The sequence below is a fragment of the Hypomesus nipponensis genome, chromosome 2 (genome assembly GCF_054491055.1).
Source record: "Hypomesus nipponensis isolate SF chromosome 2, ASM5449105v1, whole genome shotgun sequence".
In the NCBI taxonomy this organism is placed as follows: domain Eukaryota; kingdom Metazoa; phylum Chordata; class Actinopteri; order Osmeriformes; family Osmeridae; genus Hypomesus; species Hypomesus nipponensis.
This window is the reverse complement of record NC_140362.1, coordinates 8,191,905-8,336,083: the sequence shown is the minus strand read 5'-3', so window position 1 is coordinate 8,336,083 and position 144,179 is coordinate 8,191,905. Positions and strand designations below refer to the sequence as shown.

Here is a 144,179-nt window from a genome sequence, read left to right as displayed (position 1 = left end):
AGGGAGTCAAGTTTATCGTTGTACTCTGTGAGGATAACATCTCCCCCTGCTTTCTGCTTAGGACAGCAAGGTCCATCTTCAAAAACAACAATTAAAATGTTATGTTTTAAGCATTTAGTGTGTGTAACACATACAGAATGTATAAATGTATGTAAGCTTATTAGAAAAAAGTACAGGTTACCTCTTTTGCCTCAGATGCTGATTCATCTGATGTCCTGGGTCTCTTGTGAGGACGTTCTGTGCGACTAGCTGTTCTATCTTGATCACTTGAGTGGCTCGACAGCGACACAGTATCTGTGCAGGAGCTCCACCATGTATCTGAAACTGTAAGGGCTGATTAGAGGAGGCATCCACACAGCTGTACGAACAAGGCCAGTGCATGACAGCATACCTTCATTTTGGTCTTTGACCATTAACATCAGGTTAGGTTTTTCGTTCAGTAATTCTTGCAGGACATCCTCCTCTACCTCAGTTTCAGTGTCATCATATATGTGAAGCACTGTGTCAGACGGTAGGCCAAACTTACTCTGAACTGCACAGAAACATGCTAATTAAATATCTCAATGATAAGGGTAATGTAAATATACAGTTTAATATGCCATTGAATGCAAATCACCTTCTTTAATGAAATCCGCGTGTGTGAAGCCATCTGGAAGTCTGATCAAAAATGTTTGCGTTCTCATATTTTATCTTTACTAACATCTTAAAATTCTGAAAGACAATAAATGGTTAACAATAGTTCAACCTAACTATATTAACTTAATATTGCTCCTTGAGTTTGCCGTCTAGTTAAATCCTTGAACTATCTTTCCTCGTATTATTTTAAATCCATTGCCACCTGCAAAGTTCATCACATTTCCTTTAGAAAATGAAATGAACTATAAAAGGAATACTTTTTTTCTGAAATGGGGGGCTTGTCGTTTTTCAATAAAATAAATAATACCAAATGTTTCAAGTAAATATCAAACTAAAAATTGGTTCAAGAAAACGTTTCGACTAGGAACTATGCGCGCCATTCTTAGCTTCTCATGCTAGCTAATTACCTATCTACCGTAGCCAGCTTAACCTAGATAGCTAACTAGACCTCGCCTAACTCGATAGGCTACAGTACTTATACAGTACATTTAACCCGTTAATTAGTAGCGTCACGTATATGTGATCGTTTGAAAGCGGGCCCCACAGAGTACCGTCACACATATGTGATTTTGAACATTCCAACCGACTATTTTCCGATAGACAAAAACTATATGACAAACGCTATAGTATGGCTTCAAAATTTACAATTAGGAGGCTAACAAGTAACACTAGCAGGTAGTAGCATTGCTACGAGTATTATGCTAGGTTGCTAGGTAACGGAAGCTAATGAAAGCTAGCTAGCTTTTGTTTAAAAAAAATAACTCACTCTGGTGGCAGCGTCGGTAATATTTAGAACTCACTCCTCTAAAGGTTAAGTAGGCTAGGTCGACCATGTTATTTCACCAAAATTACTCACCCACTGTTCAGTTTGATTGAATGATATGTACTACCCCTGCATTAAAATAGCTTGTGATTTAACTTCGATACTAACCCTAAATCACGTGAAACGAAATGGTGTCGAGGTCTAGGCTAGCTACCCTGACTGTTAGCTCTAGCTGTTAGCAATTCGTTTTTACAATGACCTATAACTTGAATTGGTTTGGAATTTTTCCTTTCCTTTGACAAAATAATTAACTGATAAATTACATAATCTTAATGTCGATATAACACTAGCTTGCTGATATATTTTCCAAAATTAATTCACTCACCCATGAGCTTTCTCCTGTCCTCTCGGCGCTGTCTGGGCAATAAGCTGGTTTTGACCGTTGTGACCGTGTGTGACGTTCGCAAACGACATTTTTACTCCACGAGTGTTCCTAGCGTTTTCAATCAACTCTAGTAAATGGAACTCTGCTCCACAGCGCCCCTTGTGGCATATTTTAACACCACCAGTGTTGCAAGCATTTTTATCAACTCTGACATCAACACTGGTCAACTCTAGGCTACTTAACACTGGAAATTTAACACTACAGTTTTTACTGTGTAGAGCTAACTTCTCTGTGAAAATAGGAGACCGTTTACACTGTTTACGAAAATAGAGCTAGACTAGCTAGCTAGCTCTACAGTAGCTATAATCATCAGCATACATATTTCACAAGTGTTTCGTATCACAATTTTAAATGAGTAAATGGTTATCACCATGGCTAGTCAAATCGTTTAATAGTAATCTAATAAATCCCTAAACGAAAATGACATTCCTGACAAAACGAATTTGTGAGGAATGTTTAATTAATGATTGAAAACAGATGTAGCATTATGTTGTATGTATGCCCTGTGTCGCCCGGGCAACAGAGGCTATGTCGTGATGCTAACGCCTCAGCCGCAGACCACTCTTTCCGAAAATAGATGTACTAGCTTAATAACAATGTGAACATCATATTATACACTACATTTCATAATTTTGTTTTTATGACAATGTTACATGAGTAAATAGTTATCACCCTGGCCTCTTTGCTTGTAGCGTTTCTAGTTAGCCTATCATCTCCCAGAAGTTAACAAGCTGCTAAACTAATGTTCTGCAACAGGTAGTCACGCGTGTTTTCGTGACGTTAGCAACGTCAGTGACTGTGGCTAGCAAGTTAGCCACCGTTAGCTTCACTTTTCACCACAAAAACGTAATTTCTACTTACACCGTGCAACGGAACGTAAATACCCAATACAAGCAACTCAATGGCTACCAAAACGAAACGTTTGACACCGGGGTTGTCTATGTAGTCCAAATATTAACAAAGTTTTAGGGGGGCAAAAAGAAATAATAACTAGAAAAGGCTGTTCCTGCGAAACAGCAGTGAGAATGCTGAAAACCTGAATGGGGATAGTTGACCATGCTAAAAATGAAAATTGTGAAAATGTTCAGAAAGTTATAAGCTGAAGTTTCAAAGTGACCGAAATGTATTTTAAACAGAGGCTGGAGCTGGACGAAGGCATAAAACTACAGAAAAAAGAAGAAAAATGCTAAACAAAGTGAAACAAATCAGAAAGAAGAGAAACAACGCATACAAATTTGAACATTTAGCAAAAAAATATTTGCTGGAGTTTCAAAAGGCCTGAAATGTATGTTAGAAAGGACCTGCAGCAAGATGAAGGCAGAAAAGTACAGAAAAGAGGGAAAAAATGCAAAAGTACTGGCAGTTGGAAGATACTGCTGTGAAATGTATTTTTGAAAGAACCTGGAGCAAGATGAAGGCAGAAAACGGAAGAAAATAAGAAGAAAAATGCAAAACAAAAAGGGGAACATTTCAGAAAGATGAGCTGCAGGAAAATGTGAAAATTGAGCAGAAAACCAGTTGCTCAAGTCTGGGTTGAACAAATTCGAAGGTAAGAGGACAACAATGGAATGACTGGAACTTGCTGAAAAAACGTAGCAACCACTGGTCATTGGCAACAGACTAGCAACATTTCTAACCTAGAATCTCAAAACGGAGGAGAAACTAATCATGCGTGCCTGCACACCCAGTCCTGTTCAGACACTTAATTTAAGATTACATCAAAATAATAATTCATAGTACAGGGTTGGTGATGTTGTCTGTCCCTGGTGAGTTTTTTCTGGTAAATAACAAGATCATGCTACATCTAACCAGCGGATCGTTTCTTGCAAGTGTGTCCAAGTGGTATGTATTAACACAGTAGGCTTGAATAATAACCGAAGGCATGAAGCTAGAGAGAGAGGATTTCCTACATAAGTATATCTACTACTTCAAATAGAAAACGGAGGAGATATTTAGAGTAAAGACAAGTTACTTTACATCTGTGTTCAATATCATAATTTAAAAGTAAAAACTTTCCAGTTATGAAGCATTTGTTTGTAGGATTAACTCCAGCTGCAGCAAACACCAAGCGTTACTGTTCCCCAGCCCTGGTTTGGCTGTTCGTGACGGTCAGCTGACAGTCGCGCCTCGATTTTTGCAGATTTCTCTAAAACTTGCTAAAATAAAAACGATCTAGCTAGATTATGTACACTTTAAGCTCAATGTACATACCTTGTTTTATGGAACGCCGAGTTAGTCAAAATTAAATAAATAAATAGGTAAATAAATAGATAAATACATACATAAATATCGCTATGGAATAAATTCTGAAATAAAAAAAGATGGCAATAAATATATAAATATAGCATTATATAATTACATAGCTGAATCCATTTACCGACATCAATAAATAAATACATTTATTTATTTCCAAATGACGTTTTTGTAAAGACAACATTTATTTATTTCATGGGACTTTTACACGCCACATTTATTTCCACATGTATTTCCACGCCACATTTATTTCCACAGTACATTTATTTCAGTGCTGTATTTATTTCAAATCTTACATGCAAACGAGAGGGGCGTGGTTATCGTCAGACCAACGCAGCAGATAGCTATGCTACCTGTATGGGGGTGACAGTGGAATCGCACTGCCGAACGGCATGGCTTGTCAGGATATATTATTTTGGCACAGATAGTAGATTTTGTAGAGGTACTTGGGCGGATAAGTGCTCTACAGAACATAGATATTGAAGTCTTAAATAGTTTGAGACTTATCGAGCACTGTTCGTGTGCAAGATGTACAGGTAGTGGGGGGTGATAAGTGCCAGGTAATGTTAGCTAACACAGCTAGCAACAAAGAAGACAATCACTGCCACCACCGCTACATCGCTCTGCTATTATGTGGATAACTAGGTCGATAAGGCACCTGATTATAACGATCAAGCCTCACCATTATGCCATGCATTACCATTTAGTGAGACGAGACCTGAAGTGAAGCCAGACCATTCCAGACATTACCCATACCTTTGGATTTACAGTAGGCTACTGCTTCAAATTGAAGTCAAGTTTCTTAACGCTTTGTTATTATTGGCAATTTAAAGTTGCAACTAACCAAGACGTGTCAAGACCAAGACCCATTCAACACGGTACACAATAACCAAACCCAGATATTAGGTACAGGTTTATGGAATTATTCAATATTAAATCAAACCACTACCACTGGACTCGTTTTAATGACCATTCAGTGACAAAACGGGTTTGGCTGTTCATATGTGCCAATACAGCACAACACTACTAGCTCTACAGTAGCTAGCTCTAGCTGAAATGGCCACACTGATGTCGTCCTTTTATTATTTTGTCAGGTAGCTAGCCGGATAGCCAGCCACTTGGCCTACAGTTGTCGACTTCGAGACCGGTGACAGCCAACATACCATCTAGGAAGACATAGTGTTGGCAGTGATTGTTAGCTTTGAATACGAGATCTACGTCACACGAGCGAAAGCCATGTTTATAAAGGTAACTTCAGCGCAACCTCATAGCTATCAAAGATCAAGTCCCCACACGTAGGCTACTAAGTCACCGCCATCACTCCCATACAAAGGCAGAGACGACACAGACATTATGGGCAAAGCTTTTCTACATTGTATGCTTTTCGGCAGTGCGATGCCACTGTCACCCCCATACAGGTAGCATAGCTATCTGCTGCGTTGGTCTGACGATAACCACGCCCCTCTTGTTTGCACGTGAGATCTGAAATAAATACAGCACAGAAATAAATGTAGTGTGGAAATAAATGTGGCGTGGAAATATATGTGGATTTAAATATGGCGTGTAAAAGTCTCAAAAAATAAATAAATGTGGCATTAGAAAATAAAAGTCCCATTAAATAAATAAATGTTGTCTTTACAAAAACGTCATTTTGAAATAAATAAATGTATTTATTTATTGATGTTGGTAAATGGATTCAGCTATTGACCTTATTCCGGAAGTCACAATGGGCGCGGCCATCCGCATATTCTCATTTCCGGTTTAGATACTTTCCACTTTATAACGGTGCTAAAAGACAGTGTCTTAAACAGGCTCTGGTACTCATTTATGGCTAATAGAGATGTCCAGCGTCAACTGCAGTTTGTGGCTGCCATAACAGGTGGAGAAGACGGAATCAGACCCTGTATGATCATTGTTTTGACCATGGAAAAAAGAGGTCCGAGTGTTGTGGGCCGACATAATTTGCATCGACCTCCTACCAAAGTTGAGGATCTGCGTCCCTGGCTGAAGGCGCTGAATTAAAAAAAACACTGAAGTTTCCTTTTGTCTGCTCGTATCAATAAAGGGTGTAAAGTAACTATATTTTAGTGTTCTCAATTCATGAAATAGATACATGATTATAGCCAAATGTATGGGCATGGCTGTGAGCAAAACAATTGCTGCAGTGCATCTAAGTTTAATATAAAGCTTTTGAAACAACGCAGCAATCAAATTATTTCATGCGTCTTTACAATTGCCATTAGATAGGAGGGAAGATACATATTTTGTAAGTTTTAACACGTTGCATATCGCTTGTACCAAAGCCCCTCGATGAAAAAGTTGTTACTATTTATTATTACAGCACAATTTGTCACTCATAAATTTGCAGTTTATGGCTAATAGCAGAGACCTGATGTAAAAACTAGAGCCTCAAGTAGATAAACAAGAAGCTAGCTAACGTTCTACTCCTCGCAGTGCTAGCTGGTCGGTTTTGAGGGGAAGTCTCAAATACATGTACTGACTGTAAAATGTATCACACGAGTGAATCCTAGAGGACCTAAGCTTTCAAACAAAGTATAGCAAATGCATATGCCCTGCAGTGAAATCGTTAGAATATCTTATGTTTGTGGCTAATGTGATGCCTGCATATCGCAGCAGAGTGCAGGGCAGCGATCTGACCGGCAAACGAATTATATCAACAAAAAGTCGTTTTCAAGCCATCCAGTGGAAGGGTGTACGTGTTGACTTGTTGTAGCACACGAACATAGCACATCTTGCACAAATCCACCAAATGATTAAATATTTTAGCAGTGGGACTTCTCAACAGTTCTCCATTGAATTGAATGATATCCCCGGTAAAGCGGAAGTGCAAATACAATGGAAGTGCAAAAATATGAAAAAAGTGGGCGGGGCGGAATAAGGTGAATATAATTATATAATGTTATATTTATATATTTATTACCATCTTTTTTTTATTTCAGAGTTTATTTCATAGCCGTATTTATTTATGTATGTATTTATCTATTCATTTACCCATTTATTTATTGATTTAATTTTTACTAACTCGGCGTTCCATATTGTTTGGTCAATTTGGTCGATTGTGGAAAAAAAAGTTGAACCGTTATTAGCCTAGTTATGGAATGTAGCTAGAATCCACACCTCAAACAAGTTAACCTCTACGCAACACTGTACGTCCAATCCAAAAAATAAGGAAATGTTCCGAGACCCAAGACTCTGCCGAAACCAGAGATATTCACCTTATTCCAGAAGTCGCGATGGGCGCTGCCATCCGCGTATTCTCGTTTCCGGTTTGTATACTTTCCGCTTTATAACATACAAAAAGAGAACGTCTTAAAAAGCCTCTGATACAAATTTAACGATAATAGAGATGCCTAGCATCAACTGCGCAGTTCGTGGCTGCCATAACACATGGGGAAAACGGAATCAGACCCTTAATTACGATTGTTTTGACCATGGAAAGAAGAGGTCTGAGTGTTGTGGGCCGCCATTTACTTTTCACCGAGCTCCAACTGACGTTGAGGATCTGCGTCTCTGGCTGAAGGCGCTGAATTTAAAAAACCCACCGAAGTGTCCTTTTGTGTGCTCGTATCATTTTGTGGATGGTAAACCTACACCTGAACATCCCTACCCAGAGAAATGGTTGGGATACAACGCTCCTCTGAAGAGACCTCGGCGGGTGCTTGAAAAATATACGCGCAAGTCTACTTTGCATGTGGACAGGGTTCATCCTAGCCTAGCCTGGTTGCTACTTATCATCCCGAAAATACAGTCTCCAGTGCGGGGCCTTGTGCCTAGAGTGTGCGTTAATTTTGTTTAATAATATCCAATATATAACAATTATGTGATGCGTAAAAAAATTGTGAAAACTACCCAGATTAATGTGTTTTGTCAACAGAATCATAACTTGCAGAAATATCGTAGAATGTTGTACTATTTATATTGTATAGTGTTGGGTCACAAATTCAGTCTAAGTTCCTAAGTTCGTTTCAAAACCTAAGTCCAAAAATTCGTTTCAAAACCTAAGTTCAAAACAGCACGGAAAACGGGAGCAGAGTATGATGCAAAGTGTTTATTCGAATCTAACACAGAGGATTGATTCCAACAAACGGGAGCATGGTCTCGAGATCAGACTCAAATTTTCCTCCGGACATTTGCTTTTATATTTTTCCTTCAATATTTTGATGATTTCTCATTGGCACAGTACATGTTGTCACATTGTCACAGAATTTGCATAGCCTGGCCATTCCCCAACACTGTGGCCACGCGAGGCTTGTAGTTCAGGTCACCTGGAGTTCAAATCCATAAATTTGTTCTCAGTCGCTTGTAGTTCTCTCTATCTGGGCCTTGTAGTTTTTTATGGTTGAGGCCTACACACATACGTTTTCCTCCGGCTCTCAAACTCTGCTTATCTGGGCTTCCATGTCTGGCTTATTTCTTCTATGTTTAATGTTACTTTTCAATCCATCTACTCAATTGCATCTGGTTATCCATACTATAGAATAATATAGCGTATAAATGCACAAAGGTGATTTTTCAATAATATAAAATAATACATCATATAAATGCACAAAGGTGATTTAGTGGTTTCACATCAGTTATATAGTACCATGATTGTTTTCTCCTTCGTCATGATTACAACAGTGTGTTAATAATTCTTCATCAATAGTTATATAGATATATAGATATACTATTAAAGCTGTTTCATTGAACTTGTCTGTTTCCTCAGCTGCATCTGCCAGCTGTGCAGTGGAAGATGATAACTGTGAAGAAACGTCTCCACTTCCTCCTGAACACAACTATGGAAAGAATGCCAGCCCTTCAATAGATCAGCCACTCAACTGTAATCAGGCAACGCAGTGTTCAGGACCTCCCGAACTGCACCAACAACTTCTACGCACTGATCGTTTAAGTCGGCTCTACACAGGTTTGCCTCTGGATGCGTTTTCTTTTTTAGCCAATCAGCTAACAAAGGATTACAAAAACTCCTTTCAATTAGATGCCCATGATCAGGTCCTTATGACCCTGATGAAGTTACGGCTGAATTTGCTGCAGGATGATCTTGCTGAGAGGTTTCATGTGTCTCAGTCTCAAGTCAGCAAGATCACGTCTGTGTGGTATGACATCATGGAGGAGAAAATGAGGAGTTACATCCCATGGCTGCCCAGGGAAACTATCCAAGCAACAATGCCACAGTGTTTTAAAGAGCACTATCAAACAACAACCTGTGTGATCGACTGCTCTGAAACCCCACTGCAGAAACCCCACAACCTGGATTCAAGAGGCGAGTCTTATAGTCATTACTATGGCCAAAATACAATTAAGTATCTAGTGGCAATTGCTCCCAGTGGTCTGATCATGTTTGTGTCCGCTGCATATGGAGGCAGATGCAGTGACAAATTCATTACATCTAATAGTGGCTTTCTGGAGTACCTGCGTCCAGGAGATGTTGTTATGGCAGACAGAGGATTTGTCATTTCAGACCTCCTCCATGAACGAAAAGTGAAGCTGATCTTGCCAGCATTCACCAAAAAGGGGATGCCACTGTCTGAAGAGGACACAACCAACACCAGGCGCATTGCCAATGTGCGCGTCCACGTTGAAAGGGTCATTCGCCGCATAAAAAACTTCAGAATCCTTTCACAAATTATACCAGTAAACCTGGCTCACAAATTTGATAAAATCCTGAGAATTTGTGCAGCTTTATCTAATCTACGTGGGGATATCATTCATGAAGAGGATTAGTTGGTAATAAATAATTGTACATGATTGTAAAACAATTTTTTTCAATAATTGTTTAAAAGTAAATTGATTGTAATGTTGATTTGTGTAGAAATGCTTATGTAATTTTAAAAGGGACGTTATGCAGAATCGACTCATGAGCTTTTAACCTTGTTACAACAGTATTCATCATTACCTTATTCCATGTTGTATATTGATAGATTCTTGCATGTTTGAGTACTGTACTGTTTTCGTCTACCCCGTCAACATCCTGTCCCTTGTGTTTATGAGAACAAATCTGACTATGTGATACTTGTACGTAACACGTAAATGACAATCAACAAACATGTGCATTAAATGTTTAGTTATTTTTTATACATTGAATCAAGGAGTTTCTTTCCTCATACATAAAATGATCCATCCACAATAATCAAGTTATACTACATGGTCCCATAAACATGGTCCCATAAACAATCTCAACAAAACAATTGTGCATATCGCGCACAAAGCACCAAGCGACCCTCCTGGTGCTCATCAGACACGTAAGGCAGCATAGATTTGAAATAAAATGTTCTGAGCCTTGCAAGCATTTTAGAACAGAACTCGTTGTTGAAGGGAACATCAACCACCACTTGTTGTGAAGAGGACCAGATGAGGAGCTTGCATGCCCTTAGCCCAGTGCACATCATGGTAAGTTGAACCTGGATGAAAAAACCACGAGGACCATTTTCTTGCAGCTGGGGAAACCCGTCCACCATCTTCACGTCGTATTTCCAGCTCTCCATCAGATCTTTTACCATCTCACCAGCCTTAAGGAAAGGACATTTAATTTCCAAAAGAATACCCGAGTCGATAATCCCATCAGGACTCGCTGACAGCCAAGGCTCTCCAGGACACAGCATTGTACCTCTTCTGGAAATACTATACCCTTGCTCCTCCAACCACTGTAGTGCCTTAGGTTCACCCATGGTCCCATGTTGAGTTGCAGCATTCCCATGAAACCTGGGATGCACGTGTGTTTTGAGATAAGCATCCGGGCTGGTTCTAATGGGTACTTTTTTGGAGGTGCTGGCAGTTATCCTCAATGTTCTTGAGTCATGCCAGACCTGGGATGAACTCTGCTCCCGAGTTGCCTCTTCCAGCTTTTTGCCGTCAATAGCCACAAAGGTATTATAAAATAACATGCATCTTGGGCAAGAGCTGGTTCCATCGTGGTCAGCATGGGGCAGAGCAACAGGTGGATCCACAGGTGGTTCAGTGGGTGTAGCACTAATACACTTGAACAGCAGGCTGGACACTGGCAAAGCCTGATTTAGAAAGGCTGTGCTGAGCTGCTCTTGGGTGTGGAAAAGAGGGGTGGGAGGGAGAGGGTCCACTCTTGGTTTTGTGCCACTAAAAGTGTCAGACATTTTATGATGGGAGAAGAGGATATCCCTCAGAGGTTTGGGCTCAAGGTTCCTCTGGGTCCCCTTGTTCCACTGCCGCTGCTCATCAGTGCAGGCCAGTCCAGTGAGCCCACTCGATACTGCATTCTCCACCTAACACAAAGCACAATGTTAAGCAGTGACAAACACTTGACAATTATATTTATTAAATCAAAACCAAAAAAAGAAAACTCAGCCACAAAGAGGAGAATCGAACACACTTTATTAATCTACACAAATTGGAGGCCTACATAACCTTACCTTATGAAACTGATCGTGATTAGACAGAAGGAAAGTTGCCTGTACATGTGGTGATAATTTTTCAGTATTTTTCAAACTTAAAGTAATAAAATGTACAATTTAAATATACATAGTTTTTTTGCATTTTAACTGCACACTTCTTTGTGAGTTAACAGTAGGTGTATTAACTTACCTTAAATTGTTGTTTTAATGACGCAAACTCGTCTGTGATCTGCATTATACAAGCATGACAATAAAGGCATGCTTACTTACCTGCAGTTACTTTACTTACCTTACTCCATCGTGTCATGATGAGATTAGACAACATACTCGTAAATGGGAATCAACTCAGCAGCTATTACTGTACCCCCCAAAAAGAAAAAAAAGTTAACATGTTCAGAAACACAAAATATCAAAACATTCAATATATGGCGTATATTTTAGCATTTGCTAAGATTAACCCACCTTCCACAGAATTGCTGCGGCATGACTGCAGGATCTCCCCAACCCAGCAATGCAGGTGCATCCCATAGTCTCCAATGCTCCGTTAGGTGTAGCCAACACCCAAGCCAAATGAGCTGGAGTGCTGGCCTGACTGGGACTCACACTGGCTTTCAGAAATACGTACCCCTTTTCCTGGTGAACTAACACACGGCCGACTTTCCCACTATGCAGGTACTGGTATGCCTCAGTACTTTTAAAATTTCGCATGGCAGACCCATCCACACCAAGTGACAAAACAAAGTAATTAAAAATGTCGCCATAGACGATCTCAGGCCACCGTCTCATGTCATCCACCCACTCAGAAAAACCCCTTGGGTGAGGCAGACAAATCCCGCCTGAGCTCCTTAGTGTATGTGCAGTTTCTTCCCACGTAGTTTTCTCCATTTTCTTGATGCAGCATAAATTGTCATCTGCCCTGACAGTCTCTGAAAGATCAAACTAATTAGCATCATCATAATCTAATCTCTGCTAATAGCAGAGACCTGATGTAAAAACTAGAGCCTCAAGTAGATAAGAAGCTAACGTTCTATTGCTAACAATGCTAGCTGGTCGGTTTTGCGGGGAAATCTCAAATACATGTACTGACAGTAAAATTAATCACACGACTGAATTCTAGAGGACCTAACCTTTCAAACAAAGTATAGCAAATGCATATGCCTTGCAGTGAAATCGTTAAAACATCTTATGTTTGTGTATAATGTAATGCCTGTTTATCGCAGCACAGCAGCAGAGCGCAGGGCAGCGATCTGACCGGCAAACTAATTATATAAACACTTAAAAGTAGTTTTCAAGCCATCCAGTGAAAGGGTGTATTGTTGACTTGTTGTAGCACACGAACATAGCACATCTGGCACAAATCCACCTACCTTAATTCATTTTTAGCAGCAGGACTTCTCGGCAGTTCTCCATTGAATTGAATGATATTCCTGGTAAAGCGGAAGTCCAAATACAACGGAAGTGCGAAAAGATGAAAAAAGTGGGCGGGGCGGAATAAGGTGAATTCTTTATGTCTGTACAGTCAGAAATACTACAAGTTTCGAAAACGTGTTCCTTTTGGTTTCCTGGTGTGTGTTTGTTTGGTTGCCATGGCAATGGAGCAGCTGTGCTCGCTAACGAGCTGGGCAGAGAGAAAAAACAACATTTACCTAGCATCCACACCTCAAACAAGTTCACCTAGACGCAAAACTATACGTCCAATCCAAAAAATGAGAATATTTTCCAAGACCCAAGACTCTCCCGAAACCAGACATGTCCTTTATATGTCTGTGCGGTCAGAAATACGACTCTACCGGCAGTTTAAAAACACGTCTACTTTCGAAATTCTCTGACGAATTTTACCCACCTCTCTATTGAAGTTAGTGAGAGAATTTAAAAGGCTGCTCTCGCTTCAAGGCTCAAAGCTGAACATCTGTAAATGTGAGCTCTTTAGTAGTTACATTGGCTGAAAGAGGACAAGTTTTCCTACATTTTAAAGTATAACTTGTTTCTGTAAGTTAAACTATATGAACGTCAGAGGAATTAGTTTGACAATTTAGTTGAATACCAGAAAAAGAGCAGCCAGCATTGTGCCACTCTGCTGGCTGCTCAATCATAAAAATCAAGAAGGAGCAAAAAATTGTATTTGCACAAAAACCTTAATTCTTTAAAAAGTATAAAAGTGAGAAATACCAGACGTCATAGCCATCATCTCCTGAAGGAGCTGAACGTTTTGATTTTGAAACGTTTTTGAATCGGTGAAAGTATGCAGGACTAGTTAAAGGCCAAAAAACGGCGGAAGAATTGAGAAGTTGAAAAGCAATAGTGAGAATGCTTAACAGCATTTTCACAATAACCAGAAAAGGCTGTTCCTGCGAAACAGCAGTGACAATGCTGAAAACTTGAATGGGGATAGCTGACCATGCTAAAAAAGCTGAAAATTGTAAACATTTTCAGAAAGTTATAAGCTGAAGCTTCAAAGCGACCGAAAGGTATTTTAAATAGGGGCTGGAGCTGGACGAAGGCATAAAACTACAGAGAAGAGAAGAAAAATGCAAAAAGAGAAATCATTTAGAAGAATTTGACAATTTAGTAGAAAGTAATTTGCTCAGGTTTCAAAAGGCCTGAAATGTTTGTTAGAAAGGACCTGCAGCGAGATGAAGGCAGAAAAGTACAGAAAAGAGAAGAAAAATGCAAAACAAAAAGTGAAAAAAATCTGAAAGAAGAGTAGGCTAACAATGCATAAAAATGTGAACATTTATCAGAATTTTTTTTGCTGGAGTTTCAAAAGGCCTGGGGCCTGTTGCACAAAACACCTTAAGTTTTTTCCTTAAGTATGACACTTAAGGGTAAATTTCTCCTTAGCTAAGGGATTTACTTAAGGGGGTTGCACAGAATCCCTTAAATGATTTCCTTAGCTAAGGTAAAACGTTAAGGGATTTACTACATTTAACGTGATTTTACAGCAGTAAAATTCGACAGTTTCCACAGTGACCGCGTTGTTAGGTTGTATCTAGTGCATCACCTTCGTAGCTAGAGCTAGCTAGTAGCTAGCTTATAGACCTACGAAAAGAAGGCAAGAAAACCAAATTGGTCAGAGGAGGAAAATATTGTGCTTCTACAGGAATACAAAAAAGAAAGCGCATACTAAAACGTAAATTTGATCCACAAATAACTGCAAACAAAAAAAAACGTTTTTTTGGAAACGTACGATTGTAGGACGAAATTGCATCAAAATTGAATCAAAAATAAACCTCAATAAGTTTGGTGAAGCGGTCAATTCAAGAAATAAAAAATATATACTAGAGCTAGCTATGATAACTTGACTGTTATGTCCAAATAAGAGATAACCAATTTCAGGAGGGAGTCCAATAAAACAGGAGATATCAACTTTACTCATAGCATAGGTCTTGTTGCTACTCAGTAGCCTAACGTTTTTAAAAAGTGAGCGCTAGCCAACAGTACTTCTTAGGTAGCTAACTAGATCAAAATGAGATCAACAGTTACAGTACACTGCATTTACCGGCGTGAGTCTATATTATATTTATATTATAGCCAGTGCCGCTGCTAGCCATTTTGGTGCCCTGAGCATAATTCCTTTATGATGCCCCCACCCTCCGAAAAAAAACGATAGTTTTTGCCAGTTTAACTTTTTATTACTTTACATATACCTCAATACGAATAGCCTAACACAACAGCAGCATCACAATGTAACACCTATTGAGAGGTGGTGGTTCTCTGCTGTGTATCTGTCCACAAACAGCTGGTTGAGGGTGGTTGATCAGGGCTTGGCAGGGACGGACTGGGAGTAAAAATAGGCCCTGGACTTTGATCCAGAACCGGCCCCCCAGAACCGGCCCCGTATACGCCACCACAGCTGCCCTGCCAATCAGTGTTGCCAGGTCTGCGGTTTTCCCGCGGAATTGGGCTACTTTTGAAGTGTTGACGTGGGTTGATTTTTTTGTCCGCTGGTTCGGGTAGACATATTTTGCATGCAAATTACATTAATATCTTTAACTAGAAATTTATATTTTAAATGAAATAATTGATTTATGCCCAAATCCTACCAAACTGACTCCAGATCAGCACATACACACATGGACATGGGGCACGCACACATGCACACACGCACTGTGCGTGTGCAGACGTGCCTAATGCACTCAGTCTTCCGGCGAAAATCTTCTAAAAACTGGTTTTAATGCTGGCATACTAAACATTTGGTGTTACTTTGTAGATATTACAATAGATTTGGCAATGAAAGCAATGCTGTTGGACTTTAAAAGCAGTGTATATGGTTTAGCAGGGGCATATTTTGAGTTCTGATATTTGTCTGGTTTTGATTGGCCATTGGGCTGGTTTTGTTACACAGACCTGGCAACCCTGCTGCCAATGCATCCACATTCTGTGTTTGATGATGCTAGTTACGGAGTTCCCGACTTAATGCGAGCGCGCAACACGCGCAAGCGTTGGCCTTTATTTCAGCGCAAAATCGTTTTTTGAGCTTCATGTAAAATAAACAGACGATTTTCAATTGGTAAAACCTTGTCTAGTAAAGTTGATGTATTTTTGTCTCTTAACTTTTCAGCCCCAACCTTACATTTCTTAGCCTGGTTTTCCAAAACATTTACAACTGAAAGCAGCCAAGGAGCTCTCCACCTTTATTACTCATTTTAAAACTATTTGATACATTTAATATAAAAGCATCATAGAATGTAAAGTAAAGTAACAGCTAGCTGGCGTCAGTTACTTGTAAAACGTATAGATAATGTTTAACAGTAAAATCTCAATTTAGCTTGCACCTAACATATTTGAGTGTGCTAACATTAGCAATAACGTCAGCTAGTTAGAGGTGTATGCATAGGCTAACCATTAAATTAGCAGCACATTTCCCATATTTAACAATGAATAAACATGGACTTACCTGAAAGTGATGCATGGGCATCATCTCGCAGTTTCTTTCTCTTTCTTTTTTCTGCCCCTGACTCCTCTTGTCTTTTTGAGGCAATTTTCGAATAGTTGACCTAGCCTACTGTCAAAGTTCGTCAGGCCACTGAGATAGGAAAGGGCACCCACGGCAAGCTTGGGAAGTTTATTTTTGGGGGGGGGGCACCATCGTAACTTTTTTTGAGCAATTAAATATATCTCTTGTTCTGCCTATGTTGTGATATACATGCCTAAAAGGTGCCTAATATTTCTATACTGAAATAATATTGGCATTATAATTATTATAACTATGATGATTGTTCAGTTGGCAATTTTTTGGTGCCCCCCCAAGACTCAGTGCCCTACGCACAGCGCGTAGTGCGCGTTATGGGAGCGGCGGCACTGATTATAGCTACTTTATTTACAGCAGTTCCGACGCATAAATAGTAGCTATTCATGTTTAGACTGCAGCACACTAGCTTAACAGAGTGCCATAGGTGTGGGATGGGTTTATTTATCTCCATAAACGCAGCCATGTTGCGGTAAAGAATAAGTCAGAGGTACCTTAAGTTTTCTTCCTTACTTTGTTTGCTAAGGTCTTTCGTGCAATGCTCCTTAAGGGATTCCTTAAGTATAAGACGAAGTTAAGGAGAAAACCTTTAATACTTAAGGGAACATTTAAGGAAACCTTAAGGAAAATAATTAAGGGTGCTTTGTGCAACTGATTATATTTTAAGGAAACCTTAACTCTGTCTTTAAGGAAAATCTTAACTTAAGGTGTTTTGTGCAACCGGCCCCTGAAATGTATGTTAGAAAGGACCTGCAGCAAGATGAAGGCAGAAAAGTACAGAAAAGAGAAAAAAATGCCAAAGTACTGGCAGTTGGAAGGTACCACTGTGAAAGGTATTTTTGAAAGGACCTGGAGAAAGTTGAAGGCAGAAAACTGAAGAAAAAAAAAGAAAAATGCTAAACAAAATGGGGAAAATTTCTGAAAGATGAGCTGCAGGAAAATGTGAAAATTTTGCAGAACCCCTGTTGCTGAAGTCTGGGTTGAACAAATTTAAAGGTAAAAGGACAACACTGGAATGACTTGAACTTGCCGGAAAAACGTAGCAACCGTTGGTAATTAGCAACATTTCTAACCTACAATCTAGGTTTCAGGTTCAAGACGGAGGAGAAACTAATCATGTGTGCCTGCACACCCAGTCCTGTTCAAACACTTAATTTAAGATTACAACAGAATAATAATTCATAGTGCAGGGTTGCTGATGTTGTCGTTGTCCCTGGTGAGTTTTTTATACGTAAATAACAAGATTATGCTACATCTAACCAGCGGATCATTTCTTGCAAGTGTGTCAAAGTGGTATGCATTAACACCGTAGGCTTGAATAATAACCGAAGGCGTGAACCCAGAGAGGGGATGCAATGGAACATTTCCTACATAAGTAGATCTACTACTTCAAATTGAAAACGGAGAAGATATTTAGAGTAAAGACATCTGTGTTCAATATCGTCAATTAAAAGTAAAAACTTCCAGTTACGAAGTGTTTGTTCGTAGGATTAATGCCAGCTGCACTAAACACCCCAGCCCTGGTTTGGCTGTTTGTGACGGTCAGCTATGACAGTCGAGCCTCGATGTTTGCAGATTTCTGTAAAACTTGCTAAAACGATCTAGCTAGATTATGTACACTTTAAGCTCAATGTAGCTACATACCTTCCCAGCTAACAAGGGACGTCATGGGGACGTTCGATGACGTTCCTATTTGGTCCCCTATAGGTTATACCGTGACGTTATCCTTAGGACGTTATTAAAGTTCCTAAAAGGTCACAATTTAGACATTTATTTTTAAACTTTCGGGAACGTCCCAGGAATGTCCCTGGTTGGTTATGATACGACGTTATGTAAAAAAAAAATCGGGGACATTCAGGACGTTCCAGGAACGTCCCAGGAACATCCCAGGAACATCCCTGGTTGGTTATGATATGACATTATGTTTAAAACTTTCGGGGGGTTCCACAACGTCATTTGTTGGTCATAACCATCTAAATTCCGAACTGATATTTTCGTTTGTGTGTCATTCTGTGATGTGAATTGCTCGAGCTATAGCCTACTGTCACTCTGGAAACTGTACAGTATTAAATCAATTGTTTATGTATGGTACCAATAACTTGCATTTGAGCGAAGTAATACATTATAGTCATAAATAATTTGGGGATGTAATGAAACAAAACATTTAGCTGGATCCAGCCTATCCAAGCACCAGCTGTGTCTCTAGAAATGTTCCATACTAGCCTATTACAGCACATCTCTCGTGGACGTCACCGCTCGTGATGTGAACCCTGTTGTTGAGTGAAGAAGTCGTTGAGAGACAGCAAAACCTCAGTAGCGGTTAGAACCGAAACTGTACTGTCCTGTAGCTAGTGGTCTAGGACAGTGTAGCTAGTGGTCCAGACCAGCGCCTCCAGTGGTCCAAGACAGCGCCTCCAGTGGTCCAGGACAGCGCCTCCGCTGGCACAGGACAGTAGCTAGTGGTCCAGGACAGTGGTCCAGGACAGCGCCTCCGCTGGCACAGGACAGTGGTACGTGACAGCGCCTATATTTTGAAAATAAAAGTTTACAGCCTGTTCTCCCATTCTAAAATGTTATGCGACAGTCACCAAAAATGCTGCAAGACAACCAATGCAACTGTTACGAGACAGTTGCGTACCACTATCAACAGAACATTAACTGTCATGTACCAGTGGAGGCGCTGTCACGTACCACTGTCCTGTGCCAGCGGAGGCGCTGTCCTGGACCACTAGCTACTGTCCTGGACCACTAGCTACTGTCCTGGACCACTAGCTACTGTCCTTGACCACTAGCTACTGTCCTGTGCCAGCGGAGGCGCTGTCCTGGACCACTAGCTACTGTCATGTACCAGTGGAGGCGCTGTCCTGGACCACTAGCTACTGTCCTGTGCCAGCGGAGGCGCTGTCCTGGACCACTAGCTACTGTCATGTACCAGTGGAGGCGCTGTCCTGGACCACTAGCTACTGTCCTGTGCCAGCGGAGGCACTGTCCTGGACCACTGGAGGCGCTGGTCTGGACCACAAGCTACACTGGCCTGGACCACTAGCTACACTGTCCTGGACCACTAGCTACAGGACAGTACAGTTTCGGTTCTAACCGCCTCTCCAAAACCTTCTGATCCCGCATCCTTCATTTATAGCTATAATACCGTTTGATGATCAATTCGTGTAAATATATCTTCAACGTAAGTTTTAGTGTTGATAGTTTAGTTCTTTGTTTTTGTGTTTTTAAGTGTTTTTTTTGTGTAGTTGGATAGTAATTTAGCGCACTCTTGTAAAGGTGGGCCACCCGAAGGACAGAATTTGAGGTAAATGTATTTTAATACAAACTTAAGCTCTACTATCTATGTATTTGTATGTTTATCCAACGTGAAATAGACATATCGAAGATTAATGTAGCTATATTAATTTCTAGCCAATTTGAGTTGGCAGTAGTTTTCTAAGTCGGCTAAATTGAGACGTCGTACAGTATCATCTTAATTTGTACAGTAGTTAACAATGTTCTCGATAGCACTAACTAGCTAGCTTGAAATCGGATGCCTACACACCAACTAGTGGTGTCGTCTCTTTACGGATACAGAAAATACAAAACAGCTGAAGCTACTTTTGGACAGGTGAAGGCTACAGATCTAGCAAGTCAAGTAGCGTTAGCTCTATTATAGAGTAGCAAGCTACTTTTGGACAGTTATCTCTAGACTAGAGCTACAATAAACCAAGACGTAGCATAGAAAAGTAGCATAATGACATGCTACGTTGCTACGTCGGACAAATGTTCATGATGAGTAGATGAAGGAAAGTTGATTAGCACTAGCTAGATGGTTGTAAATATCTGGATACTGAAGGTCAGGGAAGCTTTCCGTTTCACTTGTTACGGTCCTAAAAATAACTCCAGGAGCATAAGGATAAAATACACTTCCACTTAATGTTCTTTGCATTTGATCTGCTGTCTAACTGTAGCTAATTCATGTTGCAGGTGTTGATTCCGGACGAACTGGTGGAGGACGAGGAGGAGTAGGGAGAGGATGAGAAGGGGTTGACACAATTAAAATATAAGAAAATGTATTCAGGCTTTTAAAATATATTTGAATAAAGTGTTTGTTTATACTGTAAATCGTGTTTTTTCTTCTACAAGCATACACATAATACGTTACAATACACAATACTTAGCAGCAGCCTGTTAAACTTAAAGTAGATTTTTTTAAATAAAGAAGTTAAATTACCTTGTTGAGTTTAAGTGAACACATTCAGTTTTGTTTTGCACTATAGGCTAATATGCATTTTATACTTTGTATACAAAAAATATTCATTAAATGCATAAATGTGACTATAAATTAAGGTTGAGAAATTGATTCTGCATTTGGTATGCGAAAGTTATCAGGACGTCGCAAGGGAACGTCCCCATGACGTCGCAGACAAACGTCCCCTAAATGTTATGAGGACGTTACATGGACGTCCCGGGGACGTTTGTCTGCGATGTCCCCGGGACTTTCAGGGGACCCTACAAAAAAACGTCATGGGGACGTCCATGTAACGTCCTCATAACATTTAGGGGACGTTTGTCTGCGACGTCATGGGGACGTTCCCTTGCGACGTCCTGATAACATTCGGGGACGTTCAGGGGACGTCCTGGGGACGTCATTTTGTTAGCTGGGTTGTTTGGCCAATTTGGTCGATTGTGGAAAAAAAGTCCAACCGTGATTAGCCTAGTTATGGAATGTAGTTAGAATCCACACCTCAAACTTTTCCGACACCCAAGACTCTGCCGAAACCAGAGATATTCTTTATATGTCTTTATAATATGGGTGGTTGAAATCAAGCATTCTGATTGGTTGAGAGTGAGTCACGGGGTGTGCTTTATTGATCATAAAGTACTGTATGCCTTTTTACAATAGGGACTTTAAGCAGCAACGGTTGAGGGACTGTTACGGCGTCTGCGAAACATTCCAACGGGTTGCCGTAGTAGTGGCAATCGACTATCACTAAGCAACATTGTAACAGTCAACGGCTACTTCTGAAGCTAACTGAAATCATTTTTCTGTATTCGTCCACCTGAGCCGACGTGAAATAGAAGTTATTTTGAAACTAAAACTACTAAAAGTTCATTTGAAAGTGTAAATATGTCTCTTAAAATGGCCCTAGAGCACTTGTTATTTGCGTTAGATGACAATTTAATAACGGATGAGGAGTTTACATTAGTCTATGACGAGAACAGGTCCAGCAATTTAGATTTGCCTTACAATAAATATACACCCTTTAATCTGGTTGAAATGAAGGACGATGAATGCCTTGCGGAGTTCCGGGTGAGAAAAACGGACATACCACTGCTGGTGGAGGCCCTCGGCATACCCAACGAGTTTGTCTGCGAGCAGAGAAGTGTGGTGGCTGGCACAGAGGCGCTCTGTATGCTACTGAAGAGGCTGACATACCCATGCCGTTACAGCGACATGATGCAGCGATTTGGGCAGCGACCAGTACCAGTCTTGTGCATGGCAACAAATTGCGTGCTGGATTTCGTATATGATAGTCACCATCGCAAAATTACAGAGGGGAACGACTCTATTTTAAATCCAGTCGCTTTGCAAACATATGCTGACTGCATACAACAGATGGGCGCACCACTGGACAACTGCTTTGGCTTTATAGACGGAACAGTACGACCTATTGCCAGACCAGGAATGAACCAACGGGTGCTGTACAATGGCCACAAAAGAGTACACAGCTTAAAATTCCAGGCAGTTGCCATCCCAAATGGCTTAATTGCCAATCTACATGGTCCAGTAGGTGAGTTATACATAATTAGGATTTATGTGACAACGTGTTACAGAAAAAAATAATCACATTTAGGTCTAGGCCTACACCTAATGCTGAGTTTGATGTAATACATTTATACCTATTTTGTATTGCAGAGGGAAGGAAACATGATTCTGGGCTTTTAGCAGACTCCGGTTTGCTACCTGTACTAGAACAGCATGCAGTGTCCCCTGCCGGCCATCCAATGTGCCTATATGGAGATCCTGCATATCCACTGCGTGTCCACCTCCAGGCCCCATTTAGAAATGTCAATCTCACTCCCCAGATGATGGCATTCAACAAATGCATGAGTGACGTGAGAGTGTCTGTAGAGTGGATGTTTGGAGACATCGTAAATTATTTCAAGTTCATGGACTTCAAGAAAAATTTAAACATTGGGTTGAGTAGCGTAGGTAAACTGTACATTGTATCTGCTTTGTTACGAAATGCTCTCACTTGCCTGTATGGTAATCAAACCTCCAAATTTTAAAAATTGGATCCTCCACACATTCAGGACTATTTTGCATGAGTTATTCACTCTCTAGCGAGTGCATAGGTTACCTTAGGATATAATGTATATAGTATGTAATGATAAGATAGTAGTATAAAATGTTATAGTAGCAAGACAGTATAAAAAATATATGTCACCTTAATAAAAAAAAGAGCAATGTCCAATCATGTGTGTATTATACTTTGTTTTATTATTAAACACCGGCCATCTCAAAATTATTTGTTTATATTATTATTTATTTATTCTAGCAGCATTTATTTAATCTCCAGTCCAGTTTCACTGCAAGAGAAAACAAAAACAAGATTTGTAAGACACCAGCCAAAGTTTTCACAAGTAGAATTTACATTAAGTTTAATAGCATTGCTTTCATTAGAAGCACAGCTGACAGACACAACATATCTAGTGCTTTAGACATTACCTCTTCGATCATTCAGTTAATTTTTCAATTACAGCGAGCAATGCTTGCCCTTGCTGCTGCTGCATCATCTGCATCATGTCTATCATCTGCTGCTGGGACTGTTGTGCCCTCCTAGCTTGCTCCTCCATCTCTTGCTTTTTAAATTCTAGCTCTTTCTCTCTCAGCTCCCTATCAAATGCACTTCTCTCCCTCAAAAAAGCAATGTTGCCATTTCCACTTCTCCTATGCCTTCGGAACTCCTCTCCATCCTCACTCAGCCTCCTTTTAGTTTGGCCTATCCTCTCCATGGCCCTCTTCCTAGCCTCCTCTGCTTTGGCCCTGTCTGCATCTATCTTGCCTCTGTGGTCATTCAATCCTCTTGTTTCATCCGCTGCCTTCTCCTTCTCCGTTATCTCCTCAATTACTATGTCTAATTCTGTCATTACCATTGATGTTCCAGAACTCCTCTCATCTTTGCTAATCTTTCTCTTATATTTGTCCTGGCAGAGGGCAAACCTCTCCCTCACAGACCTTTGAGTAACCTTAAACATAAGATCCAGGGAACAATTAAGATTGTCTGCTATTGTAGACCAGGCCTTGCCTTTGTCCACACTCCCCTTCTTGAAAGTGAAGGGCTCCGAAACTAGAATTTCTCTAGAGAGAATGATGTCGTGCCTCTCTGTCCACTCCATGGGGGCACTAGATACATTTGGGCAACTAGTTAGCCAAGCTTCAATATATGACCAACTACATCGTTTTGGATATAAAATAGGCTATAGTAAATATACCTGTCTTGTTAAATAATTCTAATCAAAACTGTTGAGAATAGCCTATTTGTTAACTACAATATTAGCCAGGATAACTAACGTTAACGTTACGGTGGTCTAGCATCTTCTTGGGTGCTGGTAACGGATGACATGTCTATGAACAAACATGAAAATCAGTCAAATTAGCGGGTACCTTTAACAAATATACTAATAATCCATGAAGCTGCTAACGGTAGAATCAAATAAAAACGAAATGACAGTGTAAAATACGATAAAAACGTATAATTACCTGCTTGAAATCTAACGTATTACTGAGTACGTCAAATCAGTCGCTCTCCAGAAGTAGACAGTTGGGCTACAACGGCAGGAAATGTCGAGATAGAATTTCGCGTGCGGAAACTGTCACTCGAACGCCGTAGCCGTCCCTTCAGCCGTCGCTGCTTAGTCCCTATTTAGTATTTACCTTAAAAGGGGAGCGTTCCATAGTGCGCACTTAAAATAACTAAGGTTGCCGAAGAAAAATACTGTCTACTAGTACTGGTGTGCAGCTGTTTATTGGTTAGCAAACTAGACTAGCAACATTCGGTTAATTTTTGAGCAATAATATTGGATTGTCCCGTGCTATCAGTGCTAACTAGCTGGTCTAACTAGTTACTGAAACGTTGGACGGAAGCTCAGGTCTAGCCATTAGTTGCCAACTTGAAATCCACTTATTTAATTGTAGCCACGCAATTACAGTTCATGACTTGGTCTTGGCTTCTTCCCAGATAACAGGGAGGAATCGGGCCGATTCCGGCAGAATGTCGGGACAATCGGCTGAGAATCGGACTCGGCCGACGGCATTGGCCAGAGTCTGGCCCGATTTCGGTGGTATGAGTTCTGGCTAAGATGCGGGTATTGAGTTCGGGCCGATTCCGGTGAGAGTTAACTGGCCCGACTGTTATTCAAATAAGAGGGGATCTGTCATGATGCACATGTGCTGCAGTGGTAAATTTGTCAAAACTTTTTGAGACGTACGTGTTGCTGCTATCACTTTCAAAACGACCTTATCTACTTAAAATGATACATTTCATCAGTTTAAACATTCTATGTTCTGTAAATAACATATAGGTTTATTACATTTGCTAATTTTTGTATTCTGTTTACTTTATTTTACACAATGTTCCAACTTTTTTGGAAATGTGGTTGAATGCCATTGCTATTTCCAACTCTGCCCCAGCATGTCATAGCCATCAATGTTCTCATCTGCAGAAAAATGTGTAGATTTAATAAATGAGACACTGAACTGAAAATATAATTCTTTATTTACTATCAACAAGAACAGAAACAATCATTGGTGATGTGTAATATTAAGCAGGCATTCTCTGTACAGCAGACCAACGCTGTGTAATCACACACAATGCAAATGTGTGTTTTTATTATTTTGTTAAGTGTTAATGTGATCCAAATGTGTTGCATTTACTAAGACAATTCATCAAAGAATCTCAGTTCTTCCTTAATGACGCCAATTGTCATTTTGACAAAGAATACATCAGAATCCTCATATAAAGCAACTATAGAAATTGCTGAATAATATTTATACAGTACATTTTCATGCAGAGTTTGCAGCTCAAAGTGCTGTCCATAAACAAACACATTAGAAAGTATGTGCAGATATGGTTTCAACATGATCTATGCAAGCTCTCCACTGAAGCGTCTTAGCTGGCAGTGGACACATCTAGGACTTCAGACTCCTGGCCATGAACATTCCCTGCTAGCCTACATAATCCAGTTTTACATTCTGGACCAGTGGATTCTTTCCTGTCCATACCATCTCTTTCAAGGAGCTTGGTGCTCTCCCCCTACTGCTCAGAGACCAGGTAAAAGCATGAACCACACAAATGATCATTTGCAGCCAATTCTACATATGTGAATTTTGTGTATTCTAATTCAAGATAATTTCTCATAGGCTTGCTTTCTACAACCATGGCATCAGGTTTCTACAACTTGACTGAAGGAGAGAGAATATGAACAAGTGAGTAATTATGATAGCTTGCTCCATTAATAAAGTACCACAACATTAAATAACTAATTAAGTAATTCAGACCGGAATTGCATAGATGTTACGGTATGTTTAGTATTATACATATGGTTTGTATTAGGGGTGGAACGGTACATGTATTCGTACTGAACCGTACGGTAGTCACGGTTCGGTGCATGAAATTACACGGAGAATACGGTACATGGTATAAAAATAAATAAAACTTGCATGCAAAGTAATTAATGTAATGCGGAACTACTGTCAGATACTCGTGTTCTTTAGGGACATCTAATCTGTAGCTCTGAAGCTCAAATTGGTGCCGCCGCGAGTCAGAGATAGGCTTGCTAGCAGCACTAAGGACGAGTATGGCGAGTGGTGGTGACCCATGAGAGATAGAGGACCCGTCGGCCTTCGGTATGAACCGAACCGTGACTTCAGTGTACCGTTCCACCCCTAGTTTGCATACCAATATACATATACTGTAAGAACACAACTATGTGCTGTACAGAATATTAATATAATTTACATGTAAATAAAAATGACTAGGGATGTGGTTTGGGTGTAATTTTGTGTGTGGCAGGTCTGTGACTGTTGGTGAAGGAGCAAAGAGTCCTGTACTGCCTCCCAAGATTAGGTGGCAACCAGTCAGTGGTTAGGGTCCTCTGCAGGCTCTCCTCAGGAAGACCAGGGGCCTCATGTATAAAGGATTGCGCAGCTTTCATACCAAAAAGGCGTTCGGCCAAAACTCGGAAAAGTACGTACGCACAGAAATATTCACATGTATAAAACCGGTCGTACGCCAGATCCTGCGCACCTTTCCTTTATAAATCACAATCAACGTGAAATTGACCGCACGTGAACGCGCCACTGACCCCGCCAGGCCTCCTCCCATAAATTAATATGCAGTCGGCCTATAAATACGCCCCCGAGGTCGTTTCTCCATCTGAATCAAAATGACTAAACAAGTAAAAAAGAGGAATTTCACCGACTGTGAGATCGAGGTTCTCATAACAGAGGTGGAGGCGAGAAAATGTGTTCTTTTTGGCGCCCTGTCATCGGGTATCAGTAATAAAAAAAAGTCGGCAGAGTGGCAAACTGTCACTAGGGCCGTAAATGCTGTGGGTTCGGAGAACCGGACCATAGCAGACATGTTTTTTAAAAATGGTCCGATGTCAAACTGGAAATTAAGAGAAGAGTGGTGGCGCATCGTAACAGCTACAGGTGGGGGGGTGGGAGCATCTGCGCTGACGCCACAGGAGGAAAGGGTGGCTGCAATTATCGGCGAGACACATTTACATTTAGTCATTTAGCAGACGCTCTTATCCAGAGCGACTTACAGTAAGTACAGGGACATTCCCCCCGAGGAAAGTAGGGTGAAGTGCCTTGCCCAAGGACACAACATCATTTGGCACAGCGGGGAATCGATCCAGCAACCTTCTGATTACTAGCCCGACTCCCTCACCGCTCAGCCATCTGACTCCCTGAGACACTCATAGCTGGAGTTCTGCCAGCAAGTGAGGGGGACTCAAACATTCATCCTGGTAAGTATGAAATACACCACGACTCACACATGTAAAGGCCAGTTGCAAAAAACATTTCCGTCCAAATTACGCACAAGAAGTAGTCTGAACCAACTGATGTAGGCTAATTTCGTTTATTCCAAATAATTTCCAAACTGAGCTCGGCACGAGCGAGACCCAGGAGGAGGAGGGGGGGGGATACGGGGATCTATGTGTGGCCAGCACCTCCAGGGCAGGGGATGGAGCGCACACTGGATTGGCTGCGCCACGGGCCTCCGCTTCTGAGGGACGCCAGACGGGTCATGTACTCACGGATGCTGTGCTGCAGTCACAAATTGAAATTGGTAACACCATGAGGGAAATCCTGACCGAATTAAAAAGAGTCAATGATGGTCTGACAAACATATGTGACGCAATAAAAGAACTAAAAAAGTAAATGCTTCTAGTCTTACCTTTTTACATGCTTCGTATGACCTGTAGCCGAAGCTGTAAGGCTGCTGCATTGGGCCTAATGTTGGGGGGTCCAGGGTCGGGTTCATCAATATCTGCCTCGGCCTGTGGCGGAGGCACACCACGTTTGTTTGCCACATTGTGCAGCACACTGCATGCCAACACAATCCGACAAACTTTTTGTGGGCTGTAAAGCAGCATGCCACCCATCTTGTCCAGGCAGCGCCAACGGCCTTTCAGCTGCCCTATGGTCCGCTCCACCACTGACCGAGCCCGAGTATGTACATCATTGTACCGCCGCTCTTGCTCATTCTGGGGGTTTGTGAGTGGGGTGAGGAGCCAGGTTTGCAAAGCGTAACCGCTGTCACCTATACGGGTAGTATACATTAACCAATATAAACTAATTGCCTCATTTTACCGTAGCTTAATGATCATAAATTACATGTATGCTATTACCAATAAGCCAGCCATCCTGCACAGCCCCTGCTTCAAGTCTGTTCCCCACACTGTTATTTCGCAGGATAAATGAATCATGGGTAGAGCCAGGCCACCGTGCCACAACATTTGTCAAACACATTTGTGCATCACATATCACTTGCACATTAATGGAGTGGAAGTGTTTTCTGTTCACATACCCAAATTCGTGATCAGATGGTGCCCTTATAGCAATGTGAGTGCAGTCGATGGCTCCGATTACATTTGGAAATCGGCTCATCGCTGCAAATTGCAGTTTAATGTTGGCCTGCTCACCGACAGTGAAGGGAAATGTTATATACCTGGGTGACATACGGATGAGACCGTTCCATACAGCTGGCATGGCGCGGCTCAGGGATGGCTGTGAAATTCCTGACCGGTCAGCCAGCTCTCGCTGGAAAGCCCCCGTTGCGAGGAAGCCCAGTGTGGTCAGCACTTGCAACGGGACAGGTAATGCGTGGTTCCTTGCTGTCTCGCGTTCTAAAGCCGGCCCAAGCTCAGCACAGAGTTCCAACAGAATAGCCCTTGGCAACCTGAATCGACTCATAAGCCAGTCATCATCGTGGGCCAGCAAATCTGTTTGGTCCCTAAATACACGCTCTCTGCGGATTCTCCCATTTGCAATGTCTTCTAGCAGTGCCAGGGCAGCCATTTCACATCAAGTGGGCTATATTCATCTTTTACACCTCCTTTGAAAGGCCACACCTTATTTCCAACACCTTGTTCACTAATCCACGGGATCAATTGAGGATTGCACGTTAGTGATTTTGCCCACCTGCACTGCGTTTTATCCTTGGGAGGTGGATCCGTGCGTCATGGATCGTTCGTTTGACACCCTCAAGTTTAACAAACGTTATTAAGTGGTGGCGGATTAAACAATTGATAACATTTACCGTTTGGGTTTTGTCATTTTGATGTGAATCATTCACATCAATGATCAAACTTGTATTACCATGTAGCCTAATTATGTTTTTGAAAAACTAACGTTATATAGGCCCTACGTATGACAGAAACTGTAGTAGAAACTTTATTTTGTAATGTTTGGTGAGTTTCGGCACTTTTCAGTTCGAATTTGCCACGTTACAGAGCCAGACAAGACTTTGCGTACGGTCCGCACATTCTCACGTCTGCTCAAAAGTTTCCGTGACGGCCCGCACATTCTCACGTCAAGTAAATCTTTATACATCACAAAGTGTGCGTGAAAACCAGCGTACGCAAGCTTTTTGTGCGTACGCAACATTTATACATGAGGCCCCAGGAGAGCTCCTCAGAGATGTGGACACCCAGGAACTTGAAACATAAATGTACATTTTAATAGGCTAATACTAGTTTTACAGTAGATCAATATCTCTACATTAAGAATTATTGTGGTCCAAAGTACTTGAGAATACATGTAAACATTATAGGCTATTAGTGACAGAGGCTATGAGTGGAAAACAAATACTTGTATATTTGTAAATGCGTTTGTAAAATATCCCTTGTGCTACTTGTGACACAGTACTCGATCATATAACACGTATGGCATTAAAATACGGGCCTAAAATATTTTCCCAATGTAAAATACACTGCAGTGCCATCATGTAAATAAAACCATCATAACAGCAATGGGCACATCACAATCCCTCTTAGTTACAAAACAAGTGTTATACATCTTGTAAATCCTGAACAGTTGTAGGCTCTTACAATCTTAATTGACTGATTCATCCTACTCAGTGTTGTTTTCTCTTATCTGATAATGTTGGTTATTGTATACATACATTAGATCACTTGTTTTAATGTCTCTGTTCATATTGGGTAGGCTACTATGGAGGATTATAGGGGCCAAAACTAAATAAATAAATATTATAACATAAAGCTTAAATAAATGACTAATTATATAATGTAATGCCTAATTGACAGACAAAATATATAAATTACAAATCAAAAGAGACACCAAATATATAAATGTTACATGTATTTGTGTATATATATATATATATATTTACGTTTTAATGTGTTCACATTTATTTATTTATACTTACATTTATTTATTTATCCTTGCATTTATTTATCCTTACATTTATCCACGGTGTAACTTTCTGCAGCAAAATAAATCCGTCGTCCCCCGTCACCAAGTCAGGGGGCGGGTTAAAACCTCTGATTGGTAAATGAACAGTATTACACACCAGGCAGACTCCACCAGTCGATCAAGCTCTCTTCAATCTAGAGGGATCCTTTATCGCCTCACTCTACAGCTGCTAGGGGTGTGCAACACTGCAAGATGTGATATAGATCCGATACCAAGGAGTAAATACAGGGCCAGTATTGCCAATACCGATACTTTTGGCTTAGAAAAGCAGTTTATCTACTTTCGTGTCGGGAAAGCAATGCCTCATAATTGATTAAGTGAATGCATCATGAATATGAATATTTGAATGAACATTTAAAATGTTACCTTTAATTAATTGTTCATGATTGTGATCATAATAAAACACAGGACAACGATTTTTCTCAAATACTGTTAATGTGTGCCGCTGAGTCGTGTTACTGCACGTACACGGCAACAACTCAGCCTAGCAGGGGAGGGCAAAGTGAGTTTGAGCGAAGTTAGACGGTGTTTGCACAACCACTAGCCTATGATGTAAAGGGAGTTGTGTACTCAGTGTGGAATAAAACTTCAGTATCGATCTTATCACGCTATCAATCAGGCTATTGATACCAACGTTGGTATCGATAGTTGCCGGGTTTCCCAACCCGGCCACTGTCGGTCTTGAGATCGATTTGCCCACCCCTATGTTGTATCATCTCGCTGAGGATCGTGAACACATTTTCATTGATGTCTGTGTCAGTTAGGGCCAATATCATTCCTATAATTTCAGCGAAGCTCTCAATATGATGTAAATAAAGAAGTGAATTGGCAGGTGCCTCCATCTCTTCAGCTACCGCCAACATTTCGACCACTGTAGCATTCAATATTTCATTCATTGAATTCGCACAAGGTGCTGCCATCTTGGAATAGTCAAAAGCAGTCGATTGAAGTTGAACCATCAATCAGAGGCTTGAACCCGCCCCCTGACTTGGTGACGTGGGACGACGGATTTATTTTGCTGCAGCAAGTTACACCGTGGATAAATGTAAGGATAAATAAATGCAAGGATAAATAAATAAATGTAAGTATAAATAAATGTGAACACATTAAAACGTAAATATATATATATATATATATATATATATATATACACAAATACATGTAACATTTATATATTTTGTGTCTCATTTAATTAGTAATTTACATATTTTGTCTGTCAATTAGGCATTACATTATATAATTAGTCATTTATTTAAGCTTTGTGTTATACTATTTATTTAGTTAGTTTTGGCCCCTATAATCCTCCATAGGCTACTGAAGTTTAACACACCGAAAAATATAGCAGATCGCACCACCACAGCCAAAGACTGAGCTCACGGGCCGGGACGTCTCGTGGATGGTTTACCAACAAATTCAAAATGCTAACGTCTTTCTTTGCAGTTGTTGGTGGTTTTTATCGAGATAAGACAGAAAGATTAAGGCATTGTTAGAATTGTAGTTTTACTGTAGTATAGTCGTTAATTTAATTTAATAAATTATAATTTATATAGCTGTTAAGTTTTTGATAGCTCTTGTTAAGCTAGTGTTCCGACATAGCTCTACTGTAGGTTTGTTGTGTAACCTTTAGCGTAGCTTATAGTAGTGAAGTTTACAGTAGTGTTCTGTATATTTAGCGTAGACTCATCAATTGTTTTATAGTATCAGTGTTGTGTAGATTTATTGTAGGTTTTGTATTTAGGTTGAGTATACTCAATATTTTAGCTAGTCCAAGTTAGTTGCTACGGCCTAGCTAGCAATTCCTGTACAGCAGCTACCAGTACAGTGACCAACTGACAACTGACCAACACCAATCGACAACAATTGCCAGGTGAGTAGAAATAGCCTGGGTGTATGCCATGTTATTACGTGAAGTATTTACGGTTAATGTGGAAATTAACTTAAGTTAGGAATTACATTTTTCTTATTATAACCATTTGGTAAGGTCAGGTTCCCTATGCTAATGTGACAGTTGGAATAACCTTGGAGCTAACTGCTATACAGTAGCTAATCAAACGGATTGCGCGAGCTAATCAACTAAAGCCAGCTGTCAATGTTAACATACGATACTGACAGTAACCTTTCGAATATCATAACTGATAAATGAATATTAATGCAACAATAAAAACATAAATGTAGCTATTAACATTGCCTTTTGTGAGAAACAATTTACCATTCACGCGTGCTCATCCCGAATGACTGCTCATGTTCAAATTCATTCCTAATGGTGTCGACGGAAGTGGCTGGATTTAAGAGTACAGTAATAAATTGTTGCATTGTTTACGTAATTAACCTCTTCCGATCCATGATGGCTGTGTTCACGCACAAAAACAGAATATTCACTGCATTTACGTTCAACTACTGTTTAATTCAAATTACTTAATGATTACATGAAAGTAAAATAAATAAAAATAATTATCTTGTATGAAAGTATTATACACTTAACCAAAGATCACTTTTCATGTGCTATTAAATTACTTTTCTCAGAGCTTACTGTTGTATAAAAAACGCAATTGCGAGATATAATGCAGCCTACTAGTAATGTATTTACAAACTGTTATTACTTTTACTTATAATTAATTGAATGTTAGTGCAAATGCATTTACTTTGATATCTGCTGTTTCTCTAGAGTCTAGACTGTCAACTTTCTGTAATATCAGGAGACGTCCCACTCTTCCTCCTGCAGCCACACAGCTATTCACTCAATTAAGATGATAAAGGTTCCATAAAAACAAAAGTTATACATAGTTAAATGTTTAAATGTGAAGGCTTCTTAGTGTCCAATCAAATGACTTGGTCAGCTAAACTATACATGTCACTGCCCTTTAGTGATTCACTTCCACTGTGTGTTTTAGAACTCTTGGCATTTGTCAATAATGGCTGAGGAGTATTCAGAATATAGCGTGACTTCAAATATCCGGCGAAGGTGTACTGCAAACGTGGCAAGACTTCTGACATCCATCCAACACGAGCAGTCTACATTAGAAGATACCGTTATTCTTCAATCTAATGAGGCCTCAGAGGAAATGTCCAGTGATCAAGACTTTGAAAATAAACAGTTTGTTGATGCATCAATGGACTGTGCAGGTTTAGAAGGTGGACAGCAGGGTGAAGTTGATGATGATGAGATTGTCAATGAGGGTGAAGATGTTGAGGAGATGGTTAATGATGAGGTTGAAGATGTTGAGGAGATGGTTGATGATGAGGTTGAAGATGTTGAGGAGATGGTTGACGAGGAGGTTGAAAGTCCAACAGACTGTTTCAAAGGCTACTTGGTCAATTGGGCTCTTGAATATGGAATAACATTAGTTGCATTAACAGCCCTGCTTTCAATTCTGAGGTTGCATCATCTAACCTTGCCAAAAGATGCAAGGACTCTCCTTAATACCAATAAAGGCTACATAATTTACAGGATTGCTGGTGGCACTTTTTTTTACTTTGGTATTCTAAGTTCAATATCTAGCACACTCGACAAACTTTGGCAGAAACTCCCAAATAGGTATACGTTGAAATTACAACTAAATTTTGATGGGCTTCCTCTTTTTAAAAGTTCCTCTATGCAACTGTGGCCCATATTGGGACGGATCCAAGGATTTAACATTAAGAAACCCTTTCTGATTGCACTTTTTGGTGGAACATCTAAACCTAATTCATTGGCAGAGTATCTTAAAGATTTAGTGAAAGAAGCTAAACAACTGCACTCTGGCTTTACATTTAAAGGGAAACAACTCTTTATTACAATCAGTTCTGTAATGTGTGATGCCCCTGCATGGGCTTTCATCAAAGGCATCAAGTCACACTCAGGCTATGCTGGGAGTGATAAATGTACAGTATACGGTGTGCATTTTCAAGGTAGAATGACTTTTCCTGACACCAAATGTCCCCTAAGAACCGATAGTAGCTTCAATGCACAGTCAGATGAGGAACATCACAAGGAGACATCCCCACTAAGCACACTTAATTTAGGTATGGTAACAGCATTTCCCCATGACTACATGCACCTTGTGTGTCTTGGAGTGACAAGAAAACTGTTAAAGTTATGGACTGGCAGCATTGGTCCACTTCAATCCCGGTTATCATCTCAGAGGGTCACTCAGTTGTCTCAACATCTACTTTCTTTAAAAAGCTATATTCCCTCTGAGTTTGCAAGAAAGCCTAGGGTTGTTGCTGAAAGACACAGGTGGAAGGCTACTGAATTCAGACCATTTTTGTTATACACCGGGCCGGTTGTGCTGTACAACCTGTGAACCAGTGTACAATAATTTCATGCTCCTTTCAGTCGCAGTATCAATTCTTGCTAGTCCTTCGCTATCTGTTAAGATGTGCTGTTTTGCTAAAACTTTGCTAGTGTCTTTTGTAGAACACTTTGGCCAGCTTCATGGGGACAAGAATTTGGTATACAATGTGCATGGTCTGATACATCTAAGTGATGATGTGCAACAACACGGTCATCTTGATAATATCTCGGGTTTCCCTTTGAAAACTTCTTAGGTCAAATAAAAAAATTGGTTAGAAGTCCACAATTTCCTGTGGCACAAGTAATAAGACGGATATCAGAGTTGGAAAACTCGACCTCTGATGGTTGTAGCAGCATTTCTCACTTTAACCTTTCTCAAGGTTAAAAAATATCACAATGATGGCCCTATCCCACAACATGTTACCAGTACTGTCAGTGAATACAAGGAAATATATCTTGCCAATTTCTGCATCAAGGTTGTCACTGGAGACAATTGCATCAAAAGCAAAGACAGTATAGGTTTAGTTAAAAATATAATTTGCATAGAAGGGGACCACTGTGTTGTGTATAATGAGTTCACTTCTGTCACTGACTTTTTTGACTACCCAGTTAAATCCTCACAGTTGGGAGTCTTTCTTTTGTCAGATATGTCTTCAAACTTGAAATATGTCAAGGTAGATGAAAGCCTTGTAAAGTATGTGCTCTTGCCATTCAAAAACAAATTTGTGGGCATGCCACTTCTTCACTTAGTGGAAGGTTAACAGATCAAATCTGTACCGGTAGTCCAATAGATATTGGCAGATACTCGATTGTATTTTACTATTACACGTAAAACATTTTGGATGCCAGAACCTTTTTTGTAATATGGGAACCTGACCTTACCCAATTTGTTTTAAAGTTTGTAAATAATGTTTACAAATACAACAACAATATTTGTGTGAAAGTGTGAAATTGGTGTTTAACTATTATAAATACAAACGTGTCTTTACAAAAGGTGCATGAGTGTGTCTAAAGTCATTCATGTCATATTGATCTACACTGCAAACCTTTGATTAGCCTTTACATAAGTCACCAACAAGCATGGGAAAGTAAAATGTCTTTCAAATAATCATAAAATACATAGGTACATGAAACATGTACCTACCACATCCTATACAATCTAGTGAGCTAATTGTGGGATTAATAAATATGCTAATTAGTTCTCAATGTACACAGCATGTTTCACATTGTGGACTTTATCTCTGCAGAGAAGAAGGAAACCGAAGTTGTGCCTTCATCATGGGTCCAGGATGGCATGAGCTACTGGCCACCTTATTCCTCCACTGAACGCTGCACAAGGGCAGTGGAACGTCAATAAGCACCTGACGAAACATGGGGTCTGTTTGATGTGAACATCAGGTACACAAGAAGTGAGTTAAACTTATATTTCCAGTCAACTACTTATAAGTGACATCAACCAACTGAGACAATATGCATCTACATTCTAAACACAGCACATTAAAATATTCTCTTACAGACACGTATGAAGAGGCTCGCCATAAGCTTCCTATGGCAGTGGTTCAATCGGATCTGCAGACGGAGGAGGAGGATGACCGTCCTGCAAATATGAAGAGAAGGGGAAGGTATATCAGCTAACAACTTAATTTGATAAGAATAACTTTTCAGTGGATAGGCTCAATATCAACATGAATGTACTTCACTGGTCACCCTTACAAGTTCAATAACCTTATATTTTGAACTTCAGGGGCAGAAATACGCAATTATTCAGTGACACTGAAAGTGAAGATGAACCAAGTGCCAAGTTTCCACGCATGGACCGGTCGTCAGTCACCTCTAAAGGTTTGCCACCTGCACCTGTCATTAGACCTCCAGAGGACAGAAGAGAAACACCTGGGACCTCCAATACGTTAACAAGGACTGAGCCAAACATTCCACAGCAGCTATGCGATCGTAAGTGTTACTTGTGGCTCCCACACTTGGCTTGTGACATCGCCACCTAGTGCCTGAAACAAAGAACTGAAAATGTAGCTTTCAGGTTTATAACAAAATATATATACACTGTATTTACCAAGAAATAAAAGTGACGGGGGTTGTAGCAGCCCCTCGGCTTTCAATAACGGCAGCGTCTCAACGGGTGCAATAGTTAGCTCTTTATTCTCGAACCAGCATGAGCACCGTGAAAACTAAAAGTTAAGACACAAAAATAGCTGATTGATTAATCTTACAAGTAAAATACAAAAAACAAAGATGCGCTCACTTAAACATACACACAGTTTAACAAGTTGCAGTAATAGTCAAATAGACAATCTATGACCTTCATTTTAGTTAGTTAACATTATACACACCTCGCTCCGCTAGCCAAAGGGTGCAAGGTTTGGACTTGCTACTTCTGATTGGCGTGAGGGTCTCTTTGCTAAACAGTACACAAATGTGGATGTAAACAAATCGACTAAACAAAATATAAAGCAAACAGCATTACATTGAACTAATATGCTAAAACAAAAGGATAACATCGTCTCGGTTACCTCACACGTGTCTTTCTTCTATGGAAATCATACCCGTCGAATATACAGGTTCCTGGGCTCACAGCCTCAACACCTGGCGCATGAATGACCTGACGATTGGACGCAGTACCTGTAACGGCCTCTAGTGACCACTTACAGGGGTGTTACAACAAATTCACCATCCACATACAGCTCAACTTTTACATTAACATTGTTACATTCTGTTTTATATTTTTGCAGCTATTCTTTGTGAGATATTAACCTCAATGGAGATCCTTAAACAGCAGCAAAGGACGATTTTTCTGCAGCTGCAAAAGTTGCAGGCAAATACATCAAATTCATAATTGGATGAAGTTCCAGATATGACCGACCTTCGACTTCCAATGTCTTCGCTGGAAGATTTGAAGAGAGTTGAGGGACAACTTTCAGACCAAGGCATAAAAAAGAACTTGGTATGGAGCAAAACAGTCTAAACTGTCACTTTGATGAAAAGTAATCAACCTAGCCACAATCTGACCGAGTAGGCTACAATTCATAAGCTTTCTTCAAATTGGTTATATAATCGTCATTTACATTTTTAGTTTTTCAGACCGCATATTTGGGACTATCTGGAGGGATGACCACCAAGGAGAATGTGTGGAGAATACTCTAAAAGCTCCTTACAAATGCCCTGGCTATGAAAATTAATTGGAGAGGGGCCAATTGGGAAACAGGCTTATGAACCCCTTGCCTTAAAAAGTGTTGTCATCGGTAAGTTTCATGACCACTGGCTGGTGCAGAGGCACAACGTCACAGAAATAATTATTTGAATCGAACAGGCTGTTGTTTTGATTGTCAGAAAAGGAAGTTCATAACAACACAGTTTATATGACAACACCGTTTTGTGAAAGAAAGAATATAATGAATGGGATATATTTTACAAAAAGCACTTGATTAAAATTAAAATCCATTAACCATGAGGAATATTTCAAGGACTACATTTATTCATATAAACTATTTGAATACATGTTAAATTTTCTCTCTTTCTAATAAGGTTCTGTGCGTCGTAACCATTCTGGAGTTCCTGATGAGGAAATAGAAAAGTACATCAAGCGATGGATGCAGCTAGCCCCAGACAGAGATGGAGGAAGAAAAAGGAGAGAGCGAGGGAGAAGTGACCAGACCGAAGAGTGATGCATGTCCCAGAATACCAGGCACAGCTTTACAAAATAGATTGTAATAAAAACATGTTATTCACTTAGGCAACGCCTATGAGTTTATCCTTTTTAAGTAACCTAGTATTATCGATACTTTGGTAAAGGCAATTGATCAGCGTTAAATACGTTGTGGATTGGGATGAATTTGTAGGCCTGTGTGTAAAATAAATAGCGTAATATTTTATTTTAAAAATCCACATTTGGGTAATTTAAATGTAGTTAAATGTCCATCGGGCCGCTTCTGGAGGGATTCTGGTGAGATGCTGGCATTGTCGGTTATATTCCGGTACACGGAATCGGCCGATTCTGGGCAGTCATTCATTTTGATTCCGGCCCGAGTCCGACAGCCGATTCTGGGCCGATTCCTCCCTGCTAGCTGGGTTAAAAGGACGTTTTCCACGGATGCACAATTAATGGAGCTATCCAAATCAACATACCTTAGGCTACAGCTTAATGTTAGTCTATCGAGTCCCAAGTCACTCATAACTTGTTTACAGCATATAGGCTAGCTATAGCTACCATATACGCCTACGAAACATTTATGATTGATTTAGAATGTTTACAGTAGGCCTACTGTTTAAATTAAATATTATCTTATTGAAAGTGTCCCATTGTCGTTGTTATTTTAAAGGCAGCTTTTATAAAATGAGCATTGAATGAATGAGATGGTGCGAGATCTATCTAGGCTAACAAATGTGAATTTCACAGTGCTGTTTGTCCGTTGCATAGCAACAGCCACTGTGTACAGGGACTATTTTCTCTCGGCTACTGAAATGCGACACACTATGTTTGTTGTCTATAACTATTTTGTGCTGAAAGGCAGCTTACTATTTATTTACTATTCATAATTTCGCTGGCAACCGTATTATAAAAGCAATAAGGTACTCGAGGCAGTACTTTATCGCCAATAAAGTACGTGTTCCAGGGTTTGCCGGACAGGGTTTTGCCTAACAACACCCTTGAAAACGTACTTTATTGGCGATAAAGTACTGCCTCTCGTACCTTATTGCTTAAGTACAGTCAGAAATAGATTCTACCTGCAGTTTCGAAAACGTGTTCCTTTTGGTTTCCTGGTGTTTGTTTGGTTGTCACGGCAACGGAGCAGCTGTGCTCGCTAACGAGCTTGGGCAGATAGAAAAACCAACATTTACCTAGCATCCACACCTCAAACAAGTTAACCTAGACGCAAAACTATACGTCCAATCCCAAAAAATTGGATATTTTCCGAGACCCAGGACTCTCCCGAAACCAGACATGTCCTTTATATGTATGTGCGGTCAGAAATACGACTCTACCGGCAGTTTAAAAACATGTCTACTTTCGAAATTCTCTGACGAATTTTACCCATCTCTCCATTAAAGTTAGTGAGAGAATTTGAAAGGCTGCTCTCGCTTCAAGGCTCAAAGCTGACGAATCTGTAAACGTGAGCTATTTAGTAGTTACATTGGCTGAAAGAGGACAAGTTTTCCTACATTTTAAGGTATAATTTGTTTCTGTAAGTTAAACTATATGAACGTCAGAGGAATTTGTTTGACAATTTAGTTGAATACCAGAAAAAGAGCAGCCAGCAGAGTGGCTGCTCAATCATAAAAATCAAGAAGGAGCTAAATTTTTTATTTGCACAAAAACCTTAATTCTTTAAAAAGTATAAAAGTGAGAAATACCAGAAGTCATAGCCATCATCTCCTGAAGGAGCTGAACGTTTTGATACAAAAATTGTAGAAATCGGTGAAAGTATGCAGGACTAGTTAAAGGCCAAAAAACGGTGGAAGAATTGAGAAGTTGAAAAGCACTAGAAAAGGCTGTTCCTGCGAAACAGCAGTGAGAATGCTGAAAACCTGAATGGGGATAGCTGACCATGCTAAAAAAGCTGAAAATGTTGAAAGTTTTCTGAAAGTATGAAGCAAGATGAAGGCAGAAAACGGAAGAAAATAAGAAGAAAAATGCAAAACAAAAAGGGGAACATTTCAGAAAGATGAGCTGCAGGAAACTGTGAAAATTGAGCAGAAAACCAGTTGCTGAAGTCTGGGTTGAACGAATTTGAAGGTAAGAGGACAACACTGGAATGACTGGAACTTGCTGGAAAAATGTATCAACCGCTGGTCATTGGCAATAGACTGGCAACATTTCTAACCTAGAATCACAAAACGGAGGAGAAACTAATCATGCGTGCCTGCACACCAGTCCTGTTCAGACACTTAATTTAAGATTACATCAAAATAATAATTCATAGTACAGGGTCGCTGATGTTGTCTGTCCCTGGTGAGTTTTTTTCTGGTAAATAACAAGATCATGCTACATCTAACCAGCGGATCATTTCTTGCAAGTGTGTCAAAGTGGTATTTATTAACACCGTACTGTAGGCATAACCGGTAGAGAGAGGATGCAATGGAAGATTTCCTACATAAGCTACATCTACTGCTTCAAATTGAAAACGGAGACCATCTTTGGATTAAGGACAAGTTCCTTAACCTCTGTTGTCAATATCGCCAATAAAAAGTAAATACTTCAGTTACGAAGCATTTGTTGGTAGGATTAACGCCAGCTGCAGCAAACACTTACCCCAGCCCTGGTTTGGCTGTTCGTGACGGTCAGCTATGACTGTCTTGAGCCTCGATTTTTGCAGATTTCTGTGAAACTTGCTAAAATGAAAACGATCTAGCTAGATTATGTACACTTTAAGCTGAATGTACATAGCTTGTTTGGCCAATTTGGTCGATTGTGGAAAAAAGTCGAACCGTTATTAGCCTAGTTATGGAGAGGCATCACGCTAGCTCGATTATGAGAAATGTAGCTAGAATCCACACCTCAAACAAGTTAACCTAGACGCAAAACTGTACGTCCAATCCCAAAAATACGGATATTTTCCGAGACCAAAGACTCTGCCGAAACCATTGATATCCTTTATGTGTCTGTGCGGTCAGAAATACAACTCTTTAGGCAGTTTCCAAAACGTCACCCAATTCTGCTTTCATGGTGCGTGTCTGTTTGGTTGCCACGGCAATGGAGCAGCTGTGCTGGCTAACGAGCTGGGCAGAGAATGACACATTTAGCTAGCATCCACACCTCAAACAAGTTAACCTAGACGCAAAACTATACGTCCAATCCAAAAAATGAGGATATTTTACGAGACCCAAGACTCTCCCGAAACCAGAAATGTCATGTCACATCTACTGCTTCAAATTGAAAACGGAGACCATCTTTGGATTAAGGACAAGTTCCTTAACCTCTGTTGTCAATATCGCCAATAAAAAGTAAATACTCTTCAGTTACGAAGCATTTGTTGGTAGGATTAACGCCAGCTGCAGCAAACACTTACCCCAGCCCTGGGGCCTGTAGCCTACTACGAATCAAGATTTGGCGTTAGCGCGGTAACTTCAGGTTTAACCCAGGGTTTCCTGTACTACGACGGTGGATCACTTGTTACCGGGGTAGATCGCCATGGTAACACATGCTGAACGGCTAACCTGGTCGGGAGCAGGATAAGTTGGAGATCAGAGATCAACCGGTATAAAAACCCCGCCCACTAACTAATTCTTGACGTTAATGTCGTCACCGTTTATAGAAGATCCTGTGCAGCTTGGTGCGATTGGTGGAAGTGAGAGGTGCGCTCAGAAGAGCCAGAACATTTAGAGACCGACAAAATCCTTTCGCATTCCCTCATGAGTATCTTTCTGAAAGATATAGATTCTTAGCAGAGGGAATTACGTATATTGCCAGCTTCTTGAGCCGTATGTTGCAAATGCGACGCATTGAAGCTGTGCACTCAGTCCCACAGACTGAATGCATATAGCGTTTCGTTATTTCGCTATGGGTAGTTTTAGTGTGGGTGATGCGGAGAACCTGAGCAAGAACACGGTCTGCCGCGCAATGTTGATTTTATTTAATGGCTGTTGCCATCATATTCTGATTAATGGAGTGATGAAAAATAGATATCCAAAGTGCCCTTTGTAAAAACTTTGGACTCTAATATGTTGACAAAATGAAAAAAGGTTTTTTAGTCAATGTTCTGATTTCCGTTCTGGAAATGTATGCAAAGAATATAATATTTTACAACTTAATCATTTGCTCATTTAAACATAGGCCTACATTTACAGGAAACTAGTAATGAAAACATTATTTGACCTACTATTAGTTATCAACTTGGGAGGTTTCATGTTGATATGTTATCCCTATTCACTGGGGTGTCTCCCCTTAACCCTTTTGTCCTTGGTTGCTTTAACCCATTTTCTAATCATTTCTATGTCAGAAATTGGGGTTTCTTTCAAACAAAACCTTTCAAACCAAAAACAACAATGGATATCTGTACAAAGCTCTTCGCAAGTGATACATAAATGATAATTTCACTACTTTCATTGAATTTTGATGTTTCATTCACTTTTATAGCATTTGTCAAAAATAATAAATAGGACATTGAAAGAGAGAAGTGGTGAAAACCCCCACAAAAGATTCAAAAGGCACAACAAAAAAGCCACAAAAAGGTATAAAAAGATCAAAACGTAGACAAAAGTTTAACAAATACATCCTCATGTGTTCTCCCTCCCCTATAGGAACAGGAAAAATATGTCAGTGTAACTAAGTTTAATGTCATTCATTCAGTCATGTACTATCTCTTCTCATATTCCAGTTTTTCTGTCTCCAGCCCTGTTTTTTTAATTAAAAGCCTCTTATAATCGAGCTCCAGGGTTCTTTTATACAGGGCGGCCCTCACACTGTCTGCTCCAACCTGAAACAAATGAAGAACATTGTCCCTTGGCAAGGCACACTTGGAGAAAGTGGAAGGTGTCCATTTGACTACTGTGGTTCATTGCTTATACCTTGTGTCTTTGTCTTGGCCTTAAAGTGGAGGCCCTGGGCTCAGGGGGAGGAAGAAGTTCCTCTTCCTGCTGAGTTTAACACCATAGAAATGTAATCAATTGAGTCATATTTGAAATGAGCACTTTAAGGACTTGTGTCTTATGTTGAAACCACCACCATTAGTAAGTCATTACAGACACTTCAATCACAGCCACACGTTCACACACTCTCACCATCTGTGTTGCAAGTGGTAAATAAAACTCAAAAGTGTACCCCCAAAATGAGCAGGCAGACACAGTTTCCTGATCATCTAGGACCTCCACTTGAGAAAGTAAATGGTATATTTGATCAATATTCAGCAACCACATATGGCATACATACTGGCGTATGACTATTAGTTTCACTGTTACCTCTGTATGGCACAGTGGGACGACAGTCACTGCAGAGAACAGTAATACATTTCACTCCTATAATATTAATAAATAATTGTTGAATGAACATGGTCACATAGATTACTTGAAACATACATATGCCTGGGCTTCCAACCTGCTGCCACCAGGGTCTGAAGAAATGCCCCCTTCCACTCCTTCCATCATGGGGTGACCCTGATAGATATCCTAAAAAAGGGACTAGTTCAGGCAATTCAGCCTTGTACTTGTTGGCCTTAAAATATGTACAAGTATTGGCTTACCGTTTTGAATTATGGTTTTATTTTTTATTTGCTCCCACAATCGTTTGCCACTGCAGGGTTGCCACTGCATGGTTGCAACTAAAATAATACAGCAACAAAAGTTTAACGTTGTGGAATGCACACGTGTAATTATGATCACATCTTCAATAAGTCATGTAGCTTACGCATTTACAGCGTCTGCTATTTTCTGCCAGATTGGCAGCAGCGACTTTGTTGAATTTTGCCTATATTATATGTCTGTATTCTTGATATGATTGTAGGGTGATTTCAGGTAATGTGGGACACTTTTTGGTAGAGGCTCCAGTAGACTTACAAAATAACTGGTAACTCGCCCCAGTGGTGTTTTTGTAAATCGTTTTAGGGCTTAGGAACATTTTCATGCTGGAATGAAATGGGAATACACAATATTTTAGAAGCTACACACTTTCAAACATAACATGACCCCCTCTCTCACTCAGGCAGCATTTTCAGGTAATGTGGGACAGCTTGTCTGGTAAAGTGGGACAGTCATTGTCTGTCGTCCTAGTCTGCTGATATAATAATTATTAGTTTATATACAACACTACTAGGTGCAAGGGTGTGGCAAGATTAATTTAGTTGTGGGGGTTGACTTATACAATAGGCATAAAGTGTAACTGATGTAAGCCTTAGTGATCTGCAGTCTATGTGCTAGCTAGCTAGTCCCGCTGCGTTAGCATTTTGTTGGACTAACGTTTGCGGTCACGCTTACAAGTCTGAAAGCGCTGGTTCAATGACAGTGTAAGTTGTTATTTAGTTGGGAACTTAAGTGCAGTATGATGCATTGGTATAAAACATTTGACAACTGTCAAATTAAATTATTTTTATAGCATAAACACAGCAATACTAGATGTCCCACTTTAGCTTAAAAATGCTGTCCCACATTAACTGACATGATTAGGTAATGTGGGACAGTCACATTAAATGCTTTTTTTCTTCTAATAAAGCATTATTTTACAAATGTTTTTGTGTGTTTCAATCAGTGGTTAAACCCCTTCAATATGCTGCAATAGTACTCATTGTAACTTCATTTAAATTCCTTTGCCAGCCTTATCATTGAGAAATATGATGTCATATGCCGCTGAACTTTCGATGCGTTTTTTCTGTATAGACTTCTTGTCAAGCCAGATCACGCCTACTCTGATGATGTCAGACAAATAAAAACCACTGCATAGTGACTAGAAGTGTTGTATTTACGAGTCAAGATCAGCTCTGGTGATGGGATGTCAGTTTTGCACATATTAAATCATCAAAATGCATAACTGTCCCACTTTACCTGATGTCCCACATTACCTAAACTCACCCTATTACAATATTTCACGCAGGAGGAGCAGACAAAGTTTGTAAGATTGTCTGCTCCTGCGTGAAATATGCGGCTCTTGTTTCGTCCATGTTTGCGATTGGACATACGGTTCAAACACGCCCCTTTATGTGAACGCGCACGTCTCTAGATTGGAAAGATCTGGGTTGAGTTAGAGAATTGATAACCGCCGTCGTGGTACCGCTTATCGTGACTGCGATTGTTAGGCTTCGCGTAGCCGGGTAACTGAAAGTAATCCAGAGCATGTTGATCTTGATTCGTAGTACAGGCCCCTGGTTTGGCTGTTCGTGACGGTCAGCTATGACTGTCTTGAGCCTCGATTTTTGCAGATTTCTGTGAAACTTGCTAAAATGAAAACGATCTAGCTAGATTATGTACACTTTAAACTCAATGTACATACCTTGTTTGGCCAATTTGGTCGATACTGTAGTTGAAGAAAAAGTCGAACCGTTTTATGGAGAGCCATACAACAAACATTTACCTAGCATCCACACCTCAAACAAGTTAACCTAGACGCAAAACTGTACGCCCAATCCAAAAAATAAGGATATATTCCGAGACCCAAGACTCTGCCGAAACCATTGATATCCTTTGTGTCTGTGCGGTCATAAATACAACTCTTTTTGCTGTTTCCATAACGTCACACAATTCTGCTTTCATGGTGCGTGTCTGTTTGGTTGCCACGGCAATGGAGCAGCTGTACTCGCTAACGAGCTGGGCAGAGAATGACACATTTAGCTAGCATCCACACCTCAAACAAGTTAACCTAGACGCAAAACTATACGTCCAATCCAAAAAATGAGGATATTTTCCAAGACCCAAGACTCTCCCGAAACCAGACATGTCCTTTATATGTCTGTGCGGTCAGAAATACGACTCTACCGGCAGTTTAAAAACACGTCTACTTTCGAAATTCTGTGACGAATTTTACCCACCTCTCCATTGAAGTTAGTGAGAGAATTTGAAAGGCTGCTCTCGCTTCAAGGCTCAAAGCTGAAAATCTGTAAATGTGAGCTCTTTAGTAGTTACATTGGCTGAAAGAGGACAAGTTTTCCTACATTTTAAGGTATAACTTGTTTCTGTAAGTTAAACTATATGAACGTCAGAGGAATTTGTTTGACAATTTAGTGGAATACCAGAAAAAGAGCAGCCAGCAGAGTGTGCCACTCTGCTGGCTGCTCAATCATAAAAATCAAGAAGGAGCTAAATGTTTAATTTGCACAAAAACCTTAATTCTTTAAAAAGTATAAAAGTGAGAAATACCAGAAGTCATAGCCATCATCTCCTGAAGGAGCTGAACGTTTTGATACAAAAATTGTAGGAATCGGTGAAAGTATGCAGGACTAGTTAAAGGCCAAAAAACGGCGGAAGAATTGAGAAGTTGAAAAGCAATAGTGAGAATGCTTAACAGCATTCTCACAACTAGAAAAGGCTGTTCCTGCGAAACAGCAGTGAGAATGCTGAAAACCTGAATGGGGATAGCTGACCATGCTAAAAAAGCTGAAAATTGTGAAAATGTTCAGAAAGTTATAAGCTGAAGCTTCAAAGCCACCGAAAGGTATTTTAAATAGGGGCTGGAGCCGGACGAAGGCATAAAACTACAGAAAGAGAAGAAAAATGCTAAACAAAGTGAAAAAAATCAGAAAGAAGAGAAACAAGGCATAAAAATGTGAACATTTAGCAAAAACATATTTGCCGGAGTTTCAAAAGGCCTGAAATGTATGTTAGAAAGGACCTGCAGCAAGATGAAGGCAGAAAAGTACAGAAAAGAGGGAAACAATTCTAAAGTACTGGCAGTTGGAAGATACTGCTGTGAAATGTATTTTTGAAAGGACCTGGAGCAAGATGAAGGCAGAAAACGGAAGAAAAGAAGAAGAAAAATGCAAAACAAAAAGGGGAACATTTCAGAAAGATGAGCTGCAGGAAAATGTGAACATGGAGCAGAAAACCAGTTGCTCAAGTCTGGGTTGAACTAATTTGAAGGTAAGAGGACAACACTGGAATGACTGGAACTTGCTGGAAAAACGTAGCAACCGCTGGTCATTGGCAACAGACTGGCTACATTTCTAACCTAGAATCTCAAAACGGAGGAGAAACAAATCATGCGTGCCTGCACACCCAGTCCTGTTCAGACACTTAATTTAAGATTACATCAAAATAATAATTCATAGTGCAGGGTTGCTGATGTTGTTGTCCCTGGTGAGTTTTTTATAGTAAATAACAAGATCATGCTACATCTAACCAGCGGGTCATTTCTTGCAAATGTGTCAAAGTGGTATGTATGTATTAACACCGTAGGCTTGAATAATAACCGAAGGCGTGACGCTAGAGAGAGAGGATGCAATGGAAGATTTCCTACATAAGTAGACTATATCTACTACTTCAAATTGAAAACGGAGAAGATATTTAGAGTAAAGACAAGTTACTTTACATCTGTGTTCAATATCGTCAATTAAAATTAAAACTTTCCAGTTACGAAGCGTTTGTTCGTAGGATTACAGTAACGCCAGCTGCAGCAAACACTTACCCCAGCCCTGGTTTGGCTGTCCGTGACGGTCAGCTATGACTGTCGAGCATCGATTTAAAATAAAAACGATCTAGCTAGATTATGTACACTTTAAGATCAATGTACATACCTTGTTTGGCCAATTTGGTCGATTGTGGAAAAAAAGTCGAACCGTTATTAGCCTAGTTATGGAGAGCCATCACGCTAGCTCGACTATGAGAAATTTAGCTAGAATCCACACCTCAAACAAGTTAACCTAGACGCAAAACTGTACGTCCAATCCAAAAAATAAGGATATTTTCCGAGACCCAAGACTCTGCCGAAACCAGAGATATTCTTTATATGTCTGTACAGTCAGAAATAGACTCTACCTGCAGTTTCGAAAACGTGTTCCTTTTGCTTTCCTGGTGTGTGTTTGTTTGGTTGCCACGGCAATGGAGCAGCTGTGCTCGCTAACGAGCTGGGCAGAGAATCACGAATTTAGCTGGATTCCACACCTCAAACAAGTTAACCTAGACGCAAAACTATACGTCCAATCCCAAAAATGAGGATATTTTCCGAGACCCAAGACTCTCCCGAAACCAGACATGTCCTTTAGATGTCGGTGCGGTCAGAAATACGACTCTACCGGCAGTTTAAAAACACGTCTATTTTCGAAATTGTCTGACGAATTTTACCCACCTCTCCATTGAAGTTAGTGAGAGAATTTGAAAGGCTGCTCTCGCTTCAAGGCTCAAAGCTTAAAATCTGTAAATGTGAGCTCTTTAGTAGTTACATTGGCTGAAAGAGGACAAGTTTTCCTACATTTTAAGGTATAACTTGTTTCTGTAAGATAAACTATATGAACGTCAGAGGAATTTGTTTGACAATTTAGTTGAATATCAGAAAAAGAGCAGCCAGCAGAGTGTGCCACTCTGCTGGCTGCTCAACCAAGAAGGAGCTTACCATTACTTTTAATGGGAGAATAATTTGCACAAAAACCTTAATTGTCTAAAAAGTATAAAAGTGAGAAATACCACAAGTCATAGCCATCATCTCCTGAAGGAGCTGAACGTTTTGATACAAAAATTGTAGGAATCGGTGAAAGTATGCAGGACTAGTTAAAGGCCAAAAAACCTACGGAAGAACTAAGAAGTTGGAATAATAATAATAATAAAGAGAAACAGAAAAACAATAGTGAGAATGCTTAACAGCATTCTCACAATAATAATAATAAAGAGAAACAGAAAAACAATAGTGAGAATGCTTAACAGCATTCTCACAATAATAATAAAGAGAAACAGAAAAACAATAGTGAGAATGCTTAACAGCATTCTCACAATAATAATAATAAAGAGAAACAGAAAAACAATAGTGAGAATGCTTAACAGCATTCTCACAATAATAATAAAGAGAAACAGAAAAACAATAGTGAGAATGCTTAACAGCATTCTCACAATAATAACTAGAAAAGGCTGTTCCTGCGAAACAGCAGTGAGAATGCTGAAAACCTGAATGGGGATAGCTGACCATGCTAAAAAAGCTGAAAATAGTGAACATTTAGTAGAAAGTTATAAGCTTAATGTCTTGTGATCATTTTAAAGGTTGAATGGTGTCTCTATCTGAAAGTATGCTGAAGAAGTTAAGTTTGAAAGAGGAAGCTTTTTTAATGATTTCAAAGGATTTACTATTACTTTTAAAGGGAAAATAATTTGCACAATAACCTTAACATTTTTTTAAGTATAAAAGGGAGAAATACCAAAACACAGCACACATCTCCTGAAGGAGCTGAACGTTTGTTTTATTATATAATTTTTTTTTTTATTGCTGAAAATACAGAAATGAGAAAATACCAGCAAGCTGAAAGCTGAAATGAATTTCAAAAATGTGTGAGTCATACAAAAGAGGCAGTGTGGAAGCTGAACTGCATGATCTAACAAAGCTAAGAGCTAAAATAGCCTACAATGAGGGAGAAGCTGGAAGCTCAACTGTTAAACAGAGAAGAAGTAGGCTAGCTAGTCATAACAAGAATATTATCGTTTTAACAGCTGAAAATATAGTTGAGATAGTAATAGCAGTAGCAGATAGCCTAACATTGAGTGCATTTACTCGGCTTTCTTAGTAGGATTCAAACATACAGCAGTAGGGCCGATACAAGAAGACATGGCGACACTTTGTTGCAGAAGGATGATGGTGCAAGTTTCGTCCGTGAAGCATACAACGATTAATAAAAAAGAATCATGTAGACGTGTTTATTGAGTAATCGCATAACTAATTACACATGTAAACGGAGTAATTGTATTATTGGCATGACAATTGCTAATAATCGGGTTTGATGAATGATGAACTTTATTGGTTCGTCGAGAATAACAGAAATTTGCCTAGCATCCATACCTCAAACAAGTTAAACTAGACGCAAAACTACACGTCCAATCCCCTAAAAAACGAATATTTTCCGAGACCCAAGACTCTGCCGAAACCATTGATATCCTTTATGTGTCTGTGCGGTAAGAAATACAACTCTTTTTGCAGTTTCCAAAACGTTACCCAATTCTGCTTTCATGGTGCGTGTCTGTTTGGTTGCCACTGCAATGGAGCATCTGTACTCGCTAACGAGCTGAGCAGAGAGAACGACACATTTAGCTAGAATCCACACCTCAAACAAGTTAACCTAGACGCAAAACTGTACGTCCAATCCCAAAAAATTAGGATATTTTCCGAGACCCAAGACTCTGCCGAAACCAGAGATATTCTTTATATGTCTGTACAGTCAGAAATAGACTCTACCTGCAGTCTTGAAAACGTGTTCCTTTTGGTTTCCTGGTGTGTGTCTGTTTGGTTGCCACGGCAATGGAGCAGCTGTGCTCGCTAACGAGCTGGGCAGAGAAACACGAATTTAGCTGGATTCCACACCTCAAACAAGTTAACCTAGACGCAAAACTGTACGTCCAATCCAAAAAATTAGGATATTTTCCGAGACCCAAGACTCTCCCGAAACCAGACATGTCCTTTATATGTCTGTGCGGTCAGAAATACGACTCTACCGGCAGTTTAAAAATACGTCTACTTTCGAAATTATCTGACGAATTTTACCCACCTCTCCATTGACGTTAGTGAGAGAATTTGAAAGGCTGCTCTCGCTTAAAGGCTCAAAGCTGAAAATCTGTAAATGAGCTCTTTAGTAGTTACATTGGCTGAAAGAGGACACGTTTTCCTACATTTTAAGGTATAACTTGTTTCTGTAAGTTAAACTATATGAACGTCAGAGGAATTTGTTTGACAATTTAGTGGAATACCAGAAAAAGAGCAGCCAGCAGAGTGTGCCACTCTGCTGGCTGCTCAATCATAAAAATCAAGAAGGAGCTAAATGTTTAATTTGCACAAAAACCTTAATTCTTTAAAAAGTATAAAAGTGAGAAATACCAGAAGTCATAGCCATCATCTCCTGAAGGAGCTGAACGTTTTGATACAAAAATTGTAGGAATCGGTGAAAGTATGCAGGACTAGTTAAAGGCCAAAAAACGGCGGAAGAATTGAGAAGTTGAAAAGCAATAGTGAGAATGCTTAACAGCATTCTCACAACTAGAAAAGGCTGTTCCTGCGAAACAGCAGTGAGAATGCTGAAAACCTGAATGGGGATAGCTGACCATGCTAAAAAAGCTGAAAATTGTGAAAATGTTCAGAAAGTTATAAGCTGAAGCTTCAAAGCCACCGAAAGGTATTTTAAATAGGGGCTGGAGCCGGACGAAGGCATAAAACTACAGAAAGAGAAGAAAAATGCTAAACAAAGTGAAAAAAATCAGAAAGAAGAGAAACAAGGCATAAAAATGTGAACATTTAGCAAAAACATATTTGCCGGAGTTTCAAAAGGCCTGAAATGTATGTTAGAAAGGACCTGCAGCAAGATGAAGGCAGAAAAGTACAGAAAAGAGGGAAACAATTCTAAAGTACTGGCAGTTGGAAGATACTGCTGTGAAATGTATTTTTGAAAGGACCTGGAGCAAGATGAAGGCAGAAAACGGAAGAAAAGAAGAAGAAAAATGCAAAACAAAAGGGGAACATTTCAGAAAGATGAGCTGCAGGAAAATGTGAACATGGAGCAGAAAACCAGTTGCTCAAGTCTGGGTTGAACTAATTTGAAGGTAAGAGGACAACACTGGAATGACTGGAACTTGCTGGAAAAACGTAGCAACCGCTGGTCATTGGCAACAGACTGGCTACATTTCTAACCTAGAATCTCAAAACGGAGGAGAAACAAATCATGCGTGCCTGCACACCCAGTCCTGTTCAGACACTTAATTTAAGATTACATCAAAATAATAATTCATAGTGCAGGGTTGCTGATGTTGTTGTCCCTGGTGAGTTTTTTATAGTAAATAACAAGCCACTCTGCTGGCTGCTCAACCAAGAAGGAGCTTACCATTACTTTTAATGGGAGAATAATTTGCACAAAAACCTTAATTGTCTAAAAAGTATAAAAGTGAGAAATACCACAAGTCATAGCCATCATCTCCTGAAGGAGCTGAACGTTTTGATACAAAAATTGTAGGAATCGGTGAAAGTATGCAGGACTAGTTAAAGGCCAAAAAACCTACGGAAGAACTAAGAAGTTGGAATAATAATAATAATAAAGAGAAACAGAAAAACAATAGTGAGAATGCTTAACAGCATTCTCACAATAATAATAATAAAGAGAAACAGAAAAACAATAGTGAGAATGCTTAACAGCATTCTCACAATAATAATAAAGAGAAACAGAAAAACAGGAGTGAGAATGCTTAACAGCATTCTCACAATAATAATAATAAAGAGAAACAGAAAAACAATAGTGAGAATGCTTAACAGCATTCTCACAATAATAATAAAGAGAAACAGAAAAACAATAGTGAGAATGCTTAACAGCATTCTCACAATAATAACTAGAAAAGGCTGTTCCTGCGAAACAGCAGTGAGAATGCTGAAAACCTGAATGGGGATAGCTGACCATGCTAAAAAAGCTGAAAATAGTGAACATTTAGTAGAAAGTTATAAGCTTAATGTCTTGTGATCATTTTAAAGGTTGAATGGTGTCTCTATCTGAAAGTATGCTGAAGAAGTTAAGTTTGAAAGAGGAAGCTTTTTTAATGATTTCAAAGGATTTACTATTACTTTTAAAGGGAAAATAATTTGCACAATAACCTTAACATTTTTTTAAGTATAAAAGGGAGAAATACCAAAACACAGCACACATCTCCTGAAGGAGCTGAACGTTTGTTTTATTATATAATTTTTTTTTTTATTGCTGAAAATACAGAAATGAGAAAATACCAGCAAGCTGAAAGCTGAAATGAATTTCAAAAATGTGTGAGTCATACAAAAGAGGCAGTGTGGAAGCTGAACTGCATGATCTAACAAAGCTAAGAGCTAAAATAGCCTACAATGAGGGAGAAGCTGGAAGCTCAACTGTTAAACAGAGAAGAAGTAGGCTAGCTAGTCATAACAAGAATATTATCGTTTTAACAGCTGAAAATATAGTTGAGATAGTAATAGCAGTAGCAGATAGCCTAACATTGAGTGCATTTACTCGGCTTTCTTAGTAGGATTCAAACATACAGCAGTAGGGCCGATACAAGAAGACATGGCGACACTTTGTTGCAGAAGGATGATGGTGCAAGTTTCGTCCGTGAAGCATACAACGATTAATAAAAAAGAATCATGTAGACGTGTTTATTGAGTAATCGCATAACTAATTACACATGTAAACGGAGTAATTGTATTATTGGCATGACAATTGCTAATAATCGGGTTTGATGAATGATGAACTTTATTGGTTCGTCGAAAATAACAGAAATTTGCCTAGCATCCATACCTCAAACAAGTTAAACTAGACGCAAAACTACACGTCCAATCCCCTAAAAAACGAATATTTTCCGAGACCCAAGACTCTGCCGAAACCATTGATATCCTTTATGTGTCTGTGCGGTAAGAAATACAACTCTTTTTGCAGTTTCCAAAACGTTACCCAATTCTGCTTTCATGGTGCGTGTCTGTTTGGTTGCCACTGCAATGGAGCATCTGTACTCGCTAACGAGCTGAGCAGAGAGAACGACACATTTAGCTAGAATCCACACCTCAAACAAGTTAACCTAGACGCAAAACTGTACGTCCAATCCCAAAAAATTAGGATATTTTCCGAGACCCAAGACTCTGCCGAAACCAGAGATATTCTTTATATGTCTGTACAGTCAGAAATAGACTCTACCTGCAGTCTTGAAAACGTGTTCCTTTTGGTTTCCTGGTGTGTGTCTGTTTGGTTGCCACGGCAATGGAGCAGCTGTGCTCGCTAACGAGCTGGGCAGAGAAACACGAATTTAGCTGGATTCCACACCTCAAACAAGTTAACCTAGACGCAAAACTGTACGTCCAATCCAAAAAATTAGGATATTTTCCGAGACCCAAGACTCTCCCGAAACCAGACATGTCCTTTATATGTCTGTGCGGTCAGAAATACGACTCTACCGGCAGTTTAAAAATACGTCTACTTTCGAAATTATCTGACGAATTTTACCCACCTCTCCATTGACGTTAGTGAGAGAATTTGAAAGGCTGCTCTCGCTTAAAGGCTCAAAGCTGAAAATCTGTAAATGAGCTCTTTAGTAGTTACATTGGCTGAAAGAGGACACGTTTTCCTACATTTTAAGGTATAACTTGTTTCTGTAAGTTAAACTATATGAACGTCAGAGGAATTTGTTTGACAATTTAGTGGAATACCAGAAAAAGAGCAGCCAGCAGAGTGTGCCACTCTGCTGGCTGCTCAATCATAAAAATCAAGAAGGAGCTAAATGTTTAATTTGCACAAAAACCTTAATTCTTTAAAAAGTATAAAAGTGAGAAATACCAGAAGTCATAGCCATCATCTCCTGAAGGAGCTGAACGTTTTGATACAAAAATTGTAGGAATCGGTGAAAGTATGCAGGACTAGTTAAAGGCCAAAAAACGGCGGAAGAATTGAGAAGTTGAAAAGCAATAGTGAGAATGCTTAACAGCATTCTCACAACTAGAAAAGGCTGTTCCTGCGAAACAGCAGTGAGAATGCTGAAAACCTGAATGGGGATAGCTGACCATGCTAAAAAAGCTGAAAATTGTGAAAATGTTCAGAAAGTTATAAGCTGAAGCTTCAAAGCCACCGAAAGGTATTTTAAATAGGGGCTGGAGCCGGACGAAGGCATAAAACTACAGAAAGAGAAGAAAAATGCTAAACAAAGTGAAAAAAATCAGAAAGAAGAGAAACAAGGCATAAAAATGTGAACATTTAGCAAAAACATATTTGCCGGAGTTTCAAAAGGCCTGAAATGTATGTTAGAAAGGACCTGCAGCAAGATGAAGGCAGAAAAGTACAGAAAAGAGGGAAACAATTCTAAAGTACTGGCAGTTGGAAGATACTGCTGTGAAATGTATTTTTGAAAGGACCTGGAGCAAGATGAAGGCAGAAAACGGAAGAAAAGAAGAAGAAAAATGCAAAACAAAAAGGGGAACATTTCAGAAAGATGAGCTGCAGGAAAATGTGAACATGGAGCAGAAAACCAGTTGCTCAAGTCTGGGTTGAACTAATTTGAAGGTAAGAGGACAACACTGGAATGACTGGAACTTGCTGGAAAAACGTAGCAACCGCTGGTCATTGGCAACAGACTGGCTACATTTCTAACCTAGAATCTCAAAACGGAGGAGAAACAAATCATGCGTGCCTGCACACCCAGTCCTGTTCAGACACTTAATTTAAGATTACATCAAAATAATAATTCATAGTGCAGGGTTGCTGATGTTGTTGTCCCTGGTGAGTTTTTTATAGTAAATAACAAGATCATGCTACATCTAACCAGCGGGTCATTTCTTGCAAATGTGTCAAAGTGGTATGTATGTATTAACACCGTAGGCTTGAATAATAACCGAAGGCGTGACGCTAGAGAGAGAGGATGCAATGGAAGATTTCCTACATAAGTAGACTATATCTACTACTTCAAATTGAAAACGGAGAAGATATTTAGAGTAAAGACAAGTTACTTTAAGTTAAGTTAAACTATATGAACGTCAGAGGAATTTGTTTGACAATTTAGTTGAATACCAGAAAAAGAGCAGCCAGCAGTGTGCCACTCTGCTGGCTGCTCAATCATAAAAATCAAGAAGGAGCTAAATGTTTAATTTGCACAAAAACCTTAATTCTTTAAAAAGTATAAAAGTGAGAAATGCCAGAAGTCATAGCCATCATCTCCTGAATGAGCTGAACGTTTTGATACAAAAATTGTAGGTATCGGTGAAAGTATGCAGGACTAGTTAAAGGCCAAAAAACGGCGGAAGAACTGAGAAGTTGAAAAGCAATAATAAAGAGAAACAGAAAAACAATAGTGAGAATGCTTAACAGCATTCTCACAAATAGTGAGAATGCTTTAGGTCCATATGGCAGGTTAACCACCACTGTTGATTAATGGGTACATAAAGCACTCAAGATATGTGTATTATTCAAGAAATCTCAAAATGGTGTCTCAAAATGGTGTTTAAGACCAATTGTTGACGTTTTTTGTGTTAGCATTAGCATATTAGTGCAATTCGGCAATGACGTCACGTTGGGGAGTCGTGGAGGAGAGTAGCCTCAGTCTAGTACGAGAACTATTGCGATCTACTGGGATGAAAAAGAGGTGGGAAGAACGACTAATGTATATGATGGCCCGCAGCCGTATAATTTTGAACCAAGTCGACCTTATGGCCGTCAAAGCCAATTAAATGGATTGTTCATTGTACCAAGGAGAATGAGTGGAGAGTTGATAAAGTGTCCTGCTGAGTTGCTATCATTTAGCAACGCAGCAACGACACCTGGAGCTCGTCTATGAACAGCAGTGCACATATATTTTGACTGTCAGTGAATAGCACCGAGTGGAAGTCAACGTTTTCTTTATATCTAGTGATCATTCAGGGCCTGACATTAACTTTTTGAGGCACTACACTAAGTAGCCTAGCGTAAGTTCCACTTTTTCATGCACAGGTCACGTCCGGGTAAAGATTGTGCCTTTGACCAACGAAGATGAGCTGTAATAATATACAAATGATAACAATTGAGGTGTTATAAAAATAGTATTTGTTACATTAAACATTTACACAATTTCTGCAGAATAAAACACTTTCTTTTACGTACTGTATTGCATCTTCGTCCCAATATCTCTAGCTACAGACCGTGCAGCTAATTTGATGCCTGGGTCAATCCTGTTAACCGGTGCCTTTTAATGTCCCCAGGAAATCCTACTTCATAATTGCTGTAAAATGTTACAAATGTTTATTCTAAAAGGCTTTAATTATAGGTTTAGGTCTTCCTTATCATATAAATAACCAAAAAGTGTCTTTAAGACAATTAGTTTATATTTTAACCACTTTTGTATTTTGAACACATGTTCATTTTGCTATGTTTTGCCATGTCCCCATCACAAATGATCAACTCTTACAATAAATATCAGTCATTAAATAATAAAATATTCAAATGATTTGCTCATTATGTTGTAGACCAAGTTAAAATCATTCTACTTTTACATATTTTTTATTAAAAAAATAAATTTAAACCCTTTTTGAGGAGATTTACTTTGTGTCCCCCCAAAAAAGTTCCACCCTGTTAGGTTGTAGTTTTTCCCTCTTAAGAAAATAGCCTACACTTCCCATGTCACAAAGTTCATGAAATGACATAATTTCCTGTGGCAGGAATTCAACTTGGCCAACTGAAGTTAGTATGAACTTTCAGATTTATATTTTTTCCAAGTTTCATAATGTCAACCTGTTTGTCACAACCTTAAATTTTCCACCCTGTTAGGCTACTTTGTTAAGAAAATAAATAACATTTTATAATTTCAAATACGGTTTTATATAAGAATTAAAAGGCCGTATACATATAGGGTCTAATGCTAGCTAGATCATGATCACTCACAGAGCTAGGGCTAACATAGTTAACAAAATTCCCCCCTGTTAGGTTCCACCCTGTTAGGTGTGTACAGTTAACAGGGTGGAAATATTGTTAGAAAATGTAGTAACATAATAAGTTGCATACAATATTTGTCATGTATTTGCAACAAGGGACATATAATGGACAAGTAAAAGTAAATATTGTTATGCCTTTACATTTTTTTAACTTTGTGATTGTAATTCATATGTCTTAACAGGGTGGAATAATGTAATGGTCCATGTCTGAACCAAATGCCAATAATTATTAGATTTTAAGTGCATGAGCTTGGCCAATATGTTTTCCAAACTGTTAAACATATCTCTTTCCTGATTAAATGTTAAAAACATAATTTTGTTTTCAGAAGTTACCAGGTCCCAGAAGTTACCAGGTCCAAAAGGCACCGGTTAACAGGATTGACCCGCCTAACACTTGAACGGGGGCTTATTACTTGAAAGAGGAATTATTTACTGCGTCTTCTCAGTTACATTATATGTGCTTTGAAATACTGTGACTTGCTAAAGTAGGAAAATGGCTAGAACATAACATTTTATAATAATTTCAGTCAATCAAACAGCTGCAAGACCCAGCAAAATGTTAGCATCAATGTCTATAGCATCGCTAAAGAGGAGAGAGGGTATAATTTCTGTGGAAATTGTAGTGTGTGCTTGCTTGCGTCGGTTGCAAATGGGTCAGTTTATTATGAAACAAGCCGCTCCCCCTTTGATACATACAAGCTATTCTAACAACGTTGTCACCGGCAGTATTTTTCAGATGGAATCGCGATTCAAACAGTGTACCAACTACTAACTGAAAATATGCCCGCAAACACGTAAATGAGCTGGACATTTATTTAGGGGGAAATGGCAAATTCAAAAGAAGTTTGCTGGAAGCGATCATTATCAGTAAATAAGCCAAAAGCGACCATTTCTGTTGGTCTCAGTCGAGCAAGCTAGCCTAGCTGCTGTTGCTAGCCAAACTTCACTGAATGTACTGGAAATGAAAACGTTTCTTTTGACAGAAAAGCCTGTGGCATTGAAGACAGTGACACACCACACTAGCTTGAGTTTAAATACATTATTTAATGTGACATTACTTACTGTACATGCAAGTCTTGAATTTCTTAAATGTATGATGCTGCAACTACAAGGCAAGATACGATACTACCATTGTAGAACTACTTACTGTGCAACAGTCTATCCAGCCTAGCACATCCAAGAAAGTCGTATCTACTGCGTCTCAGTTACACTATCAGGGCTTGTAAACACTGTGACTTGCTAAACAAACAGCTGCAAGAACCAGTGAAATGTTATATACTGCCACTGCTAGCAAACTAACGTTAGCTAGCATCGCTAACGACATTGCCTAACTCAACTTCGGTCGGCTATCATCGGTCTTTGCAAGTTGGCCAGTGCAAGTAACATAGCTTTTTTTTTTTTTTACTTGTCCAGTGGGGCAAGTACATTTCTCTTCCACTTGCCCTACGACAAAATCCACTTAGTTACCTCTAGTAGTACTAGTAGTACAGCAGAAGACATCATGCTACCTATGGGCAAGCTATTTTTTTTACTTGCCAGTCCCACCTGTAAAATCCCCCCAAGATCATCGCTAATTAAATATTTTCCCCAACGTTGTAAACACATTTCCGAGATGTCCCACATTTTGATGGTACTAGCAGAGCCCATATTAGACATTCTCTGGTGCTAGCCTAGTAGTGTTTATTTCCAATGGATTTCAATGGTCTCAAAGCAGACATTTGTCTGTTGTCTCCCCAACGTGACGTCATGCAATGCATTGTGGGGGAAAGAAGAATCATTGCAAAAAGTTGCAACTTTTTTGTATTATATTACGTTTTGTGACACCCAACAACATGAAATACAATGGATAACAGTTTAAATGTTTATTACCAACAACCAAATAGCGTAAATTCGTTGAAAAATCAACCTGCCATATGGCCTTTAACAGCATTCTCACAATAATGTATATGTGAGATAACAATGGTTTGTGCTCGCCGAATTGGCATTAGAACTACTCAGACTTCATCTGTAAGCAACCCCACTTAAGCTCATGTCAGCAAACACTAGCTAGTCTGAAAACAATCTGTTAACATGAATATTTGCAAGTCTCCAAGTTTGGTAGAAAATCTATGCATGATTGCACACTGAGCATGATTGATGTAAACCAGAGTTATTGCATTGAGTTTTCCAGATTCTTGTCATTTATTGTATATGCTACCTTATATTTTCCGGTTTTCAGCTCAGCAACCTCGGTTTTGCATATTCTAAACTAGCCTTAAACCCAGATTTGGCTGCTACATTCCCAGTGTTAGCAAACACTAGCTAGTCTGTTAACATGAATATTTGCAAGCCTCCAAGCACAAACGTCACACTTAAAATCCTACCTGTTGCCTTTAACCATCCACTTATTTACTACTACTGTTGCATCCCTTGACATGTCATCTCCTTTTCCCTCTTTCTTTTTCTATTTTTAGCCCCCGACAACTATTTCGATTTGTCCATCATTTTCCATAGACGACAACTCAATACTCGTAACTGCTCGCTCAGCGCTCATGGCGCCCCCGCTCCCTCTAGATGTCAAAATTCTTCTGCGATCTTATGAGATAGGGCGCCTACCCTAGCAGTTCTAAAATGTTTTATAACATTGAGGAAATGCAGAAATGTACAACAGCAGCTATAAATAGAAAATACAAAAAAAGATTTAATATTTTTAAATGTATTAATTTTTTCCATTGCTTTGGCGCCCCTTTTGGACCGAATTCTTAGCCTGATGTTGTCATACTCATAATTCTAGTCAGAATATAAGTCTGAGAACTCTCCGTTGGGCTTTGACTACGGGGCGTGTTTCAAACGAGCCTGGAAAACAAATGCCTCTTCGCTCAATTGGATAGACCTACAACCAATCAGAGCAACGTAATATGTTGTTTGTTCAAAACAAATTCAACTTAAGTGCTCTTTTGTGACGTGGGTGATTACGTTACTGTTGATCATCTGTCCATCATCGTATAAAGCCCGCCCTGGCAATTTCATTGGGACGCCCAGATTCTGGTTTTCTGTAGTTGTTCCCCAATACGAGACCCTCCAGACCCAACTTCCCGACCACATTTTTTTGTGGGCGGGGAGAAGTTGGGCTGGCAGCCAGGCTACCGAATTCTTACTCCCCCGCAGAATCTCAATCCCCTACGCGTGAACGCGCACTGCCTTCCTAGCGTATTGCTAGTTGTAGTTTGACGAACCAAGGCGATATTTACAATGTTTAGCCTAGGTTCCCTTGTCTTAGGCTTTGAGGAAACTGTCAGTAGGCTAGATCATGTTTCATTAAAATATACGTTATGTTGTGCTGCACTTGAGAGCCTATACGATTTGTATGTCGTGCTAGTCGTAAAATCCGAATGATTGTCTCAAGAAAATAGACGTAATTTGGAGCTGCACTTGAAAAACGATGTTGATGTCGATGTTGTGCTACACTGTCCTATTATAGGAATGAGGGTAATATGTGAATGATGTTGCTGTTATGTCACTGTCTGGTAAAAGCGAGCATCCTTTGTATTCATTTGTACGAATCACTTTTAGTAGATTCACTTCTGATTCTTGATTACGTTGTACTTGCTGTTATAGGCTACTTGCTAAATGCACTATATGCCCATTGTAATAGAATCGTCTGGTACATGAGTATAGCTACATTATTTTACAAATGTAGGCTATATAAAAAGGCCCCTGCTCACAGGTCCCTCCTACCAGAAATTTACTTCTATTTCCCTCTCAGTAAACTACTTGCCACACAACTGTTTTGTGTTTACAATCATATCCATTTTATAGATCCTGCTTCCCACAGCCTAGTTTGTGTCTGCTAACTTGCTATGTACAATGCTTGGTTTTAGTACCTGATAAGCCAAGCCTGGACCTTCCCTTTGTGAATGGCTAGTGAAAAACATCTAATAAATGATGACATTTTGATTGGTTCCATCACATTTAGGGCAGGTACGAAAATCAGTGTTGCCAAAATCCTACTCCCCTTCTAACTTTTACATTTTTGCAACCAGTATCAAAAGCTTTTTATGGCACACTGTACAGAGCATGAGGAGCTACCAAAATGATTTGGGGGAGTGTCAGATCTTACAATTCCAAAATATGAGGTGGGGAGGATTTCGGCAGGTACGAAAAAGTGTTGCCAAAATCCTACTCCCCTTCTAACTTTTACATTTTTGCAACCAGTATCAAAAGCTTTTTATGGCACACTGTACAGGGCATGAGGAGCTACCAAATTTATTTGGGGGAGTGTCAGATCTTACAATTCCAAAATATGAGGGGGTGAGGATTTCGGCAGGTACGAAAAACAGTGTTGCCAAAATCCTACTCCCCTTCTAACTTTTACATTTTTGCAACTAGTATCAAAGGTTTTTTATGGCACACTGTACAGTGCATGAGGAGCTACCAAAATAATTTGGGGGGGTGTCAGATCTTACAGTTTCAAAATATGAGGGGGGGAGGATTTCAGCAGGTTCGAAAATCAGTGTTGCCAAAATCCTACTCCCCTTCTAACTTTTACATTTTTGCAACCAGTATCAAAAGCTTTTTATGGCACACTGTACAGAGCATGAGGAGCTACCAAAATTATTTGGGGGAGTGTCAGATCTTACAATTCCAAAATATGAGGGGGGGAGGATTTCGGCAGGTACGAAAAAGTGTTGCCAAAATCCTACTCCCCTTCTAACTTTTACATTTTTGCAACCAGTATCAAAAGCTTTTTATGGCACACTGTACAGGGCATGAGGAGCTACCAAATTTATTTGGGGGAGTGTCAGATCTTACAATTCCAAAATATGAGGGGGTGAGGATTTCGGCAGGTACGAAAAACAGTGTTGCCAAAATCCTACTCCCCTTCTAACTTTTACATTTTTTTAACCAGTCTCAAAAGCTTTTTATGGCACACTGTACAGGGCATGGGGAGCTACCAAAATTATTTGGGGGAGTGTCAGATCTTACAATTCCAAAATATGAGGGGGGGAGGATTTCGGCAGGTACGAAAAACTGTGTTGCCAAAATCCTGCTCCCCTTCTAACTTTTACATTTTTGCAACCAGTATCAAAAGCTTTTTATGGCACACTGTACAGGGCATGGGGAGCTACCAAAATTATTTGGGGGAGTGTCAGATCTTACAATTCCAAAATATGAGGGGGGGAGGATTTCGGCAGGTACGAAAAACAGTGTTGCCAAAATCCTGCTCCCCTTCTAACGTTTACATTTTTGAAACTAGTATCAGGGCATGAGGAGCAACCAAAATCATTTGTGGGTGTGTCAGATATTATACTCCCAAGATATGGGGGGGGGGGAGATTTCGGCAGGTACGATGTTATCCACCATCATCCCTGTGCCCAAAAAGCCAAGACCAACAGGACATAATGACTACAGAACCGTCGCCCTGACCTCTGTGGTAATGAAGTATTATGAGCGCCTGGTGCTGGCTCACCTCAAATCCATCACAGACCCCTCCTGGACCCCCTGCAGTTTACCTTCAGTTTGCCTACAGAGCCAACAGGTCTGTGGACTACGCAGTTAACATGGCTCTCCACTTCACCCTACAGCACCTGGACTCCCCAGCATCCTACGCCAGGATCATATTTGTGGACTTCAGCTCTGCCTTCAATACCATCATCCCGCCCTGCTTCAGGACAAGCTCTCCCAGCTGAATGTGCCTGATTTCACCTGCAGGTGGATCACAGACTTCCTGTCTGACAGGAAGCAGTGTGTTAAACTGGGAACACACATCTCTGACTCCCGGTCCATCAGCACCAGATCTCCTCAGGGCTGCGTCCTTTCCCCTCTGCTCTTCTCCCTGTACACCAACAGCTGCACTTCCAGTCATCCATCCATCAAACTCGAAGTTGGTGGACGACACCACCCTCATTGGGCTAATCTCTGACGGGAACGAGTCTGATTACAGCTGGGAAGCTGACAACCTGGTGACTTGGTGCAGCCAGAACAACTAAGACAGTGGAAATGGTTGTGGACTTCAGGAAGAATACAGCCACATTCACCCCCATCACCCTGTGCGACTCCCCAGTGAACACTGTGGAGTCCTTCCACTTCCTGGGCACATATCCTCTCCCAGGACCTCAAGTGGGAACTGAACATCAGCTCCCTCATCAAGAAAGCACAACAGTGGATGTACTTTCTACAGCAACGAAATAAATTAAACCTGCCAAAGACAATGATGGTGCACTTCTACACAGCCATCATTGAGTCCATCCTCACCTCCATCACCATCTGGTACGCTGCTGCCAAGGACAAGAACAGACTGCAGCGTATCATCCGCACTGCTGAGAAGGTGATCGGCTGCAATCTGCCAACCCTCAAAGACCTGCACACCGAGAGGACCCTGGGGCGAGCAAGGAAGATTGTGAACACACTCTGTTTCAGCCACTCCCCTCCAGCAGAAGGCTGCGGTCCATCAGGACCAATACCACACGCCACAAAAACAGTTTATTCACGTACGCTGTTGGCCTCTTCAACAAGGTTAAGGGCTCACACTGACTCAAATGACTTTAATCACAATCTGCACAATGACACCTCGTCACAATTTGCAATATATTACACTATTTGTATCTTTTGTACTATTTTTATTTATTTATTTTTTATATTGTAAATTATGGCTACTTTATATTTTATTCTAAATCCCCTTAGTATTAGCTAAACTTTGTACCTTTTGTATAGTCAGACCACATATTTCAGTATTAAGGTTCCTATATGTTTATGTATGCACCTTCCTGACAAAGTAAATTCCTTGTCTGTGCAAACTTTCCTGGCAATTAAAACCCTTTCTGATTCTGATGAAAAACAGTTGCCAAAATCTTACTCCCCCAGTAAGTTGAAAAGAAATACTGAATTGCTGCATCATTAAATAGTTGATTAGAGTAGCAGTTGGTTTTTAGGATAGTTAAATTGGTGAGGTAGCGTGTGAGATAAAGAGAACTCATACAAAGTATCCTACTGAAATGCATACAAGGTGAAAATAATGGGGCATTAAGTTGTATTAAACATAGATGAACACAGTTCTATTTGAACATTTCAGGGATATAGGGGATGGAAGAAAATACATTTCCTACGTGCTTATGCTGATCACAATAGCCATGTCCTTATCACCCGTTCAGACAGCCAACTCCAGAATTACTGGCAACACATTGACAAATATAAGTGAACTAAGTGTAAAAAAAACAAACAAATACACAGTAATATTTAGGAATTTCCCAGCAGTCAAATATTGTAGCCTATATACACAAGGTGACACAAAGACAATATTTAACTAACCCTATTGCAAACCTGTAGGCTGAGCTGAATATGAGTGCACAAAAGAGTAAGACCCTGGCGTATCTGGAGAGATTCTGTAAAGAGGATTGCTCTCTGATTCCTGACAAACCCTATTTGACTGTAAATCAATCAAAAGTATTTTTTTTCTCTATTCACTATCAACACCTTCCTATTCTCAGAGATTTCGTTTTAAGTTGTTGTGTTACTCTCTAATCTGCAGATTGATAATAGGCTTCTTATAAAACCCACAACTCAGCTTAATTTTGTAACTCTGTTTGTGAAATGACAAACATTTTCTCCATTAAGGAGTTAACAGTTTATCAGTTTACCCTGTAGCAGAACAGCAATCAGATGTTTTTCAATTCGCAGACATTATCCTACGTAATCAGTTATGAAACCTAGCATTTGCACTACAATGCATTTCACAATGCATTTTAGAAACAGTCCAATAAAACTGAATTCCCTGAAATATTCAAATAGAGCTGTGTTTATCTGTGTTTAATACAACTAAATTGCCCCATTATTTTCACCTTGTATGCATTGCAGTAGGCTACTGTGTATAAGTTCTCTTTTATCTCACACGCTACCTCACCAATTTAACAATCCTAAAAGCCTACTTGAATCAACTACTTAATGAGGCAGCAATTCAGTTTTTCTTTTTAACTTACTGGGGGAGTAGAATTTTGACAACACTGTTCATCATACCTGCCGAAATCCCCCGCCCCCCCCCCCCCCCCCATATCTTGGGACTATAACATCCGACACCCCCCCCCCCCCCCCCCCCCCCCAAATGATTTTGGTGGCTCCTCATGTCCTGTAGAGTGTGCCATAAAAAGCTTTTGATATTAGTTGCAAAACTGTAAAAGTTAGACGGGGAGTAGGATTTTGGCAACACTGTTCATCATACCTGCCAAAATCCTACTCCCCCCCTCATATTTTGGGGCTATAAGATCTGACACACCCCCAAATTATTTTGGTGGCTCTTCATGTCCTGTAGAGTGTGCCATAAAAAGCTTTTAATACTAGTTGCATAAATGTAAAAGTTAGGAGGGGAGTAGGATTTTGGCAACACTGTTTTGCATACCTGCCGAAATCCTCCCCCCCCTCATATCTTGGGACGGTAAGATCTGACACACCCCAAGATTATTTTGGTGGCTCCTTATGCCCTGTAGAGTGTGCCATAAAAAGCTTTTAATACTAGTTGCAAAAATGTAAAAGTTAGAAGGGGAGTAGGATTTTGGCGACACTGTTTTTCATACATGCCAAAATCCTCCCTCCCCAAATAAAATCTCAGGTTGGCTGTGACAGCTGTCTCAGAAGGTTCCATCTCTGTTGTGCTAAAATCCAACTGAGGGGAATGTCTGTGCTGCCTGCCGTATATCCCTGACCTGTTGTCATGGTCAAGTTTCAAACTTGTGAAAACTAATTTTTCTACTTTTTGTTTAATATATCTTTATAGTTTTTTTGTTTGGAAATCAAATCACCAATCAAAATTTCATCATTTATTAGATGTTTTCCACTAGCCATTCACAAAGGGTAGGTCCAGGCTTGGCTTATCAGGTACTAGAACCAAGCACTGTACATTGCAAGTTAGAAGATACTTACAAGGCTGTGGGAAGCAGGATCTATGAAATGGATATGATTGTAAACACAAAACAGTTGTGTGGCAAGTAGTTTACTGAGAGGGAAATAGGAGTTGAATTCTAGTGTGAGGGACCCGTGAGCAGGGGCCTTTTATGTACATTTGTAAAATAATGTAGCTATACTCATGTAACAGACGATTATATTACAATTGGCATATAGTGCATTTAGTAAGAAGCCTATAACAGCAAGTACAACGTAATCAAGAATCAGAAGTTAATAGTTCCACTAAAAGTGATTTGTACAAATGAATACAAATGTAGCCTGGCGAAATCGAAACAGCACAGGACACAAATATATTTTCGGGGTCTTTATTCTGGACTATAAAAATGGTGTTCAGCTAAATAATGAAAATAAAACAAAACCAGTAGACCAAGATACTGCAATAGTATTACGACGTGTACACTATGCGTTTCTTTTTACTTAAGACAGTAGCGTGTAAAAATAACTACAGTGACTCCTGTATACACAAAAATAATTCACAATTAACATGGGTACATTGATAAACAGGTAAATAAATGTATAAAGCTTAATACACAACTTACTAACCTGTACAGATCGGTATCAAAGAAAATAATAGTCTTACGCCATGCGGCTACATCTGGACAATGTCTGCAGTATCTGTTAACATCCGATGGAACACTAACATCAGTATAGAATATCTTCGTGATTTGTAGGCATCCATTACAATAAATGTTTACACATTGATATTTTATGCCAACAATCAACAAAATATACATATTTACCTTTTAACACAGAACCCAGGCAAATGCGTGTTCAATGACCGTCAACATAGCTTCGCGCTTTTCTCCAGTTATTTCCCAGAGTTCCTTGCCCCACAGGTGGTAACGAAATTCTGACAGTGCCATCTGGTGGCGTTAATAAGTACATACATTATCCCACCTGGCTACACAAAGATGAATGCTCGCTTTAACCAGACAGTGACATAACAGCAGTCGCACATAATTCACATATTACCCTCATTCCGATAATAGGACAGTAATAGGACAACATCGACCTCAACATGGTTTTCAAGTGCAGCTCCAAACTACGTCTATTTTCGTGAGTGAATCATTCGGATTTTATGACATACAAATCGTATCGGCTCTCAAGTGGACCACAACAAAAACGTATATTTCGATGAAACATGAATTAAATATCCTACTGACAGTTTCCTCAAAGCCTAAGACGAGGGAATTTAGGCTTGTAAAAATCGCCTTGGTTCGTCAAACTGCAACTATTAATACGCAATTAAGGCAGTGTGCGTTCACGCGTAGGGGAGTGGGATTCTGCAGGGGAGTGAGAATTCGGCCTATAGAATATAGGCCTATATAATTTCCTATTGTGGTTACCGGTTAAAGTATTAATCTTCGTCTTTGCTCCAGATAGACGTCAACAATCTATGCTCGCGCTTAACATATTATATTTGCCATCATGTCATGAACGTTTTTACGAAAAATCAAATCTGTTTAAAAATAACGTGAATAAACTATATTAACAACATGTCATGTATGTGTGACATTTGCTTAACTTGCTGCAACAGGGCAGGCAACTCAAGCCAGTTCTCCCTGTGCTCATTCAATATAAGTCTATGGCTCATTCAGCTCCATGTAAATCGGCTATCGGCCAATGTGAACTATTGTGCTCGTGCCCTGTTAGTATCCGCAAGCACATTTGCAGGCAACTTTTATTGACGTAGGCAAATAAATGGGGTGCTAGTTTACACATTTCGGATTGGTCTCAAACTTAGCAAAAATCGGGATAAATTATTCTATGAAAAAGCTAGTAGTATGAGCCAGGTTCGAGAATCGAACAAAAATTATTGGGGGAGATAGCTTTGTAAATGTTGACTGGAGTTAATAGAATAAAAACGACCGGAAGAGTCGGAAACCTAACCGTAATGCAATACCACCTACATCCACCGGGGCCGTTGCTTCAAGCCGAGGGGCGAAGGCTTGATACGAACAGGGGACGAGCACAAAAGGGAACATCAAATCGCTGATTTACCTGAGCTGAACCAGAACAAGGAGAACGGGCTTGATAATCTACATTTGCTTGCCTTTATTGTAGCACGTTTTACAAATGGTTGCACACATACATGACGGTTGTTTGTAGAGTTTATGTCCGTTATTTTAAAGCAGATGTAACCATTTCGTAATGAACGCTATTATGCTCAAGGCATGACAAACAGCAAAGGTTTACTCCTCGACAGGTCTGCAAACGCCTTTGTAAACCGAGATTTGTTAAAACGTTTGTTAACCGAGACCGTAGGTCGAGAGAACTTATGAGAACTTATCACTTCATAACTGCTACCTCCAATCCCTGTACATACTGTCCTGTCACTGAACATACTGTCCTGTCACTGCATACTGTCCTGTCACTGTACATACTGTCCTGTCACTGTACATACTGTCCTGTCACTGTATATACTGTCCTGTCACTGTACATACTGTCCTGTCACTGCATACTGTCCTGTCACTGTATATACTGTCCTGTCACTGTACATACTGTCCTGTCAGTGTATATACTGTCCTGTCACTATACATACTGCCCTGTCACTGTACATACTGCCCTGTCACTGTACACACTGTCCTGTCACTATACATACTGTCCTGTCACTGTAGGCTACGTTGTTTTGTTTCGTTTGTCCAACCATAAGTAATTAAAAATGACAATAAAATACACTTGACATGAATAGTAACAACAGTTGTATTTTGCCACCAACTGAGTTTGCACATTGCCTCTTACATTAAGGAATGTTGGCAGTGAAACCAAATCGCGCACAATACTGAGGCAACGCAATCGCAGTGCAAGGGCAGTTCACAAAACTCCAAGCCAGACAGCCGGCCAGCCAGCCTGATATTACTGCATTTATTTGTCTCTGCACCCCTTGTTATATCATAGTATTGCAATTGTGATCCCCAACTTCAAACTAATAGCTAACTAGCTAACCAACATTGTATTTGATAGTAGCTCGCACGAGCATCCTAATACCTACTTTACTTACGTATTAGATGTTACAATTGTAAATTTACCATCGGAGATTCAAGCAAGCAGACTTTAATTTTGGAAAACCAGACGCTGATTGTGCCAAACCAGGCGTTATTTTCGTGTGGTTTGTTAGACACGTCTCAAAATTTGAGACGCAATTTACGTGTGTAAATGGCAACGTGTCACGTGACACGTTCAAAGCACGCGTTTTTTTAGACGCGTGCTTTTGACACGTCTCAAAGTTTGAGACGTAATTTACGTGTGTAAATGAGAACGTGTCACTTGACACGCGTCAATTCGAGGCGAAAAAGACGCCGACTTTGTATGGAAGTCGGCGTTTTTTACGCGTGGTTGAGACGACTTTGCATGCCAAGTCGGCGTTAATTACGCGTGGTTAACACACGGGGGCGTCTTAATACTTGCCCACTAGGCCTTCCATACCCCTTACTTCAAAAGTATTTCAATAGGTGAACCTATCTGACTAGTGACTACTAACCTGAACCATTGCCACAGCCTAAACTTTGTCAATCTGTTCATGAAAATAATTCATTTCAGCCTAGACCGTACAACGGAAGTAACGTTAAATCGAATTAAACCAACGCAATCGCTACCAAGACAGGCTAGTACAGTAGTAGCCTACAATTTACCGGGGCAGCTTCTCCACACAGCAGGGCTATATCGCATTTTGCCTTGTTACTGACATGATCGCTACCACTGACATTTTTATGAATGAGTGATTTTCCCCTAACTAAATGTCAAGCTTATTCACGTTTTTGGGGGCATATTTTCAGTTAGCACTATGGTACTATTTTAATCGCGATTCCATCTGAGATAGCTACTGCTGGTACGTCGTTGTTAAAATAAGCTTCAAAGGGGGTTCTTTATTAACGAATGAATGCAATATGAGTAGGCTAAATGCCTGAAAATATCACGAGAAGGGAAAAACTTGTAATTACATTTAAGTCATAGAGATTAGGTCAATTTTTACACCGGTCTGCCAAATGTTTTCGTTTTACATTGTGATATGAAACACGTTTGTGAAATGTAGCTAGCTAGCTAAAAATGATAGCTCTATAGCTACTACGCTGATATTATTAGAGCTAAGCTAGTAGATCTACTTTCGGAAACAGTGGTCTGCTATTTCACAGAGGAGTTAGCTCTAGCTGTTACCCCAGCACATCTGCTACTATCTGCAGTGTTACCAAGTGTTAGACCTAGCTACAGCTACCTTAGTCTTCCGTTCCAGACCTCTTCTGGGAGGTACTGTACAAATATAATTATGAAGATATAAATATAATTCATGTCAGCCTGCTTCAGCCTTGCTTAGCTGTAGGATATACATTTCACTGGGTCTTGCAGCGCTGCTTGATTTACTGAAATTATTATGAAATGTTATGTTTTTTACTAGCCATTTGCCTTCTTCACAGTATTTCCCACCCCTCATAGTGTAACTGAGACGACCGTAAATAGCCTAATTCATCTTTCAAGTAATAAGCCCCCGTTGAAGTGTTGAGCAGGAAATTAGCTGGTCTGTAGAGATCTTGGGTTGGTGGTTTTACTGATGCAGAATTCGCTCAAATAAAATCGATAGACGTAATGAGTGGCACATAACGTGAAGTAGGCCTAACATTGCATTTTATTTTGTTTGAGTTTTAATAACTTGTCCAGTGCATTGGGGCAAGTAGCACTAGCCTAAATTGATCTTCCAGACTTGCCGTACAAAAAAAAATCCACTCTTCCCGGACAAGCCTTAGCTACATGGCTAGACGGTTGATACAGATCAGAATCCATATCTTGGACACTCAAAAACAGCGAATCTTGCAGCCAAATCAAGTAGCCTATATATATAGGCCTTTATATGGCTACAAACTTCTGCTCGGTTTCTAGCTGGCTACTTGTTACCAAGTAACAACTTTGTTGCAGGAGCATTCTTTGTCTACATTGCGAGCTAACAGTGTCCGGTAATGATGTCGCTATAAATAATGATGTTAAACCGAGACCACTATAAGCCCTCAAAGAAAATGTAAGGTCAAAGAAACAAAAGAAGGGTTTGAGGTTACTCTGAAAATTATTAATAAAATAGGCTTGTAATAATAAAACTGCTAAATCCTTCTCTAACTAGGCTCCTCTATCATGAATAATGAAACTTTTTTTAAGTAATCAATAAGCCTGCGCTTGCCCTCATTACTCAAATGATGCCGTTCAGGGCGTTAAAATTACATAATAGGAGGATAATAGGACATAATAGGGCACCCAACAAGTTGTTTATATCTGATTACAATTTAATAAGTTACCTAGCGCTGCACCTTTATGAGCAACATTTGGCCTCCTTCTCTTCCAACCAACCAGTATCACCTCTCCTCCATCTGAGTGATGCATGTCATTTTTACAAACTTATTATCAAGGGAACACAATGGTCAGAACTGTAGTCATACACTTAAATGCTTTTTGAAATATGTAAACACCAGGAGAGTATGGGCAGCTGGGGCAGCCGCAAGCACACCCTCACAATTTCCCCAGAAATAGTATGCTCTCTAGTTATTATTCCCCCATGCCATGGGGTCCTATGGCAGGCCCTAGAAGCGCTTGGTCGAAAGTTGTGAAATTTGGCACACTCATTAGGGACAGTCCCCTGGTCCAATTCACAAAGTTTCATGTCCCATACTTTGGCACTCTAGCGCCACCAATGGGTCAAAGTTGGAGTTGTGTTTGCACACGCAACTTTTGAACCGTATGGCCCATTTTCAAAAATGAGGTACCATTGGATTCCCTGGATCAAGCCGAGTGCAATGCACACCATGGCGTCAGTTTCCGGTTACATAGATTTTCCGCTATTTCCAGTTTTATCAAAAACCTTTGAAAGCCTACTCCTCCTACAATTGTTGTCAAATCTTCTTCAGAATTACCAGAGATGATGTTCAGACCAAGCGTCACAAAAGTTATCGAAAATAATTTTGATGCTCACAACCGTTTGTCCGGTACAGCCAATAAAATTCTGCAGAAAAGCCGCCAAACAGAAAGTGAAGTCTTATCTCAGCAGTTCTTTGAGGCAGTGACACCAAAGTTGGTCCGCCTACTCAGAACTTTATTCTAAGGATGTCCTCCAAAAATTGTGTCGTGACTAAAAGGGGGCGTGGCCGGAAGCATAAACGTGTTTTGGCTAATAACTGTTGAAGTGTTTACCTTAATAAAGTAATTTGCTTGCACCTGCCTGCAGGCCCTGCTTGCCCCTGCCTGCCAGCCTTCCAGAGACAGTCACCCCACAGACACAGTAGCTCTGCAGACTGCTTTTTTGAGGACATTGATGAAAACGACAAACCAGCATTTTTTACTTGAAAGTCTAAATGTTTAATCCTTTCCATGTCACAGCATGCCAAGCTACTGACTTTTAGGGTCTTAAGTAATTAAACTAGTTCAAGTTATAGACTTTTGGCTTGAATCCAATGATTAGTCATGAATAAAAACCACTCAAGAGAAGTACTGCTTCTTGGATGATTTGTGCTCCACATCAGTACATCTCACACATTTGCCTTTGTTTCCATGGGATTCATGGAATTGCTAGTTTCTGCTCCACCATTGTGTAATAAAAAATATAATTTAGGACAGCAATTACCTTTTTGTGTTATCCTTTCACATTACACACATTTAGTCAATGTTCATAAACTCAACCGATTGTTGTCATTTTACCATACTGTTCATATTGAACAGACATCAGTGTTTGGGAAGATTACTTTTTATTTCCACTTTTGATTTGTATTTCCATCGTAAATTTGGTCTTTAATTTCAATTGGAAGTGTTATTAAAAGGTCTTAAAAAGTCTTAAATTTAACTTGTTTACACCTGTAGACACCCTGTGAAGCCCCCACCCCCCACTCCAGAGACAGCTGGTGACAGAGAGGTGCAGACATTAAGTTAAACATAGTTATGCCTTAAGTGTAGAGTAAAAAAAGAGACTAAATGTGGATGTAAATGGATGTTGACACTCAGTTCTCTGAGTTGGTGCATGTCAGTTTAGGCAAAGGTTTTCTTTGAAACCTTTAGGTTTAAAAATAATTCAGATTTGATTGGAACCCTCTCTTTTATACATTTATAGTTGGATTTGACATTTAACAGCCATTTAATTCATTAAGCAAGTTGTTTAACTCAAACAACCATAACACAGTACATATGGTATACAAAGCTGCAGTCAGATTTGGAGAAATTGTTAGCTTGGATGTTATCTTGCCATATACATGGGGTCTTGATGATGATGCGCACGCAGCTTCAAGGCAGAAAGACGCGTTACATTTCAGGAGACTGAGACCTTAGCGCGTCACTAGCATCTCGTCATATCACGCAGTCGGAGCACAGCTAGATCATCAGCGTCAGCACTCTTGGGTACCCAGCATGCAGTGTGGCATGTCAAAAAACGCCAAAACTTGTGGAAAATAGTTTTGTTACAACAGCTATGCAAGGGTTTTCAGTTGTTGCGTTCGTTCAGATATGTTTTTTAATATTGTTGTTTGTTAGTTAAACTAATCTTGTTGGTCACTCTGAGTGCATGTTGTGTGGTTTAATGGGAAGTGAGTCAGCCGTAGTACATCAATGTCCGCAAGAGGTTGATCACAGCCTGTGTCAAAATCCTTTTGCCAATGAGGCTATTCTTGACCGTAAGTTGACTGTGGTTCTGGAAAGCGGTCTTCAAGCCATCTTTGAGAAATTCTGGTAACAGTGTTGAGAGCAATGTGGTTTAACTGTGAGAGGCAATTTTTGGTCGTCATCTAAACCTCGCGTCTGCTACAGCATTTCTGCTTTGGCGTGACTTGCGCTGGGAGGGAGGTAAACTACATGGATTGGGATAGTGTGCGGGCAGGTGTATTTTTATATAGGGTGAAATGGAATGAGAAATGAAATACAAAATGTCTGAAAGGGGTGTATTTATGGTGTATTATGTCCACATTGCCTCAATATCTTTCTATCAATAAATCAAATGTAATTTTGACTGATGGTTTTCAAACCTTATTGGGTTCAAGATGACATCACTCTGAAGTACTTTGGCTGAATCTAACAACTCTTACCACAGAAGAAACAGCGTACTTTTCTATACAGTAACTGAACATGACAATATTCAACACTGAGAATAGCTCAATAGACTGGGACAGTGACCTGCCAAGTATAAGGTTGCAGGCTTGAATCCAGCCGCAGTCTTTTAGCCTGTCTTAAATTTGAATATCTGTTTAGTTAAACAGGATGACATCATTATGAAATACCATGCTCAATTTCATGCAATTCCACTTTTAAATGTGAACCGCTTCTTAACCTTTGTCCCAAAGCTGACCAAAGCTAAATCTGTGCCCTTTCTACTCTTTCATTCTCAACAGTTGGTGTGTAGCAGAGAGGATAGAGTGTCTGCCTTGTAACCTTATGCTCATGAGTTCAAATCCCCATTCACACTATTGTAGTCGGCCCAACATTAAGTAGTTTTGCGCTCTAGTTGTCCAACTCTTGACCTTCTACAATGTACATTTTTATAATATTTTGCCATTTTGCGGAGGAACCCGCATCGCTGCTTGCAGCTATATTTACTTTTATTATATGGCAACGACGGTACAAGCTTTCTGAAAATGCCATATAATAAACTACTTACTAACCTCGACCGTTCGGTCGTGCCGGGAAATATCAAACCTCGGCTTTGCCGTATCGATACGTTTCAGCCTCAGTTTGATATTTCCCGGCATGACCTCACTCTCGGTTAGTAAGTAGTTTATATACCTTCCAAAAGGCAATGCTCCACCCAGTGCTCACATAAAACTACAGATTAATCAGCACCACAAACGTGGTGTGTACCCAAAACAAGGTGGGTAATGGCTACAACATCTTGCAATATTAAGCTCATGGCCACGCAACCGTTGGTTATGTCCAGGAGAAATATGCCTATCTATTAATTATGTTTTCTGTATCATTGATGAACTGTCATTATACTGTTGCAATGTGCTTGCATAGCCATAAGTTGGGTCTTTGTAAGGTGTGACTAGGGAATGCCTGTGTGGCTGATGTAAGTCGGAGGTCACAATATTACCAAAGTGTATAATGCCATGCAACTTTGAATGAGGAAAATAGGAGTGACATGGCCATTTATAGGAGCCCTAAACTAAAGACCTAAACAAAAGCTATCTGGCATTCTATGTCTTTTTTCAGTGCCTGCGAAGGCAATGTTAATCATATTGTATCCTCCCATATTGTGATACCATATACTATACAAAGGATAAAACAATAGTTTATTTACATAGGCCCGGGCTTGGGATAGTAGGTACAAATGCCCGACACGAGAACCAAATTTTGTTTGGGTACGCTTGTCAAGTCGCAAAGTTATTTGTGTGCAAGTGCCTCTCTTTCCAATAATGTTAATTGCTGACTTGAAATTACTGTTGATCATCAGGCACTGGTGACACAGGCCACAGAACGTTATTACCCGAACCACAATGACAAGTTGTACTTTTCACACAATGTACCCGGCTGATATTGTTAAACAACACCTTGGGAATTATAAAAGAGTGGACTGCAAATGTCGCAAACAATTATTTCTGGATTAAACACAACGCTGACAGGCTCATTTTAGTGGAGGAAGTTGGCATATCACTCAAGATGTTACAATCGTTTTATATATTCATTGCTCTTTTAGGTTAGATATAACGAAGCTAAGTCTTGTACTCGCTGTGAAATATTTTACTGTTGATTGTTCTTCTACAGGTACAGTCCTGCACTTTTGTGGTTCATGTTGTTTTAATTTGTAACTTGTATAACTGCATGCTCTTATGGGTCTTCCCTTTTGGCACTTGTTTAGCTTTTTCACAATGTATGCTTCATGTTTTGGCTACTTGCAATGTTTGGGACAATCTTGTTATGATCAGTGACCTACGCTCTTTTGTAAAGTTCTCTCTTGGAAGTCGCTTTGGATAAAAGCGTCTGCTAAATGAATAAATGTGAATGAATATGATTAGACAACAATTTTTATTAAGTCCAGGGTAACTGGCTATTAATAGGTATTCACCACCTGCTACCCAGGGTAAAAGCAATGCAGGCAAAATAAAAGGAGATGCAATGTTTTTTAATTGGAATTACATAAAAGTATTTCTGTGAGGATCAGCGGCAAATGCTTCAATTAGTAAAAACAATTTCTAAATATGCCGTTTGGTCACTGGTTTGTTGTTAACAAATCTAGAACAGCAATTATCCAATGATGGGGCTTCTTGTGGGAGGGCGGGTGAGCATCTCTGGAGCCTCTCTCTTCATCTCTGTTCTAGTTGTTGTGGCCTTGCAAAGCTTCAGCCATGAACAGCTTCCCAAGGTTCTGAGAAGTGAATTCCTTCACATTCTGGCAGTAATTGTTAATTTGCCCTGTTGGGGATGCACGCCACACAATAAGTGGGTTGTCAGAAGAAAAGGAAGCGTCAGGAGGGGGTTGAGGGGAAACATCAATAACCTTTTACATGAATTTCATTTGAACATAATAGTGAGATAATTACTGAACCAAAGGTCACTTTCACCAGACTAGGAAGGGCGTGTGTGTTTACCTGCGATGAGAAGGGTGTCCATGCGTGGAGGGGGCTGAGGAGGCTTGAACATCTTGCTGATGTCTTCCTCTGGCAAGGGGGGTTCCCCTCTGCTCTGCCGCTGGGTGTTCTCCTGCTGGCGCCTCTGGACATACTGGGGGGAGAAGACAGCGGAAGTGAGACAAAAGGGAGAGGTGGAAGAAGATGAGTTGACAATAAAGAGGTGGCAGGATAGTAGTGTGTGTGTGTGTGTGTGTGTGTGGGGGGGGGGGGGGGTGAAATGAAGAGATGAAGAAGTAGATGAAGAGACAGGAGTTATATGTGACAGGAATTATGTGATGTGTGTGGTTGACAGCCGGTAAATCAATGATGTACTTTGTCCCTGGAGATCCTAAAAGCCTTGTTAATTTAGGAAGATAGAGGAGGGAGAGAGGCATAGGGAGAGAGGCAGAGGCAGGAGATGGCAGGAACCTGAAGGGTTCTATCTCAAATAATGCCAGGAATTTGTATCTGTGTACGTATTGGAATGGTTATGGTTTCCAACGAGTACCTCGAGAACTGGGAAGTAAATTTTTTGCAGGTGTCCCTTTTATAATCCAATGGAGTGCAGTGCCGAGATTGATGTTGTTTGGATAAGCATTTCAACATTTTCAGGGGGTGTTTGCCGAATCTACCATTGAGTACACCGAAGTCTGGACCTTTATTTATTTTTATTTTTTTAATAATTGGGGGGGGGGGGATATTAAGTCAAAATAATTACTTGATAATAACTTTTTGGTGCCACAAAGATAACTGATCTTCTCAAGTGACTGCTTGCTTGACTTGACCAATGAAATTTGCTGGGAGGCGGGCTTTGTGCTCCACTGTGCTGTGCTGAAGTAATACAAAAGGTTTCACTCGAGCGCTCGTATTAATTGTCGAAGTCTATATCTAGGCGCAAATCAAAGAAAATCAAAACTAGCTTAGGCACTGTGGTGAGAGCAGGCACCTTAAGCCGCCGAAGTGTTGTGAGGTAACTAGTCAATTTTACTGGTTGTCTGCTTGTTGCTCATTGTCATGATTCATCCCCACCCAGTCAGAAATCATCTGACAAATGGCTCCAGTGCGCGATCACGTTTTGATAAACAGTGGCTGTCCATCATGAGTAAACTACCTCGCTACCAGCTAACATTAATTCCAACTCTCTTACAAACGTAGTTTTTGGACCTCTGTATTTATCAAACTCTGCGTATGGCCCTGGAGGCAGAAGAGCCCAAAGTTATGGGCACGCATGGGTCGATGACAATTGTAGTTTCAACTTCCAGCTCCACCGGGCTGAAAAAAACTACGCTTTTGCCCGGTAGACTTCATACGTTTCATACCATGTGACCACGATGGAGACAATTTTGCTATTGTGGTACCACAAAATGTATAATACCGTTACATCCCTTCCCCTTAGGCTACATAATCATTTGCAAGAATTTACCAGATCTTGCCAATTTGTTTAAAGTAATGAGAAATTACTTCTATGACGTACATAAGTGACTAGAATAGATCACCTGGAGGTTGAACAAGTACTTCAGAGATGAGAGAATTTCAATGGTCAGAATTTCAATTGTGAACTCTGAAATATAGGTATGAAAGCCACTGAGAAGAACTGTGTGTGTGCCACCAATTTGATCTATAGTTCAAGTAACCTGTAGTTCCGTGTTTCACTGGCATCTTAATCGTCAACCACATCACAGGCACTGTGCACTAGCAATTCCAAATGCCAAAACTCAAACCAAAAACGGCAAAATTGGTTCACATTCTTCATTTATTTTTGTCCCAGATTCTCACAACGATGCATCAAGCCATAACTGTGCATAATCAGTATGCAAATACAAACTAGAGTTTGGAGACCTGAAATAAATTGTTAAGCCACTTTCATAGTTAGCATAGCACTATGGAAGAAAAACAGGGGGCCTTGTAGGGCCTTGATGACAATGAACAAGTTCCCTTTTTTCCATCTGGTCAACATGCAGGCCTTGTAGTAGATGGGAAGTGATTGGAAAAAGGACAGAGTAAATAGAAAGAGAGAAAGAAAAGGAGTGTGTGTGTGTGAGGGGGGGGGCAAGGAAACTTGATGGATCATGAAGGTAACCAGGGGGGATGGTGTTAATTGCTCGGCAGGGATTGTGCAGAGGGAGAAGTGAGGTGTTAGCAAGAACTGGTGTTCTGGAAGGTTCTCTGTAATTAGACTAGCCTGACGTTGTCATACTCATAATTCTAGTCAGAATATGAGTCTGAAAACTCTCCATTGGGCTGTGACTACAGGGCGTGTTTCAACCGAACTCGTAAAACAAATGCCTCTTCGCTCAATTGGATAGACCTACAACCAATCAGAGCAACGTAATATGTTGTTTGTTGAAAACGAATTCAACCCAAGGGCTCTTTCGTAACGTTGTTGATTACGTTACTGTTGATCATCTGTCCATCATCGTATAAAGCCCGCGCTGGCAATTTCATTGGTCCGTCCCGATCCTGGTTTTATGTAGTTGTTCCCAATACGAGACCCTCCAGACCCAACTTCCCGACCAAATTATTTTGTGGGCGGGGAGAAGTTGGGCTGGCAGCCAGGCTATAATTAGACCATAAAAAGATTGACCAAGCGCTTCTTCATGCAACAATGACTCCCATGACTCAACTTTTACCTTTATTACTAATGTGTTTTATTTCCTTTCAAAAACACTCCCAGTGTTCACCTGGAGAGTCACAGGTTATTCTTCTGACAACTGTATTGGCTAGTCAGTCAACATACTGTGGGAATCCATGACAGATGAAGCCATTTAAAATGTTTGAGTGTGTATTTGTGCATGCACGAGTGTTACCTGGTGTTTCTGCTGCTGCTGTTTGCTGAGGTTGCGACTGTAGGTATTGTACTTGACTATGTCCTGGCTCATGTCATCCACTCTGTCCATCAGAAGCTGCAGGCTCTTTTCCAAGTGGTTGCTGCAATTATATCACAACAGAGGTTGCTTTTTTTTTTACCCACAGACTTCCCACTCAAACTCAGAACTCCTGCAAACCAAGCTGCACTCTTCTTTGTTAAGAACTCATGCTATCAAACACATACTGTGTAAGAAACAGCTGTTTGGAGCGTTCAGTATTTTTTCACAGGCATAAGAGAGGTAGCTTCCACACCAACAGTAACACTCCCAAAGCACTTGTACCTCGAGCAAATTTGACACCAACTCATACATTAACATGAGTTGCATATCGATTAGCGGCAATGCAGTCAGATTGACAGTTAGGTAACACCACTGAACACCGGGAGAGAGCACCAGATTGCCTGGCATCGACTTCTATTGTACTGCTCTACCTTTACAGACCATAAAGGCATCTCAAGACACTGGTCATGTACTGGCTTGCATGGCCTCCTGCTCAAACTATCATAACTTCTCCAGTTCTCCAAGAAGACATGGGATATACCCCTGTATCGATTGCAGTCCCATTGTGTCTTTTAACAGATGCGCAGTGGATCGGAGTTTAGGCTGATTTCTTTTGCTGGAAAAAAAGCTACTTTCATTTCTGCAGAGAAAGCAAAACTTTGTTCCACTCAGTTCTGTTCCATTTCTGTTGCTTGGGAAAATGTTTGGGTAACCTATTTTCTATCTAAACATGCGAACGGAGTTTCTTAAAATGCAGCCATTAATCTGTGAAAGTAGAGTTCATTGTTGTTTATTTCGCAACATTTATTTTACTAACTTGCTTTTATTAAAAAAAGTCAAAGTAATTCTTGGAATTTAAGCAGTTATTGATTTCCTGTTTTCAAAGACTTTATGACGACTTTACAGGCCCAATGAACACCTGCAGGTCTGCTAGGTGGTCTCAGGGCAGCTAATGGAAAAGGAGCTACTGAACACTGTGCATGACAATGGCAACATTCCCCCATAAACCACACAAGTTCTACACAGTAAAAGTGAACAAATGGAACCCTTTCACAGAAAGCATTGGCTACTTCCACCCTCCTCCCCCTTCCGCTGGAGTGCTTTTTTGTCACGACTCCCTATCTCTGCCTCCCTTTCTTTACGGAGTTCCTGGTACCTCACCGAGAGCAAGTTGGGCCACTGGGAAAATAAAAGGCCAGTGTGAGGAAGAAAAAAAAAGTTCTGTTCACATACGTCTCTATACAGAAAGGTGTAATTATTTGGTTTCTTGGAAGCCGGGACACTAATCCTTACACTAGCTTCCTGGGGGTGAGGGGTGCTCTGAAGAGGATATGACAATGACACAGATTGGAGAATGAGACAAAGGAAAACATTCAACAAAAACGATGTGCGGAGGGCAGGTTGCAGTCCACACCAAGATAAGAAGGATGCGGCAATCTGACAACTTTGGGGAGAGCAATTGTGCCGCTATGCAGTAAAAACATATAGCGAACTTAAATAGCATGACAAGCAAGAATATTAGAAAGCGTGAGTTCAAAACGATATATATTAAGCTACAGTCTCATTTTGGTGCATTTTAAAACAGTCACTAGATAAATAGCATGGTAGAGCTACGAGCTAGCTACATGTAAGGTGGCTCAGACAGAACGGCCAATTAAAAGAGACACATTCCCATCGTAAATTTAGTGAACAAAGCATAGCTAATATAATGCCCCAGGCAAAAAAAAAAGTTAAGTTACTGGAGTAACGTTTAAGTGGAAATGGTCTGTTGGTAGAATCAATAATTTTGGCTGTTAATTCAAAAATGTGATAAACCCATGTGGACTGTGTGATCATTTAGCAGACTCTCGTATCCAGAGGGACATTCCCCCCGAGGCAAGTAGGGTGAATTGCCTTGCCTTGACACAACGTCATTTGGCACAGGAACCAGCGACCTTCTGATTACTAGGCCGATTCCTTAACCACTCAGCCATCTGTCTCCCCTCTATCAGGTATCGAGTATTGAATAAGTATCATTTCAGTTTAAAGTATCGTTTTGGTATTAAGTATCGAGATACTAAACTTGGTATTGGTTTAGGTTTACATTTTGGTGTAAACCAAAATGTGTGACAACAATTGTGACAACACTAAACCATTCACTCGACTGCTGGGCTGGTATGCTTGTGCTAAGACATCTTGCACAGCAGATAACCCAGTCCTGTCAGTTTTTAAATGACTGCGTTGTTTTGGCTGGGCTGGACTGGTTGACTGACCTGCTGGAGAGGTTGAGCAGCTCATGTTTGTCAGCCACGGTGGACTTCTCCTCCAGTTCCCACATCAGGACATTGATGAGGTGGGAGTTCTTGATGACGATGGGCACTTCTTCAAACATGTGCTCGAACCCAATGTTGGCCTTCTTCAGTCTGATGGGGAGACAGACAGGGGGTTGGGGGTAAATATTTGATTAAAACTTTGCTACATGTTTGTTGAGTATTTTTTTTCAAGACTGCATATGGAAAAAGTGAGAATAGGGGTAATATATATCCATCCTTGGACAATGAAGTTTGGTCTTTTGATAGATAATTAGCTCATCAGAACAGTCTGTAATGTCCTATGTAAAGGTGTGCTTTTTGGCCTCATCTTATGATCCTATTATATTCAACCCATTCAGATGACATTATGTTACAAAAAATCATAATTAGAGAAAACAAAGCGTAAAAATCAATCCACTAATAACAAAACTCCTCTCACCACACCAGAATTGTAACTTGCTTATTGTGTCAACAGTTAGGACGGAGGGGAGACAGTTTGCTGGCGGTCAGAAGTGAGCTTAAGATGTGTTACATTAATTATCCCCACATGAGACCATAGACCATGTCAAATTCATAATTTTGGGGTATTCTCTGCAGCAGGTGGTAGCAACCAGTCTACTAAACCATCTCATTACTGAAGCAGCCCCAGACTGCATACATCTGCACTGACAAAAGCTGAAACAATTAGGAGAGGAGATATTCATGCTCGTGCAGGGGATCAATAGCAGAACAACTGACCTTGTGCTGTGTTCACACCGAAAGCAAAACAAATTTGTAAGAATGAAGCGAATTTTCGCTTCACGTTCATTTGTTTATTCGTGCAAATCCCTCAGAGCCACAGTTTTTCCCCCCGTCGTCAACCAAGTCCAAATTGACTACTATAAACAAATACAAAGTAGTGTCGTATAGCAGCTACCCACAGACGGTTACAATACTCTTGACCCCCATTTCTTCTAAAAATACATTTCAGACTTACGGTAACGCCATGTTCTTAAAAGGTCGCAAGGAGTGTTAGCTCCCTCAAAATTCGGTGGTTTGGCTGTTTGCGAGATTATAAAAATATTCTGACGATAAATGGGATAAGTTTAGTCACAAGGAAAGGCATGAGCACGTCCAGAGATACAAGAAACGCAGGGAAGCAGCAAAAATCCCAAGAAGAGGCGAAAGGAAAAAAACGGCCGCTGTTTAACATGGCCTTGGGCGAAGCTAGTGGGGAAGAAGGAGCATTGAACATGGCGGAAATACTTCGAGAACTGAAAGAATTATACTATGAATTATACTATTAAACAAATGGGATTTAATTTGACATTTATTAGATGGATTAACACTCTAAATAAAGACCCAATATCAAGAGTTAGGGTTAACGGACACTGCTCCCAATTCTTCAAACTTAAGAAAGGGGTTCGACAAGGAAGTCTGTAATCTCCTATTTTAGTATCGAACCCCTGGCAGAGTTAATTAGGGGTAATAATCAAATTGAAGGTATAACAGATGAGGGGGCATGATGCATAAGATATCGTTGTTTGCGGATGATATTCTTTTGTTTATAAGAAATCTATTGTCATCTATACCAGCGGTTATGCAATGTTTGAGGAACTATGGGGAAGTTTCAGGACATAAGGTTAATGAGGGGAAATCGGAGGCAATGATGATTACAGGAAGCTGGCCTGCACAATTGGACAGACTCATGAAATTTAGATGGTCAAAAGGGGGCTTTAGGTACTTGGGGGTGATTTTGACTCTTGTTTCATCTAAATTATATTGCGCAAACTATGACAAACTTATTTCCCAGATCAAGAATGACTTGGAAAGGTGGGAGATGCTTCCCCTTTCCTTGGTTGGGAGGGTAGAAACCATCAGGATGAATGTTCTGCCAAGGCTGTTATTTCTCTTTTGTTCTCTTTCTATTGTGGTCCCAGTATCTACTTTTAAGCTATTAGATAGACTGGTTTCCCGGTTCATATGGCAGAAGAGGCCTTGAGTGAGACTTAAAAGTTCTTTGCTTACTTAAAGAGAAGGGCGGCTTATCTTTGCCTCATTTCATAAGTTATTACTGGCCAGCACAACTTCGAGTACTGGTCTTCTGGATGAGGGCGGATATGGATACAAAATGGGTACAAAAAGAGCAAAGTTCAGTAAACACAACACTCTCAGCCCTCCCCTTTCTGACAAGAAATGCATTGCGTAAACTAAGGATACAAAATGAATGGGTTAAATATACTTTAAAGATTTGGAAAAAAATAAGACAGGTATTAAACCTTTCGTTATCTGTATCTAGGGCAACAAAGATAACTGCTCTTTGTGACTTTCTGCCTGCTAAATTAGACAGTGGTTTTAGTAGATGGACGGAGAAGGGGTTGACCACAATAAGTCAATTATTTGAAGGAACAACCCTCAAGGCTTTCTCACAACTTCAAACAAAGTATGGTGTTGAAGCTAATGATCTATTCCGATATTTCCAACTTCGACACTATTTGACCACACACAAGGAATGGGACAAAATTAAGGACACACCGGGCAATTTTGAACAATATTGGGTGGAGATAGCGGAGTATAGAATTACAACAAGACACATAATATCCTGCCTATACAGGAAAATTCATATGGATACATCCATTGACACAGTAGATATAAAAGGTAAATGGGAATTGGAGGCTAACACCATAATTGCAGATGAAGAATGGGAGAGCTCTTGGGTGTCCTGGCACAAATGTTTAAGTAGTCCAACCTGGAGAGAATTCAGTTGGAAGCTAAGAATTAGATATTTTAGAACACCCATGGTAATAGCTAAGTATGACAAGAAATATTCCCCTCTCTGCTGGAGGGTTTGTGGTCTAATAGGGGACTTTTCTCACATTTTCTGGGATTGCCCTAAATTACAGAAGTTCTGGGAGGATGTGAAGAGGTAGATATGTGAGATCTTGAACTTGGACAGTTCGATAGACCCACAACAGCTGATTTTGGGAACTACACCTTCAAGGGGGCTAGAGACAAACGAATGGTATATGATCAGAGTTATGACGTTAATTGCCCACAAAATGATCACAGTGAACTGGCTCAAGCATCACCCACCTACCGTGGACTGTGGGCCCATAGACTCCAGGCTGTGAACTATATGGAAAGTTTGACCGCAAGCCTACGCCTCCAGATGGACATTTACTTAACAAAATGGACGCCTATTATAATATCTGTAAAATTGAACATCCTGTTGACATTTGACTGGACAAGTTGGATTGAATATGTAATTATGTGAACTTGTTGGGATTTGCCATTTGTGTTTTCTTTTCCTTTGGTCTACACTTCTATTATATATCAATATTATATCACTATAGTGTTGTTATAATTATATATAATACTGTATGACAGGTTGTGGGAGACTCATTGTCAAGGATTTTGTTCTAATAAAAGTTATTAAAAAAAGACATTTCAACACTCAAACTTTTCACTCAAATTTGCGTGTTTGCATTGACTTATATATAATCTTGACGTGCAAATAATTTGCTTCGTTTTGGTGTGAACACAGCATTAGAGTCCGAACGATAAAGGATTTAAGGCCGATATTGATACAAATATTTGGTTATTTAAAAATCTGATATTCCAATATATATGTATAAAATAACATTTAAAAAATCCAGAAAAGTGTAACAAAACAAACAGATTTCCCCAACACTCTGTCCAACCCTGGCTGGATCAGCTGGTTGTAGGGTTTGTGGCGTTCTAAACACGAGTGTTGTCAACAGGGACTGTGTAGAGTGCCCTCAGGTGGACAAACTATGCAACACCAACACTAATAACATTGTTGAAGGGTGTTTTGTCCCAAAAAAAATTATCGGCCATTAAAAATGCCAATAGTGATAGTTTGGAAAATGCCTAATATCGGCCAATAATATTGGCCCGCCGATAAATCTGGCAGGGTCTATGCAGCATTAGAGAGAGCAATATAAGAGCGATACAGAGAGCGGCAGAAACAAAGAACATGGGGAGGGTGAAAATATAGACGGAGATAAAGAAAGAACGAGGGAGGTAAGGGCAGGAATGGTCAGAGAGAGAATTCCCCTTATTTGCAAATTCAATTTGAAAGCAATCACTGTCAGCCTTAGGCAGGGGCGGACTGGCCATCGGGGAAACCGGGAGAATCCCCGGTGGGCCGACAGGGTTGGGATGGTCCAAAATACCAGCCCACTGCCATCACTAACCGGCCCCTCCCTCTGACATCGCAAGCACCTCCAACTATTTTCCATATTACACAGCTTTAACACGTATAAATTGCTCTAAGACCTTAATAGTTCACAATCGCTGACTGAGCTTTATCCTCCTTGCGATCTGTATTGAACACTCATGTTGCCTATTTTTCAAATAAATTCTGAAGTGTCTTCTGAAATGTGTTGTTACAGACTTCGGAAGATCAACGTAAGAAATGATACATATATGATGTAATTTCTTTGTAATCATCCAAAATACAGGCATGAAAACGGGTCAGGGGTGAAAAAGGTGAGAAGGATATTACCCCTCTAAGGGGGTCCGGGTGCATGCTCCCCCATAAGAAAAAAAATTAATATGACATTTTAAAACATCAATCTGATGCATTTTGAGCTACTTTTTTTGCCAACCTGGGGAGAGCTGGAGAAACGTAACTTAAGCCATGAGTCAAATTATTATGGCCTCCTTACTGTCATTTAGATTTACCGTAATATTCGGACTATAAGGCGCACAGTTATATAAGCCGCAGCAGCTAAATTAAATTATGTGTACATCATTTAAGCCACACTGGACTATAAACCGCAGGTGTTTTAATGTTTAATTACCATATGTAATTAGTTGTCGGGAAATAGATGGCTGCTTGAGGAAGCTCCCATGTATTAACCGTTAGCCGTAAAAATCCATAGATTAGCCGCACCGTTATATAAGACGCAGGATCGAAAGATATGACAAAAGGCGCGGTTTATAATCCGAAAATTACGATACATTTATGCATTTAGCAGATGCTTTTATCCAAAGTGACTTCCAAGAGAGAGCTTTACAAAAGAACATAGGTCACTGATCATAACAACGAGGTAGTCCCAAACATTGCAAGCAGCCAAAACATGAAGCATACATTGTGAAAAAACTAAACAAGTGCCAAAGGGAAGACCCATAAGAGCATGCAGTTATACAAGTTACAAATTAAAACAACATGAACCACTAAAGGTGCAAGACTGTACCTGTATAAGAACAATCAACAGTAAAATATTTCACAGCGAGTACAAGAGTTAACTTTGTTATAACTAACCTACAAGAGCAACAAGTCCGTCAATAAGAGTCATTGTGATCCTGGAGGAAACTAACATCAGGTCCAGCCAAGCATTGCTAAGTGCCGTTGTATTCCCGGAACAAGGGTGTCTGTCATAAGTATTATGCAAGCCATTTCATGCCAGCCTGTCACTGGGTCTAACATTTACAGTATATATTTCCATGCACTCGCACTCCCTTCTGACAAGCGCACCCCCCCCCCCCCCTCTATCACCTATTTTGGTTTCAAAACTGAGAATTTCGCCAAAAGGTGAGGGATTTTCATGTCTGAAAATAATTTTGTGCATGGGTATTTTTCCAAGTAGGCCAATGACTGGTCGATACGTGCGATGCATTGAGTGGGCCGCGCGCCGTGTACTGAGTGGGCCGGTCAGTGACAGTAACTCCCGGACCACTTTTTTCCCCCAGTCCGCCCCTGGCCTTTGGGTCAGGATGATAATAAACGTTCACTTGTTTACTTGACAGGGCCGACAGACTGAAATCATAGTCCTCAGCAGGCTTCTCTAAAAGCCATTGATGGTTTCCCCTGTGGATAAACAAGCCTGGGTTTCCTTAAAATTAATGTAGAATCTCACATCTTGTGTGGCTCGAGTTTTTCCTTATCAATGTGTGTGAGCCGTTTATGAAACGTATTATGGCACATATGCCACATTCTAGCCTACAGTGTTTGTGTGTGTATCACAACAACAACTCACCCCTCTGGTGTAAAATCCTTCTCCTTGCAGATCTCCATCAGTTTAGGTGTCAGCCTGTAGGCCTTGAGGGACAAAGAGCCCTGAGCCGTTTTGATAGGGTCTACATTGGGGTGAGAAAGAGCAAAAGAGGGGTGGGGGGTATCAGAATCCTGTTATGGAAGGATGAAAACCCACTTACTGTTTACTTGATCTTACCCAAGGTAATCCAATAAAATCACAGGTGAAATAAGCGATTTGAATAAATGAACTGATGAATCAGCTATTGTGAGTCTCAGGATTTGAAGGACGGTCCAAGTTCACTCTGTTATTTCCTCTACTATACCTCTATCTGTCTGCCTCCCAGTTACCCGACAGTCTAACTGAAGAAAACAGGCTTTTCACAAGACCTGACTGGAAAGCAGCTCACTGGACTCATACGAGGAGGAACAAAAAAATAAATTCTCTCTTGCTTGGTCTTGGTTGCTGATAATGTTGATTCCTTAGAGGCTTTTTTTCTTCCATTTAGGTGTGCATTATTGATTGACATTAATGCAAGCTCTCATCAAAGATGACTAAGGCCTGCCTGTGGAGCTGGTCTGGAGGTTCAAGGAACATCACTCCTGCCTATTACGTCAGAGGGAAATTAGAGTACATGACACCTTGACCCTGAGGCCGACTGTGTGTGTGTGTGTGTAATGCTGTCTTAGAGTTTAACACCAGCTACTTACTTATGCAAAACCTGAACTATGCAACCAAGTACATTTGGTCTGCTTGACACGGCAGGTGGAAAAGGTTCCCATTCCACAGAGAGATCAATCAATTACCTCCAATATTGCTGCCAATACTCAGAATACTAATCATAACTATAACTGCAAGCAGTAATGGCGGATTCCTCCAAACATTGCGAACCATTGAAAAATGTATATTTGTGACAAATTGTAACTGTATAGAAAAATCCATGCTGCAGACTTACCAATGGGATACCAAATCTGACCAAATCCAAATATAGCTGCAAGCAGCAATGAGGTGGCCAAGTAGTCAAATGACCCAGAAAACATTTTAGACATTCTCAGAAGAGGGTAACAAGTACACACAGCAAGTTTGGTGTCAATCCATCAGCAATTTGCTGAAATACGACCCAACTTCCAGTTTGCTGGCTTAACAGCATTTTGATTGCCTGTACCGGGCAAACGGTTTCGAAAAAAAAAAAGTGCTAGCTTTTGTGAGGCTTGGTCTGAAGATAATCTCTGCCAAATTTGGTGAAGATTGGACAACATGTGTAGGAGGAGTAGAGAAAAAAAGTTTTTCAATGAATTCAAAATGGCGGCCAATTCGGCTATTATCACAAATTATGAGTCACACACGCGATGTCCCAAGATTTCATGAGACAACAGAATCACTTAAAAGGCAAAAAAATCAATAGTTATCGGCCAAAACACATTTTTGCTTCCCGCGGCCACGCCCAGTGATCACATGACACCAAATTGTGTGGACATCCACAGAAGAGGGTTCTGAGTCATCTTACCCAGTTTGATGTTGATATCTCAAAGATTTGCTGAGATTTAATCCAATTTCCTGTTTGGTTGCTTTGTTGTCGATTTTGATTGACTGTACCGGACAAACGGTTTTGAAAATCCAATATTAAAGTAATAACTGAGTGAGGGTTGCTGTGTAGGAGGAGTAGGCTTTCAAAGGTTTTTGATCAAACCGGAAATTGTGGAAAATCTATATAACCGGAAATTGACGCCATAGTTGAACTCGTCTTGATCCAGGGAATCCAATGGTAACTCATTTTTGAAAATCAGTCATACAGTTCAAAGGTTACGACTTGTAAATAAGTCTAACTTTGAGCCGTTGGTGGCGCTAGAGTGGTCTAATGGGAGACATGAAACTTGGTGTAAGTATAGAAATGACTGTCCTTAATGAGTGTGCCAAATTTCACAAAAGGTTACCATATGTTTCTAGGGGCTGCCATTGACTTCCATGGTACAATAATTAGGATTCCTCCGTAAGGAGGAAACCTATTGTTATTGTTAGTTTTATTCTTTTTTTAGGGGCCAAGCAGCGAAGCACCTATTGTTGTTGTTAGTATTATTATTAGGGGCCAAGCAGCGAAGCTGCGAGGCACCTATTGTTATTGTTAGTATTATTATTAGGATTCCTCCGTAAGGAGGAAACCTATTGTTATTGGTGGTTTTATTATTTGTAATTCTTGTACCATGGGAGTCAATGGCAGCCCCTAGACCCCATCGACAACTTTTTGTGAAATTTGGCACACTCATTAAGGACAGTTTCTTCTATACCTACACCAAGTTTCATGTCTCCCATTAGACCACTCTAGCGCCACCAATGGGTCAAAGTTGGACTTGTGTTTACACACGCAACTTTTGAACCGTATGACTCATTTTCAAAAATGAGGTACCATTGGATTCCCTGGATCAAGCCGAGTTCAACGCACACCATGGCGTTAATTTCCGGTTATATAGATTTCCCGCCATTTCCGGTTTTATCAAAAACCTTTGAAAGCCTACTCCTCCTACAATTTTTGTCATATATTCTTCAAAATCACCAGAGATGATCTTCAAACCAAGCCTCACAAAAGTTATCAAAGGAATTTTGATCCTCATAACCGTCTGTCCGGTACAGCCAATCAAATTCATCAGAAAAGCCGCCAAACAGGATGTGAAGTCATGTCTCAGCAAATCTTTGAGATATCAACACTAAACTTGGTAGATCGGAGGAAGACACTACAACATATTACCATGTGCAAAGGCAAATTCATATCTCTAAAAATGATTGATATAAATCAAATTGAACTTATCGCTAACGCTAAAATAATGCTTTGCACATCAGCCAGTCAAAAACTGATACTCTGATTCAATCACAAGTTCATATGAAGACTCTTGAGAATGTTCATAACACAAATCTGTGAAAAAGTTGACTGTAAGATGAAAGGTCGATTTTTGGTGAATATTTGAAACATGCTTGCTTGGCTAATTTCTAGGCAAATTTCCAATGAATGTCTCCCCTGCTCCTCCCCGCGCGTGCTCCAAAATCTCACACACACTCAGCCTTCCCTTGACACACGCGCGGCCAAGACGCACACGCAACATTTCAGGAGAGTGTGGGCTGACCAAGCCCCCACTCATTCCTTGGTCTTTAGCAAAGGCCCATGTGGCTCTTGATGGTATTGCATTTCCGATTTTGTATGCAATGGTAAAAAGGTCTCAAATCCTGAAACATTGATAGTATAGACCAAGAGTAAATACCACACCTCAAATGGCCCACCATTACCCATAGGTGGCGCTATAGGCCACGCCCAAAAGCACAAAGATACAAGGCTTTCTGGAATGGATAGGTTCACCAAGCCCCCTCCCTTCACGTATTGGCTTGAAAAAAGGCCCATGTGGATCTTGATGGTATTGCATTTCCGATTTTGTATGCAATGGTAAAAAGGTCTCAAAATCCTGAAACATAGATAGTATAGGCAAAGAAACAGTTTAACAAAAAGCCCATGTGGATCTTGTTGGTATTGCTTTTCCGATTTTGTATACAATGGTAAAAAGTTATAAAAATCTTGAAACATTGATAGTATAGACCAAGAGTAACTACCACACCACAAATGGCCCACTATTACCCATAGGTCTTCCCTTGACACACGCGCGGGCTTGGCAAGACGCACACGCAACATTTCAGGAGAGTGTGGGCTTACCAAGCCCCCACTCATTCCTTGGTCTTTTGCAAAGGCCTTGTGGATCTTGATGGTATTGCATTTCAGATTTTGTTTGCCATGGTAAAAAGTTCTCCAAATCCTGAAACATTGATAGTAAAGGCCAACAGTAACAACAACACTTTAACAAAAGCCCATGTGGATATTGTTGGTATTTTTTTCCGATTTTGTATGCAATGGTAAAAAGTTAAAAACATCCTGAAACATTGATAGTATAGGCCAAGAGTAACTACCACACCACAAATGGCCCACCATTACCAATAGGTGTCGCTACAGGCCACGCCTTAAAGCACAAAGCACTTCACTTCTTGTGAAGATTAAAGCACTTCACTTCTTGGCTTGAAATAAAGGCCCTTGTGGATCTTGATGTTATTGCATTTCAAATTTGGTATCCCATTGGAAATTCTGCAGCATTGATTTTTCTATACAGTTACAATTTGTCAAGAATATACATTTTTCAATGGTTCGCAATGCTTTACATGTAAGCCAGTCAAACAAGTTCATATGAAGACTCTTGAGAATGTTTAGTACACAAATCTGAGAAAAAGTTGACTCTAAGATGAAAGGTCGATTTTTGGTGAATCTTTGAAACATGCATGCTTGGCTAATTTCTAGGGAAATTTACAATGAAATGTGTCCCCTGCTCCTCCCCGCGCATGCTCCAAATTCTCACACACTCATTCTTCCCTTGACACGCGCGGGCTTGGCAAGACATACACGCAACATATCAGGACTGTGTGGGCTGACCAAGCCCCAACTCATTCCTTGAATATCAGCATAGGCCCTTGAGGACCTTGGTGTCATTGCATTTCCTACTTTGTATGCAATAGTAAAAAGGTCTCCAAATCCTGACACATTGACAGTACCGGCCAAGAGTAACTACCACACTTTACCCAAAGCCCATGTGGATCCTGTTGGTATTGCATTTTCGATTTTATATGCAGTGGTAAAAAGTTTTTAAAATCCTGAAACATTAATAGTATAGGCCAAGAGTAACTACCACACCACAAATGGCCCACCATTACCCATAGGTGGCGCTACAGGCCACGCCTTAATGCATAAAGATACAAGGCTTTCTGGAATGGATAAGCTCACCAAGCCCCCTTCCTTCACTTACTGGCTTGAAATAAAGGCCCTTGTGGATCTTGATGGTATTGCATTTCAGATTTGGTATGCCATTGGTAATTCTGCAGCATACATTCTTCTATACAGTTACAATTTGTCAAGAATAAACATTGTTCAATGGTTTGCAGTGTTTGGAGGAATCCGCCATTACTGCTTGCAGTTATATTTATTATTAGGATTCCTCCGTCAGGAGGAAACCTATTGTAATTGGTGGCCAAGCCGCGAAGCGGCGAAGCCACATAAGTGACTCTACCTTTTCTTATTATTGGTGGCCAAGCCGCGAAGCGGCGAAGCCACATAAGTGATTCTACCTTTTCTTATTATTAGGATTCCTCCGTAAGGAGGAAACCTATTGTTATTGGTGGTTTTATTATTTGTAATTCTTGTACCATGGGAGTCAATGGCAGCCCCTAGACCCCATCGACAACTTTTTGTGAAATTTGGCACACTCATTAAGGACAGTTTCTTCTATACCTACACCAAGTTTCATGTCTCCCATTAGACCACTCTAGCGCCACCAATGGGTCAAAGTTGGACTTGTGTTTACACACGCAACTTTTGAACCGTATGACTCATTTTCAAAAATGAGGTACCATTGGATTCCCTGGATCAAGCCGAGTTCAACGCACACCATGGCGTTAATTTCCGGTTATATAGATTTCCCGCCATTTCCGGTTTTATCAAAAACCTTTGAAAGCCTACTCCTCCTACAATTTTTGTCATATATTCTTCAAAATCACCAGAGATGATCTTCAAACCAAGCCTCACAAAAGTTATCAAAGGAATTTTGATCCTCATAACCGTCTGTCCGGTACAGCCAATCAAATTCATCAGAAAAGCCGCCAAACAGGATGTGAAGTCATGTCTCAGCAAATCTTTGAGATATCAACACTAAACTTGGTAGATCGGAGGAAGACACTACAACATATTACCATGTGCAAAGGCAAATTCATATCTCTAAAAATGATTGATATAAATCAAATTGAACTTATCGCTAACGCTAAAATAATGCTTTGCACATCAGCCAGTCAAAAACTGATACTCTGATTCAATCACAAGTTCATATGAAGACTCTTGAGAATGTTCATAACACAAATCTGTGAAAAAGTTGACTGTAAGATGAAAGGTCGATTTTTGGTGAATATTTGAAACATGCTTGCTTGGCTAATTTCTAGGCAAATTTCCAATGAATGTCTCCCCTGCTCCTCCCCGCGCGTGCTCCAAAATCTCACACACACTCAGCCTTCCCTTGACACACGCGCGGCCAAGACGCACACGCAACATTTCAGGAGAGTGTGGGCTGACCAAGCCCCCACTCATTCCTTGGTCTTTAGCAAAGGCCCATGTGGCTCTTGATGGTATTGCATTTCCGATTTTGTATGCAATGGTAAAAAGGTCTCAAATCCTGAAACATTGATAGTATAGACCAAGAGTAAATACCACACCTCAAATGGCCCACCATTACCCATAGGTGGCGCTATAGGCCACGCCCAAAAGCACAAAGATACAAGGCTTTCTGGAATGGATAGGTTCACCAAGCCCCCTCCCTTCACGTATTGGCTTGAAAAAAGGCCCATGTGGATCTTGATGGTATTGCATTTCCGATTTTGTATGCAATGGTAAAAAGGTCTCAAAATCCTGAAACATAGATAGTATAGGCAAAGAAACAGTTTAACAAAAAGCCCATGTGGATCTTGTTGGTATTGCTTTTCCGATTTTGTATACAATGGTAAAAAGTTATAAAAATCTTGAAACATTGATAGTATAGACCAAGAGTAACTACCACACCACAAATGGCCCACTATTACCCATAGGTCTTCCCTTGACACACGCGCGGGCTTGGCAAGACGCACACGCAACATTTCAGGAGAGTGTGGGCTTACCAAGCCCCCACTCATTCCTTGGTCTTTTGCAAAGGCCTTGTGGATCTTGATGGTATTGCATTTCAGATTTTGTTTGCCATGGTAAAAAGTTCTCCAAATCCTGAAACATTGATAGTAAAGGCCAACAGTAACAACAACACTTTAACAAAAGCCCATGTGGATATTGTTGGTATTTTTTTCCGATTTTGTATGCAATGGTAAAAAGTTAAAAACATCCTGAAACATTGATAGTATAGGCCAAGAGTAACTACCACACCACAAATGGCCCACCATTACCAATAGGTGTCGCTACAGGCCACGCCTTAAAGCACAAAGCACTTCACTTCTTGTGAAGATTAAAGCACTTCACTTCTTGGCTTGAAATAAAGGCCCTTGTGGATCTTGATGTTATTGCATTTCAAATTTGGTATCCCATTGGAAATTCTGCAGCATTGATTTTTCTATACAGTTACAATTTGTCAAGAATATACATTTTTCAATGGTTCGCAATGCTTTACATGTAAGCCAGTCAAACAAGTTCATATGAAGACTCTTGAGAATGTTTAGTACACAAATCTGAGAAAAAGTTGACTCTAAGATGAAAGGTCGATTTTTGGTGAATCTTTGAAACATGCATGCTTGGCTAATTTCTAGGGAAATTTACAATGAAATGTGTCCCCTGCTCCTCCCCGCGCATGCTCCAAATTCTCACACACTCATTCTTCCCTTGACACGCGCGGGCTTGGCAAGACATACACGCAACATATCAGGACTGTGTGGGCTGACCAAGCCCCAACTCATTCCTTGAATATCAGCATAGGCCCTTGAGGACCTTGGTGTCATTGCATTTCCTACTTTGTATGCAATAGTAAAAAGGTCTCCAAATCCTGACACATTGACAGTACCGGCCAAGAGTAACTACCACACTTTACCCAAAGCCCATGTGGATCCTGTTGGTATTGCATTTTCGATTTTATATGCAGTGGTAAAAAGTTTTTAAAATCCTGAAACATTAATAGTATAGGCCAAGAGTAACTACCACACCACAAATGGCCCACCATTACCCATAGGTGGCGCTACAGGCCACGCCTTAATGCATAAAGATACAAGGCTTTCTGGAATGGATAAGCTCACCAAGCCCCCTTCCTTCACTTACTGGCTTGAAATAAAGGCCCTTGTGGATCTTGATGGTATTGCATTTCAGATTTGGTATGCCATTGGTAATTCTGCAGCATACATTCTTCTATACAGTTACAATTTGTCAAGAATAAACATTGTTCAATGGTTTGCAGTGTTTGGAGGAATCCGCCATTACTGCTTGCAGTTATATTTATTATTAGGATTCCTCCGTCAGGAGGAAACCTATTGTAATTGGTGGCCAAGCCGCGAAGCGGCGAAGCCACATAAGTGACTCTACCTTTTCTTATTATTGGTGGCCAAGCCGCGAAGCGGCGAAGCCACATAAGTGATTCTACCTTTTCTTATTATTAGGATTCCTCCGTAAGGAGGAAACCTACTGTTATTGGTGGTTTTATTATTTGTAATTCTTGTACCATGGGAGTCAATGGCAGCCCCTAGACCCCATCGACAACTTTTTGTGAAATTTGGCACACTCATTGAGGACAGTTTCTTCTATACCTACACCAAGTTTCATGTCTCCCATTAGACCACTCTAGCGCCACCAATGGGTCAAAGTTGGACTTGTGTTTACACACGCAACTTTTGAACCGTATGACTCATTTCAAAAATGAGGTACCATTGGATTCCCTGGATCAAGCCGAGTTCAACGCACACCATGGCGTTAATTTCCGGTTATATAGATTTCCCGCCATTTCCTGTTTTATCAAAAACCTTTGAAAGCCTACTCCTCCTACAATTTTTGTCATATCTTCTTCAAAATCACCAGAGATGATCTTCAGACCAAGCCTCACAAAAGTTATCAAAGGAATTTTGATCCTCATAACCGTCTGTCCGGTACAGCCAATCAAGTTCATCAGAAAAGCCGCCAAACAGGATGTGAAGCCATGTCTCAGCAAATCTTTGAGATATCAACACTAAACTTGGTAGATCGGAGGAAGACACTACAACATGTTACCATGTGCAAAGGCAAATTCATATCTCTAAAAATGATTGATATAAAGCAAATTGAACTTATCGCTAACGCTAAAATAATGCTTTACACATCACCCAGTCAAAAACTGATACTCTGATTCAATCACAAGTTCATATGAAGACTCTTGAGAATGTTCATAACACAAATCTGTGAAAAAGTTGACTGTAAGATGAAAGGTCGATTTTTGGTGAATATTTGAAACATGCTTGCTTGGCTAATTTCTAGGCAAATTTCCAATGAATGTCTCCCCTGCTCCTCCCCGCGCGTGCTCCAAAATCTCACACACACACTCAGCCTTCCCTTGACACACGCGCGGCCAAGACGCACACGCAACATTTCAGGAGAGTGTGGGCTTACCAAGCCCCCACTCATTCCTTGGTCTTTAGCAAAGGCCCATGTGCTTCTTGATGGTATTGCATTTCCGATTTTGTATGCAATGGTAAAAAGTTAAAAACATCCTGAAACATTGATAGTATAGGCCAAGAGTAACTACCACACCACAAATGGCCCACCATTACCAATAGGTGTCGCTACAGGCCACGCCCTAAAGCACAAAGCACTTCACTTCTTGTGAAGATTAAAGCACTTCACTTCTTGGCTTGAAATAAAGGCCCTTGTGGATCTTGATGTTATTGCATTTCAGATTTGGTATCCCATTGGAAATTCTGCAGCATAGATTTTTCTATACAGTTACAATTTGTCAAGAATATACATTTTTCAATGGTTCGCAATGCTTTACACGTAAGCCAGTCAAACAAGTTCATATGAAGACTCTTGAGAATGTTTAGTACACAAATCTGAGAACAAGTTGACTAAGATGAAAGGTCGATTTTTGGTGAATCTTTTAAACATGCATGCTTGGCAAATTTCTAGGGAAATTTACAATGAAATGTGTCCCCTGCTCCTCCCCGCGCATGCTCCAAATTCTCACACACTCATTCTTCCCTTGACACGCGCGGGCTTGGCAAGACACACGCAACATATCAGGACTGTGTGGGCTGACCAAGCCCCCACTCATTCCTTGAATATCAGCATAGGCCCTTTAGGACCTTGGTGTCATTGCATTTCCTACTTTGTATGCAATAGTAAAAAGGTCTCCAAATCCTGACACATTGACAGTACAGGCCAAGAGTAACTACCACGCTTTACCCAAAGCCCATGTGGATCCTGTTGGTATTGCATTTCTGATTTTATATGCAATGGTAAAAAGTTTTTAAAATCCTGAAACATTAATAGTATAGGCCAAGAGTAACTACCACACCACAAATGGCCCACCATTACCCATAGGTGGCGCTACAGGCCACGCCTTAATGCATAAAGATACAAGGCTTTCTGGAATGGATAAGCTCACCAAGCCCCCTTCCTTCACTTACTGGCTTGAAATAAAAGCCCTTGTGGATCTTGATGGTATTGCATTTCAGATTTGGTATGCCATTGGTAATTCTGCAGCATACATTTTTCTATACAGTTACAATTTGTCAAGAATAAACATTTTTCAAGGGTTCGCAGTGTTTGGAGGAATCCGCCATTACTGCTTGCAGTTATATTTGGTGGCCAAGCCGCGAAGCGGCGAAGCCACATAAGTGATTCTACCTTTTCTTATTATTATTATTACACTTCTTCTGTCATTGGAGTCTATGGCAGCCCCTAGAACCGTATGGTAAAAAGTTGTGAAATTTGGCCCACTTATTAAGCACAGTCCCCTCTTTATATTCACCAAGTTTCATGTCTCTCATTGGAGCACTCTAGCGCCACCAACTGGTCAAAGTTGGACTTGTGTTTACACACGTAACTTTTGAACTGTATGACCGATTTTCAAAAATGGAGGTACCATTGGATTCCCTGGATCAAGACGAGTTCAACACACCCTATGACGTCAATTTCCGGTTATATAGATTTTCCACCATTTTGAATTTTAAGGAAACACGTTTTTTCACTTCAACTACTTTTATTTTTTTCAAAACCCAGAATTGGCACACATTATCATCAGACCAACCCTCACAGAAGTTATCAAAGGATATTCGATTTTCAAAACCGTTTGTCCGGTACAGCCAATCAAAATCGGCAACAAAGCAACCAAACAGGAAGTTGGGTCATATCTCAGCTAATCTTTGAGAAATCAACACCAAACTTAATATGATGACTCGGAACCCTCTTCTGAGGCTGTCCAATTAATTTGGTGTCATGTGATCACTGGGCGTGGCCGCAGGAAGCAAAAATGTGTTTTGGCCAATAACTGTTGATTTGTTTGCTTTTATTAAGTGATTCCTTTGTCTCATGATATCTTGGGACATCCTGTGTATGACTCATAATAATTTGTGATAATAGCCGAATTGATCCGGCCGCCATTTTGAATTCATTGAAAAACGTTTTTTCTCCTACAAATGTTGCCCAATCTTCACCAGATTTGGCAGATAAAATCTTCAGACCAAGCTTCACATGGTTTTTTTATTTTCGAAACCGTTTGCCCCCTACAGGCAATCAAAATGTGCCATTAAGCCAGCAAACAGGAAGTTGGGTCGTATTTCAGCAAATCTTTGATGGATTCACACCAAACTTGCTGCGTGTACTCGATACCCTCTGGTTCGCAATGTTTGGAGGAATCCACCATTACTGCTTGCACTTATATTTTTTTATTATTTTTTTTATTATTAAAAGAATAAAACTAACTCCTTACGGAGGAATCCTAATAATAAATCCCATGATATGAACAGGTGGGGCTGTGTGATAATAAATAGCAATTACGTTGCATCTTATGATTGGAGCGCTGCTCTAAGATTCCATTAAAGCCATCCAAAACAGACTGTATGACTAGGATCATTCTGATTCAATATGGCCCATGTTGTAAATTGGGGTTGAGCTCCCACTGTAGCCAAGTTCTTGTGTTCAGGCTTTGGATTCTCCAAACTTTGGCCAAGGGAGAGTGGAGCCAAGGCCTTACCGTAGATGAGGACAACAGACTCCTCGATGGCATGCTGGTAACTGAACTGGGAGTCGAGCAGGGCACGGCTGACAAACGAGCCGTAATAAGTGGATTGGTACCAGCCCACATGCAGATGGTCGATGTTGACGTGACGCAGGCTTCGCATCATCTCCATCTGGTACTGGACTGTAGGGACAGAGAGAGTGAGATATGGGGATGAAACAGACAGCGAAAGAACTTAAGGACAATTCAATGATGTTGGTATATAAATAACCCTAGAGGAACTGAATTGGCATTCCTATTTTTACGGTCCGAGATACGTACGAGTGACAGTGAAAAGGTCCCTCCCCACTAATATCGCGCTTGCACGGTCGTAGCTCATTTTCTCATTAGTGGGCCAAATTATGTGGGAAAAGGGAGGTAACCTTTGGTTTTATGACGTCATAAAACCATCATTTTCAAAGCCGAGCGTTTCAGCTTTCATTTTTTTCAAAAGCGGAGAAGAATACCCAGGACTTAGGGTTTACACCTATCAACATTTTTTGCCACTGGGGGACCAAAGGGAGGCTTGGGAACTCATATTAATGTTAAATAACCTAAAGTGAACATTTCATGTCATGGGACCTTTAAATCACCGTTAGGCTACACCATTCCGGGAGGGGGGTAGAGGGGTCGCGGCTCTGAAGCCAACTTGGTGTTGAATGCTCAGAGCACGTTTTAAAACATATTCTTAAAATACACATTACTGTTTTAATAAATGCTCATTAAAAAAATCATAGCATATATTGCCTAAAACCTAAGGTAAGCACAAAAGTAAATCAGTGATACTGTACATTTGCGACTCATAAAAAAAATACGGTCATAATGGCATTTCAAAAGATCGCAAATGCGACCATTTTGGTTGCAGACTGGTATTTACTGCACCAAATCAGAACGCAGATTTTGTTGCCTCATTTCTCTTCCACTTAAATGTCTGAGCTGTCGATTGAAATATTTTCCAGCTGGTGCTCGAAACAGATGTAAGAAATATCATCACCCCACATGATCACTAGTTAAATTATAGCCTACTGCATTAATGTGGTGTAAAAATAATCTGAAATAATTTCCCCGACTGAGACAATTAATGTGAAGTTGCACTACAGAAAATTGAAGAACATGGCAGTTTTTGTTTATAAAAAAAAAAAGAGCCCTTCTTCAATGTCCTCCACCGACGTTATGTGGATCTTCTTCAGTTCAGGCACCGGAACAGTTATAAAAATATTGATTTGGCACTAGAATAGTAAAAACCCAAACAATAACCAACCCTAGGGATCAGAGGGCATCGAGATATCATGACCACATAAAATGGCATTCTAGTCTGACCTCTAAAGTCTACCTTCTATTCTACTCTGTCATATCTGAGTTTGATTAGTCAAAGTGAATATAAGGTCAAGAGAGTATCAGACAGGGGGAAGGGGTGCACACGTAGTTAGGGATATCACTCTCTCACGTAAATCAATTGGTTTGTTTACTTGGACAACAGTTAAATAGCTAGTAGGGATGGGCATTCGATTAAATTGTCTTAATCGATCGTCGGAAGAATTAACAATCGATTTTCGATTAATCATTAACATTTTGATATTAATATTCACTATTTATAGGCTATATCAAAAGGCAGTTAAAATAGATAAAACACAACATGTTTCCGCATTGAGATCTGTATTACAAGAAGAACAACTATTTCTATAACCCCTAAAAGCGGAGCTGACAGCTAGAAGGCGGTGCTCAAACACAACTGACCCTCGTTTTTTTTCCGGCTAATTCACAAAGCTTCATAAAAACCTTTGCCCTCAATAATACTTAAGGGTAGCATATCCATCTCGATGGACATGCAGATCCGTTGGGTAATTTTCTCTGCTCGTTGTGCATCGCAGCTCCTCCGTGCTAACACCGAGAGCAGGACGCACCGCCACTAACCAGGGTCAGATGTACATTCTTCAAGTGGTACATCATTTGAGTCGTGGAGGAGTTGTATTTATACTCAGCTTTGCAGTGTTGGCAGTGAACAAAGTAATTTTTAAGTCAAAATGGTCTCACGCTACACTTCGCCATGACCTCTTCATGTTTACTTTTGGAATACATGAAACTCGCCGGTAACTGAGTAGGCTTGTGGAGTTATTTTCCAAACATTGGCTTCGTTTTGTAAAATGTTTAAATCCTGCCACATAGCGAAATCAATTGCATTCCTTCAAGACTCACACTACGCAACGGAACACGCCTTAGTTTTATTGATGAACAAATAATGTCATTAACAATTCTTAATGATCGATAATTGATCGTCGATTGATAATGCCCATCCCTACTAGCAAGCTGCACTTTGTATTGAGTACATTTACAGAAATGTAATGACGGTGTAGAACAGAATCTGCTTTCATTACAAACAGCTGACAGTGATTCATAGACATCAAATTGCAGTTATAAGCACTTAGTTATTGTTCTGCTGGGAGAAATAGAATACAAAGGAAAGGCTGACCTTTTGTGTTTACCTTCTGACCTCTCTGGCACAAACTTCGGATTTTACTTTTGTTGCTTTGTAATAGAAAATTACTATTCTTTAAGATGTCTATAATATTCTTTGGCCTAGAACAATTATTGCTGAGGTTTTAACTTCTGTAAAAATGGCATAACCTTTAAGCCTAAGACAGTATCGCTTAAGTTTCCGTTTGCTGACAAACGTCTAACAATTTGACTGTTTGACCCTGGTTGTTTTGCCCATACTCCAGGGGTGTTTTTGCTGACAAGTTCTACTTCTGTCGTCTCAAGCTCTGTTTTTTAATATTGAGCATCTGTATTCAGTTCTGCAACCTATTTCCCTTTTTAACTGTCTGTTATTGAAGAATTCCTCTTTTGATAGACATGAACTATTGAACTAAGATGTAACTGTCTGGAATTACTGTATAATAGAGTGTTCAGATCATGACACCTTTAGAGAGCCCTTCTACTCCAGACATCATTTATGATACTGTTTTGGAATTGCTCCTCCTTGATTTCAAGAATAAACAGATAAAGACAAATTCTTCTGACTTCAGACATTCAATCATAGAAAATTCCACCACAGCTTTAGTACGGAAGTAACTCGCTAAACAAGAACTCGATATACCATTTACTCCTAGGTACCACATTCATCAATGCTGTACTGATTCCAGAGCAACTGCAACACGCTTGGTTCCTGGTAGACACTGACCTTGTAAGGTTGCGTGTGTGTGCGTGTGATTAAGGCAATAGGGGACCGTGGCCTGGAGAATATTCATACCCCAAAACATGCTTTTGGGCTGGTTAAACTACCATGGCATAAAACAATTGTCATAAAAGACTGTCTTGCTAGACTAGTATATCCATACTAGTCACAATATCGGCTTCATCATTCAATTCCAAATAGCGCCCGTATTTATATATAACCATATCCATAGAAAATCGGACTGCCAAGAAACGCAACTACGAAACACCACAAATGAGCGTGGTACGGTCTGCTGTGTGTGTGAGCTCAGGTTCACTCTGTACCTGCCCATCCCTTCTCTAAGCACCCCTGGATTAGCACCAATCTCCAGCAATACATTCTGATCCCTACTTTAGCCAGGGCAGAATCTCCAATGAGAAAGCAGGGAATGAATAAAACAGAGAAACTGATGGCAGCAGGCAGCACCTGTATTAGTTAAGGTGGTAGGGTGGGGTTTGCCGTCAGACTGGGGGGGGCGGGGGACTGGCGTTGGTCATGGAAGGGAGAAAACAGGACAACGGCAGATATCGCTCACACACAGTGAGATCCTTATTAGAGAGATATGGTGCTGTCCTTCATAGGGATATCGCTTATATATATATATATATATATATATATATATATATATATATATATATATATATATATATATATATATATATATATATATATATATATATATATATATATATATATATATATATATATATATATATATATCGTACACATTAATAATGTACAAATTAGAATGGGTTTAGTTTCCCACAATAACAGAAAGCAGGGGTCGACAATAACGATGGCCCAAGGCCAGTAAACACTGAGACAACTAAACTAGCAACTCATGGTCCCGATCACGCCACTGCAAAGCAATGATTGAAGATAAAGAAAATCGCATTGTAAAACTTAACATCCTGCATGTTTTGATATGTGCTAAATGCATACATAACTTTGTAGCTTGTGGGGTGCATCGTTGGCCAGTTAAGAGTTGAGTAGTGAGTGACGTGTGGTTGTCAAATTGTACTTCTCTAATCTCAATAAATCTTTTAACAACTGGTGTGAGACTGGCTCGAGACACTGAAGTGAAGATGGCAGCAAAGGAGAGCTACAAGCTCAAACGGAAGTAACTTTTTATATGGAACTAAGATGCACTGTGTCGTCTGTCGTATGTTCCCGTCTAAAGCAGACAAAAGTGGATCTTTTTACACGGCACCGACAATTTTTGAAAACAATCCCTGACCAGCCATGCTAATAGCAGACAGCACCTGGTTTGCGTGACAGCTAAGCAGGTGGTTGATAATCCATCTTCCGGGACGTTGACCATGCTGGTCAGGATTTTAAATGCAGATGCCCATCGTGTTATTGCACAACATAACTAGGGATGCTTCGATCTGAGCCGCGCCGATCCATATCGGCCGATATTCCCATTATCGGTTTTGATCGGCGTTTTCAAAACGGCCGATCAGATGACATAAAATCTGCGAGAACTACTATCAGAGACGTTTAAGTAAAACGTTAGATAGGCATTTCAGGCCGCCAATGGTAAGAAAGGATTCTTTAACCTTTAGATGCGTGAGTTCTAAATATTTCCGACGCTTCCACGCGAGTGAGTTTTCAAAACGGAAGCTAGCTAGCTTAGTTAGCTTCAATTACCTAGCATAATACTCGTAGCAATGCTACTACCTGCTAGTGTTACTTGTTAGCCTCCTAATTGTAAACTTTGAAACCATACTATAGCGTTTGTCATAGTTTTAGTCTATCCAAAAATCTGTTGGAATTTTCAGAATTGCACATGTGCAACGTTACTCTGTGAGACCCACATTCGAACGGACAGCCCCTGCTTTTTGGAATGCCAATAAAGACCGCTTTTCTGCTCTCGCACAAGCAGCACCAGTCTTCTTCTCCGCACCTTTTACAAGTGTAGATAGCGAGTGACCTTTCAGCACAGCAGGACATATTTTAGATGAGAAGAGGAACAGGTAGACTCCTAAAAATGCTGAGATGCTTATATTTATCAAGGCAAATCTGCCAGTGATGATGCTTAATCAGAAGTAAGGTTTGAATACTCTAGTATGCCCCCTCTCTGAGTGAGTGAGTGAGTGAAGTGAGAGTGAAGTATATGAGAGTGAATGAGTGAGACACTATACAGATAGTTATAGATGTTTAGTTTTATTGTTTAATTGCCGACTTCCTGTGCACCTTTAATCTTTATTCTGTCTGTTATCGCCTCCTAAATGCAGACAAATCGACTTGAAACTGACTGACTTGAAACATATTGGATATTTGGCTATAGCCTGTTTATGTTGCAGTTAAGTTTGTATTATTATTTTGTATAAGCTGTATAAGCTCCAAGTTATTTTGAGAGCAGTCTAGAGAGTGGAATGTTGCACATGTTATTCTATTGTTGTGATTTTTATTTAAAGATTTTTTTTATTATTAGGGGCCAAGCAGCGAAGCTGCGAGGCACCTATTGTTATTGTTAGTTTTATTATTATTATTATTAGGGGCCAAGCAGCGAAGCTGCGAGGCACCTCTTGTAATTGGTAGTATTATTATTATTATTCTTCCGCCATGGGTGTCTATGGCAGCCCCCATAAGCGCTTGGTCGAAAGTTTTGAAATTTGGCACACTCATTGGGGACAGTCCCCTGGTCCAATTCACAAAGTTTCATGTCCCATGCTTCGGCACTCTAGCGCCACCAACGGGTCAAAGTTGGAGTTGTGTTTACACACGCAACTTTTGAACCGTATGTCCCATTTTCAAAAATGAGGTACCATTGGATTCCCTGGATCAAGCCGAGTGCAATGCACACCATGGCGTCAAACCTTTAAAAGCCTACTCCTCCTACAAATTGTCAAATCTTCTTCAAAAGTCCCAGACATGATCTTCAGACCAAGCTTCACAAAAGTTATCGAAGGATATTTAATTTTCAAAACCGTTTGTCCGGTACAGCCAATCAAATTCTGCAGAAAAGCCGCCAAACAGGAAGTGAAGCCATATCTCAGCAGTTCTTTGAGGCAGTGACACCAAAGTTGTTAGGCCTACTCAGAACTTTATTCTAAGGATGTCCTCCAAAAATGGTGTCATGTGACTAAAAGGGGGCGTGGCCGGAAGCATAAACGTGTTTTGGCTAATAACTGTTGAAGTGTTTACCTTAATAAAGTAATTTCTTTCTCTGTTGATGTCTTGTGAGATATCAAGCTTGACCATCGATAATATTTCATAACAACCGAATTGACGCGGCCGCCATTTTGGATTTCATGGAAAAGTGTAAAAACCTTTTACACGCCCCAAATTTTGTCCAATGTTTACTAAATTTGGCACAGATGATCTTCAGACCAAGCTTCACAAAGTTGTCTGATGGATTTTCCATTTTCGAAACCGTTTGTTCGGTAGAGCCGATCAAAGGCGGCGGCGAAGCCACAAAAGACACGTTAGAGTGTAACTCAGCAACCATTTTAGCGATTGTCACCGAACTTGGGTTCCATCGTTCCCAAGAGGAGCAGAGGAGGCCTGTGGTGTTATACCAGAAAAAAACGCTTTAAACACTCAGTACTCTTGAACGCAAACAGATATTTCAACCAAACTTGGTGTGTTGCATGAGTGCAACAGGTTGTTGTGACTTAATTGTTGCGCAAGTGCTATGGAGGCCATGTCCTGCTCTGGACTGCTTGGCCCCTCCATTGCTGCTTGCAGCTATATTTATTATTATTCTTCCGCCATGGGTGTCTATGGCAGCCCCCATAAGCGCTTGGTCGAAAGTTTTGAAATTTGGCACACTCATTGGGGACAGTCCCCTGGTCCAATTCACAAAGTTTCATGTCCCATGCTTTGGCACTCTAGCGCCACCAACGGGTCAAAGTTTGAGTTGTGTTTACACACGCAACTCTTGAACCGTATGACCCATTTTCAAAAATGAGGTACCACTGGATTCCCTGGATCACGCCGAGTTCAATGCACACCATGGCGTCAATTTCCGGTATACAGATTTTCCGCTATTTCCGGTTTTATCAAAAACCTTTGAAAGCCTACTTCTCCTACAATTCTTGTCGAATCTTCTTCAAAATTGCCACATATGATCTTCAGACCAAGCCTCACAAAAATTATCAAAGGATATTTGATTTACCAAACCGTTTGTCCAGTACAGCCAATCAAATTCTGCAGAAAAGCCGCCAAACAGGAAGTGAAGCCATATCTCAGCAGTTCTTTGAAGCAGTGACACCAAAGTTGTTAGGGCCTACTCGGAACTTTATTCTAAGGATGTCCTCCAAAAATGGTGTCATGTGACTAAAAGGGGGCGTGGCCGGAAGCATAAACGTGTTTTGGCTAATAACTATTTAAGTGTTTACCTTAATAAAGTAATTTCTTTGTCTGTTGATGTCTTATGAGTTATCAAGCTTGACCATCGATAATATTAATATATAACAACCGAATTGACGCGGCCGCCATTTTGGATTTAATGGAAAAGTGTAAAAACCTTTTACACGCCCCAAATGTTGTCCAATGTTTACAAAATTTGGCACACATGATCTTCAGACCAAGCTTCAAAAAGGTGTAAGATGGATTTTCCATTTTCAAAACCGTTTGTTCGGTAGAGCCGATCAAAGGCGGCAGCGAAGTCGCAAAAGACACGTGAGACCGTAACTCAGCAACCATTTGTGCGATTGTCACCAAACTTGGGTTCCATCGTTCCCACGAGGGGCAGAGGAGGCCTGTGGTGTTATACCAGTAAAAAAACAGTTTGAACACTCAGTACTTTGGAACTCAAACAGATATTTCAACCAAACTTGGTGTGTTGCAATGAGTGCAACAGGTTATTGTGACGTAATTGTTGCGCAAGTGCTATGGAGGCCATGTCCTGCTCTGGACTGCTTGGCCCCTCCATTGCTGCTTGCAGCTATATTTATTATTATTATTCTTCCGCCATGGGTGTCTATGGCAGCCCCCATAAGCGCTTGGTCGAAAGTTTTGAAATTTGGCACACTCATTGGGGACAGTCCCCTGGTCCAATTCACAAAGTTTCATGTCCCATGCTTTGGCACTCTAGCGCCACCAACGGGTCAAAGTTTGAGTTGTGTTAACACACGCAACTCTTGAACCGTATGACCCATTTTCAAAAATGAGGTACCACTGGATTCCCTGGATCACGCCGAGTTCAATGCACACCATGGCGTAAATTTCCGGTATACAGATTTTCCGCTATTTCCGGTTTTATCAAAAACCTTTGAAAGCCTACTCCTCCTACAATTCTTGTCGAATCTTCTTCAAAATTGCCACATATGATCTTCAGACCAAGCCTCACAACATGTATCGAAGGATATTTGATTTTCAAAACCGTTTGTCCGGTACAGCCAATCAAATTCATCAGGAAAGCCACCAAACAGGAAATGAAGTCATATCTAAGCAGTTCTTTGATGCAGTGACACCAAAGTTGGTAAGCCTTCTCGGAACTTTATTCTAAGGATGTCCTCCAAAAATGGTGTCATGTGACTAAAAGGGTGCGTGGCCGGAAGCATAAACGTGTTTTGGCTAATAACTGTTGAAGTGTTTACCTTAATAAAGTAATTTCTTTGTCTGTTGATGTCTTATGAGTTATCAAGCTTGACCATCGATAATATTAATATATAACAACCGAATTGACGCGGCCGCCATTTTGGATTTAATGGAAAAGTGTAAAAACCTTTTACACGCCCCAAATGTTGTCCGATGTTTACAAAATATGGCACACATGATCTTCAGACCAAGCTTCAAAAAGGTGTAAGATGGATTTTCCATTTTCAAAACCGTTTGTTCGGTAGAGCCGATCAAAGGCAGCAGCGAAGCCGCAAAAGACACGTGAGAGCGTAACTCAGCAACCATTTGTGCGATTGTCACCAAACTTGGGTTCCATCGTTCCCACGAGGAGCAGAGGAGGCGTGTGGTGTTATACCAGAAAAAAAACATTTGAACACTCAGTACTCTTGAACGCAAACAGATATTTCAACGAAACTTGGTGTGTTGCATGAGTGCAACAGGTTAATGTGACTTAATTGTTGCGCAGGTGCTATGGAGGCCATGTCCTGCTCTGGACTGCTTGGCCCCTCCATTGCTGCTTGCAGCTATATTTTTTATATTTATTATTATTTACACATTGTATAGTAAGCGAGAGAGCTTCTACATTGGAATGCTGCACGTTCCTTGCAATAAAACGGATGGTTGTCAATTCATGATATCCTCTCGTCTCGCAATTTAAATAGTTAAAATACAATACTGTTGTTAAGAATAATTTGTATTTGACAACTTAGGAAGGATTCAAGTCGTACCGGGGGGCATAGCAGCGCCACCGGTAGGGATGAGTATTGATAAGATTTTAACAAATCTCCCCCCCCCCCCCTAGAGGTAGCTAATACCACCTCTAGGCCTCTTCAGGCCTCTTTTCAAAACAAAATCTAATAGGAGATAGAAACTTTCAGTTTCATGTGTTCAAGCTTTCATTACTCAACAACAGTAGGACTTACAGGGGTCGTAACAACAGGGGAAATAACTTCAGTGTCACCTTTCAAGTACTCAAAATAGTTTAACAACAGCTTTCAATGTACTTTGGGTATGTTGTTTTGGCGTTTTTAGGCACATTTAACAGGACTATTAAAAGGTTAAACAATTACAATGCTAAGTTAAATAATGGATTAAAAATCTATATGCTCAGTTTAATAATGGGACACGCAAAAGTTTGCTGATAACACACGCCCCCTAATAACGTGATCAATAAGGTCAATACTAATGGAAGACAAATGCCGGAGCTAAAACGTATGCTTCAAACGATGGGACAGAAGATAACTTGATCGACTACACACAATAAAGGCAAATTGCTTCACACAGTAACAAGTGGTTGTGATCACTTTTGAGCAGTTTAGTTCTACCTTAGATAGTTAGAGAAGAAGCGCTAACGTTAGCTGTGCTGCTGCATGCATCGAACATTAGACGTTCCAGTAACTTCAATCCATGCTGTGTGTTCAAATGCTTCTTCATATTTGTAGTATTTCCTCCCTTTGACAAAATATACTTTTTACACACGTTACAAGTGGCGTGTGAAATACAACCAAACTTTTGAACTCTCTTAGTTACCATGTTTTCTGCAGTCTGTCTGAATAAACTATACAAGTTTGCACATGCGCAATGGCACAGAGAATCGTTAACATAATCGTTAAGGAATTTGGCTAACGATTCCAAGTAATCGATTTACTGGGAACCGGTTCTAAACAAGAACCCATCAATACCCATCCCTAGCAATCTGTGTGGAACACAGTTAGCTTGGCATGGCCTACAAGGATGGGGGCTACCCAGCCTTGGTGTTCATCCCCACACACAGTTATAATTATTCCCCAAACATACCCTTGTTCTTATGGAGGACCAAACCTGCCATATTTAAAAATGAATGAATGAATAAATAAATGTCCACATCCATGCATTTAGACGTAAATAAATGAATACATGTACTAATTAATGCACAATTGTCAATCAATATTACCTTATAATTTACATGTATTTATGTATTTATTTGTGTATTCATTTATCTATTCATTTATTAATTCATTTATTCATTCATTTATTCATTCATTTATTCATTCATTCATTCCTGTATTTCTTCTCAATATGTTAATGAGATGTGTCAATCAAAATAGGTAGGCGGTATTTTACACACCATTGGCTAATCGTTTTCCACGCTTTGTATTCGATTATGTAGCTTAACATCCATCCTTGCTGTCATGGACAACATAGCCTACATGGACAGGCTGGCCGACCTTGTTGAAAACAAAGATTTAATTCACCATTTATGATATTTGGATAAACAAACATGTTATAAAGATTTTAATACGTTAGTTGTGGGCTATCACTTAACACCCAACTTCACTACGCTGACCGGCCAACCATGTGTTTACCCCGATAAAAACGTAAACATTTTAAAATAAAAAATCCTGATTGTTGATTGTCAAACCAACATAATTGTCCTGTGTGTAAGAGCGAGAGACAATCTGGCATATAGCCCCCAATCAAGCAGAAGAGAAATTTGTGAAGATTGACGACACAAAGTTAATCATCGAAGATGAAAAGTAGCTTAGTCCTAAATGGAGTTGTATGCCCCATAGCACATATTTTACAAAGACTACGGCAACAAAAGCCAAACGTTGCCACGTTATATTGGGAATGGGATGCCGATGCGTCGGTTATTGTTGGAGCAACAAGTTGCCTAAATAGCCTGTAGCCTATGCCATGTTTATGTACATGTCAGCTTTACATGTAGAAAAGAAAATCTCAGAGAAGGTGAAAGGCTTGGTGACCGGCGTGGAGAAATGCGCGTCTAGTGTGAACAGCATCGCGCCATTCGTAGTATATCGTGGCGCTCCAGGGCGCTTCGCAGCCAGTGTGTCCCAGGCGTTAGCTAGATTGAATCTATGGCTCTGGATTGATTGCAATGTCTGAACATCAGTTTCCACGCCTACTGGCCTCCTCTCATTATCATATTGGGAACAATGAATGAATGAATGAATGAATAAATAAATGAATATATAAATGAATATATAAATGAATGAATGAATAAATAAATCAATCAATAAATCAATACATAACTGAATACAAAATAAATAAATACATAAATGTAAAATATATGTAACTATTGATTGACAATTGTGCATTAATTAATATATATATTCGTTTATTTCTGTCTAAATGCATGGATGTGGACATTTATTTATTCATTCATTCATTTGTAAATATGGCAGGTTTGGTCCTCCATATGTTCTGGCATCGCATCATCACTGCATCGCACTGCACTACATTTGGACTTAAAGTGCATTAATTTGGCAATCTATCTACTTTCCCTGCCTTCTCTGTTGTACACTTTGTACTGCTTCATCTCATTCTGATTAAGGCTGGGTAGCAAACTTCATTCAGTTAGTACCATTAAAAGTACCAAGTCGGTACTACAGAGTAAAATGTATTCAATAGGCGCAACATTTCGGAACCTGAGCGTGCATCTGGGTGAGAGAGAGCGAGGCGACGAGAGAGCGAGGCGACGGCATGCAATGGCAGACGAAATCGGACAGAGTATTTTTGCACTTTCAATTTGACACAAATGCAAAACTGGCCTTGTGGCAACATGTCTAACCTGAGGAAACAATTTCTATAAACCGGAAGAATGCACCAGATTTGATAGCATGTAAGCCAAGTCCGCCGCAGCAGCCACAGCTGGCGTTAGCAACACTTCTGCAGTAATCTTCTTGCTAGTGTGCTAAAGCAGTTCATTTTATACTTTGTTTTATGTTGTAAAATACAATACCTTTATTGATTTATAGGTAGGGAGGGGTTTTATTGTGTGCTGTGTAAAATGTTCAAAATCATTAACGTCTAAATAAATGAAGATGTTGATATCACCAGAATTAGGATTGGTTACAGTTCACATTTGTTCCAACACCGGAACACAAAAGGTACCCTATACCATGTACAGGTATCATATGGTACAAAAATGTATATACTATACTATTAGTATTCTTATAATGTTCACATTCCTATCCTAATCCTGGTCAAACACGTAAAGTTATTTGTCGCCATAATGAATTCTGTCATGGAGGTAATTGTATTTCTGGATGTACGTAGATGGTGATATTTCATACAGGTTTTTAAGGAGCTGTTGCTGTTCTACACAAAACCTAGCTTGAAACACACACACACACACACAGGCAGCATAGCATGACAAGCCCCCCGTCCTGGTCCCACGTCTAGCTCCCTGGAGCTGTGACAACCTTATCGTCCATGCAAGGCCACTGTCACGCGCGGCCCTTATTCCGGTCACACCACCCAACGGAAACTTTTTAAGAATGTGGAGTGCTTGGTCCTTATTGCCAACTTTGACACGAAAAAAGGGTGTATAGACAATTTTTCATGTGTTTATATTAGTAGTGGGCCATTATCGGCGTTAACACAGCGACTCTTATCGGGCTATAAAAAAAACCTCGCCGTTAATCTGTTCTCAAAGTTGGGTTGGGAGCTGGTTTGCTTCAGGGAAAATTTATTTTTAAGAAGCTTCCCATTAGAAACCTTGACAAGACTAAGGCTGAATCCCAATACTCCCCCTTCCCCCTTTCCCTTAGTTTTGCGCGTTCCCGTGAGAGCTAGTGGTGTCCCAATACTCTTTTTGAGCTAGGGCTAGGGCTCAGACTAAGGGGTATACACCCCTTAAAACCAAGTAAGATCAGGAACTTACTTGAAACCTGGGGCTATGTGAATACTGCGCGACCGGCAACAATGGCGGCCAGATCATCCAGAGAGTCCGATAAATATAATAATTTCGGCTTAATTAATTGATAAAAAAATTGACAGTCTTGTTTTGTGTTATACACAGTCCTGAACATATATATTTGCAACCATTTTACTAATTGAAAAGTTTCTAAAAATCGCTAGTTTGGTACGTTAATGTTACAGTGCTGAATTGCACAACAGTCCCGCATTTCTTTGACGAGCATGTCTACAGTTTTAAGTAAACTCCATTAGCAGCGAATTTCGTTTAATATCAGTGCATAACACTACTTGCTTTGGAGATATCGATACGTGCTAGATGACATACCTGTAACCAAGTGGTGTCCCATTTCTTAGGGATATGTAGCCCTTACCCCTCAGTTTCGAGGGCCAAGGGCTAGGGGTAAACTAAGGGCTAGGGAGAGTATTGGGATTCGTCGTTAAACTACGATGTTTGAGGGCAACTGAGGCAAGCCCGTCAGCACAGCTCTATCCGCCGAGCTAACTAATCTAATGAACAGTTAATAAACAAGTACATCTTATTTAACATTATTTATTTATTTTTATCACCAATAATCATAGTAGAATAGCTTTCCCAAGCAGTTTGTGATGCATTTTGGACACAGGAGATGAGCTCCTGGTCTAATGCGCCACCTGGCTTGAGAAACGCGTTCTCAAAAACGTACTTTTAATCATTATTTGGGTAGCACACATACTCTGAATGCCGTCGGCGGAATTCAAATGTGCCATTTTAATCTAGATTAATGCCAATATTACAGTGAGATTAAAAACATTAATCTATGCCCACCACTAGTTTGTATATAAATAAAAGAAAGCTGTCTGAAATGTTAATTGAATTATTTATAGATTTTTGGTTAAAAACTACGGTTGCGTCTCACAGCATGGCCAGCCCGCAGTGGCCCCGCTTGGGCCTGAAACTGCCGCGGCTCAGAGGGGATAGGGTTACCTTCATCGAAGTCAGCATCGTCCTCTGTGTGTTGGGGGAAGGGAAAGCAGTTGGTGATCTCCAGCCTGTCCTCCACTACCAGGCCAAGCAGTACACCCTGTACCACCTCACTGCCCTGACCCTCCTCCTGGTAGTGCTTGATTATTTTCAAGACCACCTGATGAAGGGGGAGAGAAGGAGGAAATGGTTAGAGTGTGTGATAGAGCATGTGTGTGTGTGTTCGTCAGCTTGCTTTCAGTAGACGCATACATGAGAGAAAGAGGTGAAGCAGAGGAGACACTGCAAGAGGATTTCTGAGAGGACAGAGCAAAAAAAGTTGCCTTGATCCAGCACAAACAACACAAATATTCAGCTTGCCACTTATTTACGTCAAATTTCTCTGGAGAACCTGAGAGGTAATTCATCTGGTTCAATGCAGGATCTGGTTCCTGGTGGCAGCCCATTATCCATTTAAAAACGTACTCTAGCTCTTAAGTAGGGATGGGCGTGGTTAATCGAATATCCGTATATCCTAAAGTAAGTTAGTATTTGAATACTTTTTTCAAATACTTATGAGCGTAGTTTAATTTAAAAAAATGTTTTGAATGACACCTGAATGATACAGCCCCTTTGTCACTGGTCACTCGTCTGGGACAGTTGTTGATTTGCAAAAGGGACTAATGTTAAAATGAAAATCCCACTTTAATGAATGAGGTGGTCTCAACAGTTGAAGAGGAAGGTGAACCAAGGAAGACTCTGAAATTATCATTAGGGTTCCTCCGGTAGGAGGGAACCTATTGTTTTTATTAGTATTCCTATTATTATTATTATTATTCTCTGTAAAATGGCTCAATAGCTCAAAACGTCCTGGACCCGATTTTTTCCAATTTGGCCCAATGATACAACAGGTCACTCATTACTTCCAGACAGCTAGTGGCCCATGTTCGCCCATAGGTGGCGCTATAAAACACGCCCAACATCTGTGATTTCCCCAGCACCCCATTACTCCAAAATGCCTGAAAATTGGTATACATGCCTTATTTCTCATGGGTGGAAAAAAAGCCTCGATTGATTTTGCTGTACAGTCCAAATTTGGGACAACCCTTCTGCTCATTAACCATAGATCCAATCGACTTGAAATTTGTTACAGATGTGTAGAATGCATGTTTTAATAAAAGGTCAAATTTAATAAGAAATGCAATACAAAATGGCTGAAAGGAGTGTATTTATGTAAATGTCCACATTGCCTCAATATCTTTGTGTCAATAAATCTAATATCATTTTGACTGTTTTTCAAACCTAATAGGGTTCAAGACGACATCACTCTGAAGTACCATACACAATTTCACCTTGGTATGTCAATATATGATTGAATTCAATTGAATCGCTCACAGACTCATCCTGCCCCTTGACACTAGGGTGGTCACCTGCCCCGTTGCACAGCATTTTCACCCCTTGTCCCACGCGTCGCATATTGAAAATGCTGTGCGATACAGCGCAAAGAGGGACAGGTGGTCACCCTACTTGACACGCGCGAGCTTGGCGAGACGCACACACATCCTTTCTGGAAATTGTGTGCTGACCAAGCGCCCACCCTTGGTCTTTAGCTCCTGTTTCATTTTGCTTCCAATCACAGCTCGCAGTTACGAATATAAATTATTTTTCGGCGGCCATTGTTGTTTTCAACTGGAATCGCCTGATAGCCGTGTTGGAGGCAGCCACGTTCGATAAGTCCTATTTTTACACATTTTAAGCTAGAATCAATGATTAGGTTCGTGAAAGTACACTACTCTGGAATTACGGTCAAGGTTTGAGCACTTTGAAAAGTAGCTAGCTTTTTCCCTCTGTGTAATTAGTGAATCATTTAGCATGTTGGCGAATTCATCAAATAGGTAGAGGCGGGCAGCTTTTAGGAGAACAAGCGATTCCCCACAGGCCTGTAAGCTCAGAATTGTGATTTGGGTCGTGAAACTCTTTGCAATTGGAGTGAGTTCGGACGCAAGGGAGACCGCATAGGCTTAGGCGGCAGCCATGCTTTCGTCGCGTCATGTTTATAAATTCACCATTTTACAGTTCGGTCTACACCAAAAAAGATGAGCAGGGCAGCCTTCAAGAGATGTGGGAATTGTGCTTTTAGCCAGATGTTTTTTGTGTGATTTGTGCAAAACTTGCAAGTGGAGTGAGACTGCGTCCCGGGGATACTGTACATTGTTTTGACGTTAGCCTCAGAGTCAGACTCAGCTCGCCCACTGGCAGTGTGTAAACAATTCTGTATTTAACTAAAAGCTTGGAATCGAACCAGTGTTTTGAGTGACTTTGCATGGGTTTCCAACACAATTGGATTCAAGTTCAAGTATTGCCACTGCATTTCACAGTCAAAACTGAAGTCTGTATCGTATAGTATAGATGTAAGTAAGTATAGATGGAAAAAGCATTTTTCCCCACTGACATGGACCCTTTCTTCACTTTTACAGGTCATGCAGAGGCCTGTTCAACAGAGTGACACAGAGCATGCTGAGAGCAACAACAGAGGATGTTGAGTGTAACAGAGGATGCAACAGAGGATGCTAAGAGCAACACAGACCCCTTGCTGGACTACCCCTATCTACTGGACAGCATCTTTTCAGCCCTGCCCCCAAGACAGCTTCATCCAGCTGGCCTGGCCTGCCCTGCCCCTGCCTTGATATCTCAAAAGATCACTGAATTACAGCTGTTGAGACTTCAGCCAAATCTTATAATGCTTGCCTCAGAACAAATAGCTTACTTTTCTATACAGTAACTGACCACAAAAGGTTCTCAACACTGAGAATAGCTCAGTAGGCTAAGACAGTGCACTGCAAGGAGCAAGGTCACAGGTTCAAATCCAGTTGCAGTCTTTTGGCCTGCCATGCCCAATTTTACCTTGAAATGTCAACCATTTCTTAACCTTTGTCCCAAAGCTGACCAAAGCTAATAATCAAATCACACAGTTGAAGCACAGCTAGATAATCAGCGTCAGTGCCCCTTGGGTACCCAGCATGCAGTGCGGTATATCAAATAAGAAAAGACTTGTGGAAAATATCGCGGTTACAACAGCCGTGTGAGGGATTTCAGTTGTGTTTGTTCAGTTAGATGTTTGTAATGTTTTTGTTTATCGGTTAACATAATCTTGTTGGTCCCCCTGATTGTGCATGTTGTGTATTTTAATTGGACCAGAGTCGGCTGCTGTGCTGCCATAGGCTATTCTCGCAAGGAGCTGAACATGAGCTCTGCCCTAGCCCAGTTGCCCACGTGACTATTGATAATTGTGCATTGACTGAAAGGGATCAACTCAAGAAGAGAATATCTGTGGTTATTCAACCATCTTGAAGAAAGTTTGAAAAGAGTACTGTGGTTAAATGTGCCAATTGTGGGAGGCATGTTTTGAACTACCTCTAAACCTCATGCGGCCGCCGCAGCATTTCTGCCTTGGCATGACCTGCGCTGGGACAGAGGGAAACAGCATGGATGGAAGTTGTGTGTGGGCAGATGCGTCTTTATATAGGGTGAAATTAAATAAGAAATACAATACAAAATGGCTGAGAGGGTTGTATTTATGTAAATGTCCACATTGCCTCAATATATTTCTGTCAATAAAAAAAAACCATCAGTCAAAAATCATTTTGACTGATGGTTTTTCAAACCTTATTGGCTTTGAGATGACATCATTCTGAAGTAGTACCATGTGCAATTTCATGCAATTTGACATTGAAATGTCAACCGTTTCTTAACCTTTGTCCCAAAGCTGACCAAAGGTAATACTTCCACTACCCTTTCTATTCATAAAATCAACAGTTGGTGTGTAGCAGAGAGGATAGAGACTGGCTTGTACCTTATGCTCATGAGTTTAAATCCCCATTCAGCCTATTGTTGTTGGCCAAACATGCCACAAGTCGTTTTGCTCTCTTTTTGTCCAACTCTTGACCTTCTACATTGTATATTTTATAATATTTTGCAATTTTGCGGAGGAACCCAGGTCGCTGCTTGCAGCTATATTTAAAGTTGTATTTGTAAATATAGTTCTAAACGGCTTTTAATGTCATGTTTGATATGATTTTTAGTGCCGTCTCGCGATTAAAATATTTAATTGTGATTAATCGCATTAAGGTCATAGTTAACTGGCGATTAATCGCACATTTTATCTATTCTAAATGTCCCTTTTTTCCATTTTAATGCTCTTATCGACATGGAAAAGTGGATCGGATTGCTTAGTGAAAATATATTTTTTTTTTTTTGAAAATAACATTGCAATCGCCTGGCTTTGACGAGGGGACGGAGAATTTGCATCAGCTGTGTGCTTGGCCATCAAGTGGTATTTCAGACTGGACATGCTGCGATGATAGCTCAGTTCACAACGACAAAACACACAGATCACTTAGGTCTTGTCAATGGAACCATTTGGCAACTTTTTAAAAGTAAACTTTCCATTCAGAATCTTATTGGCATCCATTTCGGCGTTTCGTGCTCGCCATCCACTAAAAAATGTAATGTTAGGCTACTACTCTTTAGCCGGCTCGCAAGCCCAAACAAGAGTACGGTGTGCCTGTTTTGTTTCCGGTCTAGCTAGATCCGGTGTGGTGTTGTATTTTTTCTAAAGTCAGTAGTTGTTGCAACAGCATGTGAAAAAAACGAAAGTTTGCTAGGCCAAAAAGAACGTTCATTTTGCGATAAATTCGGTTTGCGTTAACGCCGTTAACGCATTTAACTGACAGCACTAATTACTTTGTTTCTTATTATATGCATTACATTCTAGTAATAATTTGTAATATTGTAACATGTATGTTTACAGGGTTTACAGAGTTTGTGCATGCAGTAGTAAAACATGCGTTTACATATTCCCTTGTCTTCCAAAGGCATCACACTTGGTCTTCTGCAGCCTTGAGTAAACCGGTGATGGTCTAATTTGAATTTGTATGCGTTAGACAACCTTTCTTTCATATGGTCGGTGTCTAAAGCTGGGTGGTATGTTTGCTAAAATGTTTATCATGGTATAATTAATAAGCACCGACGGTAACGGTATATATCCCAATATATTTGTTATTCTTTAAATGTAATGACAATGCAATCCGCACCGCAGCGGCTAATCTAACGCACTCGGACGGATTTGGATTGGGTAACTTCGGTGTGTCGCATGAATTGAATTTTCCAACTTTTGTAGTGCTTTGCCATAGAAGAGCGACTTTAGCGTTCAACAGTAGCCTACGTTTATGGGATCGCAAGAAAACTCTTAAATATTTGTAGTGAGTTCGCTATTAGGGCTGCAACTAACAATTATTTTAATAATCGTTTAATCTGACAATTTTACGATTAACCAATGAATCTGATTTTTTTTTTTTTAAGCATTAATTTCCAACCCTTTATTCAAAAACAGAACTGACAGTGCACATCTTCAGAATGAACAGGCACACAATTTTTTAAGTTATTAATATTACCGCGTGTTTAATGCTATTTTCAGAGATTGAGAACTTTATTGAAAACTGAAAGGTTGTGGAAGTACGCCCGACTTTATTAGAATAATCTGGTGTTTGAGATTTTTTGAACATTTTGAAAGTTAAGATTTGCGAGGATTAAGCTATTTTCAAAGATTAATGATTTTCTATCAATTTATTTGAAGCTTCATTAAAAAGTAAAGGCTGTGGAAGTATTCCAGACATTGTTAAGATCAGGGTATCTACAGGTATAAAAAAGTTCAATGTAAGACTTAAGACCTTTTAATACCACTTCTAAACTAGAGAGCATACCATTTCTGGGGAAATTGTGAGGGTGTGCTTGCGGCTGCCCCAGCTGCCCATACTCTCCTGGTGTTTACATATTTCAAAAAGCATTTAGATGTATGACTGCAGTTCTGACCATTGTGTTCCCTTGATAATAAGTTTGTAAAAATTACATGCATCACTCAGATGGAGGAGAGGTGATACTGTTTGGTTGGAAGAGAAGGAGGCCAACTGTAGCTCATGAAGATGCAGCGCTAGGTAACTTATTAAATTGTAATCAGATAAACAACTTGTTGGTTGCCCAACAAGAGGAAGACACAGCATCTGCTTCTTCAACTCCTTAATCCTCTCAAGGCAACTGTTGCACCTGGTTATGAGGTTGTAGGCTATGGGACGTCTAATATTGCATTTGTCTATGTGTAGGACCGTGTTTCTCAAGTGGTAGGACATATTGATTCATAAAAGCATCTAAATGTAGCCTATCAACGTCAACATATTAATGTTTTCTGTTATTTTAAAGTAAGCTCAGAGACGTATGAATGTAGAGTTGCTCGACGTATGAATGTAGAGTTGCTCGCGTTGACTGAATGGCATCATTTGAGTAATGAGGGCAAGCACAGGCTTATTGATTACTTAAAAAACATGTTTCATTATGCATGATAGAGGAACCTAGCTAGAGAAGGATTTAGCAGTTTTATTATTACAAGCCTATTTTATTAATAATTTTCAGAGTAACCTCAAACCTTTCTTTTGTTTCTTTGACCTTACATTTTCTTTGAGGGCTTAGTGGTCTCGGTTTAACATCATTATTTATAGCGACATCATTACCGGACACTGTTAGCTCGCAATGTAGACAAAGAATGCTCGTGCAACAAAGTTGTAACTTGGTAACAAGTAGCCAGCTAGAAACCGAGTAGAAGTTTGTAGACATATAAAGGCCTATATATATAGGCTACTTGATTTGGCTGCAAGATTCACTGATTTTGAGTGTCCAAGATATGATGGATTCTGATCTGTATCAACAGTCTAGCCATGTAGCTTAGTCTTGTCCGGGAAGAGTGGATTTTTTTTGTACGGCAGGTCTGGAAGATAAATTTAGTTGCACCTAGTTAGAAACACATAGAATTTAATGCAATTTTACACAACACAAATGATTCAAAAATGAACACCCATCTTTGCTGTATTGAAAGGGTCCCGTGTAAGCTATGGGACGTCTATCGCATTTATCTATGTGTAGGACAGTGTTTCTCAAGTGGTGGGTCCCGACCCAAAAGTCGATCGCAAGCTGGTGTAGGTCATTGTGATTAATAAAAGCATCTTACTACATGTTTTATGTTATTTAAAAGTAAGCTCAGAAACGTATGAATGTAAAAGGCATCTTTGTAAACCACTCTGATCTGTTGTAATGTGTAGGCCTATAACTATGTAAACCGAACATTTAACTTACTTGACTGTAAAGAATGATTTTGTATTCTAGCTGACCAACAGCGCAAAGACAACAAAGCTGACGAGATGTAATATATATAGTGCTATATATATCTGGCTACTACAGTACGGCACTATCTGGTGGCTGGACGAATTGTAAAGTAACCTCCCGAAAGCGGTCTGGAACAGACGACGAAAGGTAGAAAATTAGCTGTAGGATTAACAGCTAGGCTAACTAATTTGTCGTTATATTGTAGCTACCTGCCACTCGTATATTGTACAGTACTGTAGGCTACCTCCCCAGGCCAAAGCGATCTGGAATGGAAGACTACAAGGTCGCAAGTTAGTAGCAGAGATGTGCCGGTGTAACAGCTAGAGCTAACTTCTCTGTGAAAAAAGGAGACCGTTTACACCGTTTACAAAAGTAGAGCTAGACTAGATAGCTAGCTCTACAGTAGCTATAATCATCAGCATACATATTTCACAAGTGTTTTGTATCACAATTTTAAATGAGTAAATGGTTATCACCATGGCTAGTCAAATCGTTTACTTGTAATCTAATAAAATAATAAATCCAAAAACGAAAATGTATTTGTGAGGAATGTTTAATTAACGATTGAAAACAGATGTAGTATTATGTTGTATGTATACCCTGTGTCGCCCGGGCAACAGAGGCTATGTCATGATGACTCATGATGCTAACGCATCAGCCGCAGACCACTCTTTCCGAAAATAGATGTACTAGCTTAATAACAATGCGTACATCATATTATACACTACATTTCATAATTTTGTTTTATGACAATGTTAAATGAGTAAATAGTTCACCCTGGCCTCTTTGCTTGTAGCGTTTCTAGTTAGCCTATCATCTCCCAGAAGTTAACAAGCTGCTAAACTGATGTTCTGCAACAGGTAGTCACGCGTGTTTTTGTGACGTTAGTGACGTTAGCAACGTCAGTGACTGTGGCTAGAAAGTTAGCCACCGTTAGCTTCACTTTTCACCACAAAAACGTAATTTCTACTTACACCGTGCAACGGAACGTAAATCCCAATACAAGCAACTCAATGGCTACCAAAACGAAACGTTTGACACCGAGGTTGTCTATGTAGTCCAAATATTAAAAGTTTTAGGGGGGCAAAAAGAAATAATAATAATAACTAGAGAGGGTACAATTTCTGGGGAAATTGTAGGGTGTGCTTGCTTACTTGCAGGGGTCCGTATTTAAATTACATTTCTGTATATTTTATATTAAAATGCATAGCCTACTTATTATTTATAAAGATTGCATAGATTTAAAAGCATATTTTTTTCTGCTCATTTACAACTCAAAATACTAAGAGTGAAGAGTAGAATGAAATAGTTGTCTACTCATTTCCCCTGCAAGAGGGAATGGTGATCAGCAACCTCATAGTTGAATCAAAACTAATACATTTGGCAGACCGGTGTAAAAATTGACCTAATCTCTATGACTTAAACGTCATTGTAAGTTTTTCCCTTCTCGTAATATTTTCAGGCATTAGCCTACTCATATTGCATTCATTCAATAATAAAGAACCCCCTTTGAAGCTTATTTTAACAACGACGTTACCAGCAGCTATCTCAGAAGGAATCGTGATTCAAATAGTACCATCTGCTAACTGAAAATATGCCCCCAAAAACGTAAATAAGCTTGACATTTATTTTGGGGAAAATCACTCATTCATAAAAATGTCAGTGGTAGCGATCATTGTCAGTAAAAAGGCAAAATGCGATATAGCCCTGCTGTGTGGAGAAGCTGCCCTGGTAAATTGTAGGCTACAACTAGGCCTACTACTTCAGAAGACAGTCTTGGTAGCAATTGCGTTGGTTGAATTCGATTTAACGTTACTTCCGTTGAACGTTCTAGGCTGAAATAAATTATTTTCATGAACAGATTGAAGTTTAGGCTGTGGCAATGAAGTTCAGGTTAGTAGTCACTAGTCAGATAGTTTCACCTATTGAAAGACTTTTGATTTAAGTAATGGTAGTGCCGAACATGTGCCGTTTGACTTCCTACGTAGGCTACTGTACTGTAAACAGCTGTAGAGATGTTTTTTTTTTGCTACTGTACTAGACTAGGGTACAGTACAGCGTTGCAGTGAGATACACTGGTTTGAAACCACAGGTAATGATCATTTCACCAACAAATCGTTTACTTGTAATCTAATGTCATAATAAATCCTACAACGAAAATGTAATTGTGAGGAATGTTTATTTTAACGATTGAAAACAGATGCATCATAGACCGCTGTAGTATGTGTTGCCCGGACAACAGAGGCTAATGTCATGATGCTAATGCTTCAGTGAAATAGTTGACTACTGTTTCCGAAAGTAGATATAACTACTTCCTTATATCAGCTTATAGTTTTTCATATCACAAAGTAAAATTAGTAAATAGTTATCACCCTGTCCTATTTGCTTATGGCGTTTCTGCAGCTCCCTTGCAGTAAAGCAGTTAGCCTAGCTATCTCCCAGAGGTTAACGAGCTGCTAAATTAATGTTCTGCTAGAGGTAGTTACGCGATATTTTGTGACGTTAGTGACGTCAGTAGCGTCAGTGACTGTGGCTAGCAAGTTAGCCACCGTTAGCTTCACTTTTGCCACAAAAAATTTAAACCTAAACAGTGCAACGGTACATAAATCCCAATAGAACCAACGCAATCACGACCAAGACGAACCTTTTGACATCGACGTTGTCTATGTAGTCCAAATATTGACTGAGCCTTAGGGGCGCGAAAATAAACAATAATAATAAAAATAATAAATATATATGTGAGATAACAATGCTTGTGCCCTTGCCGAAGGCAAAGCACACCCAATAATATATATGTGAGATAACAATGGTTTGTGCTCGCCAAAGGCAAGCACACCCCAATTAAATTTAAGACCAAACTTAGAATGGAAATACAATCAAAAGTGGAAATATACAGGAATCTTTCCAAATAAACACACTGATGTCTGTTCAAAATGAACATTAAAAGGACAATAATCGGTCTGGTTTAAGGTCGAATCCCAATACTCCACCCCTACCCCTTCCCCTTCCCCTTCCCCCTTCCCCTTCCCCTTCCCCTTCCCCCTTCCCCTTACCCCTTCCCCTTCCCCTTAGTTTTGCGCGTTCCCATGAGAGCTAGTGGTGTCCCAATACTCTTTTTGAGCTAGGGGTAGCGCTAAGACGAAAGGGTATATACACCCCTTAAAACCAAGTAAGATCGGGAGCTTACTTGAAACCTAGGGCTATGTGAATACTGCGCGACCGGCAACAATGGCAGCCAGATCACCCAGAGAGTCCAATAAATGTAATATTTTCCGCTTAATTAATTGATAATTTTTTATGACAGTCTTGTTTTGTCGTATACAGTCCTGTACATATATATTTACCCAAATCTACATGTTTCAAAAGTAGTATTGCCATGGGAATACTGGCAATACTGACGGCAGCGGCAATGGTTAAGGTACCAAGACAAAGCAATGCACTGTGTGTCCAGTAAATTCTGTGGGCATTCAATTACAGGACTGTCCAAATTTGTAACAGCGTCATCACAATTCAAATACAAAACATCGAAGCTTCCAAATTACAGCATGACGCACGCGAAGTGTAGACAGGTAGGGCCGACATATCCCGTAACGCAGCAGCAATCCCGACTGCATTTTGGCGTTCTTTTTCCTTAAGAGTTCAGGAGTCTACCCATCTGTACCCCAACCATAGCATGTTGAAATAAAAAATTAATTCATTTTGCACTTTTTAACGTAGGCCTACTGTATTTTCTATTGCAGTAAATCTATCTCAATCAATGTAAAAAAAAAAAACAAGGGGAATATTTTCGGAACATTTGAGCTTTAATTTTCTCCAAGGCGGAAAAGAATACCCAGGGCTTGGTTTACACCTATCAAAATTTCTAGCCAATCAATTTATTGATTAATTTGTTTTTATAGGTATGTTTAAACACAAAGCTCAATAAAGTTAATATAGCCAGAACTGCGTGTAGGTTGACCTTTGATGATCCAAATATGCTTTCATCAGATCTAACGACATGCCTATTTTACCGATAATGCATTAAAGTGCTGTCCCATTCCAAATTATAGCATTTTGAGCCCTTGCAGCCTCTTGCACTCAATAATTACTCAGTGATGTCAAGTACCGTATTTCTTCGATTAAACGCTGCAGCGTTTATTACACAATGTTCATTTGTGGTGCGTCATTTATTCGAGGGCGGCGTTTAATTAGTAAGAGATTTCGTGAATTGTAGCTGCAGTCCGGCCCTATGTACAATGAATGTGTTTTAAGAGAAGTTTACAGTTGGATAAGAAGCTTGATACAATGTATGTTGATTCAACTCCATTTGGTAAACATGCCACCTGTAGTTTTATAACACCTAACTTGGAGACGTGAAGTGTAAGAGATGGGAGGTCTGGGTGACCTGAAAGAGTTCTTGTCACCTGGGGGGAAGAGACAGTTGGTCTGAAGACAATGTGGATTCAACTGTATTGTTCTAAGGATTTAACCAATGACAGAAGAGATTTGGTATAGCTTCATGTCTTTAGAATGGACTAATGACTTGAGAACTGTCGTATCTATAAAATGGTCTGTTGAAGAATGTTCTGGGGGGTTCAAGGCCATCAGCTGAGTAGTGCTGGTGGGCTGGATTCTCCCAGTTCCATTCTAGAATGCTAGATGGAGCTGTATGGAATTGTCTTTGTGTTATTGTCAAATGTTTGTGTGCTGATGATGTTATGTTGGTAACGTTATTATGTTTACATCAACGTCAAATAAAAATTAACTCTATACTTCACCCGACTTCAGCTTGAACGATTGATTCTCTCAAAAACTTCCGACAGTTTAGTCAGGAGTACAAGTGCAAACCATTCACAACGCTTTTACAAAGACCCCACTTACAATGCTGGCATTGTGACAAATTAATCACGCAGCCAATTAGACTGTCTTGTCATTAGTATTCCAAACTGTATTGATTAAAACGCAGGTAATCAGGGTCGGATGTACGTTCTTCAAGTGGTACATCATTTGAGTCGTGGAGGAGTTGTATTTATACACAGCTTTGCAGTGTTAGCAGTGAACAAAGTCATTTTTAAGTCAAAATGGTCTCACGCTACACTTCTCTGTGACCTCTTCATGTTTACTTTTGAAATACATGGAAACTCACTGGTAACTGAGTAGGCTTGTGGCGTTTTTTTATCCAAACATTGGCTTTGTTTGGTAAAATGTTTAAATCCTGCAACATAGCGAAATCCATTGCATTCCTTCAAGACTCACACTACGCAACGGAACACGCATTAATTTTATCGATGAACAAATGTCATCGACGAAATTCTTAATGATCGATGATCGTCGATTAATTATGCCCATCCCTAGTAAATTCAATTAAGAAATGGTACAAAATAACCATATCGTACTTCATCACCACACTTGATTATTTATTACAAACAAAACAACTGCCTCACATGAGAGAACACTTGAGTTTAAAACAAAAGACTCAAAGTTACGAGTACGAGCGTTCCATTTGGCTGATGCGCTGATGCTTGGCTGATGGTCATGCCATCCGCGCGCTGACCTACTCACAGCTCAATACAGATCCGTAATGCCCTCCAACGAACGGGGGGCGGGGGTTCTAAATAATAACTTTGCTAATAATTTGTTACACAGACCTTTATTGTATTAAATATTAATCCAAAATGATTCACACCTTCACAAAATCAACCACAAATAATTTTGGCATATGCAGGTAGCAACGCTAGTGCTAAATAACTATTTAACTGGTCGGCTCCATGACGCCAGGTAAGTAGCTAGCTCCTGAGACTTCTCACCAAAAGAACAAAGAAGACATGTTTGTAGGTGCCAAGCGAAAAGTACCTGGAGCGGGTTGCACCAACAGGATTTAGGACCAGTCTTAAGGTAAGACAGGTGTAACTCTAAAATGATGTCTAAAATGATGTTGCGCCTGTTGCACCACGCCGACTTAAGCTGCTCTTTCTCTAAGTCTAGTCCTAAATGTTACGCCCTGTGGAGAGGAGACTTGTGTTAAAACAGTGTAGGTTTCTATAGTAATTTTCACAAAACCGTGAGTATGATGTACTAGGGATGGGCGTGGTTAATCGAATATCCGGATATCCTAAAGTAGGTTAGTATTCGAATACTTTTTTTGAATACTTATGAGCTTAGTTTAATATAAAAAAGTTATTTTTAATGAAAAAACGCTGCGTTGTGTTGAGAATTCTAATAGTTGTGACGTTAGAAAGAATGAAAAGCATCAAAAAGGGTAGGCTACATGACCCTGCGTTGTGCTGCGAGTGTCCTTTCATTTCATTTGGCGCTACAAGAAGCATAGTGTACTGGCTAAGCAGTAGCCTACCTTGCAGCAACCTCAGTTCCTACAGTCTATTCTACGCCGGCCTAAATCGACTCCGTACTCGCCTCTCCCCTGATTATGTTTATATGCTCATTTTACTGAATAAAAATGCGTATGGATAATGGTTTTGTCGCTTTTTTATTAACCAGCAGCCACGTAGAGCTAGCATAATCGGCTATGTTTGCATTGTGTGGTGGCGCACCGAGGATTCCAGTTCCAAGTTTATATCCAAGTTAATATGCAATATTTCTCCATGTGTGTCTTTCGTTTTTATCGAGGATAGCCTACCCAATGTGTTAAATGTCTTCCAAGTATTTCACGTTTTAATTTCACATAGTAATAAACTCAGCGCTATTCCGCCAATTTAAGAGTCTATACGTCTGGTGATGCAGCGTTTTTTCAAGTTCATTGTCTTTTCGTCATGTTGATGAAATGATCTTTCATTTGTTTTCTTATTTAATCTAATATCTTAATAGTCCAAATTATTGCCAGAATGTGTTGTGGTTCATGTGTTGACAGTATGCTTTGCGTCATGTCAGGCTAATGACATAACAGAACCGCATGAATAAAAATAGATTATCCGGTTATTCGAAAATAATTTCGGATACTATTCGAATAGTGAAATCAGTTCAAATCTCCATCCCTATTATGTACAATTGGATATGTACTGGATATGTACAATTATGAGGAGTTAATTCAGAGGTTTCGTTTCAGTAGGGTTGAGATTTTTTCCTCTAGTCAACTAACTGTCTGACGATTTGCACTTTCAGGCAGACCGAAATGCTGCCCTGACGCCAACGTTACAGCTTTTAATCGCACTAAGGTTTTATGCAAACGGTGCATTTCAAAACACCATGGGGGACATGATCAGAGTGCATAAATCTACAGCTTGTAGAGTCATTCGTAGGGTCTCGCTGGCACTGAGTCGCCGCCTACCGCAATATGTCAAATTGCCTAACGAGGCCGAGGCAATCGCTGTCAAGCAGCGTTTCCGCAAGGCCTCTGGCATCCCTGGTATCATCGGATGCATTGATGGTACCCATATTCGGATTCAAGCACCATCAGAATACGAACATTATACGTAAACCAAAAGGGCTATCATTTAATCAATGTACAGCTCGTTTGCGATGAAAACTACAAGATAATCAAGTTGGTGGCGCAATGGCCTGGCTCAACTCATGACTCGAGGATTCTCCGGGAAAGTGAGTTATTCAATCAGTTCGAAGCCGGAGGGGTCAATGAGATCTTACTTGGTGATAGTGGCTACCCACTAAAACGCTGGCTACTCACACCATTATTGAACCCACGGACTCAGCAGGAACAACGCTACAATGCCGCCCATACCACCAGCTGCCCGATCATAGAGCAATGTATTGGAGTTCTCAAGCGCAGGTAAGCACATAATCAGCACCATGGACAGACCTTTTTGACTATGGAATAGCTACTTAGATAACCTAACCAACCACTGTCTTCACGGAGAGACAAGGATGCACCCAGAGAGAGTCTGCACAGTGGTAGCAGCTTGCACGGTGTTGCACAATATCGCAATGAAAAAGAGAATACCTCTACATACTCATGACCCTTTGCTGTACCAAGATGAAGAAGCCCCTGCTATCCCTGCAGCACAAGAAGATGTTGCCGGGCGACTTGTTCGCGCTCACGTTGTGAACTTGCTGCGGGCTTTAGTGTGAATGTGTGCGTGTTTGTGAGAATTAAAAATGAACAGGCTAGGCCTAGACACAATGAATGTGTAAGCCTCTTATTATAGGCAATTGATAAAGCCATTATGGCTGGAAAACATAGAACATATTGTTGTTTCAACCAGTTGGCCTATAGCCTAGCTAGGTCTACAAAACGAAGAAGGACGCCTCCTCAAACGTTTCAGTGGAATGATTTAACTTTTGTTTCAGTAATTCTATTTCCAATTTAATTATTTATTTTTCCAATTGAAGTTTTAGCTGTTCAGTAAGGAGTTTAACAGTCTCAGCCTACACTCGAACGATCTCCTTTTGGAGCAATATGGTTTGTAGACTGGCCGTGTCCACCTGTCTCTTCCGTTTTGGCGGATTGCTGTTTCCAGCTGCAATCGCGTCCTCCGTCAGGTCTAGGTAAAATATGGGTGATCTTAGATTTAGTTTAGCTATCAATCAGGCATGATTAAATTTCTCTCTTATTAAATCATTGACTGTATGCCTATTCTGATCTACGTAGGCCTTCCTCCAGGGCCCGCACTGATGATCACGGGTTGGCTCTCTTGCATAGGCCTATCACTCGTAACACTGATGTTGACCACTGCAGTTGGGTTTTCCTCTTCTTGGTAGGAAGTGTCCGTATCAACGCGAGCACTAGAATGACTAGCATTCAGGAGACTTTGAGCAGCACTATCCACTCCCTCCAACCCAATAAATGCTGGGGAATTCTCGCCTACAACCTGGATTACGGTCTCACTATATATTGAAGCTTTAGGCAGTGGTCCCCCACCAGTCGGCACTCGTTTCATACTACTTGCATACTTTTTGACTTTTGATAGCAATTCTTGCCTTTTTTTTTTTCTTCAACAGTACGGAAGTCCGCAGAATTTTGGAGTTTGTTAATACTTGCTGTTATGCTTTACCAAATCTCCTTTTTTTGTTTGTTGGTTTTGTGTTGCTTTGTTTCGAGGTTAAAATATTTATGTCGGTCTTACTTCTCAATCAATGTTCTTATTTCCAAATCAGAGAAATTACTCTTTCTTTTTTACGATCCTCCATAGCTAATTAGACGAAAGAGTTGCTCAACAAATGAATGAACAGTAATTAATGGGTATCATGGCAATGCACGTTCCATTCTAGAATTCCACGGGCACCAATGTTCCCTCAATTTTTCCGCACTAAGCAAATAAAAATCTGAGCTCAAACCTAAGTACTCTGAGCAAAGTTTGCAGAGAACTCCGCTAGCTTCTTTGTAGCTAAATATATCAGAAAGCGTCATCAGCCTACCTGGACCATCGCTTGTGTCCGTTTGAACAATTACATCAAGCCATTTGTGTTGAAATGTAAAATTGCCCCTTTTTTTGGGTGCCTGTAACAAGGGCGTAGGTTTGGTCTCAGCTTTGGTACGGACACTTTTTCATACGTAGGTAATTGGTTCAGGTTTTATAGAGCTGTACTAGGCCTACATAATCTGTACTGGACGTCTGAGCAATGAAATCTTGTATGATGCATTAGGGGTGTAAAAAAAAAACGATACGTATCAATATCCGTTTTTTAGCGTGAAAGATACGACTACATCGATGCGTGAAGTACCGTATTGGTTTTAAAATTACATGAATCGGTTGTTGCCCCGATTTAAAAGTTATGAACCGGTTCACAAGTGTTCGTCTCTACGTTAAGATGCTATCCAAAACCCTCACTCACTCTGACTTGGTGCATTTGAGCTTAGTCAGAACAATGACAGCCTGTCATTGGCCAAAGCCCGCATAGCATAAACCTATCAGGCGTGCTGCAGGCGTCAGCACTCACATCTCGAGACACCATGCCAGTGTTGCCGAACCTGATGCTAGCACTGCATCGACCAGCACAATCATAACCCCATCCGAGAACAGAAATATATCACAATTTCTCAATCAGCCACAACTGAGTTACAGCTCGGCGAGGGCTAAGACAATTACGACGCTTGTGGCTCGTCTCATCGCCATGGACCTCAGATCATACAGTGTAGTGGAAAATGACGGATTTTGTGAATTGCTTAGAGTTAGAGCCGAGGTACAAGATACCGGGTAGACAGCATTTTATCGAAAAATGCATACCCGAGCTGTACCAAAAAACTCAAACTGAAATGTTTTTTTTTTATTTCCTTATGGTGTATTTATTTGGCTGCAATGTGTGCCGTTACTGAAATGTATTTTTTATTTGTATATGTGAGACAAACTACATACAGATTATTTTCAAAATAAAATGTTTGTTCATATTCATTGAACAAATGAAAAAAACTTTCAGAATATTTTCAATTATTGAACTGCATCGAATCGCATTGAATCGCATCGCATCAAATCGCACTGAATCGTTTTTTATCAACATGCATCTTTTCTTGTATTGTATCGTGCCCATGTATCGAGATACGAATCGGATCGTCTTATCATGAGAGATTTACACCCCTATGATGCATACATCCCAATTTATAGCACCTTTTTCCTATCTACAAGTATAAGTGTGAATGATAAAATTCATGGGTAACATTGTCTAAACATCCCTTATAAAACTGCAATTTAATGCAGTATTTACCAAAATGGACAATTCAACTTCTCACCTGAACCCCTGATGCTGATTCATCGCCAACCTGCTCTAAATCTGTATCTTCAGGGTGCTGTTTTTCCTGCACAGTAATTCATCAATTTAATACAGACGCTAACCATGCTTAGTTGACTGCTGACATTGGTCGAGATTACAGGGATAGGCATGTTACTATCCAAGGGATCATATAGGCCTACTTATTACCAGTTAATATCAATTTTGAGTTCCTAGCCTGCTGGTACTAGGCTAAACTAGCACGGTCCCACTATGTGGGTAGGTTAGCTTTATCCTTCTGGCTTCAACAACACAAGCTGCTGCTAACACACTGGTCGAAAGATTGCAGACGCTAGGGATAGATTGAATACAAGCAAAAGTTACATGCTGCTCTACTACACTAACAACTTTCAAAACATGTTTCCATTTTAGAATGGGTGTCAATGCAAGGCCAGCAGGTTTGCACTGTGTGCAGGGTTTTTCCTAGCCTGGCTGCCAGCCCAACTTCTCCCCGCCCACAAAAAAATTTGGTCGGGAAGTTGGGTCTGGAGGTTCTCGTATTGGGAAACAACTACAGACAACCAGAATCTGGGCGTCCCAATGAAATTGCCAGGGCGGGCTTTATACGATGATGGACAGATGATCAACAGTAACGTAATAACTCAGGCCAAAAAGAGCGCTTAAGTTTAATTCGTTTTGAACAAACAACATATTACGTTGCTCTGATTGGTTGTAGGTCTATCCAATTGAGCGAAGAAGCATTTGTTTTCCAGGCTCGTTTGAAACACACCCCGTAGTCAAAGCCCAACAGAGAGTTCTCAGACTCATATTCTGACTAGAATTATGAGTATGACAACGTCAGGCTAGGTTTTTCCTGCATAGAGAAAATGTTGGCGCGCGCCAAAGCCGTTTTCCTGAGCACCAATGACAAATCCCGAGCGCCAAAGGCAAAAAAAAGTCTGCAATGAAAAGAAAAAAAATGCGTGCAGTGCATGTCAGCAAATATGTTCTCAACAGTATGTTTCAAGCAGGCTACAGCCGAACCCTCGTTCTGTTTTGATTAATAGTAATCAAGTTGATAAGCGTGTCTTCTTGTCTGAACAATACACAACTGTGAGGTGCACGAATGGACAGAGTGGCCACTGAACTGTCATTCCGCTGCGAGGGCCAGCCCGACGTGCACGAATACACCTGTAGAAATGCAAATACAATTTCCACTCAAAATGCTGACAAAAGTTTGATTTACGATTTGAAACGCAGCCTCCATTGGTATTCTCAACCTGGAATGATAATATATAGTGCAGTGTTTCCTCTATGGCAAAAGTTTTGCCGCCACGGTATCAGAAATCAGGCTGTACAACATTTTTGTCCGTCTTATCAACAGTGATTGTTAGAGTGCATGTCGGAAAATTGCAAGGACTCGCGCTTCACACCACAATTGAGATTGCGTGTGTGCGTCTTTGAGAACTCGTATAACTAATTAACTCATAAGTCGTATAACTGATGTTGTCAGTTCATTTGAGCCTGTTATTGTATAAGTCTATACTTGGTAAGTGTAGGATATTTTTCGCTAGGTTCCAACGAACATGTCTTAATCTGCCAGACAAGTGGGTGCCCCTTCGTTCTTTTGGTGAGCAGTTTCACGAGCCCTTCTTACCCGGAGTCATGGAGCCTAGCAGCTAAATACTTATTTAGCACTAGCGTTGCTACTGTATCCCTGCCTGTGTTTGAGCTGTTGCGCTGTTATACTCGGCAAGTATCGTGTTGTGGTGTCGGAGGACTGATCGAAAAGTGCATCATACATTGAAGTCATTTAGCTAAGACTTGCATGTACAGTACGTAATGTCACAATAAATAAAGTATTTAAACTCAAGCTTAGGTTATATGGTGCGTTGCAGGGGCGATTCTAGGATCAGACCTATAGGGGTGCTCAGCCCCCAATGAGAATGTGACATGAATACAGTGCCTTGCAAAAGTGCTAAACGTAAACCCCCTTGCTAATATAAATCCCTAATTTCACTGGATAACAATTAATACATTTATGTATTATTATGCAAAATATTGAATGAAAAAACTAAGGATGTCCCTTTCTTCATGAACTACCAGCATCAAATGATAATAAACAATATATTTAAGAAAATATTTTAAAAATATTAGGAGTGCTTAAGCACTCCTAAAAAGGATCTAAAATTGCCACTGAATTGTACCCTCTCCAGTTACATTAATAAATGCATTGCAGGTCAATATAACGTGTGTGCCCCTTAATTTTCTGTTTGCGCTCCTAACATTTTCAGTCAGGGGCTACTGTGCTAAGAGCGTCTGTTAAATGACTGAATGCTAAAGTTTCACCGAAGCAATACCAGCCTAAAGTAACCTATACCACCTCAACGCGAAGCATGTGTTGGTCGGCGAGGGGAGTTCAAGTAGAAAGCGCCAAACCACCGAACAGCGTAGGGCCCTCACTAAGTCTTGTCTGTGACAAGGTGACTAGCACAGTTGCCAAATGTATTGCAAAAAGCTGTAGACCGATTGATATTGTTGAGGACGAGGGGTTCACCAAAGTTTTGCGTGACTCGAACATCAAGGTACCGCAAAATCAAAGACGCACACTATTGACAAAAATTCGGAAAACCGGTAATATGTGATTAATCATGATTAATCCACAGAAACCTGTGATTAATTTGATTAAATTTTTTTATCATTTCACAGTCCTATTTTTTATGTTTGCTGCTGAATGCTTAGCCTATCAAGATCAAATGAAGCAGGGCAGGCAGTGTACATGCTTCAGAGTGGCCTACCTGAATCGATAGGCTAGGCTACTGACCATTTACAATAAGTTGTTACGTCAATTATTAATTGGCAGCATTTATGCCATTTAGAACATACTTAATGAGTGTAAGCTGTCTTTAAGTAGCCTAACTTTATTGCTTTGCGGAAATAGGACAAAAATATGTGGGGTTGGGGGGAGGAAAAAAAAGTGTATGTATGTATGTATGTATGCATATATATACACACACACTAGTGCTGTCAGTTTAACGCGTTATTAATGGCGTTAACGCAAACCCAAATTAACGGCGTCAATTCTTTTACCGGGCCTAGCAAACTTTTTCGTTTTTTTCACATGCTGTTGCAACAACTGCCGACGTTAGAAAAACTACAACACCACACCTGATCTAGCTAGACCGGAAACAAAACAACAGGCACACACACTTGTTTAGCTTGCGAGCCGGCTAAAGAGTAGTAGCAGAGCCCGTTTACGGATATTAGACATTCTCTGATAGTAGGCTAACGTTACGTTTTGAGTGGATGGCGAGCGCGAGACGCCGAAATGGATGCCAATAAGATTCTGAATGGAAAGTTTACTTTAAAAAAGTTGCCAAATGGTTCCATTGACAAGACCAAAGTGATCTGTGTGTTTTGTTGTTGTAAAATGAGCTATCATGGCAGCACGTCCAGTCTAAAATACCACTTAATGGCCAAGCACACAGCTGATGCGATTCATGCAAATTCTCCGCCCCCTCGTCAAAGCCAGGCGATTGCAATGTTTTCAATAAAAAAAATAATTGCACAAAGCAATCCGAACCACTTTTCCATGGTGATAAGAGCATTAAAATTTGAAAAAAAAGAATGGGACAAAAAGAAATCAAGGAACATTTAGAATAGATAAAAATGTGCGATTAATCGCGAGTTAACTATGACATTAATGCGATTAATCACGATTAAATATTTTAATCGTTTGACAGCACTAATATATACACATATAAATTTTTTGAGCACCGAAGACCCATTTTGACCCAGGAAAAACCCTGGTGTGTGTAGTTTTCCTACTAGCTAGCTAACTAACAACGACTTTCTTGCTAGCTACTTACTATGTGGGTGGTGAAAAAACTTTGATATCTCTCCTTTAAGGGTGACATTTTCCTATCTATAAAAGCACACAAGGATCACAAATATCAATGCTGAGACCAAACGAAATACTAATATGAGGCTTTATTATTTCTTGGCGTACTGCCAGCTCTCTTTCTGCAAGTCACAATTCACAAAGTGTTTCTGACTCTGCCTACCACTTCAGCCAATTAAATGACATTGGTCTCTTGCAGGCTCGAGGACGCATTGGTTAACTTGGAAACTTATTTTTCGCTTTTCTGGGCAACAAATATAGTAAAGACAATAATACGAAATAGTTTTGCAAATATACGTGCAATTCTTTTTTCTCCGAAAATTAACAAAATATTGATGGGGACAATTGTATCTTTCCCAAACTTTAGTCGTGACAAGTCCCTATGGACCCTACGCAAACCTACGCCCTTCGCCTGTAAAGGTAACGTTTCTGATATTCGTTGCTAGTGAAAGCTTGAGCAGAGCGCCAGGGTCGATGTTTTGTTAAAAGCTTGCGTCTAGAGTGACATTGAAATGTATGAAATGGGCTTCGCCGCATTTCGCCGATCAACTGAACATTTATTGGTTTTATAAAATAATTTCATTTAAAAAAAAATACAGATTTTTTTGTGTACGGTCTGGAAAATCTAGTGCGCGGGTCCTTCAACTGGTTTGCTTGACCGCGCAGGGGCACAGCTTAGAGGGAACATTGACGGGCATTTTCATGAACGCGAATGTTACGACCAGTCTTAGTTATGACTGGTCGTAAATTCTGTTCTGATATGGGCCTAAGGCCGTTCTTAAAGACTGACTTAGGACTTATGACAGTCTTAGCAAAGACTAGTTGGTGCAACCCACTCCTGAACTTTCCTAGATCTTTAGCTACGGCACTAATGCTGAATGCTCGCTGATATAGCTCTGTCTTACTACAACGGCGTATGTTCGCATCGTTGCTAACTTGTGCTGATGTGACTGTATGTAGGCTATGTGAGAAAGACGCGCAAGTGACAAGAGAGACGAAGGGAGAGCAGGGAAAGGAATGCAGCTGAAAGAATTTGCTGCGTTAAACTAAATAGTTTAAAAAAGCACCGCCACAAATAAGTGTGGGAAACACTGAAAAGTATACCGCAGGTGAAACGGTATTGCCAAATCTCTCCCGGTAGACACATTTATACCGTCGCACGGAATACCCAGCTAGTACATTTTTTATTTTACTCGCCAGACTTTTTACATGAAATGCATGAACAATGCATTTCTGTTGAAATAAGGATCAGGTCTGAAAGGCGTAAGGATGTGAAACTGCTGCGGACATCTGATTGTATTCTCTTTTGAAGTTGGCAGAGCTGATTAGCAGAGCAAGAATAAACTGAACAACGAACAGTAGGCTTAATCTTAAATTGTCTTGATAAGAAAAAAGGTATTAAGCGTTTTCTGTTCATCTTTCAGCGTGACAAGTGCCGTATAATCAAGTCGATCTTTTTGTGAGACAAAGCGACAGGCAGTGTAGCGTTTTACAAAAATCTAGCGACATGCGTCAAATCCAGCGACTTTCCATTACTCTGACAATCTCTGTTTTCGTTGTTGAACAGCAGCAAAATAACTGATGGTACGTCTGTTGTCATAGCAGCTAACCATGTTAACTCGCAGTCAAGCGACGGAGCGTCAGTGAAATTTGTGAATAAGTGAAACTTATTATGTGCCTCTAACTCAGTCACAGGCGAGTGAAATTGAACAATTCACTATCCATTGTCGAAATAAATAACTTTTTTATGCAACCCTCTACTAGTGATGGGCATTCGATTAAATTGTCTTAATCGATTGTTGGGAGAATTAATAATCGATTTTTGATTAATCATTAACATTTTTATATTAAAATTCACTATTTATAGGCTATATTTAAATGGAGTGAAAATAGAAAAACAAAGTGTTTCAGCATTGAGATCTGTATTACAAAAAGAATAACTATTTCTTTAACTCCTAGCAGAGCCGACAGCTAGAAGACGGTGTTCAAACACAACTGACCCTCGTTTTTTTCCGGCTAATTAACAAAGCTTCATAAAGACCTTCGCCCTCAACAATACTTAAGGGTAGCATATCCATCTCGATGGGCTTGCAGATCCGTTGGATAATTTTCTCTGCTCGTTGTGCATCGCAGCTCCTCCGTGCTAACACAGAGAGCAGGATGCACCGCCACTAACCAGGGTCGGATGTACGTTCTTCAAGTGGTAAATCATTTGAGTCGTGGAGGAGTTGTATTTATACTCAGCTTTGCAGTGTTGGCAGAGAACAAAGTAATTTTTAGGTCAAAATGGTCTCACGCTACATTTCGCAGTGACCTCTTCATGTTTACTTTTGAAATAAATGGAAACTCGCCGGTAACTGAGTAGGCGTGTGGCGTTTTTTTCCAAACATTGGCTTTGTTTGGTAAAATGTTTAATTGCTGCCACATAGCGAAATCCATTGCATTCCTTCAAGACTTACACTACGCAACGGAACACACATTAGTTTTATTGATTAACAAATGTCATCGACAAAAGTCTTAATGATCGATAATCGATCGTCGATTAATTATGCCCATCCCTCCCCTCTACATACGCAAATGATTTACTCGCATATGGGAGTAAGATGGCTGAGCGATTAGGGAATCGGGCTATTAATCAGAAGGTTGCAGGATCGATTCCCGGCCGTGTCAAATGACGTTGTGTCCTTGGGCAAGACACTTCGCCCTACTTGCCTAAGGGGGAATGTCCCTGTACTTACTGTAAGTCGCTCTTGATAAGAGCGTCTGCTAAATGAGTAAATGTAAAATGTTCACTATCTACACACATCATAACAATAGGCTACATAGGAGCCAACGCTAGTTTTGGGCAAAGCCCTTAAAGTTTAAAATGTTTGAATCTTCCCCAGCCTACCACCACAAATAAAATCAAATTCACACAGAACTGTGCTCACATGATTCTGCTGTGTTTACACAATATCGCAATCTTTGAATACAGAGAGTGGATTTCAGCAATCCACTCCGGCGGGACGGCGTTTGGTGCCCGCCACGATGCTAGGCTAACATCATTGTATGAGGCAGAGCCGTCACGTTCAGAGATATCTTTGGAATGGCCCCTGAAGCTAACAACAGACGCCTCACATTTGCTACTCACCAGTCCTTCTATCTGTATCTGCTTTACGGGAGAGTCCAAAGTGTTCCCCGTTGAAACCATTGTGGCAGTCGGAGTAGCACCGGAATCCTTTCGCGAAGCCATTCTGAACCACACGAGAAAGGAGGGAGGAACGTGTGCAAAGAAAGCGTCCGGTTCATGAGTGCGTTGGGTTTCTTTGGCCGGCCAAATGTGTGGACGATGAGTGGATAGTTCCACTTAATAACAACACAGATCATTTGGCCGTGACTCTTTCCAGCTCGAGCAATTATTCCATTCGGTGCCACAACATTGTTGTCTTGTGCATAGTTATATTACATACATATTCATCTTAAATCACACACATGAACTATTATACAATATCGAGGATAAGAACTAGGGTTTTCACATTATATAAAAATCAGTATGGTTATTTAAGGATAATCGTCCTCTATTAAGAAGATTTCACGCAGCAATTCTTTAAAAATAGCCTATTCTCTGTCCACCAAGGAAGAAAAACGCATAGATTATCATGCGGTTTGGCCTTTCATTTACACGAAAACGGAGGTTTTATCACGGAAAACGATCATTTCTAAAAACTCCAGCCAAAGTGGAGATTTATCAAAACTCCGTTTTTGTGTTTGCGTGTGCACTAACTTAAACGGAGTTTTAGGTTTTCAAACGTCACAGTATGGAACTAAAAAGCATTACGTCATGTGAGCGTCCTGTTTATAGTAATAGGTGCGTTCGAGTTCATGCAGTGCCGGGTGTTGGACCGAATTCTCACTCCCCCGCAGAATCCCACTCCCCTACGCGTGAACGCGCACTGCCTTCCTAGTAGTGGTGTTACGCTCGATACCGTGCTCACGAAGCGGTATCGACCTTTCGAAACAATTTGTACCGATACAAACCGAGCGTGGCTTCAAATGGGCAAAAACCACGTGATCAGAGTCGAAGTGTCAAAGTGACGTCACATCGGACGTCACACGAGCAGCTGAGACAAACGGCGTTTTATTCAAACGCTTACAAGACATCAGACATCACTAATATTCGTAGGTTATAAAGAGGAGACATAGGCCTATTTAAGGACACTACATTCATTGACAGAATCAGAGATACAGATAGATTGCCAGAGCTAGATAGACAGAGATAGATACAGATATGAGATAGTAGGCTAGGTGTACACAAGCACATAGCCTACATCTTTCTCTAGTTTTACCAGCCTTCAAATGTGGCCATCCCTTTCCCGGTTGCAAAAGCATGTTCCAAAACCTTAACCGCTAGCTTACATTATCATCTAGTAATATATTATTTTAGCATATACTTCTACTAAAATAGGGTGAGGGGATGCGATTTCACTACATTTGAGTGAGGGGTTGGGCTCTTACCACGAAGCCATACTCAGTTGAAGAATACGTGTAATTAATGTTATAAGAACCTAAAAATAAATATCATAAACGTAAAGTAGCAAAAACGTTACGTTGTTTATAATACAACAAGATATATGATAACATATTTTTGACGCTTGCAAATCGAAACATTTGTCACATAACCTTTATTTACCAAGTTGTCAATAGCGATTATGAGACTGACGTCTCGAGGACTTGACGTCACTTGAGTCCTTCCATCGCTCGATACAGTCGCCATACCATAAACTGACCAGCAGATGTCCCTATGGAGAAGACGTATCGAACGCTTCGAAAAAGCGATACTTTTTCGAGACAATTGTGTCAAATAGCTCGTTGCTTCGAAAAGCTTTGTTTCCCCCATCACTACTTCCTAACGTATTGCTAGTTGAAGTTTTGACGAACCGAGGCGATTTCTACAATGTTTAGCCTAGGTTCCCTCGTCTTAGGCTTTGAGGAAACTGTCAGTAGGCTAGATCATGTTTTATTAAAATATACGTTATGTCGTGCTGCACTTGAGAACCTATACGATTTGTATGTCGTGCTACTCGTAAAATCCGAATGATTGTCTAAAAAAAATAGACGTAATTTGGAGCTGCACTTGAAAAACGATGTTGATGTCGATGTTGTGCTACACTGTCCTATTATCGGAATGAGGGTAATATGTGAATGATGTTGCTGTTCTGTCACTGTCTGGTAAAAGCGAGCATCCTTTGTATTCATTTGTACGAATCACTTTTAGTAGATTCACTTCTGATTCTTGATTACGTTGTACTTGCTGTTATAGGCTACTTACTAAATGCAATATATGCCCATTGTAATAGAATCGTCTTGTACATGAGTATAACTACATTATTTTACAAATGTAGGCTATATAAAAGGGCCCCTGCTCACAGGTCCCTCCTACCAGAAATTAACTTTTACTTCCCACTCAGTAAACTACTTGCCACACAACTGTTTTGTGTTTACAATCATATCCATTTTATAAATCCTGCTTCCCACAGCCTAGTTTTGTGTAGTGAAAAACATCTAATAAATGATAAAATTTTGATTGGTCACATTTATTTTAAACAAAAAACTATAAAGATATATTTAACAAAAGGTAGACAAAAATAAAGAAAGGGATCATTTAAATAAGAGTTCCAACAAGTTTAAGGCTTGATCATGAAAACAGGTCAGGGATGTTTACGCCAGGCAGCACAGACATATTCCTCTTAGTTGGATTTTAGCACAATAGTGATGGAACCTGGAAACATTAAGATTAATTTATGGAATGATAATGAATGATCAAACATTAGGAATGGCAAAAATGGTCACTGTCACCTATAATAACATTACCACTTATACAAAGAAATACCAATGCTTCATTATAAATGTGTCTAGTAGTGAAAAACGTATTGTATTCAATACCAGTTGACAAGCTATCACCCAGTTAGTGTCGCCATCCAGATTGTCCTCATCCCCGTATAGTTGGGGTGTCAGATCTTACGGTCCCAAGATATGTGGGGGGAAGGATTTTGGCAGGTATGAAAAACAGTGTTGCCAAAGTCCTACTCCCCTTCTAACTTTTACATTTATGCAACTAGTATCAAAAGCTTTTTATGGCACACTCTACAGGGCATGAGGAGCCATGTGAGATAGTGTGGCTCAAACGTCCAGAAAATGTAGGAGGCAAGCAGACTCGGTGGACTCAGGAGATTTGCAGGAATTGAGCATTTAATAACGAGGTTCTTCACTCCTCGAACCATCAAAACAAAAGCAAAAAACCAAAATAGTTAGCAAGTTCAAATCATAATTAACCAACACAAAATTACCTCGTTGTGGCAGCACCACCCTTCCCCCCATCAAGCAACCCTTCACTGAATTTATAGGGTGGGTCCCCTACCCCTAGCCCTCTTCAGACCGCCCAAACCAAGATGCGGGTGATCTCAGCCATCCGACGCAACAGACACATACATGAATACACACAGTACCCCCCTCCACTTGGTTCAACCCTCTGACATCACCTCCACCATAAAATCAGGAAGTGCTGGGCGGCCCCCTCCCACCGGAGTCCTGAATGGCGGATCTGAACAAAGAACTGTGAGTGTGCAGAAATGAAACAACATTTGTTCTGTCTATCCTGCAACATAAATAAAAGGTATCATTTCTAAACAAAGATTGTAACTGTGTTTGACAATAACTGAAACCAAATACTCCCACCTAAACCAAGTAGAGTATGTACAAATGTAACTGGTAAGACTCACCAGACCTCATGGCCCCAACGTGACATGTGGTGAGTCCAGGCATGTTCTCCCCCACTTTGTCACAAGCCACCAAAATCATTTGGGGGGGGGTGTCGGATCTTATGGTCCCAAGATATGGGGGGGGGGGGGGGGGGGACGACTTTGGCAGGTATGATGAACAGTGTTGTCAAAATTCTACTCCCCCAGTAAGTTAAAAAGAAAAACTGAATTGCTGCCTCATTAAATAGTTGATTCAAGTAGGTTTTTAGGATTGTTAAATTGGTGAGGTAGCGTGTGAGATAAAGAAAACTTATACACAGTAGCGTACTGCAATGCATACAAGGTGAAAATAATGGGGCAATTTAGTTGTAATAAACATAGATAAACACAGCTCTATTTGAATATTTCAGGGAATTCAGTTTTATTGGACTGTTTCCAAAATGCATTGTGAAATGCATTGTAGTGCAAATGCTAGGTTTCATAACTGATTACGTAGGATAATGTCTGCGGATTGAAAAACATCTGATTGCTGTTCTGCTACAGGGTAAACTGTTGACTCCTTAATCGAGAAAATGTTTGTCATTTCACAGAGTTACAAAATTAAGCTGAGTTGTGGGTTTTATAAGAAGCCTATTATCAATCTGCAGATTAGAGAGTAACACAACAACTTAAAACAAAATCTCTGAGAATAGGACGGTGTTGATAGTGAATAGAGAAAACAAATATTACTTTTGATTGATTTACAGTCAAATAGGGTTTGTCAGGAATCAGAGAGCAATCCTCTTTACAGAATCTCTCCAGATACGCCAGGGTCCTACTCTTTTGTGCACTCATCTTCAGCTCAGCCTACAGGTTTGCAATAGGGTTAATTAAATATTGCCTTTGTGTCACCTTGTGTATATAGGCTACAATATTTGACTGCTGGGAAATTCTTAAATATTACTGTGTATTTGTATTTTTTTAACATTTAGTTCACTTATATTTTCCAATGTGTTGCCAGTTATTCTTGAGTTGGCTGTATGAACAGGTGATAAGGAAATGGCTATTGTGATAAGCATAAGCACGTAGAAAAAGTATTTTCTTCCACCCCCTATATCCCTGAAATGTTCAAATAGAGCTGTATTCATCTATGTTTAATACAACCTAATGCCCCATTATGTTCACCTTGTATGCATT

General features: G+C 40.2%; 2 protein-coding genes, 1 long non-coding RNA gene and 1 pseudogene across 4 annotated transcripts in view; 1 reads left to right on the top strand and 3 right to left on the bottom strand.

The window, feature by feature from the left end:
* Positions 1-955, bottom strand: part of LOC146300655 (uncharacterized) — a 992-nt gene extending 37 nt beyond the window's left edge. Inside the window, exons 1-4 of the long non-coding RNA XR_014729445.1 lie at positions 617-955; positions 392-532; positions 182-324; positions 1-76 (exon numbers count right to left, since the gene is read on the bottom strand). The exon at positions 1-76 is cut by the window's left edge and continues 37 nt beyond it. This is a non-coding gene — a long non-coding RNA (uncharacterized LOC146300655). The remainder of the gene's footprint in view (positions 77-181; positions 325-391; positions 533-616) is intronic.
* Positions 956-10,180: 9,225 nt separating this feature from the next.
* LOC146300654 (uncharacterized) lies at positions 10,181-13,563 on the bottom strand. Its single transcript, XM_084669334.1, has 4 exons — positions 13,326-13,563; positions 12,850-13,100; positions 11,945-12,408; positions 10,181-11,840 (listed from the first exon to the last, which is right to left on the bottom strand). The coding sequence occupies exon 4, from the start codon at positions 11,222-11,224 to the stop codon at positions 10,292-10,294; it is 933 nt and encodes a 310-aa protein (XP_084525460.1). The 5' UTR covers positions 11,225-11,840; positions 11,945-12,408; positions 12,850-13,100; positions 13,326-13,563; the 3' UTR covers positions 10,181-10,291.
* A 19,796-nt stretch (positions 13,564-33,359) lies between these two features.
* Positions 33,360-36,607, top strand: LOC146300653 (uncharacterized; annotated as a pseudogene).
* Positions 36,608-76,715: 40,108 nt separating this feature from the next.
* On the bottom strand, positions 76,716-139,553 carry LOC146300652 (eukaryotic translation initiation factor 3 subunit H). Of its 2 annotated transcripts, XM_084704242.1 has the most exons (8): positions 139,397-139,553; positions 114,585-114,741; positions 100,111-100,278; positions 88,361-88,460; positions 82,338-82,487; positions 80,026-80,146; positions 77,198-77,330; positions 76,716-77,021 (listed from the first exon to the last, which is right to left on the bottom strand). In XM_084704242.1, the coding sequence occupies exons 1-8, from the start codon at positions 139,496-139,498 to the stop codon at positions 76,924-76,926; spliced, it is 1,029 nt and encodes a 342-aa protein (XP_084560368.1). In that variant the 5' UTR covers positions 139,499-139,553; the 3' UTR covers positions 76,716-76,923. The 2 variants fall into 2 exon arrangements, with proteins under 2 accessions (XP_084560368.1, XP_084560376.1); XM_084704250.1 differs by lacking the exon at positions 100,111-100,278.
* Between the last annotated feature and the right edge of the window lie 4,626 nt (positions 139,554-144,179).

Coding starts and splice junctions, on each gene's coding strand:
- LOC146300654 (XM_084669334.1), bottom strand. CDS start 11,224: ATGTCTGACACTTTTAGTGGCACAAAACCAAGAGTGGACCCTCTCCCT.
- LOC146300652 (XM_084704242.1), bottom strand. CDS start 139,498: ATGGCTTCGCGAAAGGATTCCGGTGCTACTCCGACTGCCACAATGGTT. Junction 114,742..139,396: donor AGATACAGATAGAAGGACTG/GTGAGTAGCAAA, acceptor CCCCTTCATCAG/GTGGTCTTGAAAATAATCAA. Junction 100,279..114,584: donor CGATGCTGACTTCGATGAAG/GTAACCCTATCC, acceptor CTGTCCCTACAG/TCCAGTACCAGATGGAGATG.